The following is a 144,179-nucleotide window of genomic DNA, read 5'->3' as shown; positions in this document are numbered from 1 at the left end:
GGAGGAGGTGAAGAAACTCTTTCCTTAATGTTAACTTCTTTTTAAGCCCTGAAGTAAAACAAGTGCTGCCCATTAGGGACAGCTGTAGCCTGAAGAGATGTAGGCTTCTGTCGGTGGGGTCAGGAGCTCAAGTCTTATACCAGCATGTTGACCGTTTGGGGATATCTGGTTGAGTGAGCTACAGTTAAAGTGACCCTGAGCTGCTCTAGTGATGGCCAATAAGCAGAAGACTGTGGTGTTAGTGGGCAGCTTCCAAGTGTGCATATTCGAGGATAAACCATCGCCGTGCTTTGAACAAGCCTGTGTGCTCAGCAAACCTTACCCTGCATAATTAACGCTTGGAAAAAATAATGAACTTGAGTGAATACCGGATGAGGTCATCCCGCTGTGACCATCTGTGCAGCAGGAGAAGAGGAATCATTGCTTTCTTTTCCCTGAAAATGTTTAAATGAAATCCACATCACCATATCCTAAGCACACTCTGAACTATTACAAAAACACAAGAGATCTCTACATTCACACTCATAAAAATGCATTTTCAAATATGTAAACAGTTTGGCTCCCAGCTTTGTGGTAAATGTGTGAATATGTTGCAGCCCCGGGGTATAACTGCCACGCTTTTATTGCAAAACTCCCTTTATGAAAATGATTGTATCTTAAAGTTGCACAAATAACACTTATTCAGAAATTGTCTTCAATATATAAATAAATATATGTAGATAACGTTTAGGATTAGATAAATTAAGACGTTTCCCTGGTTGGTAGATTCATATAGAGAGGCTAAGAAAAAAAAATGAAAAGGATTAAATAAACTGTTCAGTGTTCCTGCTACTTATATAACCAGAAAGGTAATGGGGCACAAGGTGCCCTGGTAATATTGTTAAGTGCCTGCTTAAATGTGCATTAATGCCACTTGCTGGGTGGCTGAAAGGTCTTTGTGACAAATGACTCTTATAAACTGTAGGTCACTGTTAAACACTGTGTAGGTCATGTGCCATTATTCAGCTTAGCTATTCTGGAACCTTTTTAATGTCAGTTTTTACATTTATCTTGACAGTGATGCAGTGGCATGGAAACAAAGCCATGTGTGAAAATGGCAAACAAATGGCACATGGATGTACATTAAAGACAGACAATGTAAGCTACTCTGCTGTGATACCACAGACCAAACGGATGATTCTGGATGTGCCATTGCCTTTGAGTCGCTCCCCATTCGCATGAACCGTAACTAAATGAAACCCTTTTTTTTTGTTCACTCAGCAGTAAGGCTCAGCCACCGTCTGCTGCTTTGCTGGCTCCACCACTCGCTCACATTCATCTGTGCCTTTGGATGGTGCAGGTGGGGGGTTAGTCCATCCACTAGATTCACTGCTATGTTCCGAACCCATTGAAAGAAGCGCTTTTACTGTAAACAGAGGAAAAATTAAGTCCAAGATGAGGTTTTTCTGGCTGGAGCGGGTCACGGCATTACAAATCAAGCGTAGCTCTACTTGGAAAACGTGACCTGGCCAGTCGCCACAGAATTACAGTAAGGGGGAGGGAAAAGGGTGCGGGGGGGGGTATTTAAATTCAGATGCTATGACACTTGGTGTAAAATGACACAGAATATTAAATAAAATTTTCCCCACCATGTGTCCTTGAGCAAGGCTCTTAAAACAACACACTAAGGTCATCGGCAAAATCTGTAAAATTTTAATCCAATTATTGGTTTATGGGAAACCCTTTAAATCATTTGACTGTTAATGGGAGTAGCCGCACAACATCAATTCCCTCATAAGAAGTCGTCATCAATTAGGATGTAGTTTCAAGTAATTGCTTTTTCATAATGAGTCCAGCCCTCCAACTACTCATACATTTTATTCATGGCCTGCAGTTGCGAGTTTATTTATTATGGTTTCTGGGAGGAGAGTTTGCTCCATCAACATCTATCACACAACTCCACTTTTTATCCATCCAGATTCCCAACAGTGTGGGATTTCTCTTTGATTCTTATTTAAATATATATCTGAAACATCTTTTAACCATATTACAGTGAGTTCAAAGTAATTTAACATGGCAGCTACCTAGACAACTTGAAACCAACTATTAAAAAACGCTGCTAATTACAGTTTGAAGCCCTAATGATAGGTTGGGTTACCAATGGGCAAAGTGGGCAGCAACCAGGGACCCCAAACGCCCCCGATTCGCTGTTTGTCAGTTGTTTAATGAAGTGCAAATAGGCTGCAAATGCATCCCTTAAGTAGTGTGATCTTGCATTATTAACCTTGCCCTGTAGCAGATTAAGCCCATTACTGTTTCCATTTTTACTGTGCATTTACTGCATGGTTTATATTCAAGCATAAATGTCGGTGTGTGTTCAATCTAATTATCATTAGCTAATTTGCAGTTTTACTCTTAAAAGCTCTTGGCCAGGTAGATTTATTCCAAAATGGGTGTCAGGCTGTATAAATAATAGGACCCAAAAGCAGGTCTCTGTCAAAAACCTGCAACAGTTCAAATCAGTTTATTCACAGAAGGTGAGATAGGACACGGAGGGTGAACTGAGGCTTTTCTGTGGAGTGTGGCAGGCAAAGAGAGCTGAGCTGATGGCTGGAAAGCAGGCTGGCTGGCTGGTGCTGGTTGAGACCACTAGTGATATGCACCTGTTGCATGATTTAATACAGGATTAGTTAAAAATCCAACACACACTGGAACATACACAACTTTAAGCTAACGTTTGCTGTAGTGCTAGCACCGCTGGAAGATCTGACAAAGACTATAGGTTGTTCCAGGATGTCTGCTGCACATCAATCACAGGTGAGTTGGAGTGAATGATGATGCCTTTTCATACACGTCTACATATACCTTATCATAAACTTATTTTAAAACACCCACAGTCACTACATACCAATTTTCATTGTTTTATTTTCTCACAAATTCTCGTTGAGCTATAATGGGAAATGTCAAATGTTTAAGTGTAAAGAAAATGTTTGGCTTGTGCTTCCGAACATCTCTCATTTAAACCATTTTTATTCAAAACACTCTACAGTAATTATTACATTTCATTAGCAGTGTAATTAATTACGATAATCCTAGTGTTTTGGCAGTTGTCTACTAATCACGTTGTGCAATAATCCCGATCTTATCAAAGTCTGTAAACAAATGGCTTGTAACCATGCCCATTTTATTTTTAAAATGAGTGCAGATTAGAGTAATTTGTTCACACAATGTATTGAATTCCAGCCCTGTGTTTCTTTCCTTCAACAAAGCAGCAGTTGTTATATCCGTTCTTGTTGTCAGGCATTTTGGTGCAGGGTGCATCAAGCCAGTGTCCAATCTGTTTTTCTTAATATGTTTGGAAGTTTCACTGTGTGGATGTAGCTTTCTCCCCTCTTTGCAAATTGCCAAGAAAAAGGAAATGATCCCGTACAAAACCTATTAGATATTTGACCCATCAAAACGTGATCTGTTGTAACTGGGAAATGAAACTTTGTGTGAGTTCTTCTTCCTTTTTTTTTGAATGCATATACATCATGAAAACAGATACTGTATATTGCTATTTTCGCTGAGATTAGTTGCCCGTGGCGTTTAGTCGAGGGAGCACTCTGAGAGAAAATTGATGTGAAAGTCGCATCTTAATTGAGTTTCCGGCTCAAGGAAGGGTCCATGATGGAAACCGGCTCCAAAATATTAGTTTTTTATGCTTCAAGTGTTTAAGAAAAAACAGGAATCACAGAACTTGAGGTAGCTTTTTAGGACAACATTTTTTAACAAGAATTCTTAATGGTTACAAGCAGTATGTGCTCTTTCATTCAGTTCAATCAATTGTTCCCTAATTGAATATTTATATCCATGTCATACATTGTACTTGTTTAATAAAATATTCATTTGAAGACTGTTTTAGTCAGTTAGAACTTCAGTAAAAGCTTGTGGCAGTGATTGTGATGAATACTGAAGCTAATGCTTGAGGTATTTTGATGGGAAAATTAACAAATATGTTATGTTTTCAGAGATTTTCAAGATATAGTGCGTAACTTCTGTCACCCCTATGAGAAATTCTGACAGCAACAATGTCTGTGCATGGATTTTATTCTTTCTGCTGTACCTCCAGGTTTTTTCTTAGCAGTAGAATCAACAACTGAAACATTTTGTGGGCGCAGCGATTTGTAAACACTGCCATGCTGAGAAATACAGACAAGATTTCCGTGGAGCTGATAGGCTTAATCAACTTTGTGTCAACTGGTTTGGCGATGGCTTGAATGTAACCGACATTCATTTATATGGAAAAGTTACACACTATAACTTTAAGGCAGACGATTCTTACTTCCTACCTTCCTCAATACTTCTGCACCAAGAGTGTTCCCCCTCTTACAGCAACAACATGTGTTTGTGCCGTCAGTGAAAATCCCCCCCAGGAGCCTGCTAACACCTTCTATCACACACCATCAGCAGGAAGTTTATTTTCCAACACCCCTGCTGCTGATTGTGCCTTGGGTGATTTAATAAGCCGAGAGAAACTGGCTTTGCAGGGGGTTCCAGGCTTCTCCACGGTGTGAGGATGGCTACGCAGAGCACACACTTTATATTGGAGCAGGGGCGAGCGTCTGATGCATGGACCAAAATGGCTCCCATGGTGGCTCAGCTGCAGTGACTCTTCTCAAGATGTTTGATTGCTGCTATCTCCCGTGTATGCTGGTAATCAAACACAAAGCTCCCTGTACCCGTACACCGGTTTGTATATGACCGAGTGCACAGCAAGGCTTATTATAGGACAGCAAGTGAGGGAACTGGAAGAATCAAACAAACAACCATCTTTCATGAGTTTATTAATTGGATATTTCTGAAACAGATGAGCGCCCATTCAGGAAAAACAGAAGCTGTGTCAGTCAGTAAGGCCAGGGCAGCACCCATAACACTGAAGCCCCCTATGACTAGGATTTGTAAATGCATGCTGATCAACCTCTGAATGAGCAAGCGATTCAATTTGAAAAATTAAAATAAAATACAATTTAACAAGATTGCACCACAATGATCTGCAATGGTTTGAATGATGCTTTAACAACATATGAATCTACAAACGGGGGCTTTATGAGAGGCAGTAACTGTTTACATTTTGGCAGCCAAATGATACCATAACCTTTACTGTGCTGAACTACTCAACAGATTACATTTTAATTTGGGTGGGAAGAGATCCCCCCGGGCCAGCTGATTAGTTTTCAGTGCTGACGCCAATTTCAGGTTTGCAGGAGCAAAAACCTGGACTCAATTAAAAAACAGTCATTTGAGGACACTTGTGAAATATTGTCATAAATGGTTTTGTAGCTGATGCCTTGTTTTTTTTAAAGGGCTAATTATATAATTGATTAAACTCCCAATGTATTAAAGAGTTTAAACTACACTTTAATTTACAGATCACCCCGTTTAGTATTTACAAGTGTCTGTAAAGTTTGACAGATAACAGTTCCCCATATACTCCACTGAACAATGATAATCGCTTGTTGAAATATGGGTTGAATAAGTGAATTCTTCAAGGTTACGTTTTTTTAAATCAGTTGCTAAAGAAAGGCTGCTGAACTACACAACTGTTTTCTTGGAACATTTACTTTGTGTTATTGCAACTATTCAAGTGAAAAGTAAGTGCATCATACGGTGCCGTCTTTAACTTGCATGAAACAGGTTATCCAATGAATGCACAGCAATGTAAGTTATTGGTGTGTACTCCAGCAATATAGAATAATAAATAACTCAATTTAAATACTAACGTGGCTAGTAGTGTAGTGCCTTTCATCAGAATCTATACTCACATGATTTGAGCTCTTAACCCCTAACGTTCACCTAATAATCAGACTAGATTGCTAACTTGTTTCACTCTATTCGTTTTTATTACTTCAATCTCTGAACAAATCAGAAAATTGTGAGGCAGTGATTCAGATATGAAATCCAGCCATTGTTACGCAGGCTATTCTGTGAGAGAGAACGATTGCATTCTCCAAGCCAATCCAAGGATTGACGCACTTGATGACCTTACAGAGCTGGAGAAGACATCAAACGACTTGTTCGCAGGCTGAAAAGAAGACTGACTGTCTTCTGTAAAATAAGTGGGGAATAAGAATTTTGAAATGTTCCTCCTTTTTGTAGCATTGTATGAGGCCTGTGAGTGCTTTCAAGTATCTTCATAAGTTCAGAGAAGTTCGAAATAGATTTTAGAAAACCAATGGGAACCCCGAAAGGCCTTGAAGTGCAGTTCAGAGCATCTTTGCAGTGAGACCATGCAGGGTTTGTGCTTACAGTTTTTGCCGATTGCTTACACACATGTTGCAGACTTTGGCCCACTGTGTCAAAACTTAACACACAGGCCGAATGAGACAAAGCACATGAAGATAAACTTCTAACTTATACGGCAAATTGAAACTCTTGAAACAAAACCTAACAATCCCATCTCAAAACTGTTTTTAGCATCAAAACAATACACACATGCACTTTTGAATTACTCTTTCCTAGCAGCAACAACACACAGATGTGCTTTATGCAAAACACAGCTGTATTCAGTACTTTGGATGGTTTTTGACTTTAAAAGTCTCATACTGATTTTTTTTGTGAAAGATTGATTCACTACAGTTCATCTAGACATACGAAAATAAAAATAAAAAAGCTTCTGAAAAAAAAGTGTATTTTGCAATGTCATGGTTTTGGCAAACAAAAAAAACAATAGGTAGGATGCAGTTCAAAAAGCAATTCAGTGTATCACTATACTGTAAACTCTGAAACAGTTATGAGAAAATGAAAAAAACAGTGTTGTAAGGAATGGGGCGGGTGGATTATGAACCCTTTGGATATCGCCTCACGCTTGCGTCTGGCCACATCGCCTCATTGACATCACATGCAATGTCATCCTTTGAGAACCAACAGCGAAAATATTCCTGATATCCAGTCTAAATGACCTAATTATGGAGCTATTGTGTAGTTGGGCTGGACTTTCTTCCCAGGCTCCTATATTGGTAGGTCATGATCTATATCATGGTCCACTATAGTGACCCTGTCTCTGTCTGTTGTCTCCTTTGTCATAGTCCTCCTGCCGCTCTCTCTTGTCCTTTTCCCCAGACTGTTACTGTCTCACAAAGAAGCTGAGCTCACCTGAAGTCTATTTGTAGTGCTAAGGCTCACACTGATTGGTATTCAATTAGTTTTATTTTGTATATTTCATGTGTGTGAGTCTGTGTGCTTTTCCAAGTTTGGTTGTGTTTTGTGTTTTACAGTTTTTGCCGATTGCTTACACACATGTTGCAGACTTTGGCCCACTGTGTCAAAACTTAACACACAGGCCGAATGAGACAAAGCACATGAAGATAAACTTCTAACTTATACGGCAAATTGAAACTCTTGAAACAAAACCTAACAATCCCATCTCAAAACTGTTTTTAGCATCAAAACAATACACACATGCACTTTTGAATTACTCTTTCCTAGCAGCAACAACACACAGATGTGCTTTATGCAAAACACAGCTGTATTCAGTACTTTGGATGGTTTTTGACTTTAAAAGTCTCATACTGATTTTTTTTGTGAAAGATTGATTCACTACAGTTCATCTAGACATACGAAAATAAAAATAAAAAAGCTTCTGAAAAAAAAGTGTATTTTGCAATGTCATGGTTTTGGCAAACAAAAAAAACAATAGGTAGGATGCAGTTCAAAAAGCAATTCAGTGTATCACTATACTGTAAACTCTGAAACAGTTATGAGAAAATGAAAAAAACAGTGTTGTAAGGAATGGGGCGGGTGGATTATGAACCCTTTGGATATCGCCTCACGCTTGCGTCTGGCCACATCGCCTCATTGACATCACATGCAATGTCATCCTTTGAGAACCAACAGCGAAAATATTCCTGATATCCAGTCTAAATGACCTAATTATGGAGCTATTGTGTAGTTGGGCTGGACTTTCTTCCCAGACTCCTATATTGGTAGGTCATGATCTATATCATGGTCCACTATAGTGACCCTGTCTCTGTCTGTTGTCTCCTTTGTCATAGTCCTCCTGCCGCTCTCTCTTGTCCTTTTCCCCAGACTGTTACTGTCTCACAAAGAAGCTGAGCTCACCTGAAGTCTATTTGTAGTGCTAAGGCTCACACTGATTGGTATTCAATTAGTTTTATTTTGTATATTTCATGTGTGTGAGTCTGTGTGCTTTTCCAAGTTTGGTTGTGTTTTGTGTTTTACAGTTTTTGCCGATTGCTTACACACATGTTGCAGACTTTGGCCCACTGTGTCAAAACTTAACACACAGGCCGAATAGGACAAAGCACATGGAGATAAACTTCTAACTTATACGGCAAAATGAAACTCTTGAAACAAAACCTAACAATCCCATTTCAAAACTGTTTTTAGCATCAAAACAATACACACATGCACTTTTGAATTACTCTTTCCTAGCAGCAACAACACACAGATGTGCTTTATGCAAAACACAGCTGTATTCAGTACTTTGGATGGTTTTTGACTTTAAAAGTCTCATACAGAATTTTTTTTGTGAAAGATTGATCCACTACAGTTGATCTGGACACATGAAAACAAAATGTAAACGCTTCAGATTTTTTATTTTATTTTGCCATTTCAGGTTTTTGCAAAAGTAAAAAAAGAAATGGTACAACTAGAATATTCTACAAAACATAGTGTTCTAAGGGAATTATTGGAAGACATTTAGGCTATGAATCCTGTCTCCTGTTGGCATCTGGCCACATCACCTCATCCACGTCACAGGCAATGTCCTCCCTTGCCAAGCAACGGGGGAAATATCGCCTTGCGTGCCGTATCCAACCTTTTGCAGAATTTTTTTGGAAAGATTGATCCACTATATTTTCAATTAGAAAAGAAAACAAGTTTATATTGCAATTTCATGGTTTTGGCCAACAAAAGAAAAAAACACAACAAATAGGTAGGATCGCAGTTCAACAAGCAATTCAGTGTGTCACTATGAACTCTGAAACAATTACAGTAAAAAAAAAGATGTGTTGTAAGGAATGGGGCGAGTGGATTATGAATCCTTTGGATACCGCCTCCCGTTTGTGTCTGGCTACATCGCCTCATCGACATCACATGCAATGTCATCCTTTCAGAAGCAACAGCAAAAATATTCCTGATATCCAGTCTAAATGTCCTAATTATGGAGCTATTGTGTTGTTGGGCTGGAATCTCAGACCAGCCTCCTATATTGTTAGGCCATGACCTATAACATGGTCCACCATAGTGACCCTGTCTCTGTCTGTTGTCTCCTTTGTCATCGTCCTCCTGCCGCTCTCTCTTGTCCTCTTCCCCTGACTCTTACTGTCTCACAAAGGAGCTGAGCTCACCTGAGGTCTATGTGTAATGCTAAGGCTCACACTGATTGGTATTGTATTAGCTTTATTTTTTTTTTCACTTGTGTGAATCTGTGTGCTTTTCCAATGTTAGTTGTGTTTTGTATTTTAAATAGATGTGTTTTCCAAAGGATTGCAGGTGATTTCCTTTTTGACCAATGTGTCTTATGTAAAACACTGTGTGTAGTGTTTTGCAAAAAGTGTGTTGGAGAATTTCAAACACAGTGCAAAGCACTTATTGTGTTTGTAGGGTTGGTGCTTGTGTTTAGGGCATGGTCACCAAAGTTAGAGGTTGTGATGCTTTGGGCCTAGCAACCACTATTAGTGTGTAAGCATTAGGCAAAAACTGTAATATACTGTATATCCACCTCTAGGTAACATTCATACAGCAGTATGCGTCTCATCGTGTTTTTGCAGAGTGATCACGGGCCTATCCTCCAGATACTCAGCAATATATCCAGTTTAGGCCACTGTTCAATAAATATTGATAAATCCTCCTTATTCACTGCCCCTCAACTCTTCTTCTGAATCAGCACATCATTTCAGCCTCTGTGTGTGTGTGTGTGTGTGTGTGTGTGTGTGTGTGTGTGTGTGTGTGTGTGTGTGTGTGTGTGTGTGTGTGTGTGTGTGTGTGTGTGTGTGTGTGTGTGTGTGTGTGTGTGTGTGTGTGTGTGTGTGTGTGTGTGTGTGTATTTGTTGCCGCAATATCCAAAGCCATGCGGGTCCATAATTAACCATTCCACTGGGACGTTGTGTGACCATCTAATAAAGTCGACCGGCTCTGCGCGTCCTGCGAGAACCATCGTTTCAACTTCATTACAATGATTTCACCTTCAATTAAAAAGGATTTTATTTATTTTTTAAAATAGGGTTTATTTTGCCTCCAGGAATCATAAACAGCTCTTAATGTGTGTTTTGGGTTATTTTAATGCAAGAAAAAAAATGTTTTGCATGTGAAATAACATTTGGTGCCAGGGATCCGGGCCCTGGAAAACTTTGCTTCCATTACACCACTCTATTCATTAATAAATATTTTCTGCTTTTCAACATACAACGATTTTGCACAAGGACACGCCAGTTTCAAGGTCTTATTTTTATTCCAGAAGGACTTGAATTTATTTTTGCATATGGCGTGTTATATTCTTTTTAGCGGTGGTCACTGTTTTGCATAATTTGTTTTTCTCCTGAAAATAAGTTGCGTCGGCAATGCAGAGAGCTGACATTTGTTACCAGCTTATCCATTACGGCCACGGAAACCTATTGAAAGTAATTTATTTCATAAATTATTCAAATGAGGCAATCTAGCATTTACGAATGAAATGACAGTAGCTGGGTTTTTTTTGTACATACGAGGCAATCTATTTGTCTGCACTTTGAAACACTTTTTAATTAAGCCTGCATAAAGGCGAACGTCTAATACACACAAGTATCCTTTCATAAATAGGCTTAGGCGTGGGTCATTAATAACAGGGAGAAAGTCATTACATGTCTTCCGCATGCTGAATAATTGAGCCGCTGGTTGTTGCGTTGTGTGTGAGCTCGCTGTAAATACGCTCATAAGCTCAATTTTTGGCCGGTCGGGCGTGTACCGAGGAGGACGCATCAGCCTAATCAGGGCTTCCGCTATACCTCATGCACAACCTTCATCGCCGGCCGCTTCTGGCCTCGGCTGCGTCACGACCCAAACAAACACACATAATTGGATTAGTCTGTCGGCTGCTGCTTGTGTACTTGTACAATGTCCTTGCATAGAGACAAGGAGAAGAACACCTTCTGATCTCTGAAGAGGCAGACATCGACTGATACACACACTGGAACCAATCAGAGGGCTAGGGGCCACAGGAACAAGTGACCTTTCGCTTTTGTTTTCAAAGAAAGAAATTTGAAGCTTGAAAAAAAAAACCTTTTAGCTTGTTCTTCTTCTTATTATTTTTTAATGTGAGGTTCCACCAAGGTCGCGCTTTAAAAGATTCTTTGAAGAGGACTGATTGCCAGGCATAAGAAAAATCACATTGTAGACAAAAGCCTGGTTTCAGAGAAAAGCATGTATAGTCACTTTGGACCAAGGTTTTCTTGATAGCTGTGTTTGATGTAGCTGTCCTGTTTGTTAATGTGATCTCAATGTATCAGATCAATGGGCTGCACAGAGGTGCATCAAAATGTGACGGGAATAAAACGTTTTGCATTTACTCATTGAATTAAACTCCTTTTCGTGGAATGGAGCAGCACAAGCTTTTAAACCTTTCAATGCGTAGTCAATTTCAAAAAATGTATTTGCAACTGGCTGAAGGAGAAGCGTCTAGAGGTATTTGAGAACAATGAAAGCATGCAGGTTGAGAGGGGGAAATAAATATGCATTAATGACTGAGTGTTCAGAGATTTCATCATGGCCTGCTTCCTTCTCCATCTTTATGCATAAGCCTTAAAAATGGCAAACTCAGAGTTCTCGTGTTTTATAAATGAATGTATGCACGCAATAGTGCAAGTAATAGTTTTTGCAGTTAGCCTTGACTTAATGCGCCCCATATGCTCATCCTGAATCTTGATTCTGGCTGCTTTATGAGTCACTATTAGAAAAAAAAAATCACTTTTTCAGATTCCCGGGTACACGTGGGTGGCAAAATTAATATCCTTGTGATATTTAGCCATGCACATGGTTTTGGTGTTATTTTCCAAGGTCTAACTGCAGTAAACGTAGGATGAATTTTGATTTGAGGCATTCACAACATTTAAAAAAAAAAACTTTAATAACCTCTCTCCACAGAAACAATCCCCGTACTTACCCTTTAAAGTACACTGTATGTGTAGCTTTTTAAGGTCAATTAGCAAAGGCAGAAGTGACATTGTTAATGCCTGGTTACACCACAAATCAGCACAGTTAAATACATTTGCATGTTTTTACTACATTTGTGCTTCTACAGGCTTGGATATTTTGCGACCTCATGAAATTTAAAGACATTGTATAGCTTGTGAGCTGAGTGCTAAAGCGCAGGCCAGTCGGGATCATGCTAGAGTCAGTTGGACACCTAAGCTATTTTGGTTGATAACAGAAAGCATTGACAAGAAACGTATTTGGGGTGTCAACTGTTACAAGGGTTGAAAAAAGTGGATTGTATGATATACCGGTAGCTAATATACTTTTTGCTACTTCATCTATTTGGACTATCAGGCTCTGTGTCGCGGCCCCTTTAAAAAAACGTTGCTTATCGTAAGAATGTTTGCATAATCCCATGAAGTCATGTGTCAAAGTTAATTAAAATCATTTGTGAATTTGGCGTGTTGAATTGAATTTTTGTCCGTTGAGATGGTCACTGCGATTATACATTTTTGCAAAACTACACGTTGTTCCTCACCGATCAATCGTAGCTTGCCATAGTTCATGACCCCAGTGATGTCATCAGGGAAAGGCGGTGTTAGGGACCATGGGTTGTAGGGTTGATGGAGATGCAGAAGGCATGTGACAATGGTCAAACTATACACATCACTCCTAACACTGTTCAGTATGTGCCTCATCCAGCTGGAACACACATTAAACATTGCTTTCAACAATCATTAAAGAACATATATTATCCCCTCAGGCTGTGTCAGTACTGCACATCCTTTACTGAAGCCCTTTGTGGCATGTTGTACATCCAAATTCATGTTTCCCCCATTTTAATACGTTAGCTGCTTTTAATTGGTGGGTTCAAGCCACAAAGAAAAAACAAATGTCAGGAGGGATAACTTGGCGAACAAGAAATAATGAGTGCAAATCTGTCAGAAATCTGTACAGGGAGCCTTTTTTGGCATATTATGGGTGTTTGTATGTGAGGTAACATTAACAACAACAACAACAACAGTGAAGTGGGTGAGTGTGAGGGGAGAGCATGTGTAGAAATACATGCCTTTGTTGTTCCGCTGCTCTTAACACACACTTACTGAACTGGAAAGAGTGCAGTGATTGGGCTGGCATTTTTGTGTTTGAATATTTTAAAAAACAATCCATCCACTGCAGCAAATAAAATCTATGTGTGAGTGTATCAAGAGTGCTTAAACTCAAGCCTTTATTCTAGGTATAGCAAAGTTAATTAAACTGTCATTGTTTTAGGAGGCAATCTTGATGCAATATCCATCCTAGAGAACATTTTCTTAAAGACTTCAATGTTAAATTTAAAAAAAACTTTGAAGAAAGAAATCACAAAAGCGACATTCATTTTCAAGCAAATTATAAGAAAAATAGTGAATGTCACGCTGAGAATGACGCCTTTTAGGTTGAAGTTTTCAAGCTGTGATACCTGACAGGCCTTTGATTTAGCTGCTTTTCGGAATAATTTCTTGAGAATATAAAAGCATAACTTAGCAACTTATTATTACTACCTGCATGGTGCAATAGTTGAGTCAGTTGGTGCAGTACTGAGGAGTGTTTGTTGATATTGCATCAAGCTAGTTTATTTCAAAAATACATGTTTTTCATTGAATATCGTCCTATAATTGAGGGAGTTTTTTTAATGATAAATCTATCCTCTATAAATCTGTAATGAAAATTTGAAATGATTAAACAATGGGGATTTTATTAGTATACGGAAGCCCGGAAGGATGAAAAATTAAAAAAATAAAAGAGGCTAATGTGTTACAGAATATGAGATTGTTGAAGTTGTTTATCTTTGCTTTTTAATATTACAAATTTGTTTAGCAACACAGGCACTGGATATAGATGATTTCATAAGCATGGATGTGGAGGTAACATCCTTTTCCGAACGTTATCACTTGCCTCTGATTCACCTCCTCTATACCTTCCTGTCACCATGGCAGCAGCAATACGAAGCACTTTGATAACTGTGTCTGTTTATCACCAAGAAGCCTGGCTGACATTTGGACTAAGTCGGCTGACACACCATTGCGGCCGAGATTCATTTTACCTCTCTCAACACCCGTCATCATGTCTTTCTTTGTGCATTTTCGCAGAAAAATCATCATATTGAAGACAAGTTTTGTGAAATAGCCATTCAATGAATTGTCTTGAGCAGGATGCTGCTAGTTTATTCTGAATTATATACTGAGACAGATTCAGTCACTCTCCATCTCGATCCAACTCGATCGTTTTTTTTCCACTTCACTTCCTGTGCCCACTGGATTGTGGGGCAAAATCTCCTGAATAGCGTGCTGATTTCAACACTAAATATCGGACGAATTTAGTAGGCATTGGGGTATTGTTTAAGCATACAGTACTAAATATGACCACATGAATTGGGACATCCCACATATTTGTTCTACCATACTAAATTGCAGGAAGTAGGCTATAGGGCCTGAGGCTATAGGTATTGAAACACAGCCTGTCGGTGAATATCAATTCAGGGGTTACAGCCTACAAAGGCTGCATTTGAAGACCGATTGCGTCATAGCGGGGCGCAAAGGCTTGTTCCATTTGCAAGGCTCCTTCATATGCGGCCGAGAAATGCAGCCTTCGTTTCACGGTTTTGAAGGCTGCAACAGATGGATCCTTCGCGGCCCAACATAACCCAAGATTCATTGCGTTTTTTTCAGAGATGGCATAAAATAAAATAAAAAATAACAAAACAGCAACGTGTTGCTCCATTTTCTTAACTTTTACCTTCCTTTCTTTTTTTCTTGTACTTTTTTTCTTTTCGTCTTAGTAGGCAACTTTCAAGGACGCGGTCTTTGGATTGGGATCCAGCTAATGTGCCTGTTCATTATGTTCTTCTATGGTGTTTGACGTCATGCAGTATCGCCACCTACTGGCCTGGCATGATTACATCAGCGTTACATTGATTTTTGCATAGTGTATACAGAGATTCTAAAACACCGATGTGTGTACGAAAAATGTGTAAGAAAAAAGATTGTTTTTAAAAAGTACATTTTTGGTAGTTGATTGTAGGAAAATGAAAGCACTCAAAAGCCTTAAAAGTTACTACATCTATGAACAAATGTCAAAGGAACTCAGTTTTACAAAAAATAAAAAATGTCCTGGTTTGCTTATCAGGTTAGAACCTCATGGTTAGCAGTTAACATTATCAGTTCCGCTTTTACTGACTGCTGTGAAAACAATGTATTTAAGAAGAAGAAAGGCTTTTGGTTTTGAAGAATCCCAAACATTCCTTGAGAGAAGAGAAATCTATCGACCTATCTCTGACACTTCTCAAAAACACTGTAGACTCACTGCAGCTTTGAAGAGAACATAGATGGGGGTTTGATGCCTGAGGAAGGCCACACTAATTTATGTTCAATTAAATTAGTCATGTTGAACGTGATAATTACTCATGTTTAGCTAAATGATCATCCAACACTAGACGCTGATACAATGTGCCATGACTATTGGCTCGTGGGCATTTGATTTTCTTAGTCATAAATGATTGGTCGGACCGGATCTAATTCAAAAGCTATTACGGCTACAACTGTGTGTGTGTGTGTGTGTGTGTGTGTGTGTGTGTGTGTGTGTGTGTGTGTGTGTGTGTGTGTGTGTGTGTGTGTGTGTGTGTGTGTGTCATATACACATAATTGCTCACCATTTTTGTGGTTCTGTATTATTACCATTGAGCCTTACACACAGTACATGTGCCATAGTGTTACAATGAAGACAAATTGAAGTATTACACCTAATAAATATAAAGATGGCGCCTATTCAAATTGTAAGAGTTTAGCTTAGGTTTTTCAGCACACACAAAAAAAACGAACAGAAAACCTCCAGTGAGAGAATGCGAGTGTGTTGAGTTGTGCTGTGGGTTAGAGGGCTGTGGGTCCTGCCCTCCTAGCAGGAGAAGTAGTTCTGGTAATTGAGGCTCATTATTGATGATTTGGTGCACCTGCTGTTTGGCCTATTTCAACATCTCTCCACTGTGCCACTGTTTGCTCTCCAGACGCGCATTCTCTCTTGAGAGACCCCCCACTTGCTTGTGTACAGTGCAGACGCTGTGTCCCAATTCCTGAAATTGTACTATATTCTGAAACTTTCTTTTGGTCAGAATTTTGGGTGTGCCATTGATATAGCTTCTGAAACAATGTAATGACAAACAATGAAATATACTGGAGTACCTATTCACAGCAATACTAAATAAAATGCTAGTTTGAAGTTCAAAATGCTGAAAGCTTTCTGTTCCATCTGTTTGCCTCTGTGTTATGCTGTAGAAAAAAGGTATGCAAAAAATGATTTTTCCGAAGACTGTCTTAACAGATGCAGGTTTAGCCAGCCTTAGATTCTCAAGCAGAGTATCCCGAAACCAAAATGTAAGTCACATTGTTGCCTTCAGTCAAGATACAAAGGCTATTTAGTGTTTTATGCATATATTTGGGAGAGATGATTGTCTTATTATATTATTTAAGATAATGGCATTGCATTCCTGCGCTCTGACCCCCTCCGAAGTGTGGTAACTGGAGAGGGGATATGCGAAAAGACAAATTTCAATGTGCCTCGTGTACAACTGACAAATAAAGATAACTTAACTTAACTTAACTTAAAGCTGGGGTGGAGGTTTTGGGGAGAAAATGGCAGAGTTGGGATAGATTCGAATCTAAATACCTCAACCGCTCCACTTGTTCTCTTTGGTCCCTCCCCTATGGTCCCTCCCTGACACGCTCTACTTCAACAAAGTTGTGCCAAAGTGAATGGACAGTCCCAACAGCCAATAAGAACAGAGAATCGGAGCCTCGCTCTGATTGTTCAAAGTGTACATGTTAACTTTGACCAATCAGAAATTACATACCCCAGCTTTAACTGGGGATAGTGGATTGAGAGGATATAGTCACGGATTTTGTCAGAGTGATTTTGACAATAAGTGTTCTCCAGAATCGCTGACTACACCTTTAAAGAGAAGGGAATGATGTTGCCTACACCCGGGAACCAGATTCCAATGCTCAATGAGTTGTGGTTGCCCTCAATGCACTGACACTGTCTTATGTTGTTGCTCACGAGTAGTAACTTATTTTCAGAACTTCAATTTTTAAAGTACTTGGACCAACAAAGCCAAACATGTCACTCTCTGAGCCTGCAGTGTGTTTAGCCTTGGAAAGCCCACCGACTAGACGGTCCCTCTCCCCCTGCTGGAGCTCAAACCCTGCCTCAGTCTCAGACTTGTTTGTTTTTTTTTGCGGCAAATTGGCTGCTTCATCTGCTGCTGCTCGTGCCAGAAGTTCACACTGTGCTTTCTGGGTGACGGTCGAACTTTTGCATGAAGAAGGCCTTCTGCTACCACTCCTGTTTTGTCTTTTTGCCATGGCCCATTGCTGTCATCCATGGTGATCACAGGCTCAGTAGTTTGAAAGGACACTCGAGGCAGTCTGTTGTTTCACCCAGCATATCCTAAAGCCAAATATAGTTCCCCGTTGGTTCACCTATTTCTGCACAGAATATAAATTAAAGTATTTTTCAACCGTTGTCTTGCATATTACAAAAGCTTATCTCCCCAACGCTCAGCCCAGTCATCATTAATTCCCATTAGTCAGTGTCAATATTGTTAATGTTGCTCAACAGCACTCCCAATAGTATATGCACAAAAGTTGTACAAATGTCAACAACTGAATCTGCATTCACCATCACCCAGCTGTTTCTGAAGTTCAATCAGAGTGCGATTATTCAGAGCTTACAACATCTGTGACATTAAAGTTTTATATCTGTCTATACATTTGTGAACTTGTGAACACAGCCAGCTGGTTTGACATTTGTTCAGATAATTAAATGTTCATCAGTGTTTTTCTGGCTTCAGGCTGAAGACCTTGCAGTTGTTTTTCGATGTCCTTTTTTCTCCAATTAGTGGCTTTCTTTCCGTTGTGTTTTTCAAGCTTTGAAATTCTCCTGTTTGAGTTCATTTACAGTGAACATGTCTTTTTTATCTTCTCATTCCAACCTGAAAACAAAGTTTTTAGAAACATTTAGTCTGACTGAACTTTATCTGACATCATAGATTTGAACTGTTATGGACTGCACTGTTAGTGAGTTTGCCTTTACAAAGGACATGCATCAGTGAATGTCCTGGAATAATAAAAGGCCCCAGTGACAGTTTAGGGAGCTTGAGGGATCCATATCCCCAATACTGAGTAGCGCCTCACTGCATTCAGAAACTCTAAACATTTTTACGCTGTTAGTCCTGTAAGGCTGCTGCATTGATCACAGTTGTGTGTGTGTGTGTGTGTGTGTGTGTGTGTGTGTGTGGTGTATGTATGAGCGCAATAAACAGCCAATTATTGTACGTTTTCATTACGAATACAAGCGTGGAAGAAATTGGGTCAAAGGGACCAATTAAGACTAAAGAGGGAATTAATACAAAAACTACTTTATGTGACTGCATGGGGCGCTTGGTATCCCATCTTTTAAAATAACCCATATTACCATTGAACTCATTCTGAATAATTTAGCACAGTATACCTTCTGCTGCAAGATTCATACATTGCGAGACAGCTATCAAATATTAAGAGCCATGTGTTTGTGTATACTGTATACAAGGTAAGATTGTCACAAGGTAAGATTATGTTAAGACATAGTTTCTGTTTTAAAATATGCTTTGCAATTTGGTTGTCATGCCAATGTATTACTAGAGTAAGGGGCACACATGAGGGATTGCAAAGAGGCTGAAGGGATACTACATTGATCTCAACTGGTATATTTACAAGGATGCTATGTGAACCATGTGCGTAAAGACTGTCTTTAATGTCAGGTTCCGAACTGCGATTGCACATTAGCTTGAGAGACTGGTGCACTCCAGCACTGTAATTACCTACAGTAAAGTGTCTTCCGCCAAGAGAATGGCAGTCAGCACAGGCAGGGGGTGGACTAAGTCTCAATTAGTCTGCTCTCTTTCATCTCATCTCTCTCCAAAGACATCAGTAGCACGGAGATTGGCATTCGTCCTGCAAACAGCTGGTGGGAACGTCCTCTCCTTGACACAACATGGGAAAAGTTTTCAGAACAAAACAAGCTTTTCTTTCTTTGAAGTGGGAGCCTTTTGTTTTGTTTTTGAAGTCTGGCATGGCTCTCCAGTGGAATCTGTGATCTGCAAACAAATTGCATCCTTTTCTGATGAAGCAACTCTTCAACTCGGCTACATCTGCCGCCTTTCTGTGAACGCATGCAGCCACAGAGAGAGGTTTGATGGCTGACAGATTTTCATAAGTCACTTAGGACAATTTGGTCTTTTAATCTTCTGTGTTTCTGGCTTCAGTATACCCATTAATGCTCAGTCGGAAGGCCAAAAGTATACGGCTAGCTTTGCGGTCTGACGTTACTGAACAGGTGTTTTGGTTTCAGAGTACATTTGAAGGTTCCTTGCATCTGTCATAAGCAAAACTTCACATAAATCAAGTAAAGATAGATACACTTTGTTCACATCCATACATAGATATTAGTATGCTCCACTTTGAACACTGTTATCAGAAAGTCAAGATATGCCTTCACCCGACCTCTCCAGAGCACTTTATAGTCCTCTACAAGTCTTAAAACATATTGAACCACTAGCATGTCTTTGCTCTGTGTGTGTCAATTTCATCATGTTCCAATCCAAAAGCAACAGAAGGTTGCAAAAGCTCAGAGAGGGCGGAACTGTCATCATGACGGGGCACTGCGGTGTCACAGGGGCAGGCAGCACCACAGGCAAGGTCTGCTAGTCCTATATGGGGACTGTGGCGACAGAACAGGAAAAGCTACACTTCTCTCCAGCCCTTCATGCAAAAAGCAGAGGAATATGCAACAGGAAACATACATTATGTAAATATTAGCACAGAAATACATCTCTCTTGGTGATCCTTCCATTCTGTTTTTCTATGCTGTAAGAAAAAGGCCAAATAATTTATTTCAAAAGATAGGGCAGCCTTGATTAGAAGCTTTTGGGATGGCAAACTCCAAGTTAAACTTGTACTCCAAGTTAAAAAAATACATCTGATGTCACGACCTGACCACTGGTGATAAAATATTTAAAAATGAAATGTGGCAAGTCTATTTGGTTTCTAATGTAATAACTCTGATGAAAAGCCCCATTCATATTGTTATTTAAAAAATATTGAGCAATATGTCAAGCTAGTTAGAAAGTGAGGGTCAAAGTCGAGGCTAGTTTTTAACCAGCATTTATATCTTCCAATTGTTTGACTTAAACCCACTCAGCTTCAGTGGATCTCACATGAAGGTGAAATACTTTTGCATAGAATTTCAAATTCAACTGTGGTGAACTGTGGCATGCAAATCTTACGCCATTGGCCAATTGCAACTGTGAGACAAAAAAATCATACAAAATATCATACAAAAACACTGCGTTTTCTGTATTTCAGAAAGATGACATATTGCTCAAATAAGACTAGGCAAAACTTTATTTACCCAAATGATGCAGTTATAGCTTGGACTAGAGAAGTGAATGAGAAGTTGAAATAGTTGTTTTTCGTTGTGTAAAACTCCAAACTGTAAAGTGGTAGTCAGTCGATCTGTTTACTAATTTCCGAAGATACATTCTGGATTCACCACCCCACACTGTGTGAGGCCATTGTGAGCACTGACACCATCAGGCATTAAGCGAAGTTCTGTAAAAAACATGGCCGCTGTGTTGTTGTCTGACCGCCCGGGGCAACTTTAACACTTGCTTTTGTAATTGACAGTTCCTTCTCCAACACAACTGCCAAGACCTTTTTTTGTCAACAGTTCACTCTGAACGTCAACACTCCTCGATTTGCAGGCTTGACGAATTTGCATGCTAGGTATCGTCTATTCCCCCAAGTCACAATCCCCCATAAAACTCATTGCTTCATCCCCTCCCTGTGCCCCCCTGTGCAGGTGACAAGCTAAAAATGAGAGATAGCGCCATTTGCTTCCTATAGCTAATTGGATTAGCGCTTAAGGCACTACAATAACGGCTGAATTTAGCGAGACAGGCGGAGGGGAATGGGGGAGTGGGGAGCTGTGAGTGGTGGAGCCAATTTTCCAGTGAAATGAGCTTTGCTTCAGGTGAAGAGAGAACTCCTGCAGAGAAATAGAGAAGCTCTGTGTTGGAGGATTTTCTGCTACCAGACGCACTAAAGTGTCATAGAATTTTTACATTGAGGACGTTACAAGAAGGGGCCACGCAGTTGTGAGTGACAAGTGTGTACCGTCCTCACAATGCAGAGACTTAATTACATGTCATGAAAGGAGATTACTGTGTACTCTTTGATATATCACGGCCATGGAGTATTCTGAATACCTGGAGAATGTACGCGTCAAGATGTAGATCCCTTTTATGAATGTATATTCAAAGGTTTATTTTTAAAGGGGGATCATGTTGAGGTTTTATTTTTGTAGAATAACATAACCCACTGTATATACCTTTTGGGCCAAACCACCACGGTAAATGCATTTCCTTTGTCTCAAAACATCTGTAAAGCCAATATTTAAGGTCTTTTGAAATCTGCATTGTTTACATTCTACCTTTTTTGCTTTTTGTACATTGGTATGTGTGTTACACCCACCAAATATTGATCAGTAGAATAGTCAAAGTGTCAGCAGGAAGGTGCATGGAAAAATATACTCCTCTTTAGTATATGTAAAGGTATATTAAGCGCATTGCTGTCTGCAACACTGTCTGTCATTGTAAGTACAACCACAAGAGGGGGTCGAAGTAAGAAGTTGTCAAATCCTACACACCATGATTTTAATATTTGACAAACAAGAACTGTCGGCGTATACCCACTGCGGTGAGAATATGATAACCCTTTCTCAGAGGTGAGTTCAGTCATCACTAAAACATTTCTTCTAACCTCGCAGGCTGCCAGGTTGGAAGAAATACTGCCCATAATGATGCTAAAAGTACACACAGAGTCATTTGAAGAACTTTGAAAAAAAAAAAAATTTAATTAGCCTACTGGCATGAAACATTCCCAAACTCCCTTTTTTTTAAAATAATGTTTTTGGTCGTTTCAACTTGCAGCCACCTCTACTGATCCTATTTTTTGATGAAAAAAAAATAATCACTTCTCCACTCATTAATAACCGCACAAAGCAGCTTGGAACACAGGCAGCTCCAGATGGTAGTCAGGAGGTAAGACATTTGCAAAATGTGAACTTGCAGAAATCATGTAACTTGATTGAAATTCACACTTCTTTGCTAATTACTCTGCGGCGCTCCACACAGGGAGGCAAAAGGTTTGACACAACTTTCAGTTTTAGGCAAAATCAATGTTTGGTTGGTTCTTGTGGCTGAGATAGGAGGAAACAATTCACTCCTATTTATTCCATAAAAAATCGTTATTTTAGACCTTGTATTACAAATACCTTAAGAACCCTGCAGAGATTTTTGTAATAACATAGACTAGAGCAATGTTGACATTTATGAATTTGAAGCCCTACATTTGTATTTATGTTTGCATGCTGGAAGTCATCCTTTTTTACCTTGCCATTGGTGCCAGATTGGACTAACAGTACATGAGTGGTAGCCTATGCTTTACTCATTTGTAATATAGCCTAAGGTTTTGTTGGTGTGAACGACCCAAATACGACAAATTACATAAAAAATAGCCCAATTTGGTGGAAAATAAATACAGCGCCCTCTGTTTGGAGAGAGGGGGCAGAAGGAATGAGTTTGAGGCACAACATTATAACATGACATGAGATGGTACATTTCCGAGATGCAATGGAGAAGACGCGGACCCATGGGCCATTCTACTGGGCTGATTTATCTGATGAGATAGGCAATTTAACACTTCTGCTCTGATTTGTGGGTGTGCTTCATGCCCTGTCCACCCAGATCAATATGGGTGTCAGTGCTTTAGCCCTTAAATTACTGTTAGATGCTCATTACGGAGCGAGGCTCAATAGGGTGTTAGTATGGTTTTGCGTACGTGTGTGTATTGCACCTGCGAGTGCATCGTTCTGAAGTGCCTGCCAATAAACACCGAAGACATGAGGTCGTTTGAGTTGCAGACGTTTAATCAAGCAGAGGCATGATCTCTTGCACACACATATATTTGTGAGGACACTCCCGTAGCCCCTACACTTAACCATCAGAATGAAATGCCTAACCCCAACCCTCACAATAACCCTAACCTAAATCTGATTCTAACATGAACCTGTATATCTATATTACAACCACTCACTCACACACACACACATACACACACACACAATACGAACCAGTGGGGTTAAAAGACCGACCTCTCCTTGAAGTTGCCTCGTGAAAACCCACAGGTCTCTTGGTGTACAAGGTAATATATAGCAAAATAACGTTGCAGTGCAGATAAAACATGAACTAATAATGTCCACAAAGGGATGAGCAAAGGCCAGAAAAAGCAATAAAAGAAGTGTGCCCATCCATCAAAAGGCAGTGCAGACATGTGAAGCTGCTGAACAGAGAGAATGATGAGAGTCCCAGGTGAACTGGATGCCTTGATGGAGACTCTCCTCTCTATAACACATGGCTGCTCTCCTATTTCCTGGTTGACTGGACAGTTTTCTCCCCTCAGCCAACGTACACAGAACAAGCAACTTCTGAAAAGGTAAACTTCTCCAGTCCGTCAGTGGTCAGTGGCGAGTCACATTTATGTATTATTGATTGTTTTTTTCTTTTTTCGTTCCTGCTCACAGCCCACATCAGTGCATCTTATGGGGCCTGGAGAAATAATGAAACTCCGCACACACTCTGTAAACGCAATGTATTTTTACGCTGACTTTTTTATGGGTTTAACAGCTGTGTTCCTCTTTATATGTGTTCTTCCTTACGAGTACAGGAGTCGCCACACATGTATTCTTTTAATAGCAGTGCTCTGGCTTCACATGTCTGCAGTGCCTTTTTGAGACAGCTTTCGCTAAGTCCGCCTACTGATGCTAACCATGTCAAGCTTTCCATTCTCGTAGGCAATGCCGTTTACAATAATTGGCAGATTTGCAATTTTAAATGTATTGTTGTGTTTTAAAAGAGGTCCTTGATTTTTGACTCAAGTGAATAAATACGTTTTAAAGAGAAGACCCTTATGATGAACATCTTTTTAAGCGCTTAAACAAGTGTATATATTTTTAAATGTGGTGACAATTAAGTGTTTTACATTTGGGACTCTAAACAATCCGGGACACACAGGGACATCTGGTGCTCGTATTCTTGTCGTTAATTTGTCAAATGATCCTTTGACTAAGAAGTAATGATTGATTACTAGCAAGCTAGTTAGACATGATAACGATTGCATCCATTATACACACTTTGGATGATTAAAAATTACAGACTAATAAGCTGAGCACAATGTGAATGTCACTATCATAACAATATTGTAACGAATAATAGAGGCCAGCAGACAGACTTGTATGTTTTTGAATACTTTTGCAGATGTGTTTAGACTGCCAGATAAGAAATTGAACAGGCCACATACAAGGCCACTTCACACTTTGCATTGACACAGACAAACTGAGCTGAGAACTGCTAAATTGGTCTCTAAATGCCATTGACCGCGTGTTTTCAACACGCGTCTGTTTGTTTGTTTTTTTCTTATTTTTTTTTATTGTTTGTTTTATTTTTTATTTTTATAATTTTCTGAAACAATAACTGTGTATCTAAATCCGAATCTGATGAAAATGGGGGAGGGACCTGATAAGCCTTTGGCTTCTTCCGTCACCCTTCGGACAACACAAAGTAAGATGTATGAAGATATGAAAGAGAAAATTGTGTATTGGTGGAATTGTCCGAAAGAATAATAAATAAAATTAAAAAAAATAAAAATGTGTCCACTGCAATCCCACTGTTTAATAAATCCCTTTCACTTTTGCTCTGTGTGTGTGTGTGTGTGTTTTTCTTGCCTTTCCCAAAATAAAAAAGACACCTCCCCGACGCCTCAAAATGTTGAATATCACTTTTACTCGAGCCTCTTCAGAGATATTACAACCCCATGTTTGCTCACAGTGTACGGAGTAAACACAGCTTTAAAAGATTAAGGTCCCCATGACACGCCATGTCCTGTCAGGAAATGTGCAGCCTACTGTCGGATAAAGAGTCCAACACTGCGGCCTCCTGCTCTAATGGAAGAAGCTTCACCTCCACAGTATCAGGGCTATCAGGTTACCTTGCTCCCAGACCTGCCACCGACTGACGTGCTTGGCTGCCTGACCGCCCAGTGACACGAGTGAGACCGTCCTAATGACAGATAAGGAAAGAGCAGAGGGGCATGAGTGGCTGTGTGTTCAAGCATGTGTCCGTGTTGAGAGCACCTGGCTACAGAAAGCTCACAATAAAAACATAACATTTATGCATTCAGGAAAAGGTATTAAGAAGTTCCACTACATTTAAGACAATCCGTTAAAGGTACACTACGTAACTTTTGGTGTGTCAGGGAGGTGAACTTTTTCTAAAGCATATTCTCAGAACTGAATGAACAAACTTATTTTCACTGGAAAATTCGATCCCTGGAGCATTTGTTTGAAGTTAGAAAGCTACCTGAAAAGTTACTGTTTCACTGTCAGATAGAATTATTCAATACTAAGAATTACAAGTAGAGTAAGTATTTTTTGTAAACTAACTCTGGGCTCTGCAAATGTAAGCACATTCCCCATCCTCTGAAACTGCATAGTGCACCTTTAACTGAGGTCTAGGGGTATTTTCTCCGATTTTACATACTTCTATAAGTACCTATTTCAAATGTGCAAGAAGATAAATTATACCAAAGTGTTTTATATGGAAATGTTCAGAACACATTAGACCTTTGATTTCTGAGGTCTACTTATGTCCTAGACCATTGTGTATATAAATAATTGGCTTAAATGCTGAAAAATGTATTGCGATTTTTGAAAAACTTGGAAATTTGTGTGAAAGAAGAACCTTTAGTCATCCTGTTGAGTTGTTTTGGCTCTTGAAATTGCTTCTCCTAAGCCTTAGCTTCTAAAATGCAGTGGAAATTTTCCAAAACACAGTAGGGGAGTGCACAAAACATGACTGATATAAAATTTGGTCCAGACACTTTTTGGTAGAAATGTTGTCTATACTTTCAAAAAACATTAGGAAATTAGACTGAATGAAGACTTTGAACCACATATGATGATTCATGGGATGTATACTAATAAAAGAGGAAGCATCACAAAACATATTTCAAACAAACCATTAAGTAAATATAAAAACAATAATAACAAACTACTTTCACACTATGTATATACTCTATGCACTATTTACAAGCTAAGTGGTAGCTGGGGAGCTTCTGGGTCTTGCTTCTCACAGTGTTTTCTAAGCCTGTAAGGGACTGACAGTATCACAAGAACATTCCCTGGAAACAGGAGGACCTCTAGTTTGAGATGATGTTTTCATCTTATTTTTCAGCCATATCTTCAGGAAGATATTAACAAAGATGTGCACGCAAAGAGTAGCAGGTCTACATGTCAATGCTTTACCTCAATTTAACATTTTTAAATGGTAGGCTATGTTATTTACAAGTGCAGAGCAAACCTGCATTGTTTGTATCGGCTTGGTCTACCTGTCCTTCTGTATTAGTGCAATGAACCTTTTTCTCCATCATTACTGCAGTCAGGAAATCCTACCCCCCTTTTTAAACTTTTGAGTATCAGAAGTTGGCTTCTGTAACTATAGTCTGCTCGCTTTCTCAATTCTTACATCAAATATTTATGTTGGTGAAGCTTCAAACAGTTGAACATTTCTTGGCAATTAATGGCCTGCTATTGTAAAATCTACAACCTCTCTACTCGGTTTTTCTTTTCATTCTAGAGGCCATGTGGTTGTTATGATGTGCACGTCGCAAACTGAATTCATCAAACTAAGCAAATAGAGACTGAAATAAAAAAAAATAATAGCTCAATTGAAACAACTGGTTGTCATATCGTATCTCATAATCCATTCTCAAACTATGTTTAAAGAGAAGCGATAAAAAAATTATCCACAAAGATAGAAATCTGTTGTACCAACACTTCACTGAGCCCAGTCGCTCATGTAGGGACAATTTTTCGGAGACACCATGTTGCCATAGGAGCACAGTGCATTGGGCGTAATTAGGCTTTTCTTTGGCAGTGTCTCCAAAGCGTGTTGCTTCTGTAGATAATCCTAACAGGCTACACAATGTGTTTGTCTGAGCTACGGGAGAGAACTGTGAACTCAAGCCTGAGCCTGTATAAGCTGCCACAGAAGGAAATGAATGAACACCCACATTCCCAACAAAAGCAGACTTTAAGATGGGGGGAGAGAGAGTGTGTGTGTGAGAGAGAGAGAGAGAGAGAGTGAGAGAGTGTGTGAGAGTGAGAGAGTGTGTGAGAGCGAGATAGTGTGTGAGAGAGAGCAAGAGTTGACTATTGGAGTGATGACACATAGCCCAGCTCCGTTCTCCAACATTACTTTGGAGACTTGTTTGTGAGAAAAACTTTTGTTGTGTCACGCTGCATTCGTCCAGAAGTTGTAGTTGCTGTGCTTTGTGTCAAATTCTCTTTTTAAAACTGAATTATTCATTATTTGGGCTGAATATCATGTCTGAATAAATTACACTTGTTCTTTTCTTGCAGAAAAAAAGAGAATATCGTTACCACCCATGAAGCTAGCGGCAGCAGCTGATTTGCTGAGCCAAGCATTAGGACTAAAAATGGAGGAATAGGTAGCATTGCTTTGTTCAAAGGCAACATAATCCACCTATAGCACATCAAAAGCTCATAAACATGTGGGACACAGGTGCAGACCCAGGGGTGTCTGAAAGTTATCCGCGGAGGGATAACCACTAAATCGCTAATGCGAATATGGGGAAGGGGCGAAAACAAAAACGCACAGAGCTGTAAAGGGCCACACAGGATACCTTTAATATAACACACTAAAACAACAAACTAAACCACCACTGCCAAGCAGCTGAAACCGTACACAAAGAACTGCCTAGGTAGTAGATAGACTGACACTAGAGAAAACTCAGGAGGAACCTCTCACTACCTCTGAAGGTGAGATAATGAGCAGCGCAGAGCACTGGGGTCTCAGAGCATAATATATAACCTCTTCACACCTGGGCTCAATGTTTGTCTTAATATGTACAATTATTTGCAAATCATTTGGGTCGGAGCAACAACATGTCATTTTAAAACCTTTCGTTGTACAGATTTCACACATTATGTATAAATGTTACTTTGTGGGTTGCTGGTAGACTTTAAGATATTTCAAATTCTCGGCCTTAGGCTAACTGTTTTCCCCACTATTTCTAAACTTTATGCTAAGCTAACAACTCTTGGCTAGCTTTGTGTTTAGCAGACAGATTTGAAAGTGGTATCGATGTTCTCAGCGACTTTATATATTGATAAATGTTAAATATCAATCTCATTAAACCTCTTACCTTTTTGACATGTGTTATTCATCACACGTGAAGCAGCTTTGAGCCGACCAAACCTTGGCCGGTGACTAGACTTGATACACACCCAATGCTTTTCATGAAATAGTTGATGACTTTGTGAGTCTGGAGGCTCATTAAAACAACATCGCAATGCAGATGCACAGCTTAGCGCTGTCAGACTGGCGTCCGTGACCTCCAAGGACCGCCGCATTTAACAGGGAACTGCCTCTCATTACTTATCCTTTATCTGCTGTCTCATTATACCCTTGTTCTGTTTTTTGAATTTTTCTATTACTGTCTTTTGCAATGCAAATCTTCTGCTTAAATCAGCAGCTCTGTGTATACAAAGGGGAAGGGGAGGGTGGGGGAAATGACTCATCCTATTAGTGCTGAGAAATCTGGGCACTTGGGGGAAGTAGCCCGGGTGTAAAACCGGGAAGAAGGCGCTGAAGAATATTCCCATCATCCTAAATGCTGCATTTTTTTTCGGGAAAGTGTGATTTATATAAGAGAGGTAAAAGACTTCCCATAATCTTTAGCGGGCACAGCATCAGGTCTGCAGGAAGCTAACGTGTGTGCTGATATGGCCTTTCCTGGATGCTGGATGATAGCTCGTGTGTCTGACTGCGGGCCTATCACTCGCTGCGCTGCCTTCCTGCAGCGCGAGCCAATATGTTCAGCAGACATAGATGTGGGCATTGCCTAATGGAATCCAGTCAGCATTGGTTGATACCATCACAGAGTCACACTGCCGCGCCTCGATAACACCGGGGCTCTCTCTCCTCCTTTGGAGCTATGGCAAGTGTCCTGGAGAGCCCTGCAGGATCTTACATATTAATACTTCTCGACATTTGCTAGGGTGATAAGCAGCCCTGGTGTGTGTGTGTGTGTGTGTGTGTATATAAATATATATAGGGGAGAACGGGGGAATCTGAGGCATCGGGTAATGTGAGCCACCCCCTGTATCTAGGCAACGGAAAACATTTGTGGTCATGTGAGATATATGTTTTCAAGCCCCTCTCATTTCCCCATGGCCCTGAAAGAGAGGACCTCATGGTGCTGTTTTTTTTCACCAAAATAGGTATTTTGCATGTAAAAGTAAATTTTCTTGCTGTCAACTTAATCAACTGTTGTGCCAAAGCAAATGTATTCACGTAGAAAAACTTCTATCATACGTGTTGATGAACTACCAACATATGAAACCATGTGATGCTGATAACTGAAGATTAGCCTGAAATGCTAAGAGAGGTAGTTTTTTCTCAAATTGTGGTGGTGGGGGAAAGTGAGCCAAATGCTGTGGGGGAAAGTGAGCCACTGTCTCACTTTCCCCCACCACGAAGCACAAGTTAAGTTTAGTCTTAAACATATTTTAATGTAATATTACATGACATATGTTTTATTTTAATGTCATACACATTGTAGGAAAGCCATCATGCCAATGAAATACACCAGGAAGACGACCTGGGGCAACCACACGGAAAGAGCACCTTCTCATCTTTCCCTGTAACCTTCAGGGCTGGAATGTACAGTAGGCCTAGTTGTAGAGTATGACAGGCTGATGTTATAATCCAGTTAGGTCTTCTCCTGTGTTCTGAGTCCCAGGCTGTTCTCGCTGGTTCTGATTGTCCTATGCTTTGACCCCCAGACACTAGCTGGCTCTAAGGGTCCTGTGTTCTGACCCCCAGACTTTGTTCTAATCTAACTGGTTCTATCTTTCATTTGAATCTTATTAAAACCTTTTGAATTATAATATGTTGTATTTGAATTTGTTCAGAGTTACTTTCAAGTGTTTAGAAAATTTGCTTTGCTTAATTGACCAAATCCCATCATTCTTTTACGAGTCCGACATTAGTTCTGGAATGTGTGGCTAGCTTTCAGGATTCTTACTGTTACAAATGATGTGTTGTTATGGTAGTTTCAGAGTGGAAAAAGTAGTGGATCAGTTTACCCCACAGCTGGGGTAAAGTGAGCCACACGACAACTTTTTTTGAAACAATCATATTTTCACTGCCCTTTGTCTTGAAAAAATTCTGCTAATGCCCATTTCTAGGAAACATCCTGAATGAATGGGAAATGTGTAAATTTGAGTGACAAATCATTTTAGCTCGCTTAGAGGCGAGCAAATGTAAAAAATGGCTCATATTACCCCGTTCTCCCCTACACATACATATTTTTTTTCCAAGAAACCTTTTTATGGCATCGATTCCTCATAGAAGACAATCTCTGGCTATTTTCTCTTTGCGTGCCTGTATTTGAAAACAAATGCTCTGTCCTCAGTAACCTGTGCTTCACAAGGCGAGACACTGCAGGTGAATAGGGTAAAACTTCTAGATATCAGCGTGAAACTTTGACAGTTGATTACTTACATTAAAACAATGAAAAGATTAAAATGATTGACGGCTACACAAAGGACTTTTTGAAGTATCGTAGTTATAGAAGCCGTATGAATTTTCTCAAGACATTTTGATATATTGTAAATATACACTTTCTCGCTACCTAGCAAACTCTTATTCTAACAGAGCGAGAATAATCAAACACTTTTTTGGGCCACACAGACACCAGCTATGAACGTATGTGTGTGTGTGTGTGTGTGTGTGTGTGTGTGTGTGTGTGTGTGTGTGTGTGTGTACCTGTGTGTCTGTATGCTACACAACCTTAAAATCGAAATATGAAACGCAACAGTGAAACGAATACCAACCACACAGAGCTTCCTCTCTCTCACTCACCTCCCAGTGAAAAATTCATGTTCTATTACCCCATCAAATATGAATTGCAGTTTATAAGATCACGTTTGAAATTCCAGGTCACAGCTCATGCATTCCCAAATACTTTTGCTAACATCGCCATGAGTTTATTTCTGGAGCCAAACACGCCGCCGACTGAATCAAGTAGTTTACCAATGTGTGCCAGTGTGTGTGTGTGTGTTTTTCATTCCACGTTAAGTTAAAAGGGGGAAGACAGACTGCGACAACGAATATTATCACAGTTTTAAATGCTGAAATAATGCATGCACAGCTACTGTATGGAGATGTATTTAAATGTGTGCATTAGCTTCCGCAGCGCCGCGTGAGTTATGAGATTGCCCGATCACTTGTCACCGAATGGCATAAGGGAATGAGGCATGTGTCATATCTTGTTTAAGCAGGCCTGGTGCACTGTGTTTCGGTGTCTGCTTCACAGCTACTCCTCAGCCCTGTGTTGCTGAACGGTGCCTCCCCTCCGGCTGTTCACTGACTGAGGAAGTTTGCCGGGGGATATGCATGACGACGGGTGGCATCCGGGCACTCTGCACCGCGGCAAATGGAGGTCGTCTGAAAAGAAAGCACTCTTACCTCATGGACATAGGCTGCGTTCCAATCCCCATACTTTCTGCTAGTTAGAATGGTAGAAAAAAAGATTTAGGATGTCCCAATTATTGTGTGGAAAAGATTTTGTATGTTTAAAAATACCCGGATGTCTACTATATTCGGCCAAGATTTTTTAGTGTTGAAATCAGCATGCTCTTCGGGCAATTCTGACCCACAATCCAGTGCGCACCGGAAGTGACGCCACATCGACGGAGCCTCTGTATGAAAATAACCACGGGTTCAACGGATATAAAAGCAAGAGGCAAGATCAAGGCGCAATGTTGTGATGAAAGTAAAATGATGTCCCAATTGTATGCCTACTACATGCTAACTAGATTATTGTTATGGTCAGATGTAGTATGTAGAATAGAAAAAAGAAAGATGCTATTTGGAACGCAGGGATACATACACATGCTCTTACCTTTTATGACCTCACCGCCACTGCTGCCATGACTTCGGCAGACTCAGCCCTCAGACATCCCAGCATGCAATTCACCTATCAGCGGGGCAGGTCCCACACATATGTTCCAATGTATACTGGATGCTACTGCAGAGGAAATTTGGGTGCCAGGAGACTAGCACAGCATATGTCTTGCATCAATGACTTACATGTCCAAGTCCTTTGGGTTTTCAGGTGTACAGGTCCCTACAGCTCAGTGTAGAAATCCACTGTAGGAAATGAAAATGATAATTCAAGAAGCTGCTGCAATGAAAGAGTTCAGCACTCCCCTCTTGATGAATAGCACACATTAATTATTCAACAAAGGTAAAGATTCTATATATCTGGTGTGTGTGTGTGTGTGTGTGTGTGTGTGTGTGTGTGTGTGTGTGTGTGTGTGTGTGTGTGTGTGTGTGTGTGTGTGTGTGTGTGTGTGTTGTGTGTGTGTGTGTGTGTGCGTGTGTGTGTGTGTGTGTGAGAGAGAGAGAGAGAGAGAGAGAGAGAGAGAGTGAAAAGGATATTTTAAGGTGGATATTGGATATTCCACCTTAAAATATAGGATATTGGTTTCTTTTCCTGACACCTTCGAAATCCACCAAAGTTACCTGCGATATTGTAGCATTAATTTGTTTGTGTTTTTGTGTGAATTATTTTACACGTATTTCCATGTATTTTCTTTTAAAGGCATAAAACCTCTGACACAAATTTGAATGAATGCAAATTACATTTGTTTTCTATATACTGTACCTAAACTACACAAGGCCTCCCAATGCTCTTACATGAATAATCCTCTCTCTTAGTGCCAATGGTGCTAGACTCAACTACCGTATGTCATGTTGTGGATGTGTCGGATGCTGGGGGCCGTAAATAACTGTGATTGGAAGGCAGTGATGAGAGAGAGAGAGAGAGAGAGACACATAGAGAGAGACAGAGAGAGAGAGAGAGACAGAGAGAAAACACAGCACAGAGAAAAGTGTTCAGCTGTGAAATAAATCACACACAATAAGGGCCTTGATCACCAATCAGAGACGCAGGATTTCATGTAACCCGCGTTGAAAGAATGTTCCTCTAAAAAGGTTGATTTCAGCCTTACTGGTTCAGTCACAGCACACGGTATAATTTAACAGTTGGTTTAAGACGGATCAGCAGTGGTGGAAGAAGTGCCCGGAGGCTAAGAAATGTTTTTATAAAAGGTCTTCTATTCAAAATATTCTGTAAAAGTACAGATTAATCAGCTAATTCAAGTGTGTAAAAGTACCCATTCTGCAGATACTATAAATAATACTGACGCATTAAGTGTGTAAGCAGCATTTAAAGTAGCTACGAGGAAACTTCAGTTTTTGTAAAGATATTTGCTAGCATAGCCTACTGCTATGAAAAGTAGAGTATCTTTAAAATGTTTGCATGTACATATAGGCTACTTGTGTAAATGTATTCAGTTACTTTCCACCAATGGACATCAGAGAGAGGGAGTTAATACTGTATATGAAAAAATAATAAAGCTTGGTAAATGTTGCCTCTGAGAAATAAAAAGCCTGTTCTTCAATATGGCATTCAGCTAATGATAGTGTGGACTGTGCAAGATGAATTGACAGTGACAGTGGAGTCGGAATGGCGTCGCAAAGACATTGTGAGCATTAATAACAAATTCAATCAAATATTAAATTCGTTCAGAAGGCGATAACACTGCCAATGACAGGGCAATCAATCCACATCTTTGGCCCGATCTATTATGCAACAGCTCAGACGGAAAAAAGAGCAGGAATTAGGGAAAAGAAAGTTGATTTCTCCTCCGCTGTCGCACCCATTATTTTTCTGTTCTCACACCATTTCTTACTCTCTTTCCCCATTCTACTTTCCCCCAGATCTCTTGGAGTCCATTTTCTTGGGTGCGACCTCAGTTTTATTACTTTTTTTTTGTGCTATAGCATGTGGTATAGTCTCTCATTGCAAGAGTTATTGGCGCTGGTTGTATATGTGCTACCAACACAGCCGAGAGACCAGGCCCGCTCAATTTCTTTTCCCGGTGACAGATTTCATCCTCCGCGTATCCATCTTTCTTACCAGCTTGGGCCACATTGCTTCTGAAATAGGAAGAAAAGGTCACGGCGTTAATGCACAAAACTGACAGCAGATACATCACCCAAATCTATGGCGACTTTTGGCAATACATCCCACACATGGACACTCGCTTTTCGTTGGGTGAAAACAGGAGGGATGAGAGAGATGGGAGCAGTACTTCACGGCATCGAAAGTTTTTTGATTTCTAATTGTTATTGGTGTTTAATGATAGATCATCAGAGAGCCACACAGTTAGTTCTTTAAGTCATTTTCCCTATTCTGAAACAGATTGTGACAACTCATCTTAAAACTGTGAATATGGCTTATTAAGAAACACAACTTGGGACATTTTCCTTTTGGCCTGTAACCATCTTTATAACGTGTAAATATAACCATTGTTATCAAGGATACCATCATACATTTCAGGCATGATTGGAGGGTTATTTGTGTACCCATTTGGTGCACCCTTTTACTGATTTGTGTTGCTTTTTCAACTTTTATCACGCAACATTTCAGTTTTGACTGATTTTATGCCATCATATTACAACCACTGAAACCATGCATATTATAGCTAATAGAAGGCCTGTTGTTTTTGATTTGTCAGTCGGCTTCGCTGGGTTGTGACAGACACTTGAATATTTATCTCCAAGCTCAAAATAACCTACGGGGAATCACCGAGGCAGAAACAGGAAATAAGCAGAATTTGTCTTTTCTCTGTGTTCCCAAATGTGCACACTAATGTTTAGAAATTTGAGTTTTTCAGAATGTTCAAAATGTGTAGGCTGATACTGCCTCTCTCCGCTGTGGCTTTGCAAAATGTGATTGATGGCGGTTCATGTTGTTTACTGTGCCGTGTTGAAGTCATTGAGAGCGAATGAGCCTGAAAAGCAAACCCTGACTATTATGGCGAAAACTCATAGAGCTAGCTAGGCATTGACGTTAGAAGAATGAAAAATAAGAACTTTATTCGTCCCAAAAGCATTGTGTTTGTTAGCATTGAAAATAAATTGGCAAATATCCATTTGTAGTTATTTGACAGGTTTTGCTCAAAGGTTTTGATTTTACAGCTGGTACATAATATGTAAAATAGGAAATTGTTAAAGTTTCAATCTGTTTAGTTTTGTCCTGTAGCAGAACAGGTCAAGACATTACATCATAATGTTTTCCTTAGCCACATTTTGTCTTCTTGTCTGTTTTATTTAAAGAGAACAAGCCTATTGTGGAGTTAAGTTTGAGAATCTTACTCTCTATGTACAGAGTCAGTAAGATTTCCTGTAGATTGCCGGCTGTCGGAGCCATTAGCAATGAGGCTTTTTTTCCACGGCTCTCTCCATCACTGGTTGTCCTTGTGTGGGTGATTAGAATGCACCCTGGTTGTCTTTCTGCTCGCTCATTAATCACCATGCGAGACACCGAGCCGTATACACTAAATATACAGTTTGCCCTCATCTCAGCACTACACACAAAGTGCTATTACGGCAGAAAACCACACAGGGTCAGAAATGACTCATAAGCAGGGTTACAGGTTGGATAGTGCTTGTTATAGTAAGTCATTCTACTAATATTGAAGGAGTAGGCCGACTCTGCACTGTAGTAAATATGTAAAATACTATTCCTTTAAACACAACATCTTAGATAACAACATCATTTAAATTAGGCCTGCAGGGATATTATGTGTACATCACTTTTCATTCATTTACAATGCAATTAACCCCCGTGTTTTCAACTACACCTCAACTTTAAATTAACATAAATAACAAATACCTATCCATCTGACATTTATTTATGTTTGTCGTGTTTATAAACACATGTCCTAGATAATTACCCTGATTCATCTCCTGTACATGTTGGCCTTTGTATATAGTTTTTTTAATCCAATCCCTTACAATTTAGCTTTTTCTTAAGATGCGAAATATTGCAATTAACTCAGCCTCCTGCATTACGGTGATGTTCCATGCATGACAAATGTGCCATGCCTAGTTAAGGTTCCTAAGATTGGATCATCGCTTTTCGGGGGAGGGTTTTAACAAACAGTCAATTTGGACTGTCGTGCGGTGGGAATGATAGTGTATGTGTATTTAGTCATTCTGTGTTTGAGGCAAGTCAAAGAGCTTTGTGTTTGTATTGCTTGGCTTGTTTATCCTTGGAGAAGACCAAGAGTCAACTCTGCCAGTATCAACCCAAAGATACCTTGAAAAAAAATTACTTTTCATGCACAGAGGTGCCAAAACAAAAACAAACAAACACAAACTCTTCAATAATAAAAATATCTTAGATATTGTTTTCTGTCGAAGGACTCGCCAGCTTACTGTGTGTGAGTGTGTGTGGGTTGTTTTGCATTTTGTAGCATCAAGGGTCTTTTGCATTCTCTTCGGACTTGTCATATGTCTAACCAACACCAATTAACTCTGTAAAAATAATTGTATACCAGCAGCTACACCAGCTGCAGGTGCGAGCCATAAATGGATAACAAGGCTGTCTTTAGGAGGCCGCCTTTTCACTCTGGATATAACAGGGGGGGACAAGCGCAAGTCTCATTTCCACAGGGAAATCTGGGAATTGTGGCCCTCGAAGGAGCACTTGACTGATTGTGCATGTCATACTCAATACACTACTCCTAGGGAATACTGCACAGTGTGTGTGTGTGTGTGTGTGTGTGTGTGTGTGTGTGTGTGTGTGTGTGTGTGTGTGTGTGTGTGTGTGTGTGTGTGTGTGTGTGTGTGTGTGTGTGTGTGTGTGTGTGTGTGTGTGTTGGAACAGGTGTGTGTGTGTGATATCCTCTGTTTATTAAGCCTGAGGAAGTTAATCAAGTGAAGTCGCCTGGGACCACAATATTGTATCAGAAACGGAATTTGAAGGATGTGGGTGTTCCACCATGCAGGGGGTTTAATTAACAAAATAGGAGATTGGGTTGCATCATGGGAAATGTAGGATCCTTGATCTATTTTGGGAGCCTAATTGAAACTTTGGCCTAAAAATCAACATAACTCAGTCTCTGCTGCAATGTTTTTTTTTAACATTTTCCTTTTTTTACTCTCCTGTGCACGTCCCCCAACTTTATGGAAGTGCAATACTAAATCAGTGCAGTACCCATAGTCTGAATAAATAAAAATGCATGTTCAGTCTCAAAGAAGAGGCAGCCACATTATATGTGGGATGAAAATTGACATACGCATAGGATTATATCTTTTAATACACACATAATCCTTGCCAGTTTTTCCAGAGCCAAATTTTTTTTTTAACGTAGTAAACCCCCTTCCTTGTTTCTGATTCATTTGCAATGCCTGGATTTGATCAACACCCAACTGAATTAAACTGCAACTAAAAACCTCCTTAGGTCTCTACACATATTGAATATTCTTCCCACATCATATAAAGTGCTGCTGTTGCCGTGTGGTTACATCAGTTTGATTTTCTGTTCATTACCAGGTTTTTTTTTCTTATGTTTTACCCAAATGTCTCAAATGTTTATAAGCTGTTTTTGTTTTTGAAACATAGGCCATTAAATATCATCAGCCAGAATGTGTTTAAATTCCTCCCTACAGTATGATGAAATATTCTCCAAACAGTGTCAATCATTGCCATGGCGAGTGTGTACTTCACTTGTTCATCAACAACTAGCTCCAAAGGCAAGGCAAGTTTATTTCTATAGCACAATTCAGACACAAGGCAATACAAAGTGCTTTACAGGGCCATAGAATACGTACAAATGTAAGACATAAGAACACATTGAGTCAGCAATTCTGGAAGCTTGTTGTCAAAATCACTTTGTCAAAATTACTGAATATCTTCTCACGATCCGCTACCTGTCCTACTGTGTGCAAGCTGAAATAAATTCTGGTGTGTATACTCATCTTAGGCTCTGTAAATGGGCATGTTGATTTTTTTCTAACCAATCAATCAAAAAAAATATTCTAGCTATGGTGTTAGCTTTGTTTACATACCCTTTGTTGACATGCCATTTTACAGAGCCTAGGCGGTGTATTAATACCAGATTATTTTCAGCGAGCACACAGTACAGACAGTGGATCGTGTGGAGATATTCACTGATTTTGACAAAAAGTTATTTTGACAACATTCTCCAGAATGACTGAGTCCACATTTTAAGAGATAATAAAAAACAGAGTGAAACAGACAAATTGATAAAAAAAAAAAAGAAATTGCATTAAGAAAAACCATACAAAAAAATTCCCATCCTGGTGGGTTCAACAGTGTGTGTGTGTGTGTGTGTGTGTGTGTGTGTGTGTGTGTGTGTGTGTGTGTGTGTGTGTGTGTGTGTGTGTGTGTGTGTGTGTGTGTGTGTGTGTGTGTGTGTGTGTGTGTGTGTGTGTGTGTGTGTGTGTGTGTGTGTGTGTGTGTGTGTGTGTGTGTGTGCGTGTGTGGGAGGGGGGCTGAGTTTTCCCCTCCAGGTAAATAGGCATCCTTGCTGTGAGCTAGTATGTTTTGCTCTGACAGGTTGTTTGCTCAGGAAGATGTCAACGGTTCATCTTCTGCTTCTTCACTTTGAAATAACACTTAACACTGTTGTTGCTGCAGGTGGTGAAAAAAACTCAATGTGCAGTACACTTTAAATGATCGGTTTAGATATATGCTACGTTGTCTCCCAGTGCAGTGTCAAGGTTTTTTACAGTACGGCAAACAGAAAAGTGCTGAGCGTAGACAGTGCACTATTTGGGCAAGGGCTTAATACACAAAGCCAGCGATGAATCATAAACAAGATGTCTTATTGACTTACCGACCTTTTTGCGCACGTCAAAGTGGATGCCTGTTTTGTACATCTACCCACCCCCACCCGCCCCATCCAACCCCCCCACCCACGCCATATCAATTTGAGCCACATTAATTCTCTGGATTGCAACTCTCACATTTCATGCATGGTTTCATATTTCTCTTCACATTTATGGGAAAAGCAGTTGTGTGTTTGCTTAGACAATTTACCTTAATGGCTCTGGAGATTGTTTTTTTTCCGCTACGGCCTCGGACGACCATAATGTGTGGGAAGTTGCTTTATAAAAACAGTTGTAGCTTTTGTCACAGATCATCTAGCTTTGTTTCACCTCGGAGATATGGGAATTCACACGCCATGAAGCAAGGGATATTCCCAAACAGACCACACCGTCCACTAGCAAACATTATTCATCAGAATCATTTTGATATGATAAATCGATACACATACTTCTGAAAAACTGCCCACAGCTGCTGTAGTGATCCATATAGCATCATAAAGAAAAGACAGTAGAAAATCACCAATTTGACAATCAATCACAGCTGCAGTCAAAACCACGGCTGACTATTTCTCAAACAAAAAATATAATCAGATTATTTCACATAGAAGATGATGAGGTTATATATATACTGTATGTAGGAGTGTACATACAGTATATATATATCTACATTGAAGCGGGGCACCACTACCACGGGGGACCACCGCCATGTTTCTGCAGTAGCACATAATCGACAAACTTAATGGCATTACGCGTTTTTACATAAAGTGGCGGTCCACCGGAAATGCATTTGTTGGTTAGCTTCTTGTCCTTGAAGGCCACCGTAGCTCCTTTTAAATTGTCCGAAACGGAAGGGGTAGCAAGGAAGCGCTGCAATCTAGAATCTCACCACTAGATCAAAATCAGAAATACTTTATTGATCCCCGAGGGGGGGATTCTGTAAATGCCACGAAATACTCCAATATTACACACTATATCTTTAAATATTTAATCTGTAATTATACATTTGAACAGCATATGCCAGGCCAAAAGGTTATGGATGTGTGTGTTATGTAGCTAAAAGATGGTTCTATGTAACACTATCTCGTAGCTCAACAAGACCATCCTTGTTCGTTGATATGTGTTATGTTGGCATTGAAAAAAGCTTTAGAACCCATTTAGAAACTTTAGCTCTGATGTGCCCTTCTAAACATAGTCGACTCGGCGGTGAAGGCAGGTGGTGCAGATTCACGCTCATAATGACTTACTGGAGCCTGACCTTACGTGTCAAAGGTAAGGTGTGAAGCCAAGTTGAGCGTGACATTTACGGGTCATATCTGCTGTAAATGATTGGAGCGCCCTTTGTCTCCATGGTTTTCAGTTAATGGGGATGTCAAGCAGAAGGTGAGGCCGTGTCTCACAGTGGAAGAAAGGAAACACATATGAACACGTGCATATGTTATGTAATACTGTATATTTTTACATCATCTGTGTGACATTTGGCTCATTCTCCTCATGAAGAGATAGCAGTGTCACCGACTATCGACGGTGGAGGAGTAAAAATAGTCGGTACAAGTAAATCTCGTACATTCAAAGGTGAACACAAGTGTTACTCTTGTATTTGCTTAAAGCTAATGTTACTTCCTTAATTAATTTCAATAATGACAAGGAAATCCTCAGCTGAAATGTTCTTATTTTTTTTGCATAAAAATGCCATCAAATTATTAAAATATTTTAAATCTAGTTGAGTTAAAAGTACAATATATGCCTTTTTCAAAATTCAGTGTTTGAGAAGTAAAAAGTAGCATACAAAAATAAAAATACTCAAGTACAAATCCTCAGATTTTTACTCAAAGGTGGTGTCAGCGACTTTGGAGAAAGCTTGCAGTCAAAATCACTGTTAGTCACAGTCATTCCATATCTCCTCACGTTACCTGGCACTGATTTTGACCAAAAAGTCATTTTGACAGCAAGCGTTCTCCAGAATCGCTGACTCCACCTTTAAGTACGGCACTTGAGTAAACACTATTGACTATTCAATTCCATCACTGGCTATCGATAGACATGTTGACAGCGGTTGAGATTTAATACATGATCTTTCCATAATGTGATGGTTTCAATTACCATTGGCCACTCTCTTATTGCCACCATGTGTAACAACAGACCCATAAAGGTCAGTGCAGCGTGACCTTTGCCTCAAACTGTCACCTTCGCGTGGAGAAACTGCCCTTTCAACGCCCTATCTTGATTGATCTGCTCTAAAAGGCTTCCCTCTCCTCATTCGCTGGATACTACCGAAAGCACTATCTCTGAAATTACACAGCTAATGCGAAGTCTTTTAAGAGAACCCGCTCATTAGGAGAGATTAACCCCATGTAATGTAGTGACGCTAATGATCGGTGTTACTACCTAAGCTTAAATAATATGCAGCAGGCCTAATTACTGACACCAGAGAAAGTTTTTGCAGAGCATCCATGTGAAAGACTGCACAACTATTGCTACAGTGCAACTAAAAAAAATTATTTCACATTTTAATTAAAAACTACTTTGAATACTACCCCCGGGAGGAAGTCACTCACAAGGGGGAAAAAAACGAAAATAGTAACAAAATATTATCTAAAAATGTCAGCTGTGTGCATTTCCTCTCTATTCCCGTTTCAATCTCTGTAGGCGTGACAAAGGCAAACGAGATCTGACACATGGCCATTAAAGAGCCATTAGTTCAGCTGACTCACCTCTTCAAGGAGCATTGTGGCCCAAGGCGCAGTGATGCACATGTGGGTCACATTACGCTTCAGTTACTGCAAAATCTCAAAGGTTAATTCAAAGACAGCACATTAAGTCTTCAATAAATCATCCCTAACTCCCTAATTATTTTTTGTACCTCCCCAGTTCGAATGTCAACAGTTAGCACAGGTAGTAGCGCTTATTCCATGTCCTCAAGCCACCTTGGGACGGTAATGAGTTAACAAGCTCTCGTCCAAGCAAATCTCTGATTATCCAATAATATGATAAGCTGGTGGATCATAATGAACGTGGCTGTATTCCATTTGCAACCAGAGCCAGCAGCTGAAAAAAATCAACCTCATCAATTTGAATGCATTTTAAAGTTGGAGAATGCTTGCTGTCAAAATAACTTTTTTGTTAAAATCAGTGAATATCTGTAAACTGTCCAGACTGTGTGTTCGCTGAATGAAAAAAACTGGTGTTAATACACACACATCCTATAGGCTCTTTAAACTGGTATGTGAGCAAAGGTGGCCCACCATAGCTAGCAACATGCCCGTTTACAGATCCTAAGCTGTGTATTAACCCTGGATTGTTTTTCAGCACACACACAGTACGGACAGATAGCAGATTGTGAGGAGACATTCACTGATTTTGACAAAGTGATTTTGACAACAAACATTTTCCATAATTGCTGACTACACCTTTAAGTGTAGCACAAAAAAGCAGGTAATACATATCTTTACACAAAAAAATGAAAGGAATACTAGCGTTTTGATAAAAAGTAAGAATTTATTCTCTCTGTCAGCTCTATTTGACAGACATCGCCATAATGGACATGTGACCATATTTACAGCAGTTGGTTCAAGGATTGAAGGAGTATCTTGGGTCATATATTTTCTGTTTTATGTAATCTAGTTGATGGATTCGAGATGCTTCTGATTTTCATTGTCTTCTCTCCAATCCTTTAGCTCCACACGGTGGCTCAATTGAACACTGCAGTTGTTGGAGAGAGTGTGACCTATTGTGTGTTAAAGTTGGGTGTGCAGGTTAGACACATACTGAAACTTAATTTAAGGGAGTTGTGTTCATCATTCATTCATTCGACAAGGGCATTCAGGGGAAAACAGTGTAAATAGTACAACAAAATAATTTTAAATAATTAAGACAAAGCAATGAAAATAGTTTAATTATTAAAACAAACAAACAAAACAGGGCAGTTAGGGGACTGGTAAGTATCTGTTTTGGGTTAAGTTGTTTTTTTGGTGTATACTCACTTTATTTAATGTTTTATGGCTCTAGCTCGTGTGTGCCTTGTGTTCTTGTCAATCCAGCTTTGTGAGGACCAAGTACAGTTTATGACCTATAGAAGAGAGGACGTTCTTGAAAGTGAGGACATTTTAGCCGGTCCCCACTTTGGGAAGGAGCTTCAAAAGGGTGTTTAAAGGTTAAAGCTTGGTTTTAATGTCCAGGTTATATGTAGGTTAGGGTTAGTGTACTGTAGGGGTTTGGGTTTGGCATTTAGGCAATGATTAAGGTAAGGGGCTACGGAATGCATCATATTAATGACGGTCCTCACACAGATAGAATAACACATGTGTTTTTGAGTCCCAATGTGGGAGAAGAAGACAGAGTACATACTGTCATACAGGGACAATGCTGTGACCAATTATGTGACAAGATGTTTTCATTAAGCTTTTTGCATGCCTTTTTTCCTGTCAGCTTAATTGTTGTGCTTCCCTCTCTACAAACACATTTACCATCCACATAGGCTAAAAATTTAATCCTATCTGCATTTTAAACCTGTATGACATTTCTGAAGTAGCTATCCTTTTCTTTTTTTTTGCAGAAAAAACATTATTCCCTTTCCATGTTTACATACTCTTAGTTAACCTGTTAGGCCTTGCCAGGTAAGGCTAAACAATAGGCTACTTGAAGTTCTTCTATTTATTAACAATTGTCAGGCTCAGTTTATGGTAAATGTTTCTAAAATGATACTAAGATGAATAGAATATTTCCAAGTGTTTAAAAAGTCATATAAAGTCTTGGAAACTTTGCCTATTTAAATACACATCTCCGCCAATCTTCTCTTTAATTTGTGCTCACTGTTGTTTCAATCACTCAGACACAAAAATAATATGATGCTGCTATGCTCACTGAAGCCTCTGTGCATTTGAAAAGAAAAAAATCAGCCATCCATCATCCACGCCGTATTAAACACAGACTAGCTGCCATCAACGTTCTGCATTAGCTTTGCAGAATGAAACCCCTCTGAGATAATCACTTTTCCATCAGCAGCAACGTGACGTGTGGCTAATGCATATGTGGATGTGACGGGTAAAACAAAGGACTGTGTGTCTCTTTGTTCAACTGCATGTACAATATCACTAAACGGACGATGTTTCTGCCATCGGTGGCTCCAGTTTTGTTTGCATTTAATTTTTTTAAACAGGCCTTCATGAACAACCTTGTATAGTGTGATATAGCATTCAAGGTCAATTAGGCAGCCTGTAATATCAATATTGTAATATTATCTAATTATTTGATTTACTCCTGTAATGAATTATACTGATGTTGTTGGTCCATAGTTATTCAATTCAACCGGGTCGGAAAGGGATTGAAAAGCCATCTTTGAGATAATGTTTTCAGTTTAATAATCTGTAATATATATATTTTTAAATCTAGGCATGTGCATTTTTCCAACTGGATTGTCATCTGATCTCTGAACACTCACTGCCTGCTTCCAAATGTCATCCTTAATTTGTTATTTCATAAATACATTTCATTTTAAAGTTCTCAACGAGATATCTTCAGAAAATTTTAATCATTTCAACAGTGGTGTGCAGGGGAACAACGTCTTTTTTTAAAGCTGATAAGCCAATTGTATTTGAGAGCACCATCTATTTTGATAAAGAAGAAAATAGCAACAACAAAAGAAAAGGTCAACTGAGATTCAGAAAAATTCCTTTCAAAGTTGCCATTAAGAGGGAGCATTCAGAGGACATGTGCGTTGTGTTCCTCTAAGTTCAAAGCCCGGAGTTAAAGTGCTTGAAGATGGGAGTCAACTGGGAGCTGACAGCTATTGAGGTATTTTCTTTCTCCCTGACAGTTGCACTATTCTGTATCTGTATTCGAGGTGATGTATCAGTTGTCTGAAACTTGGATGTGTGCTGCTATCTCTTCAGCCACTTTTTAAATGAAAAAAAAGCCTTGACAGTGCTAACCTGACACTGTCTTTTTAATGATAAAGGGTTTTTTATTCTACCAATCCAGCCAAAATATGTCTCTTAGCATTATTCTGACTTACTCAAGGAGCCTGTCATCTTATGAATTGAATCTAAGCTCTAAGTGTCAAAGAGTTAGCGCCAGTGAAGTCGCCGTTGCTAAGCTCTGTTGGTTTTGAGTGAGGACTTACACAGGGAGAACATTTGCCTACAGTCGCAGCGCTGAATGTCAATCTACATCGCAGGAAACATTTTCATCTGTTGGAATGAGTGCACACTGCAGGTAAGTGGGAGTCTGTTTTGACATGACACTGCCATCCAGTGGCATGATCCATAAAGGCACTGCATCCATGATCCATACACAATCTATGTATTCATTAAAAAAGACAACGATACGCCGTTGGCATTTCTTTAATAAACATTTGCCAAAGGAGGAGGGAGGGGGACAAAATCCTTTTAGTACAAAAAAAAGACATTTGTTTCCTTTTTGAATTTGGGGTTAACGTGTGTTTTTTGTTTTGTTTATCATTTTTACTACACCTATCAGTAAAGAAGGCATGTGGGATTTAAAGTTAAAGCAGCTTCTCGCCATAAAGTCGGAGATTTTCTGCAGTAGTTTTCATCCAAGTGCTACCACTCTGTCTGGAACTAACAGTCCTTTTCCATAGATAGCTCCCTGTGCTGATACCCAAGCCATCAACCCAAATCGACTGAACTGAGCCATCGTTGTTTCAACATAAAAAAATGGCCATAAAATTCAAAAATAAAAAGGAGGACACTACATTACTGGTCATATTCCTCACTGTGCGGATAAAGCACATCATCCATTTCCGTTCATAGCTAAAATAGTTTACGCCTACTTCAGTCAGTAGTGCAAAACATTAATACTAGTCTGCCCTGGGGCAAATTACAGAAAGGCTAAAGGTAGAGATTCAAAATGTACCCAGCCTCATAACTGTACACTCAAAAAAGGTAAAAGTTTAATTTAAAAGACAGCAGAATAGATTACAAAAAAATATGAAAATGGTATGAGCAAGAAAAAGCTCCTCTGGCTGTTCTTCAGCTGTCTTTCTGTCTGACATACTCCACATTCCAGACTGAGGAGGGATACAATGCCTTACACAGATTTTAAGTTATTACAAACTCAGTGTGCAATCCCCAGATGCGCCTGGGCTAGGCTCAAAACTGAGTCCACTGTCACAAAAAAACATTTTCAACAAGTCCAGTCATTCAGAAAGGCAGGCCTCGTCCTCTGATTGCTGCTGTGGAGTTGACGTAGCCTAGGGGAAGTGGTGGAGCCCCGACTTGGGACGGGGAGCCCCACGCCTGCCCTGGCGCCTGGATGGGTGGGGGCGGAGGTACCCCATCCTTTCTAGCCATGGCGTGGTTGTACATGTGGATAGCGCTCGGGTTGGGCTGTCCCTCTGCAGGTAAAGGGCTGTGATTGTAGTTAAAACGGTGGTCTTTGTCCCCAGTGAACACCCCTGCCCCGCTGCCTTGAGGGAAGGGGTCTTGGTGGACATTGGTAGCAGACGAGGAACTAACGGCCTGCCCATGTCCGCTAAACACTTCTCTCATCGCGTGGGGTTGCAGGCCTCCACCTAGCATGTGCCCCATGTAGCCGTCCCCGAACCCAGCGGGAGTGAAGGGTGGATGGGGAGGAGGGTGGCTGTAGTCTCCCCCGTACCCAGGCCCCTCTGCGGTAGGGAGGGGAGGGTAGTCGGGCTCCGGGGGTCTCCCTCCGTCACCTCCACCAGCAGACGCTATAGGAGGGGCGTGGCCGGTCTTGGGTTCCTGTGGAGGCTGCCGGTAGTCCAGGTCAGCGTGGGGAGGGGGCTCTGGGGGCTCAGGTGGTCTCTGGTCCGGGGGCAGGATGGACACACTGCCTACTTCAGACACTGGAAGACAAGACATTTGATAAGGTTTTGGAATATATTTCTTTGTATTTTGTTATTAATTTTTTCCAACAAAAATATTTAGAAATTTTTTGGGAAGTTGAATTTCAATACTTTTTACTTTTTAGCTTGGAGAAAGAATTGTTTTCTTATTTAATATAACATTGGATGGAACTTGATCCTGATAAACTTGATTTTCTTCATAGTGGACACACTCAATGTAACCGACAGGATTTATATTTTTGCATAGATTTGATTCAAATATTATAAAATGTAGACAGGTAACGGATATATACTATTTTAAAGGATAATGCTTGTTGAAGTGTGATAGTTAATTATGGGAGAGAGCAAACATGACAAAATGGATTCAAAACAAAATATTTTAACTTGTAGGAGGTCAACTAGAAAGAGATATCCCACTTTATGTCCAGCTGTATGACTGGAAAGACTAAAGAGATCAGTGGTTTACCTGGAGAGACTGGGCTGGGCTCTGGAGGCTGTTTGCCCTCTGGAGGTGCAGGCTGCCCCCCGGCTGCAGTGTTGCTGCTCTCCGCTCCCTCTCCTCCATCACTGGGCTCCGGTCTCTGAGTCTGCTGAGCCTGGAACAGCTGAGCCAGCAGCATGGTCATGGCTGTCTGAGTAGCTGCTGCCGCCTCTCCTTCTTGGATCCCAGAAGGCGCAGACATGGGGGGTGAAGGAGGCTTGGGCATAGGGGGGGTACGGGGCACGCCAATGGGGGCCACCGGCTGGGCAGGCTTGGTGGGTGCTGGTGCTGGTTGAGAAGGAGGTGGAGGCTCAGTTGAGTCAGAGGGAGCCAGAGCTTTGGAGAGCTGCTGTAATGTCTCCTGGTTGACCTTAGTGCTCATGGACTGGACAAACTGCGCCGTGTTGACTGTGCTCTTGGGCGTGCCGAGGAAGTTCAGCAGGACGGCCAGCTGCTCCTGAGTTAGCTGGGAGTTTGGACCCTTTGCGTCTGGAAGAAGAAATAAAAGCTAACATGAGCATGGAGATTCATCTATATATTAATTACATTTGTTATTATTAATTTGCGTGTTACAACATGTACTTTAAAGGATATTTCTCAGATTTTTTTGAGATAAGGAATACCCCCAATCCTTGTACCCCATCCCTTATGTTCACAGCTACCTTAACAATAAATAAAAATAATAAAGACCAAATAAATAAGAAATAAAGTGATGTACATGAATTTATAGTATGGATAGTCGAACTAAAAATGTGTGACCCTCAAATGTATCAAATTAAAAATAACAATAACTCTTGCACAAGAAATTAATGTTGAATTAAAACAAGTTATACAAGTCAGGCGACTGGAGTAATAGTAATTGGTGTTAGAAATACTACACACAGTAGAAAGGTGTGGACTACACAGGATAAGTGCATAGACAGTGTGTATCTATGCAAATGTCTTCGAAAGACTTTTAACCGTATCACGACTGACTAGATAAACTAAGTGAGTAATTGAATGAATGAGTTACATTCTAAATTCATTACAGTTCAGTTCTTTCCCTGTGCTAATAAGAAGTACAAATAGAAGTTACAAATAAGAGTCTCACCCAGCAGTGTAGAAGCAGCTGTATTCTGGGCTTTGATACCTCCAGGAGCAGGGAAGCCCTGAGGTGTGTTACTGCGGCTGTCGTCAAGGCCCAGCTCTTTGCGCGGTGCCTTGGGGGCCGCCAGCTCCTCTGGTATTTGCTTTTGTCGCCGGCGTTTCTTACTCCACAGCTCGTGACAGTCCTGCCACAGTGGAAGACTGGAAGAGATATAAACAATTAATATCAAAATTAAAGACATTGTCATTTACATGAATTCAGTTTACATGAGGCGGGCTAAGTTTCACATGGCTTTATCCATGTCTGTGAAACTGGCCCCAAGTGTTTTGAACCAATCAAGGTAGTTATCTGCGGCAGAAAAAAACAGTTTTTTTAAACTAAGTTTTATAATATTTATTCAGATTTTTGTAAAAGCTTATAAAGACACCCAATGTTTCATATATTGATTTTTACTATGTCAGACCAGGTTCCCAGAGGCTTTAGGAATGTTCTAATGCTAGTTGTAGGATAAACATGTTGATGCAAAGTGACCGTAAACATACTCTGGTGGGGGCATCTTGTCTGGGTCCACGTCCTTGAGGAACTCGCTGCCTAGCGCCTGTTCAGCTGTGCAGCGTTTGCTCGGGTCCAAGTTTAACATGTGGTCAAACAGGTCCAGGGCCGACGGAGGGATGCTAGAAATCAACAGAAGAACCATAATGTATCAGTAAAATGCACTGCTAGTGGGCCCAACTATTAATATATAAATAATATGAATGAACTTACAAGGCAAACTCCTCTCGTAACCGTCTCCTGTACTGTTTCTTTGGTTTCATGGTGTTGAAGAAGGGGAGTTTTATTACGTCTGGCCAGACACCAGGGCAGGGGCTGCCACATATTCGGCTACAAGACAGAAATACATTTGTTAAAGCAGAATGCAGCAATGTGTGTGTGGACATAATGACCTATAATGACTGCCTTCGTACAACTCCTGAAAAACACTCTGATAACTGGCCTGACTCGTTTCCTTGAAGTGCATCACCTCCAATGGAGCTAATTTTCTTTGCAAAGTAAATAGAATGAGGAAAGTAAACAAGAGGAGTAAAAAATACCCAGCTGCCTATTCATTAACATTGCTTTAAACTTATTTACATAAACACCATGGTTATAATATGGATACCTAAAAAATAAAATAAAAATTACATTAATACATACATTAATAATGTACAATTATTTTATAATTGACATTACAGTAGTCATTATTATTGACTAAAACTATAATTAGTTCTATTCCTTTTTTTCTTCAATTTAAGTAATCGAATTTCATAGTTTTATAAATATATTTTTCTTATTCCTTTCCTCCCTCTTAACCTCAATAATTCCAGTGTGTACCATATCTTATTTAATTATGTAGCGTTATTGTCAGTATTTCATACAACTGTGACCCCTTTGTTTTGTTTCCTTGGCGTTTTTCAGTGTTGTTATTTGTGTGTGCAGTTTTTTTTTTTTATAAAATAGCTCAAAGCTAAAAGATCTGTAAAAGCTTTCAGTGTTTCCCTATACAGAAGCGGGATGCCTCCACGGAATTAACCACCACCTTCACACTTCCTCTAACAATGGCAGGCGCTGAAAAACATGCGAGGCTTGAGAATCCAAACACATCTTGTGTCGGAGTAGCATCATGGTCGATTGAGACGATCAGTGGAAAACATTAGTAACTGCTTTCTCTTCCTGTTTTAGATAACGGAAACCCCTTTTGTGGAAACCAGTCAGGACTTCACAGCTAAATCTTCATTTTAGACGTTTAAAATCTCTGACTGGATTTTAGCCTAAACTCACCTAATAAGCTCCAACTGGGCAAGCTCCTGGTTAGCTTGAAAAATAGGTTTCTTTGTGAACAGTTCTCCCAAAATGCATCTGTGATAGAGAAAGGAAGATAAAAGAAAAAGAAAAAAACATCATTATGTCAAGAGACAATAATGCTGAGTGGGCAGATAGTGAAGTTACATACAGTTAGAAAACTTGAGTCAATATTAGTTCTCACCCGCAGCTCCACACATCGATAGCTGGCGTGTACCTCTCTTCTCCCAGAAGCAACTCTGGGGGTCGGTACCATAGTGTGATCACTTTATTGGTGTATGGACGACTGAGAAATGAGAACACAAGGTACAAAGGGTAAGTTTCTGAGTATTATTACAAACACGAGGGTGAAAATAGGTCAAGATTACATATAAGAGACTCACCTTTCTTCAGAGTTATATAGCCGAGCAAGACCAAAGTCAGCAAGCTTTATTTGACCTCTGATTAGGAAAAGGAAGAACACATTTAATTTAGTCAGGAAGACATGTGTGACAGTGTAATACAACATCAAACAACTCTGTTAAGACGAGACACTGCAGGCAAACACATGATTATTCAAGCACTGATCAAGTTAGAGATGATACATTGTATTCTTAAAAATAAAGAAAATGCCTTTTTAAGACCTGTACATCGTATTTTTTCTATTTATAAAATGAAAAAAAGTTGGACACTAGTACGTTGTAAATTAAATTTTGGCTTCATCCACTTTTTTTTTTTTTTTTTAGAGGGATGCAAATTCACGCTTAAATAATAAGATATTGCTAAATGTGCATATTTATTCTATATATTTTTTCTCTATTCTCTATATTTAGAACATTTCTGAAAAAATGGTTTTAGAAAAAAATATTGTTTTAATTTATGTCAACACCTGGCAAGGTGTCATGTTGATATGTATAAGTTAAAAATGTGACTCTATTCCTCTACAGTGTCTCGCCTTCAGTGTAAATATATGGAGGACTGACTTGTTATTGAGCAGGATATTGGAGCACTTGATGTCTCTGTGCAGAAAGTTCTTCTTGTGGCAGTAGTCGAGGCCTTCCAGCAACTGTCTCATGAACGACTTGATGTGGCTCTCGTTGAAGTGGACCAGGCCGGACTCCAGCAGACCCATCAGGTCGTGGTCCATGTACTCAAATACCAGATAGAAAGCACCTGAGATGAGAGGGTAAAGATTTAGTCCTCAATAAAAGACAAAGTGTTTAACATAGGGGTGTTGGGTAGCAGGATTGTAGAGCCAAAACAGAACAAACCTTTGTCGTTCTTGAAATCTAGAGCATCTTCCTTGTCCGTGACGATCTCCTTCATGTTGATTATGCTCTTGTGGTTGAGTTGTCGCAGAATCTTGATCTCTCTGATGGCTGTTATGGGAAAGCCCTCCTTTTCATTGTCCAGTCGAACCTTCTTCAAAGCCACCATTTCAGCTGTGGAACAGAAGAAAATAACAGCACGCAATTAGTTCACCTCTGAATGACATTGAGAATTGATCGGTGTTTACAATGTGGATAGTTAGTTTATGAATGAACATGCATTTTCAGAAACACTCACCGGTGTCCTTGTCCTTAGCTTTGTACACCTGACCGTAGGTGCCTTCCCCCGTGATTCCAATGATCTCAAACTTGTCCACACAGCGCTTGCCCCAATCTATCTCAATTTCCTTAATCTCGCCATATCTTGGGCCGCAAATTCTGGGAAACAGAAGAAATTGCAATGTGAGTCTGTTGAGTTTTTAGATGTATGTTTAAGCTGCTATCTATCTATCTATCTATCTATCTATCTATCTATCTATCTATCTATCTATCTATCTATCTATCTATCTATCTATCTATCCATCAACATACTTAGGTCTTCGGCGAAGTGACTTTTTGTCGTCAGGCGGGCTGTGGGGGGAAGACGTGCCCCCGGGAAGTTCAGGCGGCAGAGGCAAGTCTGTGAGAAGCTGACGAGCCTTTCTTTCCGCCTTTTTCTTCAGCAGGCTGTTCTTCAAGCTGAAAAACGCAGGAGATACATAGACAAATGGAGAGTGTGAGAGTCTTGACAACCACGTGTAACAACTTGCATACAAATTCTAGTCAATTGGCTCAACAGGCACACGCATACCTTTCCCCTTTAACCATGTGTTCGAGAAGAGTTTGAGGCAATGGTAGTGCTGGTAGAGTAGACAAGAGTGGAAGAGAGGCTCGTTCCTTGTCTTTGCTCTGTCCAGACGCCGGTGCTTTCCTCTTGTCCCGGTGCACAAAGTCGTCTCTACCCTTTCCGTCTCTGTCGCGGCCGCTCTGGTGTTCCGCTGCCCTCTTGGAGGACCTGTCAGTGGGGGACTGAGGCTGGCTGGATGGGGGGGTCCTGGGACCTTTCTCTGGTGGAGGTGGGGAGGGAGGGCGGCCCTTTCTGGCTGAGTGATTGGACTTGGGGCTGGGCTGCGGTGCGGATGAGGAGCCCTTGGTTGGAGTAGATGTGTTGCTGGCGTTCTTGGCCTTGGCAGCTGCTTCTGCGGCTTTCACCTTTTTCTGCTTGCTGAGCTCAGCGGCGAGGCTGGTTTTGAAGGTGAGCGTGCTCGGCGACAGGCTGGAGGGGCGTCTGAAAGAGAAAATTACAACTTTTTAGATTTTAGTGCAACATCATAAACTATGTGGTACACATCTAGGGAAAATCTAAATTTGAAGAATGCTGTGCCATGAATTCAAAATTGGTTAGTATTCGCTTACTATAAGTTAGTATGCGCTTACTATAAATTGAAAAATGTTGCATTCAGGGAGTTTTGTTTTTCCTTGTTTGGGTTGCACAACTCTTTCATAAAGTAAAAATATTCAACCAACTTTTTAGAGAAAAGCTTACAGAACACTTATGGAACAGCCAACAAAAGAAAGACACATCATCTTATCAGCTGAATGATAACTCACCTGCCATCTGGACTTGGGCTCATGGACTTTCTGTATGGACTTCTAGATCTCCTGCGGTGTCCGTACGGACTGGAAGTGAACTCCCCTTGTTCGTACGGACTGTGTCGGCCATAACTCGGGGACCTGCGCCATTTGGCTGGGCTCGTGGGGGATCTCTTCCTCTTGTTGCTGGAGTATGTACTGGGAGACTTTGTCGTCCCATACGCCCCGTATGCATCTGCTGCATCCCGGCTGTAATAAGCCGAACTGGGAGAGAGTCTTTTGTTCCCGTAAGTTGGACTCCTTCTAGATATTTGCTGGTTGTACCCACCAGGAGACTGGTATGAGCTGTATGAAGAATGCGATGTCCCAAAGGGACTTTCACCTTTCAAAGCAGGACTTCTCCTGTACGCCCTGTCCCTGAGGTCTTCACGGTCTTCTCTGTAAGATTGTGGAGCTTCTCTGTACGCAGAAGGGGGCTCTTTATCGGATCTTGTTTTACTTCTGCCGGCCTTAGGATCCCTTTTATCTGCAGATTGGGAGGACTGAGACGTAGATGTCCTTTTGCCATTTTTGTCACTGCTCCTTGTAGTGTCCCTGTGATTTTTAGAGCCACTCAGGCTAGCTCCGCTCCGAGATTTTGAGGAGTCTCTTTCACGGCTCTGTGGATCCTTTTTCCTGGCCACTGGCTCCTTGTCTTGCTTGCTCTTCTCAGATGGTCCTCTCGTTTGTTCGTCCTTGCTCATTTTGCACACTGCCTCCCGCTCTCTCGGTTTTCTCCTGTTAGGAGATGTTGCTGCTGGTCCATTAAAGTCACCATCGCTGAGGCGGTCCACTGACAGCCGGTCAGCATGGGGGTCAAGTTTAGGAGAGGGGCTTCCAGAAAACCTCTCAGACTGGGAGCTCACGTCATCATACTCCACCAATGTCCTTAGATCTGCCTCACTATCAAAAGTGCCCTTTCGGTCATTGTCTCCTGCTGTACCTGCGGGCCACAAGTCCCTGTCCTTAGCCTGTCTGCGCTTCTTCTTCCTGGAAGCCGATGATCGTCTCTTCTCGTGGTGCTTGTCCCGCTGAGCAGCGCCGCTCCCCGGCTTGTTGCTGCGCCTCTCCTGCCTTGTAGCATTTCTCTGAGCTGAAGGGCTCCGTCCCCGACCCCGGCCGTCACGAAGCACCTCCGAGTTCGGCATTTATCAATGAAAACAGGCGCTATAGCCACGTTGGGAATTATATTTTGTTTATTGTATACTTGACCTACGCTATGTTCCTTGTTTTGTTTTGAAACAAAACATTGGTGCTAGCTGCTAGTCCCAGCTAATTCACAATTAAGACAGCTAGCTAGCTAGCTAGCCAGCAAAATCACGAGCTTACCGTTAGCATTGCAAAGCTAGCTCGTTTAATAAAAGTGAGTCATGACACTTGGAGGCTACTGACCGCGTCACATCAAATTCACAATATTATTAGCGTTATAGAGAGTCGGTAGTCAACCATTGTACTCCTGGACGGACATATAGCGAATGGTTGTCGGTTTAGCTAGCCAGCTAGCCGCCAGGAGCTAACTGTGCCCAGCTTCACAGCCCCTTTAAATTTAAAATCCAGTTCTTCAGAAATGTTTCAAGTAAATCCATTAACCTCATAGTGTTAAAGTGGAGGTAAAAGAGCTCCGTCTCACTTTCACAAACTTCTTCTTGTCCTCCATATCAGTCCGGTGATGTGCAACAAGGAAGTGAGTAGCACGCGAGTCCAGCTAGCCGCTAGCTTTCTTTTCTCCTTGCGTGGACTTTCAATGCAACTCAACTCAAGATGCAATAAAACAATGCTGCTCCAAAAGCAGAAAAAACATAAACGCCTGGTGCTGGGAGTCCCGCCGGGCTGTAGCCTCTTTTCACCGCACCATAGTCCAAAAGTAGCACAGCTCTTTCCCCCGGGGGGGCAAATGGCACAACAATTCCTGGGATTTATTTTAAAATGTTGTTAACTTTGTTCGCAATGTGGCTACAACTCGCTGCCAGCAGGGCCCAGACAGCGGCTTTCAAACGACAGGCCTTGTGCGTCGCAGTGGACCAATGGAACCCGTGTGCGTAATCCAGCTCAGAGCACACGTCACCACCAAGGGAAACCCCTACCTTCATATATAATAACACAATATACAATTAAATATGTCATTAAAATTACATGCAAAAATAATATCATGTGCTTTGAACACGAAACAACTGAATTTATTAGAATTTGGGGAATATTCAAAATTGGGATTTATAGGAATGAACTAAATGGCGGTCATTTAAATTATCTGTTTCATATCCAAACATAAACCTAAACATACAAACATTATGTTGTATTATAGGCAGACATCCATGCACACTCATTAAAAAAAATCACATTAACATATGTATTTGTAAGTAGAGCTTTATCTAGTTTCGATTATTTTATGAACAATTCACTGAACAACATAAAGACGAATGTCGAGTAAAATATTACTCATCTGTCTGTCTGACCTGTATCCATTCATTAAATAAAGTAAAATGCCTCCCCATGTGATGGAGGAATGCACAGTGCATGTATTAGGCGTGGCCTCAGTACCCCTGAAGTAAGCAGTGTGCTATGTGCAACTTGCCAAGTGTACTTGCATGAAATCTGGTTGTTTTAAAGATTATGCGAAATTTATATTTTCTCCAAATATATTTAAAATCACTGTTTAAGCCTCTGTAAACCTGGTCTAAAATAGTAAAACATCTATATATGATATCAAGTTGGGTGTCTCAATAAGCTTTTTAAAAAATCTGATTGAAATAAAATGTTGATAAATATTATAAAACGTATGGTATGGAGTTATGGTAAATCCTTACATCTCCCTTGTGTTCCTCCATGATATTGGCAAAACCAAGCATTATGCAGATTATGTTTGCAGCAGAGATAAATCATTATGATTATGTAAACCCATAGATTAGCGGTTTGTGCTTGTGCAACAAGGACATTTAGTGCAGTTTAAATAAAAACTGAAGTCATGCGAACATTCAATAATAAAGTGAAAAGATATCATAACCTTGAATTCATGTTTTTATGACATAAAATTCCAGTCAGGAAGTCATACTTTGAAGTATCCGTCTGCCTGCTCAGTGTTGTAATTCACGTCAAAGACATATTTTCACACAAAAATTATTTGAATACATTTGGAAAATGTTATTAGTAATATCCACTTTATTTGCCATTTCCAAATAACTCACAAAATGAAATGTAAGCATCACCTCTTGCATTCACAAACAGGCTACATTAGTGGTTATGTTCAAAATAAGTAAACATGACAGAAACATTTAACTGATGGCAGACATACAACCATCCAAACCAAAGACATAGATATTTATTTTTAAATTATTCCAAGGGTATTTTTTATAAAAGGCAAAACAAGTTATTTGAGTACCCAGTAGAATACCCACAGTTTACTCATAGCTTTCACACAAATATCTGTTTCTTTTATTATCACACCTTTTATCCAGCTGAAAATACTTGGGCCATCAAGTCTGTTAAAATGAAACGTGAAGACAAGGAAAAAAAAACGTATGGACAATGAAACAAGACTTACAAGACTCTGTTAAGCCAATGTTTAGAGTTAGCAAGCACTATGGTGGACACTTTAAGTTATGGTAGCTTCTGCAATCTTCAATGATGAAGACACACAGCAGGTTATGTGATGTAATATAATGGCCATGAAGCTTAGGAAGGGTTAACATGGGATTCTCAAACCGTATGTCTGTTTCTGCTTCAACTTTCAGGTGTTTTTCGATCACGGTACGGTGTACTGGAGGTTAGCCCTTAGATTATATTAACACAAACTACTTTCCAAACATCCTGATGCCATGGGGTCCCATATTTAAACTAACTCTCTCTACTGTGTGCTTTTCAGTCAACAGGAAACTTGTTTGCGGACATTCTTTTGCAATTCTGTCATTTTGAACAATGAAAACACCAAAATATTAGACAAAGCCTATAATCAAACCAGGGATTATTTAGTGTTAGTGTATTAACTCAGGGAATTGAGGAGACAATGTTAATTATTTTCAAATATTAAAAAAGGGGGGTTCACAAATAGTCTACGATGTTTTGAATCCCTACCAGGTTTCCGTTAACAATTAAAAGCATCATTTTTGCATAGACTGACTTTGGGCATCCTATTGGTTAGGGAAATCCTTAGATGTAAATGGTGAGCTTTTAGACACACACATCTACTCTTATGTCAGTGTCTTAAACTGTGTGAACAGCGAAAAGTGGCAACGACCAACCTCTGGATGGTCACCAGAAAATAATTTAATAAATAATTTAAAATAAGTTAGAGAAAGAAAAAAAAGGAGTGGCTCAGTCATGAAAGGGGAACTCAGAATGGAGGGGGCAGATTTCACAGTGTGTTTTGGTCGACACAATTTAGCTGTTAAATCATCTAGACTAGAGCTTTCACATTCTGCCAATTCTTTACACTGTTTCAATGTTCACTCTCCCATTAACATATTTCTACATAGGCAAGATCAAATATCAGGTGTTTCACTATGCAACTACAGTCAGCAGTATAACCACAGGTAGCCTTACACAACAAAGGTAAAAGAAGCAGAATGTCATTGACCTTTAAAATCTGCAGCCATTGGCAGCCTAATATTACAGGCATGGGATGGGTGGGGGAGGAGGGGATATTTCACATTCACAATGGACAGAGAGGCAGCAGTGATACATTGTACATACAGTACTAAACTCTGTTACATTGCATTTCTTTCCAGTGCCAGTCAGAATGGTTTTACAAAAAAAACTGCGGTGCTTAAGTTTGATGCTCACTATAGCAAGTTGTCATTCACCTCCATTTATAAGTGGGCACTTGTTTGTGCTAGCTAGCATTTTTCTTTGGTGACTGGGAGCAAACATGCAATCATGTTATGCCTTAAATCGTCTATCCGTTAATGTATCCCCACTCAAGTCAACTTTTAAGTTTTAAAAGAGAAGGGAATAAAAGATTGGTGATTAAAAGTCAGGGCTAGGAAAACTAAAATATGCAAAAGAAATCTTTACATGACCGGAAGCTACGTATTTATTCGATCGACTTTAAGATTAAAAGACATCATGTAAAGGATGTAGTGTTATGGAATCACCTTTTCATCAGGAGCACCAGGGATTCCTTTATCGCAAAAAAAGGCAGTGAAAGTTATTAGCCAAGCGAGGTAAAAACTGTTAGAATTGAAAAACGTTCAAGTGTTGTAAAAACCCCTTTACTAAATTAAGTGGTAATGATCAATGTGGTTTGTGCATTCCAGAAGACTCAACAAAGTGACGCATAAGGGGAAAATAGCAAATCGCTGGTGCTCTTATCTTACACTGGTGGATATGACGGAGGAGAAGAAAGAGTTAGAATTCACAGATACAAATTAAGTGTTCATGAACTACGCCGTGTAGTAAAATTGAGATGTAATGCAACAAATAGGAATGGCATCAAATTGCAGCACTGGCTTAGTTAAAACACTTCATATATTCACCAGTGCAATGTACATTTCCTTGGTGGCACTTATTCTGGGTTGACACTACTCTGCTGAGTCAGTTTACTGTACGTACATTTCCTACCAATGCTCAACAATCCCATCTTCCCCCGTTTAGGCCTCGGCTCTTACACTCTCTTTTTTCATCCTTTGCTTTGAACTGCACAGTTCTTTGAATATATTATACACATCAAACTTTACAATGAAAGGGTTTGTAACATTTCAGGGCTCAGCCTCTTGTCAAGCTTAGGCCTAAATTTATAACACCATCCATTTATTACACTCTGTAATGTGGTCAGAGTTAAGAGAGAGAGAGAGAGAGAGAGAGAAAGAGGGAGGGGGGAGAGAGGGAGAGAGAGAGAGAGAGAGAGAGCATAAATTATTTAGAGTGTCAGCACATAAAAAGTTAGAGCTATAAATGGTGTATGGAGTGCCACCTTACTACTCCTTGACACACGGTCACAAGTCCTGTTAAACAGGGACAAACAGTCATGGTCTGGTAGGGCACAAATTAAATGCAAAAAGTCTGAGAAATGTATATGTACATAAGCAGCTATCCTGCTCTCTTTGACCACTATAAAATACAGCATCGCTCTCGAATTCTCTTGGCCAAACTTTTACTTTTCTTCTTGCCGTTCTTCTCTTTGCTGTCCTCCATTTTCCTCGCCCGGATCTCTCTCATCAGGTCAAAGAACACCTGTTACAAAATGAATAAATAAAATAATTTCTCTCTGTTTGCTCATTATCTACATCATGAACTTTGTCAGATACACTCGTTAGCTTGTCTGACTTACCTTGTCAACATTGGCGCGGGTTTTGGCAGACGTCTCCACGTAGCACACGCCCCACTGCTCGGCGCGTGCCTTGGCCTCGTCTGCGCTAACCTGCCGTCGGTCGTCCAAGTCTGACTTGTTACCAACCAAGAGGAAGGGCACGTTCTCGTCCTCCTTCACTCGCAAAATCTGCTCTCTGCAAAACAGGAAATGTCATTCAGCCATTAATTATGTGAACAAACACAACGGCCAAATGCTTGTGGTGAAAAATCTAGACTGCGGCGCTCAGTGTCTACCCCTCCCATTCGGATTATTAACAGAAGCTACGGTGGCATTTGACGACGAGAAGCTAGTTACTAAATATGGCATCATCCACCACTGCCTCAAGTCTTTCCACAATATCAATTGATGAGGTGAAGATGTATTTAATTATTTATTTTATAGTACTTCTTCTTCATCTTCCCACAAGTGCATTAAACGTGTAAGTTGGCGGCCGTTCAGTTTGTGAACTAACTTGGCAACTTGGTGGACCCCGCACCTAGGTATGTTGATGTAAACTGCTCATTATAAAAAAGTTAATAAAATAAACATCAACTTCGTTTTTCAAGGGATTATACGATAATTAAAACAAAATTATTAAAATGTTATTCCATTTCTACCAAGTCTGTTCAGAAAAACACCAATTCCCTTTACACATTCTAGGGTGAATAAGGTAAAATTGTAGAAAATGTCAAAGAGCATATAATGTTTATGCATTTTAGCAAGGGGAAGTACCTAATTATCACTGCCATTCAATTATTATGGTTAGGGAACTGTATCATTAAAATGTAACTGAACCTGAAGTCTACTGTTGCAGCGAATGATTCCAATTCTGTGATGGAGAAGACGCAGAGAAAGCCTTCGCCGCTGCGGAAGTAGTTATCCCGGATGGCAGCGTAGTCCTCCTGTCCAGCCGTGTCCAGGATGTCAATCTGAACCTCCTCTCCGTCCAGCACCACTTTCTTCCTGTAACTGTCTGCTTTGGTGGGCTCGTAGTCTTCCACAAACTACAAGGGGAGAAAAAAGGTTCATGTTAAAAGGTGGAATCAGTGATTCTGGAGAATGCTTTTTGTTAAAATCCGTGAAAAACCTTCTCACAATCTGCTAATTGTCCGTACTGTGCGTGTGCTGAAAATAAATTCAGTGTTAATACAGTCACAGTCATAACAGTTATAGAGCCTAGGCTGTGTATTAACACCAGCTCATTTATTTTCAGCATACACACAGTACGGACAGGTAGCAAATCATGAGTAGATTTTCACTGATTTTAACAAATTATTTTGCCAAAAAGCATTCTCCAGAATGGCTGACTCCGCCTTTAACAGCTGTGGTCAAGCGGGTCATACATTCAGCTAAGCAAAGGGAAACTTCCCATCTCAACAAGGTGTGAATTTAATTTAACTGCAATGATCTAAGTTGCTCACCTCGTCATACATGAACTGAAGAGTGAGGGCGGACTTCCCCACGCCTCCGCTGCCCACCATAATCACTTTGTGAAGGGCTAGGGAGTTCTGCCCTTTTGGCTTTGCAGCTGCCATGGCTCTGTGTTCAACGTGGAGCTTGAGGTGGATTGTGAAATGACTACCGTAAAATCAGTCCGAGGATTCTTCCAGCTGCAGCAAAACGGGCCAATTTATAAGTCCTGGGGAGGGAATAAAAAGGAATGTTTCCTCATCATTTCCGAGGCTACTATATTTCACTTCTACAGTTAGATTGCAAAGCCCTTATTGTGTCTCATAGCTAGAAAATAAAAACCAGGAGAAACTGCTTTTCAGTGCAAATATAGGCAAAAGGATTACTCTCTGTTCCTGGTAAAGCCTACAGCAATAGAAAATGTGTTAATGACCTCTGGTACCAGATTGATGCACTGAAAACTGCTTTATAATCAGTACATTTTATGATCACTTCTCCCTGCAGCTATGCGTCGGCAATAAGATATTATCTCCCTTAATGTTGCTTTAGTGAACAGTTAACCCTTACGTATCTTTGCTTTAAAACGACATGTGAAAAAGTCATAGAAAAACACTGAAACAATGGCTGCATTTCGTCATACAATATGGACAAAAATGTAGGTGATCCAAACAAAAAGATAATTTTATGCATTTTTATTTAGAATGTTTACCCTTCGTTGTGATTTGGTTTACCAGAAAAGTGCTTTGAATTATACAGCAAAACACCGAATCAGAAGCTACCCTGTGAATGCAATGTTATTTGCAGCCAACATTTGCATGCTGCACGTCAGACCAATGCAAATAAATCTCTAACCAGTGGGGGGACAAAGCCTAGCATACTGCTAGTGGGCTCCTTAGAGAAAACCTAACCAGATCGATGACATGTGGATGAGTAAACTTAACTACGGTAGATCATGACAAACAGTAGGCAAAATCCACTATCTCAAGAGGGAACTGCAGAAGCCATTTAGCAAATAAACTGTTTTTTAAAGCTTCGGGGTAACATCTGGCAGTATTTTTTCAAACTGACAGCACTGGATAAAATCTTGACACATGCCAAAGTCATTCAAGTGGTCAGTATTCTCATACTGGACAGTCCAAGGAGATTATGGGAATACCATCATGTCCAGATATGTGATTTAATGCTCTCTCCTATCACAGCAGGCCCACGCAAACCTCCTGGGATAAGGGATACAGATGGGAAGGCAGCCAATAGGTTATTAAACAAATTAACAAAAGACCTCTGTGCACTCCAAGCCAATATTACGATTTAGTACTGAGGGGAAATGTCCTTTTACCTTAACAACTTAAAACCAACTGCAGTAAGGACATTCATCACACAGGCTGTCTACAGCGTAAGGTGCAAGTTACATTAAAACAAATGTAATGCCACTCAAAATTAACCAAAGATACATTTTACAAAAAACATGGAGAAAAATGAAATACATTACTTTGGGTTAGGGAGATTTTAGCATAAAACATGCCATCTTTGGTCCAGTGAAAAGATAAGAAGAGCTACTTCAAATGTTGAAAAATGTAATGTATTCAGTTTGGCAGGTCATTGGTTTATTTCAGGTCATTCAAGATACACAACGAAAAAGCCCCAAATAATGATAATGTGTCACTTTAATGTTACAATGTGACCATATCAGATCACACCATACATTTGTATAAAAAAAAATTAAAAGATTTTAAATTTTAACGCCAGAAACAAAACCTTACAAAAAAATGCCCTGATCATTTTTTTTATTATTAAGGCTAGCTATTTTTGAAGACTTTGAACAAAAAATATTTAAGGCCACAGTTGTCAAGCTTTTGAAAGACTGATACAAAACATTTTAATAGCATTAGGGCCTTATTATTTAGATTGAACAACCCTGTAACACTTTTAAAAAGACCTGTAGGGAAGGACCCCTGTAGCCTTATGTTACATTTAAAGCCACGTATGGCCAGTGCCTGTCCTTACGCAGTCTCAGAATTAGAGCAAAGTCAATAGATAAACGATGACAACAACAAGTGACCTCAGAATGAGGTGTGACTGTAATTAGGAGTGTCCTAACCGCATAACAAACAAACACATCATCGGATCAGAAAACAAAACTGTCTGCTCAATAACGTTAATAACCCTGTCACGACAAGAATACAACAACACATAGATACTGTTAGCTCTGCCATTGACAATGTAAGCTTATTATTAAGCACAAACAACGACGTACACTACACTAATAACAATGTTAACTTATTAGCAAGTTAGCTGGTGACTGACATCAACCAGCTAGCAGGTTGTTTTACAGTGGGCGACGTGGCTAATAAGCTAACTCACCTACATCAGGTCACGTCACGTGCGCACTAATTACCATTAGAGGAAGTGAACGCGGCTAAAACAATATTATACATGACTAAAATAAAAAGGTGAAACCCAGCAACAGATGTTCGGTCATGGCTAAAGGGGTGGCCACTGACCACACAGGCAAAAAGGCTAGCAAGCGATAACAGCTAATCACTAAAGTAAATGATGCAAGAAAGCAAAACATGACCCCGCAGAAACACCCACAACAGTGGCGTTAATAAATCAATGGATACCAGCACCTACCGGTCAATTAAAACCGCGTTTCTGCGTTTGGAGGAGGTTGGATGAGTGGAGGCAAAAGGAGGATACTCAGCTAGCTGCTTGTTAGCTCATGGCTAACTCCGGAGACTCGGCTTGTGTCTGTAAGCAGCAGACTGACTGTGCTGCACGTCTTGTGGGCTTGGCTCCGTCTGACAACGCCCGCCCGCTGGGATAACCAGACAACACTCTGTTTGACTTTTTAATTAATTTTTTCAAACTGTGAATCCAAAATTATTTTCTACACAGTAAAAATGTCGCCTATTGGTGCAAATAATAATATAATGTATGTTTTTTTGTTAGTTTTTTTTTCTCCTTTTTTTGCGTCGTGCTTGAACGTACGGGGCACGTGCCAGGTTAATTAATTGGTTCATCTGCATAATTGTTGGCACGTTTGTTCAAGCGGAGACACTTTGTCAAGTCAGCGGGAGTGAAATAGACTGCAAGAAGTCGGAATCTTTGTACAAGCAGTTGTTTGTTTTTATAAATGAAAAAACATTTAACTATTCAAATGCTTGTAAATTGCTAAGTCATAAATGTATTAGGCTAATATAAACTTAACTGGCACGTTGTTCAAGTGAAGAGACACTGTCAGTGTCAAGACAGCAGGAGTGAAATAGACTTTTAGAAGTAAGGTAATGTTGGTTTAAAGTTTTAAAATAAACAACTTATTGATTTTGAGTAGGCTATTAAATGTTTGTCAATGCTTCTGCTCAACAAAATTAAATGTATAGGCCACTATGCTAATACCAACTTAATTGGTACGTTTCAATAGCATACACTTTGTGAAGTTGGCAACAGTGAAATATACTGTTTGAATACAGGTTCAAAGTAATTTGATTTAAGAAAACGACTGAAAAGCAAATATTTTTACTATTAAATGCTTAAAATGCATGATTGACTCTCTAGACTAATACAAACTTAAGGTTGCGGATACTTAAGTGTTAACATATTCACTGTCATTTTACTCTTTTCTTCTTTTGTGCTTTAGTGATGAAGACGACGGCCATAATGTCAGCACTGCACTTGAAGTTTGCAGAGAAGACGTGGAAGGAAACCTTTCAGCTTGTGCGAAGATGCATGGTAAGACACAACTTCCAGCAAGCTCTACCATTTGATCTTACCCCTCACATGCATGCTTTTTCAATCAGCATGTTAGCTCCTTATTGTGCAAATCATGGAGCTCACACAGAATCCCCTATTGGCAGGGTTGTTTGAAAGTATGCCCCTTCTTAGTTACATGGATAGATAGATACTTCAGACTATAGTGGATGGCTCCTCTTAATATGATGATGTGCTACAAATCAGGAACTGGTGTGGTGATGCACTGAGAATGAGATCATCTATCCCAGAACACACAGGTCTTTGTTGTTGGATCAGCAGTCCGTGCATTAACTGTGACTTGGAATCACTTCAACCACATAGAATAGTATGTGTAGTAATCCTTTGAAATGAAAACAAAGTTGCTTGGTTGCCTTATGGCCTTGGCACTATCTTGTTTGGCAAGACATTAACTATCTGTTGGCTTCAGTGATTTTGCTTTTGCTACATTTACCCTCGGAGATCTCTTTTTATGCTGCATTCTTTGTAAGTAGCTCCACTTGCAGATGTATGTCATTTGGGAACGGGCAGGCAGACCATGGTCCAAACATACAACTCCCGTCACCTTTTACACTCCACAAAAAGGGTGCAAAGTGTATTTAGCACTGCTATTACTGACTTGCACGCTCAAGCTTTGGGTGGGTGGAGTGGAGCAGCAGGGTACATAATAGTTTTGGCTTAATACGAAGTGGAGCTTGGCAGTGGTCATTCTCTGGGGTCTGGTAAAGAAACTTGATTGCTTGGTGGTCCGAAGTGATGTGTGGTCCAGAGGGCTAAGGCAGCTGGGACTAGTAATACAGTTTCCTGCCAGCAGCAGTGATGCTTTTTTAAAGGACCTTTTTAATGTAGGTTTCGCTAAAAGTAATGAAGGCAATGCACACTGTATTTTCACACACACCATAGTGCGACAATATCCTGCTTTAAAAAACAAAAATAACACGCACAACCCAGGGTGAAAAGCACAAAAGTACAAAATACCAATATATGAAGATGATATGAAAGGCACATTTGAACATGCATGTGAAAACGTAATGACAGACGTGTATGTGTCCTGTTATGTCAACATCTCCCTTTGTGTGTTGTGTTGCTGGACGGGCCGGGAAGACCAGAGAGTTTATACAAGGATGATGTTGTCACAACAGCTCCATTGTTGAGTTTTTTTTCTTTCCCCTTTGTCCTCCAATAGGACAGATCCAGAGATGAATCCAAACCCTGTGCGCCGCTGGTTAGATCCCTGGAAAGGCTCCAAGAAGTGGTCAATGGTAAACAAACGGTATACTAATGATTCTGTATGTATTTTTAGATTTTTTTTTTTTTACATAACCTGCCTCTGTATGTTTCAGTGACGTCTATGAACACCATGAAGTCTCGTCTGGAAATGATTGCCAAAAACCAAGGGTAGAGAGTTCATTTGAACATCACAGTCTTAGCTATTTTAACTGTATTTCAGAAAGGCGCCAGTAAATAAAATGTATTATCATTATCAAATCTCCCTTTTTTATCACTTTGGATATTCTTTTAATTACAGACTCATTGTATATTTTAATTTATTTTGCGATGTATTACGGCGATACAGATTTTCTTTCCATATTGACGTTCTATACTCCCTAGAATGGGCTTCCACATCACAGAGGCCACATGCTACATGACAGCAGACCTGTTCTACCTGGAGGTGGTGCTGTTGACATGTGGCGATGTGGAGGAGGTTAAGGTGGCCCCACACGGAGGATCCCCTGTTGTAAGTTGTCCAACATTCCAGCTATTCAGCTTATTCATTAATTCAATTATTCCTTCATTCATTCATTTATTCATTCATTCATACAATCTCCTTTTACTCTTCTTGATGATAAACTGACATTGTCTTGCAGCCCAGCGAGTCCCTCCTTCAACCGCTGAGGTAAGTATTGCATCAAAGTACATTTAAAATGTTGACATTTTGCTTGCAACCAGCAGTATTATCCCCTAAACTGTAGGTCTGGAGTTAAGATGACATTGCTATTAAATAAAGATAAATAGTTTTAGATGACTTTTACATTTTTATTTTTTGGGGGGCACAGGTTTAAGCAATTTGCAGAGTTCTCTATGAAGTTGTCAGACCTCTACACCCAGTACAACATCCCTGGAGACGAGTAACTACTTTTCAAAATACTTTATATTATATATTTATATGTTGGGCCTCTTACAGTCATTTAATTACTAATGTATTTTTTGTTTCAGTGAAGTCAGATTAAAACTGTTTGCATCTCTACAATACACCGGGAAAGACTTGGAGCAAATATCACATTTGCCAAGGTAAGTGACACGAAAGAAGGAATTCCTAAAAACGTGTCCTACAATAATTGATTTGAAGATGGGAAACAAAAGTAGAAATGTCAAGTATTTGCTGGTGTAAGCTTCTCAAACATAAGGACGTCAAGTCAATTCAGAAAGTACATTCATCTCCAACCCACGGTGCAATTAGTACAAAGGATTTAAATAAACAACTTACTGCTGTCGTACTTTTTATAATCATATCATGGGAATTCAATTTGTTTCTTTTTGAAAATGATGTTTGTTGCTGCAGCAGCGTTAATACAAATTGGAATCAGCAGTTGTTCTGCTTTCAGGGATTCAATGCACCCAGACCCCTATGTGGACATGATTAACCATGGCAGGATTGGATGTCTGATAGCTGGAAAAGAAGGTACATTCATGGTGTTGAGAAGAAAAGACATACGTTATGCATTCATACTCTCTTCTGTTGATATTTAATGTATAATTTCAGATCGCCCCCTGACCATCCAGTTCTATGTGAGCCCGACTGATGAAGTGAAGACCTCAGATTTACGTAAGATGTATTTGTACATTGTGTTTATTTTTGTTTTGCTTACTATCTTGTACCAAAAGTCACCTGTTGGTAAACTAAAATAGATTACAAAATAGACCTGTTAAAGGCACAATCACATCTGTGTGTAAATTGTAAACAATTCTCTTATTTTTGCAGAAATGACTGATCCAGAGCCAGTGATCCAGGCAGCCCAGTTGACTGTAGGTGTCAGTGATGTGGCGCACACGCTTCAAACAGCTTCAGTGCTCCAGCAGCCTCCACAGCTGGATCCCCAGGGGTAACACGCTGCTCTTTAATCTCCTTCTCAGCAGGACACTTGTCATTTTACATCCCACAGTGAATGCTATTGTCAGTGCCAGCGGTGTTCCCATATAGTAAAGTTGTGTCCTGGGGCAGTTCTGCAGTGTTTCTGATTGAGGCGCCGTGTGAGATGCTGCCTGCCTGCTTCCTCCTCAAACTGAAGCCAGCGATACCAATGATGTCGTCCTTTGTAAACAAGATCAGCCAAATTACAGGTTAGGTACATTTTCCCAGCAATAACTTTATGATTTTATTTTTTTTTAATAATGTTAAGCATACTGTACAGTATTAGTTACAGAACCATGAATACATCAGAGTAACAATTTAAAAGCATCTCAAACAATGAGTTTCTCAATTGTGATATAGGTTAACCAAATAAGTACCGGTAATTCAAATCTACAACGTGAAGCTTTGTGAGATTCTTTATTAGTTCTTATAACATCAACTCCTCCCTTTGAACTTCTTCATTTCATAGAAGTGACACTACCAGATGTTGACCTCCAGTGGGCGCCCTTACCCAAGCTTCTGATGAGACGTTCCCAAAGTGCAAACAGCCATGAGGAGACATTAGATGAGCAGGATGTAGTATTTACAGTGGTATGTACGGTTAACACACGCGCATTAAGCTCAATTCAAAGGGTCAATAGGTTAATTTCATGTTTAATTAGTATGCATGCCTTGGATGTAGTGCACCACATAAAATGAATCAATGCCCTTCTTGTCTAGCCTCTTCCTGGTGGTTTGACACACAGTTACGTTCTCCCTGGGGCTGTGTGGGGGTCTCCGGCCCAGAGGGGGGCTGCAGTGGACAGTATTCCCTTCACCCATCCTGGCCAGGTACCGGGCCTGCTGCAGCTGCTTAGACACCAGTGTACCATCAACACCTTGCTGAGGAGCTGTGTCACCTCTCAGAATGACAGGACAGGTATCACTTTTTTATATTAATGAATCGGTTTAAAGGCCAAGGTCAATCATGCAAAATAAAGGAAATTAGTAAGTTAGGTGTTTATTGATGGATTGTTCTCTAAGGTTTGGTGTGTGACCTGCACTTGGAAGTCCTTCCAGAATCTGAGACCAGCTTCTCTGTGACCTTCCAACGACCTGACGCAGACGCCCTCGCTGTTTGTGAGCATGAGCCACAGAATATGTTTTTACTATGATTTATAACTGTTTAGATGGAGCCTGAGAACCTCAACATCTGAACAATTATCACTTTTTCACAATTAATGTTCATTTATCAATTCATTTATTTGATTGGTTCTAGATGTATTTGTTTATGTTTTTTCCCACACTGTGTATATTTGATAGATAATGACATAAATCTGTGACTTATGTTTTACATTACAAGTTTTCCTTTCGTTTTTGGCCACAGTGCTGGTGAATGTTCCTGATTCTCATCAGATTACCTGCACTTTGTATGGAGCAGGATTAGGGGCTCCCTCTTTGGATGAATACCTTTCCACTGTCATGAAGAGGTACGGCTTCATAACCTTGATCTGCCTCTCATCTCTCTACTACAGTTTTGTTAAAGGGGCTTTTTGGGCTCTAAGCCACTGCATCACATAAACACATTTGTCACAGTGCATCTATCACATGGAACATAAATTACACACAACAGCATAACGGTGCTTAAATTCAAATGTTGAGTAACAGTGCATGGAATACTACAAGGCAATAAAAAACTATTTTCAAAGTAATAAAAAGACAGGTATAGTAAAACCAGTGAAATTGACTTTGAGAGGAAAAAATGTGTGGAAACAATGCCTTCTCCTCAGCTTGATCTCCACTCTCTCTCAGGTGTATGTCCATCCCTGTGACTCTTCAGACATTAAACAGTAAGCTCCAGGAGATGACCACCACTACACAACTTTCTCTCTGCCGGCCGGCCACCAATGAGGTTGTAAATGACCACTCGACTCCCTCTAGCACCGCCGTGACCGACACCAGCGCCGCCTTGACCACTACGCTCTCCCAGAATGCATCTGTGCCAGAGGACGGTTTCAGTGTTTCTGATTCAGCCTGCTACACCATGTCCGTAGCCAATTCTGAGCTCCTTACTGAAATAAATACAAGCCCTGCTGCCGAGCCTTACCCATTCACTTCTTTGGGTGTGTTTCCACACTGGATGACCAATAATGGCCAACTGCCAGAGCTAATATGATACTGTGCATCGTAAGTGATGACATAAAAACGTTAAGCACTTTATGATGTGTAATTTTTAAAACTTATTAAAGGCTTAATAAAGGTAAAGCTGCAGTATTCTTCACACGTAACTTTAGGATCACCATGAAACAAGTCATGTGTAGCATGTACAGCATTGCGTTGTTTATTATAGCAGACAGTTTACTGTATATTAATTCAGTTGGGTGTATGTGATCACAAGCATCTCCTGCAGACAGCTGAAGTGTTTCTCACTATGCATTCCAGTGTGGCACAGATTGCCGGCTGTAAAGGTTTGAGGTTTGGCACTTGACCCCTTCTCAGACGGCCAACAGCCCCGCTTGATTGGTACCATGTGAGCCAATCAAACATCGTTAAAGTACATGATGCATTCTTGATGGCTCGTAAGAATAACGTCCAGATTAACACTCTGCACATTTAGAAAAAGAAATGCCTTTTGCTGGATGCAAAAATACATCAAGGGCTGATTGGGAGCCATGTAAAAATAATGCTTGTCTGTCATGACTTCTTGCAGACTTTCTTTTCTAAGTTTAGCTTGAGACACTGCAGACAAAATAGTTTTTCCAAGCACCAGTCAATTATGAGATTCTTGGCTATTTTGCTTCCATAACATCTCTTATTTCATACTAGTAAAAATAAAATGTCCTGAATGCACATGGCATTAAATATTTTTTGTTTGCATCGGTATATTTCTCATACAACCATCTTTAACAACCATTATCTCAAAATGAGTTTTTCCCTGTACCAAATATCAACTTCTAAAGCACAAGAAAAGTTACCTTTGACCTTTTTTGGACATGTTTGAGATCAAACCAGTAATGCTATATTACCGTAACCTGTCTTTTTAGGGAATATACGCAAGTCACAGCCTGCGTGCATTTAGAAAGGAATTTCACCATGTATGTAGAATATTAAGTCACCTGTCAACAGCAGACAACTGGTTATAGTCCGGTGCCTTTCTAGATATCCAATGACCTGTATGACTGCTATTTATAGAAACATTCCAACAGCACGTGTGGTTAAAAACTATTCTCTTCTTTCAGTAGACCTCAGTCCTCTGAATATCTCAGAGTGTCCCTGAACTCTGATGGGCATGGATTTCTATAAGTCACACCTGTGATGATGACGCATTACTCCAATCATAAAGGTGGAGTCAGTGATTCTGGAGAAGCGTGTTGTCAAAATGTTTTGTCATGAGTGAATATGTACTCTAAACCTGCTTCCTGTACATTGTTTGTTGAAAAAAAATCCAGTATTAATACAAAGGCTCTGTAAACGGGCATGTTGCTATCTCTGCTCCCTTTGTTTACATACCAGTTTACAGAGCCTAGGTTCAGGCTTGACAACCTCCTCACAATCATCTAGGGCCTAGACCCTAGAGGATTGATTGAGATATCACTGTTTTGACAAAAAGTGATTTTGACAATCTTTTTGCAGAATCACTGACTCTACCTTTAAGTGAAATAGGCCAACCTACCACTAAACACTTTTTGTTTTAATTCAAGGGGAAAGATGATGCCACTCCTGCAAAAGCAACAGTGTGTCTTTTTTTAAACACAATTGCATCACAAAATATGAAACCACTCGAGTGCAACAAAGTATGGTGTTGTCATAGCTCTGTGTGTCTCTGGCTTATCTTTTTTTAAACCGTCCACATCTCTCTCTTTCTCTCTCTCCTCCCTGGTCTGCGGTCTCTTTAAATCCAGATCTAGCGGAGTGGAGCAGCGTCTTCAGGAGAAGTTAGTCTGGCCGCAGCACTCAGCCTGATAAACAGCTGCTTACCATTTCGCAAAGTTTTTCCATCAACTCCTCGAGTCGAGGATTGTGTTGTGTCTGTCTGTACGTGTGAGTGTACAACACACGTTCAGATATATAACTTTTGCACCGCTGGATGCTCAAATCCGGATTCTAGTTTTTCTTTTCCTTTTTTTGCGTAATGCATTGCCGCGGCGTCCTCGCTGCGTTCAACATCTGGATTAACTATTTGCAGTCAGAGCTAGCGGCCCTGTCTGTCTAGCCTCTGTGTGCGGAAAGACTTCCCTTTTTCTCTGGAATTCAACTCCTTTTGATCAAAACCGAGAGCTGCGCATATATTATGTATTCTTTAAAATGGGTGCGAACAATGGAAAACTGTATGGAAGCGAGGGTAAGTGTGTGCAATTACCACTTTTTAAAAAGCACGTTTCATTTGAATTCCACATAGAAGGAAGTGGTCTTTTTTATATGTCTGTATATCAAACTATTCTCCACAAAAGATAATGTGTTACCGTGAATTGGAGCTACTAAAAACCGAAAAAGTGCAGTTTATTGTCTGTGGACAGTAGTGAGCTAGCGTATCACTAGCACTATTCCCTCTATATTGTCTCTAATTTACTTACAGTAAGTTCTGCTCTCTTAGTTTACACTTCGACTTATTCTGCGCTCCACTCAAACATACCATTCGAATTATTGTGTAGGCTACATGTGCAGTAAGAACCGATAAGTACCACGTCTGCCTTGTCTTTAAGCTGTCTACTTTTTTTATCCTTTTCAAAAGATGTGCAACGTTCATATTTTTCATAGAGGATAGAGAAGCGACACCTGGTGGTCACTTGTAAACGGTTTCAAATGAATTGAAGTTAAAACACTTCCAGCTGCTCTCAGTCCAGTTTCTCCAGAAAAAATAACCAAGTATTGTCTATTGTCTATGTAGATTCACTCAAAAGGCATTTACAAAGTGCTACCCAGTTGTAGGACAAGTATGTTATGCAATATTGTTTGACATGCAAAGAATCTCTTGAGTATAGTCTAAATAGCAAAAGGTGATAGTCAGTTTAAATCAAGTATCACCTCACATGATCAGTCACAAACAGCTTACAGGCCAGAGAGTTCATCAGACAACAAAAGAGTGTGTTCCTGCAGGTTTGGTCAAGACATGAGTGTTTGGGTATGTGGGCACTCAGTCATTCTTATCTTGATAGGGGCCAATTCCTCAGATTTTTGGGGGGATTTTTTTAGTCTGCACTTAAATTGTTGTTTGATTGGGCAGCCATTTTAAGGATCTTGGTCAATGTGAATGATAACAACAATATGTGGTAGACTACATAAAGAGACACATACTAGCTACGTTAAAGGAACAGTGTGTTTAATTAACTGGCATTTTTCAGAACAGACTTGGTAGGAATGGAATATAATATTTATTATTATGTTAAAACATTTTTTATTACCTTGCCTTCTTTATCTACATAGGAGCAGTGCGCGCCGCCATGTTGCACCGCCATGTTTCCACAGTAGCACAGAAAGGACAAAATGAATGGCCTCACACGTGGTATAATGTAATCTAACTTTATTTGAACAGGGACAGTGTACAAAAGAAACATTAACCTTGTTTAAAACAAGGAGAGATGCATTGTACCAGGTTTTAGCAAACTGCTATTTTCCACCTGTAGTCCCTGGGCAGGTAAGAACAATATAAACTACTACAACCAAAACAAGACACAACAATATCTAGACATGGGACCACACATTAAAAGGATAACAAGAAACACTACCTTACATATTTTATAAAAAACATACCCCTATCCTACAACATTCTACATGTGTGTGCAGGTCTGTTGCGCAAGCAGCCAAGCCTTTGCCAGACGGGAGAAAGATTTAAAATTTATCGGTAATTACATCTGTTGGGAGACTGTTCCATTGTTTGATGGCCACAGAGGAGAAGGACAACTTTCCAAATGTGGTTTTGCATTGTGGGATTCTGCATTCTCCCCTAGTTGTTGGGTAGTGGGTGTCCGCTGGAAATGCACCTGTTGGAAGACGAAGAAGGATTATAGAATACATTAATATATAGGCCTACCTCTTTATCTCATCACTTGATATTGTGGAAAGACTTGAGGCAGTGCTGGATGATGCCATCTTTAGTAACAAGCTCATTGTCCTCAAAGACCACCGTAGCTTTGGTAAATTCTCCGAAAGGAAAGGCATAGACATGGAGCGTTGCTATCTACATTTTTCACCACTAGATGTCACTTATACTCCAATATGACACTGTAATAGGTGTTTGTGTGGAGCCAAATAAACATTCAGGTCAATCATAATGTTAACTAAATGATAAACTTCTGAACAAATTGAAAATAAAAATATTGTTTCTGACACAGTTTTCCTTTGTAAATGAGCAGTATTGGAATATAAAATCACCTCATTCATTTGGCTCAATAAATCAAAATCAATGATGTATCATTAGAAAACCAAAAAAGGCATTGTTGCAGTATATCTGAAGCATTCCCTGTCCATCTCTCTCGGCTATCGGATAGATTCAGAAAATTGCTTCACCCGACTGGAATGCAGCTTAAATCCAGAGGGGGAATAGCATTAGGTGTTTCTTAATGGGATATTGTAATAACCAATATCCACATCTGCCGTCTGTCCCACAACACTGTTGATAAAATCTTTCACCGCGGCATTAATGAGCCTAGACTGTGAGCGCAGCAGGACAGTCAAACTCCTAACCCTCGTCCCATTCACACACACACTGTCTTTTCATCTTATCTTCACCTTAACTTATTCAGAAAAAAAACTAAAAAACTGTGGTCCGAACTCTACCCAACACATTGGTTCTGTCTCTGGAGCAGAAATGTTTGTATAAATAACATTCCAGTGTGCTCTCTTCCTAAGTCAATAACCGCCGAAGGAAAAAAAAAAAAGGTCGGAGCTCATGATGTTAGAAATAACAAATGGACCGGCTCCACCTAGGAATCCAGCCTGTTAAGGTGCACCAGCAGATGCTATCATGGATTTGAAGGCTTATCAACTCATCCTCAGGCTGTGCTTGAATTAGGTTAAAAGTTGGGTTGGAGAAAAAATATGATGTATGCTGTCCAGATTGTAGTCTCAAAAGTCTTTATTATTTCCCTTCATTACAAGATAGAAGAATGTTTGATGGTTGGTGGTTGGCAAGATTGCGCCTCACCTTAAGTTCCTGGTTTCTGGTTTAAGTGCAGGGATGCATGAACACTTTTCTGGAGGAAGCCTATAGCAAGAAAAGTAAAGTAAAGTTATTTTGTGTAGTTCATTTGAATGCTTTTGCAGATAGACTGGTCATCAGATGAGAGGTTTTTCAGAGGTTTCATTGTGGTCAAATATACCCATGTTCTGATTCAGTGGATGGCTGTGACATAAGCACAGCATGGTTGTTAAGTCAAAGAAATTGGTAGGTATGCACATTGCAGTAACAAAGTCTTGGTTGGTTTGGTGACACCAGTGGTTACTGGTGGCTACTTTGAGCTAATTGCTAAATGCTTAGAAATACATCAGAAGAGCAACTTTTGCTGTGCAGCCACAAACACTTAGCTTATTATTTTATTGAATGAACATAGTGGAAATAAACAAGAGATCAAAAAGCCTCCAAGCATTTGTCATGAATAGTTGCAGAGTCTTTTGCGTCATTCGATTAATTCATGTCACAAAAGAAAATATTGCTTGATATTTAAGCTCCCATCATGTTAATAATGTCCAACACCAGAAAGTGCAAACAAGTGCAACATTCTGCAGTCCGTCCGTCCACATCTGTTTTCAACTGTTGATTCCACGATTAATTACACACTGGTCACAACTATGCAGCAGCCCTTCACCAACACATTATGTAAGCATATGACAGGAAGCAGGAGCTTTTCTCAAAGTTGTTTTTCCATGAAAGAACAGAAAACAATTGGCCTCGTGCAGAACAACATACGTCAAACAAACAGCCCTGCAGAGTTCCCCATGCTGAGGGAAGGAATTCTGGGGGCAGCTAAATGTTCAAATATATTTGCTTTCACCAGTCCTTACACTTTCCGCTCTGCTTGGATATTAGAATGGTGTTCTCAGGTTGACATCTGCAAGCTTCTCATGAATTTTCGAAGTCATTTATCAGGGGAATGTAGGAGCCTTAGCAGATGTGCTGGCTCAGTGATGTCACCGCAAAATGTCATTCCCACTCACACCATACGAGCTGGTTTGAAATCATTTTATATATGCATCCGTGCGATCGTGTGTCTGGAGTTTGGAGTCACAGGTTGCATTTTTCCTTCCTACACAAGCTTTCATATTTACCACTTATTCCGGGAACTGTCTAGTCTGTTTAGGGTGGCCACACTTGATGTGCACGCGGGCTTGTGAGTGTTTGGGAATACCTCGTAGGTCCGCGGTGCCGGGTGAAAGGCGCATACTTAGTTTCAGGAAAGCCACAAAGCTGCATTTATGATCCGACCAAGGAATGAAACGCCATAAACAACCGCTCCACAGGCAGCCTGCAGTCACCATGGCAGTGCTGCCTGTTGCACTCCGGCACACGTTTAAAGAATAACTACCTTGTTGAGTACTCCTGTGCATCTGCATAGCCTGCATGGTAAAAACGAAAAAGTTAGGAAAAGTCAAATATTCAAAGAAATTGTCTTTTATTAAGTTTTAAGAAAAACTAGTTAAATTTGAGTAAAACAAATGTTTTGTTGAGATAACTTAGCAATTAAATTGTATCTTCCATAATGTGTTAACACTTTATACTTTGAGTTTTACGTACTAAGAATTTCAAACACTAATGATCTGTCATACAGATAGAAAGTCGGTGTAGAGTTTGATTCAAACAATAAACAGTGGTAACTGTCAAAACACTTTATGAACAAAATATAATAAGTTGGCACAACTTCTTAGTATGCAGAACTCAAAACATGGAGTTGACATTACATATGAATTATATGTTATCTCAACAAAAGATAATCATTTGGCAGTTTTTCTTAAAACTTAACCATTTTAGTTGACCTTAAAACTCAAATCTATTGAAGACAGTTGCCTTTACATTTTGAGTTTTCCTAACTTTTACACGTTTACAGCGTATACATATATAGCCTTAATCTAATAAAAACAAGGATAGTTCATAAATAAAGAGTTGGGAATTCACGTAAACGTCATGAAAAACGATTTTGTGTGGCGTTTGTACAGACTTTATCTTAGAAGTATGGCGGCCGCTGATGATGCATTCTCTCATAATCGTTCATTAGAGAGAGCGATTGCCTGTATCTCGCGCAGGAGTGTTTCCTCACAGGCAGAGGCTTTAAGGGGAGACTTCCAGCAGACTTTATTCTTCTTCCAAAATATCAAGAACGAACACTTACTCAAACAAACCTCCGGAGACTTTGTGCGCGTGCCAAGGCTAGCTGTTTGTCCAAAGTCGAGGATCATAAAAGTCATGAGAGCAGAGAACAGAGATGGGCTTTATATTCGTTTTGCACTTCATTCCTCCTAAAATACATCATCAGGGTGCATTTCCACCTTATCTCTGACAGACACCCTACAGGAATGAGGCATGAAAGGGTTTCTGTTTTTGTTCTCAAATGAAAAAGGGTAAAGCCAGAAACCATAACAGCAGTTTGTCATGTTAAAGTTGCTATACGTTGTCCAAGCACTTTTTGTTTTTCTCCTTATTTCCCCCGCAGGTAAAGGGAGCTCAAGCATCTCTTCTGACATAAGTTCGAGCACAGATCACACACCAACCAAAGCTCCAAAGAATGTGGCTACCAGCGAAGGTAGGGCATCTGGTGCTCATTAACCAAAACCCCCCTAACTTCTTCTTCCCCCCCTCCTCTTATTCTTCTCCCACTCTCTCTGTACGGTGCCTATTTTTGGAGAGAGACCTGCGTGTTCCTGGGATAACCCCAAATTGAAAACAAACTCACAGCTCCCATCAGAACCCAGAAACCAAAGGCATTTACTTGGGCTTTGTTTCGAGAAGAAGAAAAAAAGAAAAAACTTCTGGGCTTCTCATTGTGGAAGAATGCTTATCTAAACTGTGGTCGTATCAGGCTCAAAGCGTTGCCAGGGAGGGAGGTACGTGAGAGAGAGAGAGAGAGAGAGAGAGAGAGAGAGAGTAGAGGGTGAGGGGAATACTTCTGCAGAATTAGAAGCAGGGAGTGTAAATGGGAGAAGAGAGCTTGAACTTCTGCTCAGATGCAGCAATCTTTCAAACCTGGCAACACAACACTGTAGGGAACCGCTCCTCTTTGTCCGGGGTGTATGTGTTACAAATGTAAACTTTGTGTTTCACTGTAATGGTTCGAAAATCCTTTGCAGCTGAGGGATGCCCCTTTGAAGCCTCCTGTCAGCAGTTGACTTGGTTGCGGTTAGGTCTTGTGCATTTTTTCACATTCGGTCAGTCAAAGCAGATTTTTTTATTTTATAAGAACAACAGAATAAAACTCTGGCAAAAACCATAGCTTTAAAGTAAAAAGCTGTGTCCACGATGTCTTGTATATGTTCTCATAGTTCGTTTTGAAATCAGTTTGCGTGTTCATTGAAGACTTCGCACCACGTTGTCTCACCTTGACCAGTAGCAATGTTGAGCAATGTTTTCACGAGCAGGTCTTTTTGTTTAGTTTGATTGTTAACAAGAAAACCCAGGGTACACAGTGACGTTTTAACATATTGAGCGACTTCTTTTCATCCGCACACATAGTGATTAGGTTCATTGTTGAATGTAAAAATATTGATAAATGCAGCTTAAGAAATTAGAGCCGCATAGCATAACCCAGTGAAGTGAGTCAATGCTTTTGAACCACAACAAAAACCTTATCAAAACCGTTCTACAGTTACATTACATTCTCTCTTTCTTTGCACTGATGTCTTGCAGTCTTTCTCTGTGAGTGACTCACCGACTGTTTTGCACGCTTTGTACACATATATACTCGCCCTGTTCCCTCTCATGCATTGTCATCGCCAATCTTAAATTTGCTCTGGCATGATGAATGTAGTATTCTTGCGGTTCCGGGGCTGGCCACAAGAAAACAAATAGCAGCTACAGCCTGTGTTTACGGCCACCGCTCAGCCGAAGAGTAGAAGGTGTTTCTCAGAGAGAGAGAGAGAAATGAGCTGACTCCTCACGAGACAGCAGATGGCCTTTTGGTTTCACGCAAGATGTGTGTCAATTAGTTTGTTTAAGGAAGGTTAATTAACTGATTAACCTCGCTACATATGGAGCTAGATGTACCGTATGCATCTGGACCAGGCATATTATTGTTACACAACCGGCTGTCGCTGGAAATGCTTACTCACTTGGATTTGTCTGGAAGTGCACGCGGAGTATTTTGGGATAAATTGATAATTGTCCTGAATGTGTCTGCCTAGAGAACAACCTGTGTGCAGATAGAACATATATGGACAGAGAGTATAGACTACTATGGCCCGGAGGCTTCCCGACCATAATTTTCCTCCTGTGTTATGACTGAAATTGTTATTTTTTTCTCCATGCTAAGTGGGAGTAATTACATGGTCTGCAACCACCACGGCCACAGTCATATCCCCCCTTCTTTAAAAGACACACACACAGGCACGTACACACACACAGGCACACACAGGCACACACACACACACTCACAGGCATGTACACACACACACACACACACAGTAGCAGGTCACACAGTCGTTGCCCACCTCGTCCTGTGGCCCACTAAACTAATCAGGAAGCAGTCTGGGCTGTTTCCCCACCACACACTGGGGGTATTCATATAAGGGTCCCAGTAGCACGCACTAATGTAGTCACACATTACTCCAGTCATATAGTTAGTTATAGTTTTTATTTATGTGTCATGTCAAGACATCTACATCTATATACAGTATACTGTATGCAGTGCAGAATAAAAGCACTGACCTCAGTATATAAAAATAGATTTTCTGGTAACTAATATGCAGGCGAAAGATGTTAGCAGAAATAACATTACAAATATATATCTTCATAATTGACTTTAAATGAATTGTCCTCCAAACAATGAAGGACTGTTTTGTGTCACTGACAAATATAAATGTTTTGTACATGATTAGCCACATTTGTTTCGGTTTGTAGCTTACGGAAAAACATATGGTGTGGCTGACAGTGAGAAGGACAAACGAAAACAAACACATTTTCTGTATCAATGAGATGATAGATGAAAGATTTGTCTGTCACATAAGGCAGGGCAAAGGCATGGTTTAAACCAACATTACAGTATTGCAATAAGGGTTTAGTTTCTTAATATTATATTATACTATATTAACTACCCATTCCACTTCCACTTAAATCCACTATATACCCTTTGTGACCACACTGGCCATCAGAAAAGAGTGATGGAAATGCCAAAATTCGTAAGAAAATCCGGTAACACTTTATAATAACTATCCGTTGTAACTCGTTAATAGATCATTAGTAAACTCTTAATTAATGATTTTTAATGATTTGTTAAGTGTTTGTTAGCAGTTTGTTAAGGATTTATAACAATGGTAGATAGTTAATAGCTTAATAATTGAATCAGTTAATCTGGGAGGTAATCCACAGTGCATGGGCAACTGAGGGTAGCCCCATTTTCAAATATTTTTTAAATAAACTCAATACACACTGTGCATGCCATGGACTTGAACGTGACGTGATCATTTAATCTCGGATTACCTCCCAGATGAATTGATTCAATTATTAAGCTATTAACTATCTACCATTGTTATAAATCCTTAACAAACTGCTAACAAACACTTAACAAATCATTAATAATCATTAATTAAGAGTTTACTAATGATCTATTAACGAGTTACAATGGATAGTTATTATAAAGTGTTACCGAAAATCCTATATTTACAAAAAAGGTTTGAGGTGGTTTTGACTGATGCAAAAAAGGGTTAATGCTCTCAATGAGAAATGGAAACACATATGTCGAATAAGTTATGACGTAGCGAACATTGATCTCACAGGACTTATCAGCTGTTTCTGCTCCAACGTTTTGCCCTTTATCCGCTCCAACCACTTGATGGAAACACACCTAATTAGCATTTTTGGGGGAAATTTCAAAAGATCTGTTTTAAAATTAGATGGAAAACCTGGCCTGTGTTACAGTAGCCCAATAAAGAAGAGATATCGAGGCAACAGACTGTCTCCATAATGTCAGCTACACAGCAATATATATCTAAAGTGAAATAACATTAGAGAAAACATAATCTCCCCATAAGCTGCTGGTCATACCAGACCAAGTAAGGTTGTGTCTGCAAAACCCCTATGTGTATTGGAAAACGAGAAAGAGTTCTTTTTAATGCCTATGGATTCAACTTTTCATTTGGTAGAGGAAGATTGTTATTTCCTCTTTCCAAACATTCATAAAACCTCTTAAAAAAAAACCCTGTGTAAGATCCAAACCTTAGCCACTGAGACTGAATGGCTGGAGACTCCACCAGTTCTTACCAGAGTAGTTCAAATTGTTCTACAAATCAAAAAGTATGCCACCAGAAGAATCTGAAAGATGCTATAATCATCTCAAAGCTCTTTTCATAGTGGCTTCAAAGTCAATAAATCATTACATTGAATTATCGCCCAGCCTTAATATCAGCATACTTATGGTGGAAAGTGGGCCATTGCCTTGTGTTCCTTCACATGTATTCCCACAAAATCAACATTTTGGAAGTTACACAAATTCTCCTGAAAACAAACCAAGGCGGGCAGTCATCTGGCAAGTTTTTTGCATCGCGTCTCTGTTTTGATGTATTATTTAGACGGGGTTTGCGGTGGCCTGACCCAGTTGAGTTGCTTATTAGCTGCAGACTGAAGCGCACAGTTCCCGGACAGTAAATCCTTGCTGTGGGATGAAACTGAGTATCTCCCAGCAGGGGTAACTCTGTGACCCTGCCTGGGCCTCAGGGGTTTGCTTTGGCACCACCATACTCTGGGAATGTGGCTCAGACAAGTGGTAGGATGGCACATTCAATTGCATGTGTGTGGTCAATAACCTCTTGTGTGAGTGACCTTATGTTAATTGACAAATAAAGAACTGAACTAAACTTAACTTAAAAGCTAAATGGACAGCACCCCAAGATGGCCTGTTTGCTGTAACTCTCGCAGACCGGTTTGATCCACCTGTATCGGCATGAGCCTTTGCCAAGCTTCAGCCACTGATGTAATGCAGGCTCACAGGGGCGTTGATCATGTCAAGGCAGCCATGCTTTGGGGTCAGCTCCTTCACCCGTTTATAATGGCACCAGGAAGGTAGCTGAGAACCAGGGAATGGTGGGAACAATGAACATGCCGACTTCCCCTCTGTCCGCCAAGGACCAAAGAAACAGTGATAAGAAGTGAGCGTGGGGGGAAACTTTTACCCTGTCCTTCCACAACAGAACACACTGTAGTTAGAGATTACACTGTTAGCTGTTAGTCATGGTTTACACACCATTCTCCACAAGTTCAGCAAAAGCAGTACAACCTTTAGATTCTCCCTCATTACAGATATCTATATAGTATTTGGTTAGTCAAAAGTAGTTCATAATGGACTACACCATACCAGACCAATTATGGCCCAATCAGTCATTGGGGTGTTGGTGGAATTTTCTTTTGAAGTTTAAAATGTCTGCAAGGTGTACCACATCTTCGGTGCTGTCACATATGGGCTTGTGTTTTGCGTGTTTTTCTTAGTTGGTTCTTTTCTCCCCTCTTAATTTGCCACTGATTGAGTGAGCAGGTGCGCTGCCTCACTCAATCACGCTCAGGTGTTTAATCCGTGAGGAGCATAAAGGAGGAGTTGCTCCTCAAGGATTGAGCGTGATTGAGTTGTGTTGATCAGAAAGCGCTTCTACCTGTCATTCTAAAAAGGGACAACCAACGTATTTTGTTGTTTCATTCGGACGACTGTTGGGTTTTTACAAGGTTTATTTAGCTTAACGGGCTGTAAAGTAACGGAGTGTTTCGCTGCCCTCTCTGGTTGAAGCCTGTTTCATTACTTGGGTGTGGTCAGAAGTGTGTTGCACTTGTAACCCCAACGGTGATGTCACAGGGTCCTGAAGGTTAGCGTCATTTGGTGTCAAGTTACTTTTTAAGTGGAGGGAGAATCAATAAGCTCAAAACTGAAAATAAACTGTCATTCCTTACATCATTCGTTACATACACTTTGTTGACAGAAGAAGGTGAAGAAACCGGTACTACAATGTTGAGTGGTTTATCAAGTTAATCTGTTTGTCAACCATACCTTGTGCGTCTTCTCTTTTTGATATAACAATCAGCCAAATAAAAAAAATTAAAAAATGTATTGTAAAATGTAGGCTTGTGAGAAATCTTTTGGTGTTTTGGGATAAATGGAAAATGTACATGCAAACAAGTGGATGGAAATATAAACTCCACTTAAGTTGTAAATGTAACTGTCAGTATTACAGCACTTAAGTACTGTGCTCTTTTGAGGTACTTGTAATTCCATGTTATGCGACTTTATAGTGTCCACTACATTTTAGAGGGAGGTATTTCACTTTTTTCTACACTACTTCTATCTGTCACTTGCAAATGCAATAGTCTGCACACACATATATATGTATTTTCAATTGCTATGATTAATTAAAGCCCAATGTTTGTTTTTCGGCAAGAGAAAGACAGACTCGCAGACTCATTAATATCTTGGCAAAACACACTCTTAATATTCATCCATTTTCCCACTTAGCTGTTGTAAAGGAGGGTCAGTGGCGCAGTCTAAACAGCCCCTCCACAAAGCTCCTGTCGCCAACATGTTAATATTTTTTGCCCTCCCAGAGGCAACAAATCCCTCACACTTCATCTGTAAACTAGCCTCCCGCGCTGGTGACCCATTTACTCGTGTTTACTCAAGCGGATATATAGTGTTTCACTGTTGACTTTGACCCTGCCAAATGCCAAAGAGGCTGCAGCGAGGTGTTCGTGTGTGTCACTGCCGTTGAGACATTTTCACTACAGAGAGAAAGGGTTTAAGTTATTATCCTCCACTTAGGTTGTAAATGTAACTTCTCATCATTTATCAGCAGTCATTACTACAGTGCCAAACAACTCCAGGCAAGCTTGGAGTGTGTATGACAAATGTATCTTCTCAAGGACTTGGTGCTGTTCAGCTGTTGTGTCGGAAGTTCTCAACATGGGCAAGAGAAGTTTGTTTTGGTGGAGAAGCATCTGTTTTGGGAGGTACATGTTTGTCAGGTGATTGACTATCTTATGAAGGATTAGGGGAAATAGGGTTGTAAATTGTTCCCATTTAATGCAAAGGAATCCACAGCCTGGAGAAAAAATTGTGCTCATTAAAAGCAGGCGGCGGTGCTGGGGGAAGAAAAATCTGCTCACCATTTGGACACAAAGCAGCAGCAGCCTGCGGTTCATTTAGGACTTTCTCAACAAGCCTATAGCAATTGCAATGAGAAATATCAGTGCTTTGTATGTAATCCTCGTTGGAAATTATCTACGTAAAAAGAGAGAACACAGAGAATGCCAACAAAAAAAAGCCAATGCTATTTTTTCCAGATTTTCTCCATCAGCTGTCCTCGCTCCTCCCCCTTCCTCCTTACCGCTCCCAGATCTTGGAAATCAGAGGGAAAAGGCATGGAACAAGACGGTGAAAGAAAAACGAATAACAAGTGAAAGCAGTTTAGCAAAGGAATAGGAGGAGGAGGAGGGGGGTAGAAAAAGGAATGGCCGATCAGTGAGCTCCATCTCATAACTCTTCTCTGATTACGTCTACGTCCTCTCCGGGAGGAAGCGCTGGGCCTGTTGTTTTGAATGCCATTTGCCTTTTTTTTCCCCTTGGACGGGGTCACATATTTCAGTTGTAGGCCTACTACAGGAGCATGTTTGACAGGAGTTGGGAAAGACGCCACCTGGCCGAAACGCTTGCTCGCTTCCTGTACGATTTTGGCCCGCGAGTAGTGTTTTTACTGTGATACACCTGGGTCTATGGGCTTTTCATGTGGCAATATGACCACAGTTTTGAACCAGCTGAACTGACACATTGCACTTCCCCTCCCCTCCTTTCATTCTGCGGTTGGTTTCATTACGTAAGCCGGGAAGTGTCAGTTGTGGCTGAAGCTGCAATGGTACAAAAATGAAGGGAAAATGTCTCCCTGGACAGTGTCCTCAAAGGGGTCTTGGAGGGATGAATTGAATCATGTTTTTTTAAACAAAGAAGTAACGTTGATTTTCTAGTCGCACATAACACATGCCATTTTCAAATGAAGGAACCAGTTGAATGTTTGTTCATTTGTCAACAGTGTTGGTTCACATAGTTGATTCGAAATATGTTTTTGTTCCACCGACTCCTTATACAGTAACTGTCTGCAAACTATGTCTCTTTAGTGAAGCACTTTATAGTCCAACTGAGATTCCCCTTGTCTCTTAAACTGTATAATGCTCACCTAAGCCAATCACCTGCTAGCTGTAGCTTCATTGTAGGGAAGGCTACAAACTCAAGAGTGGTATCAAATTTCTCATCTAATTCTCTGCAAGAAAATTTCAAACTATCACTTTGAAGTCATTACAAACCACCTTTAAAATCAAGATTTCTCTGTCAGAATGGGTTCAAAACATGTTTTCTGTATCTTCCAAAAGGAGACTCTTTGATGGCTGTTTTTCTCTCACCAAAGGCACTTCTAGCATTTGAGACAAACTAACCTCTTTCTGGGGTTGAAGTCAACCCATTTCTGTCAAAAGTTGGTAACCACAAGAGTTCCAGCACTTCCCTTCCCTTGTTCTGTTGCTTCAACCACATGAGATCATTACATTTGCTCCTCATCACGACCAATTCAACCGTTTAGGCCAGCGCTCTCTTTTCCATTCCCGTCTGACGTGCAGTTTCTTCTCGGTGCTGTTCCTAGGCCAACACTACCCTCCTCAGTCATTTAACATGTCTGTCACTCCACTCCTCGAGCTCTCTGTACATACTGCTGCCAAAACGGATCAACTCTACTGAGAGGGATTTCATGCACATGATACTACTTTGACATCCTGATTTAACAATCTGTAAAACATGACATCATGTTGAATTTCAGTGATTTGCCAAAGGCCGGATCAGTTGTGCGATTGCTTTTGGATCTGAACTGTCATGTCTATTCTGGAAATGTTTTGTTGCTGTGATGAATAGAAACACAAATGCCCATTTGCGAAGGAGTGTCTTTTAGTAGATCACGCCTTTACATTTGGCTTAAAGATACCCGAGAGCCTGCTGTCCTCCTCAGCTAGAGATTTATAAAGTGCCGAGGTCAGAGTGTGGGGACGTTTGTGTCTTTTGAACTGACAGAAGAGGCTTTAAGAGGCGTAAAACTCCCCTGAAGAAATTAGTACTTTTGCTGGGAATGACTGTTAAAGTTCCTGGCGCATGTATGGCCGAACGTGTTGCTGCAGAAGCTTCAAAAATGAATCTGGAGACTGAGTGAGTGAGTGAGTGTGAGAATAACCGCAGTCCAGAAGTAGTGGAGTTATGGGGGTTGTGCGGAGCTAAGGAGCCTGTTTCCTGTCCGAGTGTGCACATTGTAAAGGAACCAGCAGGCCCTATTGTCTTTCAGGGTTGTCCAGTGACGTAAGACCTTCCTGTAGTGGAGGCTTTGCTGATATCCCAGCCGCCACACTGTACACTAATATCAACTTCCATGTATTCAATAAAATAAAAACAAAGACAGACAGATGTTTTTTATCCTAGGAGTTCGGATGTTTCCCTTTAAAAAACTGGAGCATGTAACCGTTTAGTGCTGATAAATCAATTGTGCTTTTGATTCCCCTCGTGTCGAATCCCTACTGCATGTTTTTTTTTTTTATTAGCAGATTTTACACTGTAACATTCTTGTACTGATTTGGTTTTGATTCCTCGACTTAAGAGTAGAAAATGAGCTGATTCCCTCACGTGCACTGCACAGCTCTGTCACGGTCCTGGCAAGGAGGAGCAGAGCAGGAACATGTCACTGGGGCTAATGGCATTGAGGTAATGGATTGGTCTCTTTCTGCCAGATGCAGCGGTAATAATCCTGCAAGCTCCTGACAGGGTCTTAGCAGAGCTTCACAGCAAAAAATGGATCCCTATAGCTTTACTTTATGAGCAGACTGCGTCAAAGTCTGGATTGACCCTGCCTGTGCACTTGTCTCCGTCTCTGGTAAAGTCTGCAGACTCCTTTGCCAATTTATCTTCCCTCCTTTTTGCTCTTGCCCCTATTTTCTTTGAGAGGCCCTCGAATGACTCCCTCAAATCTGTTTTTGTGCGTTACTTCTTTCCCAAAGCTCATCAGGTTTTTGTCATTAAGGCGACATCACTCCGGACATCCAGCTGCGCCTCTTCATCACGCAGGCATCTTGTCTTTGCAATGATCACATCAATTGATTTACATTAAACTTCTGGCATCAAAGCGCCATCCAGATGTGTCTCAGAAGTTGGGCTATAAGCTGATGTTAATGGGATCCTGCTGCGGTGCTGCTGCGGATCAGCATAGATTTGGGTATTAGTGGCAAATGATTTTGAGCCAAGTATGCCTCTCTGTGGCTGCATGCGCATTCAAAATGCATGAGTTTCTCTTTCATTTCACCACTGTTCAGTTGTTCTTTGTCCAGGGTAAAGACCAGATGTTCCACTGTTTCTCCTTTGATTTCCTAAAGCAAACTGAATCTTCCACCATCTGCACTTACAAGAGCAGTTTAACAGCTGCATGGTATTTGTTCTGTTAATGATACGTTTGCAGTGATACAGAGATATAAAACACGACACCACCGGTTGACTTATACAGATTTTAGCTGTAACTGAGAGTAACAAGAAAGTTTATTCTTCCATGCTTACAGTTCGGTGGTTTATGCTCTGCACTTGTCCAAAGTTCCCAGCAATCCTGACTCAAGATCCACTTACTAGCTTTTTCCAGAGCTTTTAATTGTATCATATGGTCCTCATTAGGGGTCGAAGTTAGCTTAGTTACCATGGGGTCAGATATGTTGACATGCAAGCTCAGTAGCTGTTATGATTTTATCCCTTGCAAGTTAATTGTTGACCTTGGAAAATTGAGGAGACTTAATCATCCAAACTCAAGGGCCACTTCCATGCAATTCAATTGGAAGCTCTTAAAAAAGCTGGTACAGTAAGTGGACCTTGATTTGGTATTTCAGGGTAAGAAGAATAACTGAACAGTTTACTTTTAAAATATTTAGTTTTGTGTATGGTTATAGACAATAAAACTAAGTTGTGTTATTCCATTTTTTAAGAAAGTTAAATTCAGAAATTGGCCATGTAATTTCCTAGATTGTGATGATGATAGAAAAGAATGCAGCTCCAGATTTGAGGTTTTAACCTTTCTCACATATGATTATATACTTTGCATTCATATTTCTTACTTTACAAATTCCACAGCTCTTTATTCAGCCTTATTGTCTGCATGGCTGGCTTTGGAAAATAGTGTTAGTCCAACTAAGGAGTGTCTTATTTTCTAAGGTGGTATGTCCATGCAATTGCTTTCGTTTGACAATATAGAAAAATATATATTGCCATAGGCCCACACAGTGCTGACAAATAATAATAGAAGCTCTTCAGATGCAAACAGGATATTAAATATCCAGAAGCGACAAAGATTGAAACGTGGAAGAGTATTTCAGTCGGAAGATCATTGTCAGCAACTTCAGCGTTGTTATTGTGTTTATGGTCAATGGTGATTGGATAAACAGATGCCTCATCCAGCTAGAACAAATAGATAGATAACACCTGGACGTCCTTAAAGAGACCCAGGTGTTATCGATCCAAAGCCCATCTGTAAAGCTGTCTTCATTTAACTTCTCCCACCAGCTGCGTGGAAGTGTGACTCTGAGAGAGGGGAATGGGATGGGTGTAGTCTAATTAGTCCCACTGTGTTTCTCCGGGCTCGGAGCAATGCTCTGATCAGTGACACATGTAATTACGCAATTTGGAAGTCGCTCCTTAGCCAGTGGCAGTTGAGTTGCTCTCCTGCGTGCAGAATCCATTGCATTGGATTGGACTTTGGACAATAACAATAAATAAATGTCTCCTTCATCCATCAAAATCATCGACTCAAGAAATGTGTCTGTGTCATGTCTGCACATGGCTCTGTGGAAAATCTGATCTTCTCCTGGATGTTGTGATTTTTGCATCCAAGACTTGAGTAGATCTTTGCATAGTGATGTCAAAGAATTGATACTTGACTTAATATCTGTAACTATAAATATAGGATCTTATGTCAATAATATTCAAATTATTTAATAGAAAAATACACTGATTTCCACTTGTTTGTTTAGCTCTCTTTGGCGTGGTGTGTGGTTTGAGGCATGTTGGATAAATCCACAATCACTAGGTATTAACTCAGGAATCTTGCAATATTTGCAGTGTACTTGAATAAACAAAAGCCCCCACACTACTGTTGTCACGACATATTTGGACAAGTGGGTGAAATTTGAAATGGATGAGGTGTTTATAATGACCTCAGACCATTAAATCCTTTGCATTAAAAGCAAAAAATACACAGGCCAAGATAAGCCAGATGACCTCAAGGAAGTAAGCCTACACATTTAAAGTTGAACTAATCATAGGCAGACCACCCACAAGAATGTGATGCATTAAACCTACACCGAGGTCAGCCATATCCCACAAGAATGATTAAATCTCAACATCCTCCTTTAAACCGAATGGAACGAGTTTGATGCGGGTGTTTGACACGCAAGGCATTTTTGGACGACGGCACTCGTCGTTTTGCTCGATTTTGGATGCGAGTGAGAACTTTAAGGCACACGAGACGAAGAGTTTTAAAGTAGCCGTGAATCGGTTGACATGTCCCCGAGAGGATGAGTCTGTGGATGTCATCAGAGGCAGACCGAGCCAAGGTCTGGAATACAGATCCGCGAGACAGTCGTAAGGCTGCTGTCACTGTCCAGCTGTCTGTCCCTGCTCACAAATCCACTTGACGGGCGGGATGCCGTCCATTCGTCATGAAGACGCTGACATACACAGTGTAAAACTACTGTCGGCCCTGAAGCATCCGTTAACCATCATGGTTCAAAATCCCTGACTGTCTGGGACTACAAATGTAGAATAATATTGTGCTAACACAGCGTTGATACAATTATATCAGAATATAGTGTTTGGAACTGCAAATGTTCCATGTTCAGAAAAGATGATCAACCCTCCCTCAGTTGGTGAGTTTGTAAAAGGTTCTTAGAGAAGTCCTTGTTGTGGAAAAGGGACACTTGTTTTTATTTTGTTATTGTGCACTCCAAACTTAACGCAGAATTACTATCCTTCTCAAACCATTGGCAATATTTTCCCAGAATTACTATAAAGGTTTTATGGTTCTTGGAAAATGTATGTATACCAAATACATTGGCTTTGAACAAACCTGATATCTTGGCTTTTGGAATATTAGTCCTAACTCAAGAATTTAAAATTAGAGATGAACTCTTTCTAAACTTGCACAACACTATTAGTCTCAAACATGCAGAATGATCATTTCTGTCATAAAGCCTGCAGACTCATAGTTGGACAGCTGTAGTTGACATCATACTCGTGACAACTTGCTTGCTTTTAGTGATGACTATCAATCCACTTCAACTCCTCAAGATTGAACGAGAGGAATTGGAGGGATGACACCGATAGCATCAGAGAAGAGCACTCAGTGTCCCAGTTTGATGGGTCCATCCCGGTGAATCAGATCCGTCGCCCCGGGTTACAGGGCTGAGGGCTCCGTTGTCTCACGCCATGGTGATGGAATCCAGCCACCGCTTCGCGCAGCTGTGTATTAAGACATGGCAGCAATCACGCACATCTGTCAGGAGGGCCTCAGTGTTTACACAGGGCTTACCGTACATTGTCAGCCCCGGCACCAAACTCCTCAGCACGTCGCTTTGAAGCCATTCAGTTCATCTGATGTGGAGGCCCAGTGACTGCTGCTGGAGTGCAGACACATTTTTTCCCCAACATCCGAAAACATGATAACGAGATCCGTGGAAACTCCTCGTTGATGTTAAAACCATCACGATGAACCCTGCACTTTCTGTCTATTTCTCTTATTCCCACAAATATCTGGTGAATATAATGTCACATTATGTCATTTCCAGCTATAATGAAATGAAGAATAATGGAATAAATGAATTTCAATGAGCTAAAACAGCAATGAAATGAAACACAGCACTGAAGAGTCATACAGTAAGAGATTCAACATAGCAACAGAAGGGAGACCAGCGTCTCCACAGACACTGGCCTAGAAAAGTCCAAGCAAAAAAGCCACAACACATGTTGTGTTTTAAAAGGGCATTTAACACATCAATGTCGGTTTGCTTTATAAAGGGGAACTCCATCGATTTTACACATCAAAGTCTGTTTACTGGTCATATATGAAAAAATTGTTTTATGAAGCCTTTTTGTGGTTCCATGGTGAGCTGTGTGAAGCAATGAATTGGCTAAAATGTAACACTTGAGTCATCATTGGTCGGGTTTGAAGACTAGCTGTTTGAAAATGGAAAGATAATGTAGGGGTGTGGAGTTAGACAGTTTATCATCTTGCCGTACTTGAGGCTAAAGTCTCGCAGCTACATTCCCTTCTAGTAGCATGAAAAAAATAACTTTTTCTAACTGTAGGTTAGATTGCATTGTGACTGATAAAGGCAACATGTTTTTAAAGAGGACTACAAAAGGGAATATCCCTGGTGCGATGGCATCTTTGATCTTGCTCTATCCAAACGTTGTCTCTTGAGTCTTACAGTGTGAGGAAAGCAGTGCTAAATCACTGAAGTATTCTTCTAAGGCGAGTAATACTCCGCTGTATGATGTCTTCTGTGGCTCCGTACAGAGCTTTGGCGTGTTTTGAGAAAATAACCTAAGGGTTATCTCTGCTTTTGTTTGGAGACTACAGCTTTTTCACAGATATCCTGCATTACAATCTAGGGGCATTGAGTTCGAAAGATGTTTGAATTCAGGTTGCTGTTGCATTATGGGAAGTTTAGGGTCCCATGTTTTCTTGGCATTGTAACCTACAAGGACCTAGATCATTTATTATAATCTCATTTCACTTGTTGCTTTATGAGCCTTAATGTAAAGCATATGGAGTTTCCCTGTAAGGAAATGGGATATATAAATAAAATGCCTCACATGCCTAAAAGTCTCTATTTCAGGCTCTGCTGTTTCAATTATTATAATTATTTAACTATTATTTTTCACGTGTCTCATGTGACTCTCCCAACTTAATGGAAGTACAAAACTAAATTGGAAAGGTAAAACTTTAAAATGTTTAGCCCGTTTTTTCTTGCATGGAAACTCTTTCCTTAATGGTCTTGCTAACATGATCACTATAAGCTGCTTTCTCCATCTCTGTTAACTCGTTCCATGCTGTAAACCCCACTTGGTTTTTCAAGTTGTCAAAAGTAATTCTGGGAAATGTAGGACAATTGGAAAAAGTACAGCAAAAAGGCAAATAACAGTTTTCTTTGTCAAAGTTATTCCTGAAATGTATTCAACATCATCGATTGATATTAAAATAAATGTTTCTTAAGGTGGTAATTTCCTATATACTGAACTATACCAGCTAGCACAGTGCTAAAGCTAGCTTTCTATTGGCAGTTTGAGAGTTGGCTATTAAACAAAAGGCCTAAAGGGCAGATTATTAAATGTGAAAAGGTAGGCTATTGTGAAAAGATTTAATAGTTAAAGCCTTAATGTGGTTGAAAACAAACTGGCAGATTTGTGAAGCCATGATTGTATTATTGGAAACCAGATCACATCAAAAATTGTGAATCGGTTATCTGAAAAGTAAGCCTAAAATTATCTGGAACATTTTGTGTCTTCAGATACTAACATTGTCTCTTCCATTTCTCTCTTATCACAACTATGGACCCACCTATCTTCTTACTCAGGTCTCGACTCCAGCACACGGACTCTGAGCACCCCCAGCCCGGGTCTGATCCTGCCCTCCAAGTCCTCCTCTCTCTCCTCCCCTGCGCTCTCCAGTAACGGCCATGAGTCCAACTCCTCTTCGTCCTCCTCTGCCCGCGCCGAAACTGTCGCAGTGGTCCACCCCACTCCCGGCACTCACACTCGCTCACGCCAGTCCAAGAGCCACCACCACGCCCCCATAGACCTGCTGCCCGACCATGCCTTCCATCAGATCTTCTCCCATCTCCCCACCAATCAACTGTGCCGCTGCGCACGCGTGTGTCGCCGCTGGTACAACATTGCGTGGGACCCCAGGCTGTGGAGCACCGTACGGCTAACGGGAGAGCTGCTACACGCCGACCGTGCCATCAGGGTGCTGACTCACCGCTTGTGCCAGGACACCCCCAACGTGTGTCTGACCCTGGAGACAGTGGTGGTGAACGGATGCAAGAGGCTAACGGACCGGGGGCTGCATGTGGTGGCTCAGTGCTGCCCGGAGCTGCGTCGCCTGGAGGTGGCCGGCTGTTATAACATCTCCAACGACGCTGTGTTTGAGGTGGTGTCCCGCTGCCCCAGCCTGGAACACCTGAACCTCTCAGGTAAAAACTAACAAACCAAAGCCATCTTACCTTGATCGGTGACTGATGGTGAGCTCACTCAGTTTTATTTGGCACAGTGTGTAAAGGGAATTGGCGTCTTTAAGAAGAGATTTGAGTAGAAATGTGTTTTAATATTCTTAAGTACCAGTATGTTTTAATGAGTGTATATTCGGTTGAAGAAAAATGCATTGCCTTAGAATGAGCAAACATACTTCAGTAATGCAGAACCGACACATTTAATGGCCTTACACGTATTTATATATGGGTGTCTGCCTGAAATGCACCTGTTGGCAGATGAGTCCTATATAATAAATAACTAAAAACATCTTCACCTCATCACTTGATATTGTAGAAAGACTTGAGGCAGTGGTGGATGATGCCATCTTTACTAACCAGCTTCTAGTCATCGAAGGCCTAGCTAGCTTCTGTAAATTCTCCGTACGGGAGGGGAGCAACGTCGCGGACTGTCTGCTACCCTACTTCATGCACGTGTGGCTTTACCTCAAAGAATTCCTCTTCTCAGACCCTCTCAGTCATTTCAACTAAGAACTGGTAAAATCATTAGAGGCTTAGGAGAAGCTCTGCCAACCTTTAGCTCCCATGTGGGAGAAGAAAAGGCTTTCTATAGCTGAAAGCAGAACTTACCTCAACGTGAGTAAGGAGAGTGGTCTGCTGCTTTCATTAAGGAAGTGACACAAATAACATTGACTTGGACAGGGCTCCGGTGGCAGAGCAATGTCTGAACTATGAGTACCAGGAAGTTAGCCCTTTGTTGTGAAAAAAATAACCTCTTAAAAAAACGTGGGGCGTTTATTAAAAAGTCACACAATAATGAAATCAAGACATCGAGCTTCGACTCACCATAAAAGTTGACCACAATTTTGGGTTTTTGTTTGGAGTTGTTTGCACTCAAACTTTTCTTTCTTTTCCTCTAGTTGCAGCAGGCATGTAGCCTTATAGCAGGTTCCCCTCTGGCCCCCTCTAGTGGCAATGCATGAACAAGCATTTAAATTGTGAAATTGTTCATTTCTTCAAGTCTGTCTGGAAACAATACTGACATGCCTGTATGTACACAGTGATGCCGTTTTTGCTGGCTGTCCCACTTGTTCATACTGACCACTTAGATCTCTTCCTGATGTGCTTTCAATTTATATAATAAAATATGCGGGTCCATGTTCAAGTTTTATCTGAAGCTGATATCTGGCTTTAGAGATCAGTCTGCATTAGTCTTTTTAGTTTGAATTCAACATGCAGTGTTTCTTTGCTGTGTTGTGGTGGAGTGGCAGTAAAGTGGGAATTTTGTAGTGGAAAGACTATAACTTTGGAATGTATTTGTGCACAGAAAAAGGACCGTGGATCACTTTAATTAGAAACACACAGGGAGTGGGTTTCTTAACAGCCAGTATGATAAATAGCAAGCATCTGTTTCATTGTTCAGAGGGGCACGCCATTGTTGCTTTAAGACAAACACATTTTGAACAACCTACTTTGGAGAAAATAATTCACTCTTGAGTTGACAACCTCTGCTTCCTCTTCCTCTATAGGCTGCTCCAAGGTCACATGCATCAGCCTCACCCAAGAGGCCTCGCTGCAGCTGTCCCCTCTGCACGGCCAGCAGATCTCCATCCACTACCTGGACATGACCGATTGTTTTTCCCTCGAGGACGAGGGCTTGCGAACTATCGCCTCCCACTGCCCGCGACTGACACATCTGTATTTGCGTCGCTGCATCAGACTATCAGACGAGGCCTTGCGCCACCTGGCCCTCCACTGCCCTTCCATCAGGGAGCTTAGCCTCAGTGACTGCCGCTTGGTGGGGGACTTTGGCCTGCGTGAAGTGGCCCGCCTGGAGGGCTGCCTGCGCTACCTGAGCGTGGCCCACTGCACCCGTATAACTGACGTGGGCATGCGCTACGTGGCGCGCTACTGCCCGAGACTGCGCTACTTGAACGCAAGGGGTTGCGAGGGGCTGACAGACCACGGCTTGAGCCACTTGGCCAGGAGCTGCCCCAAACTCAAGTCCCTGGACGTGGGTAAGTGCCCGCTGGTGTCGGACAGTGGGCTGGAGCAGCTGGCCATGTACTGCCAGGGCCTGAGGCGAGTGAGTCTCAGAGCCTGCGAGAGCGTGACGGGCCGAGGACTCAAAGCTCTGGCGGCAAACTGCTGCGAGCTGCAGCTTCTCAACGTGCAGGACTGCGAAGTGTCGCCGGAGGCCCTGCGATTTGTCAGACGCCACTGTCGGCGCTGTGTCATCGAGCACACAAACCCCGCTTTCTACTGAGGCGGGGAGGTCTTGGACCGGTCCTCTGACAAAGCAGGTGTTATATTCCTGCTATGGATGTTGGCAGAGTTCAGCGGCTGATATGTCAGAACTGGTTGAAAACTGGTGTGCAATATTGGCCAGAAGTTGTCTTTTTAAAGGTGCACTATGTAACTTTGGGTGTGTCAGAGAATTGAAAAATGTTTAAGGTAAATCCTCACAACTGAATAAATAAACTTTCCTCACAGGAAAAATGTGATCCCTGGAACACTGTTTGAAGTTAGAAAGCTACCTTACAAGTTAATGTTTCAATGTAATTGTTTACATCAGCAGGGCCCACAGTTTTGTTTACAAACATAGAGTATTCTAGTCTTACATTTGGTTCGAGGTGCCTCAAAATTATTTTGTTGGATTTATGAAGATAAAACTATACAATACCATGAAAACAGTTTTGTAAACTAAATGTAGGCTCTACAAAATAATAAACAAATCCCCCTCCCCCCAAAACCATATAGTGCACCTTTAAATCTGCTTGGTGGCTGTTAATGCTGTCCTTTGAAAATACTTCCAAAGAATGTATTTAACATATTTATCTGTACAAACGCAGTATTACAATTTTCAACACCACAATGTAACAACATGCTACAACATTGAGCACTGGGTACAGCTGTGTTACCATTAAGAAGCATTGTAATATATTTTATTCTAAAGGTCATCACATTGAGGCCGTGACACATAATCATTATCATACATTACTACATCTATTTATAAACAGCAACTATCTTCAGACTAAACCACTAAGAATGTAGCTACAAAGCAACAGCGGTAGAAGATCAGACTGTAATTAATCCCAGTTTCACCTTCGTGTAGTGTGCATGATGCACTTTATGCAATTGTGCTGTCAATCACTTTCCAATGAGCTCACGGTGTCATCACCTTGTTGACAGTTTTGCTGTAAATGAAAAGTTACTATTGGCCAGAGGATTCTTTTCCTGCCAAATAGACACAAACTGTTATGGGGTCATTGTTGAAAATAAACAGGAACACATTGCTGCTATAACTGTGCCAATACATTTCTTCAAAGTCCGCCTCCACAACTGCGAGTGCTTTACTCAACCCCCTCATTACAGCTTTAAAGGATTTAAGCATGCACTTGTTTGTGAGTCATTACGGTAACCGAGGAGAATCTAGGAATACCATATATGGATGTAAGGGTTTTTGGTTTAAAGGGCAGTGTTTTAAAGGCAGGTATAACACACACACACACACACACACACACACACTATATATCCTTTGCAAATGTGGTAATTGGGACACAGTCGTATGATTGTTTGTAAGTCATTATTGCTGCGACTGTTTCTGTATAAAAAAGTATTGCTACTGGTGGATGTGAGTTTGGTTTGTTTTTACTGGTGATTGATTTTCCGGTGCTGTTCCAGAATGAGGAATCTGTCAGCTACAGTATGGGAAAACCTCCTCCTCCAACCGTTCTTGTTTTTTTTCTCTGGTGCAGTTTTCCTTGGCTTCTGCAGGGCAAGTATATTACTTAATGACAACCACACAAAGAAGATATCTCTTGACCGATCTAGTGCAAATGAATGAATTTAGATGTTGGAATGAGTTTTGTTGGAGGCAAATGTGCAGCTGTGGAAAAAAACTAAAGATTGTGTGTGTTAGAAAGCTTTGGACCTGGATTGACTCTGAAAGCCATTATCGGACGGTGAAAGGTGCAGAGCAGTGGGTGGCATTTAGGTATCCCACATCCACCTTTGGGGCCCTTGCCGTTGTATAGTTATTTTACAGACGTACAGAGATGCACACTACATATTTGGCAGGACACTGTGCCAAGCCTGGATTTTTTGTTATTAGAAATATCAATGGGATTTTCAATTAGGTTTTCTCACTTCTGAAACAGGATACAGAAGTTCCAGTTTCACTTCCCCATTGCATTCCCATTAATCACCTCAGTTGTGGTAGATGATGCCATCTTATGTAACTAGCTTCTTGCCCTTGAAGGCCCTAAGGGAGGCGTTAGCAAGGGGGCAATGCGGTCTGGAATCCCACCACATGCCGCTAAAATACTCACTGTACCTTTTAATATTTTATTGTGTAAACCTTATTAACAGTTTGTTTAAAACAATTAGTAGATGTGTTTTAAACTACTGAATACATAGGATTAGATGTGATCACAACATTACTGTTATAGTGTTATAAATCATGTAATGTTATTTACCAATTATTAGGGTTTCACATTAACATTTAGGAACTACACCACAGTGTTTCATACTACATTATAATTGATGTGTTCATTGCCTGGTGTTTAAGCAATCAATTTAATTATAGTTTAGTATAGTAGGCATAAAGATAAAAAAAATGGTACAAAAATATGGGTCATTATAATACCGTCAAGCATCTCCTGGTATTATATGTTGGTTCTGTGGTGGGTTTATTTACAGTTTTTCATAAGAAGTAAAGCAGTGTAAAATTGGGGAGGGAATTGTGTAGCTGATGAAGAAAAATGTTGTGTTGCACTTCCTTCTGTTCAACAGTAGAGGTCACTAGAGGTCATATATGTCTTGGTGCTGCTGATACCAATATCAGGCTGTAGTGTGTTGGTGTAAAATAACTACAACTCAATCAAATGGTTCAGGTATTGTTTTTTAATACGCACTTGGGACGAACATGCACCTGGTATGTTCGTCCTGGTGGTAACATTGTTAAATTGTTACACTGATTTGAGTCATAAAAAAGGAAGGTAATCCAAATACAGTATGTGAAACTATAAGTTTAAAAAAAAAAACAGTAAAATAGTTTGTAAAATGTTATGTAGTATTTTTTGTGACACACATGCAAAATCAGTGGTTTTATATTCATGGTAAATAAACAAGAAACAGGGAAAAGATATGCCAACAAAATTCATTCAAACATTCATAAATATACTATTAAAAAAATAAATGTTCCTATATACATTTTTCATTCTTCTCCCTCAACTTGAATCTTTCCTCTCCGACAGGCCTCCATTGCAAATGAACTGATACTGAACGAATTCCTGGGACTCTCTACAGAACATATGGGATGCTTTCACGGAGATACTTGGTGACATTGCCCTTGTTCTTCCCATACTTAAACTGTCTGCGTACCAGCAAGGTGAACACTCTCTGTACGTCTATGAGTTTCAGCATATCCCATCTGATGCATGGCAGAATCACACCTGCTTTCATCAAAGCCGACCACTATGGTTTTTCTTGGCTCTCCCTTTCGATGGGGCACACTATGGTTACAGGTACTTGAAACAGACAGACCCCCTTGTTCATTTTAGCACCTTTGATAATTAACAAGTTCCATGTCAATAGTGTTTGGGAGTGACCCCTTAGGACCAGTGTCACAAGAAGAGGAATAAATGAGAAAGCTTGCGATGGCTTACATTGTAAACTTCACACCCAATGGGTAGAGTATTTGTATTTCATTCCCTGATGCCTTTTCCTCATCTTTGGAAGTGTTTCAAATGAACGACCTCTGATCATCGACATCCATAAAGTGCAACATATATTATTAAACAAAGTGCCGCTGGAATTCACAGTTTGTTATCCAGCGTGTAGCGTCTTTGGAACTGGACGTGGTTCTGGTTGATTTGGCGGACTTCCCAATTTTGACATTCGGCTTGAATCCCGCAGTGGCATTCAAGTAAAGGCTGTGTCGGCCTAGCCCATGTTACCTGGAGAAACAAAGGCATAATATTAATGTTGCTGTATTGCTTCATTGATATTAACTGCAGTTAACATGGCAGGATTAAGAGCATAATGGACTCCACATGGTGTGTTGTACCTGAGGTTTGAGGACACGTAGCTCACTGTGAGCTTTTCTGAACTTCTTCTCTAGGTCCAGATACTTCCCCTTCAGCTTCTCCCTGTCCCTCCGCTCCTTCTGAAAGTCTTCCTTGTAGACCTCGGCCTGAAAACAGATTAAAAGGAAAATGTGGTGTTAGGTTTCCAGTGGGAATTTTGGCAAGTGCATCAAAGGAATGACTTGACATTTTTGGAAATACCCTTATGTGCTTTATGGTAATTAGACAAAAAGATTGATGCCACTGTCTAGAATTGCTTGTCACAGCATTTTGTTAACACTGGTAATAGCCAGGCTAGTGTGTCCCACCTGTTTCTAATCTTTATGCTAAGCTAAGCTAATTGTGTACTGCCTATTACTTTATGTTGTACGTACTGTCATATGAGTGGCAACACTTCTCTCATCAAAATCTCAGCAAGAAAGCAAATAGAACACGTTTTATCAAAATGCATTGCACACACACAAAGTATGGTAATGACCAAAGCTCACCTGATGTTTCCAGATGTCCTGTAGTGTTTCACAGCTCAAATCAAGAGGTTGAGTATTCTGAAGTGCCTCACCTAAAGCCTGTACAAACAAATACAAGACACTATTATACCGCTGTTGTTGCAGGTAACAAAACTCAAAACCCCTGACCCTGATATAGAACTGTGTCCAAGTGAGTTTTGTATTAAGACTTACCTTGTTCAAACGTTGGATCTCCTCGTGCTGATGCTTCCCTCTTCTGCTCAGTTTGCTGTTCTGCGCTCTCAGCTCCTTTACCTCCTCCTCTGCATTGAGCAACTCCAGCCTGACATCACCGTCTCCAGTCTGTGGAATTATACGTGATTATCGTTCACATTTTTCTAATCCATCCATTAAATCAAGCCTTAAATTGTATCTGGAATCAAATTCAAAATGTGGCCGCACTTACCCATGTGTTTTCTTTATCTTTGCTACACTTCTGTAATGCCATGTTCTTTTCCCCTGCTAAACACATCTCCACTTCCAAACGGCTGTTTTCATGTTGCAGGGATGATTTTAAAGTTCGGACCTGAGCGTAACATAAAGATAAGGCCATGTTACAGAAGGCAGAAAGGCACCATAATGGGAGATGATAGAATTAATCAAAAGAGCTTGACTAGTGCTGGACAAAACTTGTTAACAACATGGTGAATTTGTCCCTTTCTTACCCTCTCCTTGTAGTATTGGCTCATGGTTCTGTACTCCAGTGCCCATCTCTCATTGATAGAGAGAAGCTGAGGGAAACAGAAATATATTTTAAGTACTGAGTGTTACATGTGTTTTGGGATGACTATAAATCTCAAGTTCTGACATATACTCACTTCTTGCCGTTGCTCCTCCAAGATAAGCATCTGTGCTTTCATTCTGACGTCACTGCTGGCAACCGGCGCTTCTGACTGTGATGCCAAGAAAAAAGAAAAGAAAAGAAAAGCGGAACTATTAAAATGTGGCACACAGCTTGACCATATCAAATGCCTGTGTTGTGGATTATGACTGCATCAACTAACTTCCTATTATTACACATTTCTGGAAGTTCTGTATTGGGGTGCTTCCAGTAACATAAAGTACACAGTCATTAATTTGTGGTCAGGGAAGCAGTTGGTGACAGGCAGCATGGGAATAAATATTTTTTTGTCACAGACGTATCTTCCAATGTTGCATCTGTTAATAATACCTGGACGTCTCCTTGCAGATCGCTGGATGTAGAAAGCTTCTTTCCAATGGAGGTGTCCAGCACACAAACATCATACCTATAATGCATTTCATCACATAAACAACAATTAACATTTGGCATTCAAACAAGTTATTGTCTGGCATTCTGCATGCAGTAATAATATCCAATGTGAATTTTGCCCTGTGCCTCACCTGTCTGTATTGGGCAGTGATGGATACAGTCTGTGGGACTGTGTGTTGGCTGTGGAGAGAGCCTGTAATGTTTCTACAGGACGCCTTGTGTTTTCATGTAGCGACTGTCAAAACACAGACAACATACATTATACATAAACAATATTTTTTAACCCATGTTCAACATTCATATAGTGGGTTTCAAAGACAAAGAGAAAATGTCAGTACAAGACACATGGCGAGGGTTTAATTTATTTTAGGAATTTTTTGCCATTTTATAATTTGAATATATATAGATTTGTATCGTTTAAAAAAAATTGCATTTCAGTCGCCATTAATAATCCAATAGATTCATAAATATTCATAAACAAAGGAACAAATATGCAATGTATGCAAAAAGCATAAACCCCCAGAACAAGCAGTAAAACGAGCCAAACACCTTAAGGCGAGAAAAAAAATGATGCCATCCAAAACCAAAAACATAAACTAAAAAATGAAATGAAAATGAAAATAAAATAAGATGAGCAAGAAAACCTTGAACCTCAAGTCTGAAGTTCTTGTTCGGACACTTTTTCCCATCATTTTAAAAAAGAATGAAGAAAATGTTGACTCAAACAAGTATTAAACCGAAAAAAGGCTCTTCTGGAGATTTCTCTAGCTAAGCATAATTGTATAATAATCCCATTGCAATAACTTTAAATAACTCTTTAAGGTTAACTTTTAAATATGCAGAGACGCATACAAACAGTGAATTAATAATAAAAGAGGGGAAAAAAGCAAACTCACCATATTGTTATTTTCTGTCCTGCTGCGCACGTGCTGATGTTCACAAACGCCAGAATATGAATCCGTGACTGACTGCTGGGCACGTTGCTTATAGCGACGGTCCCGTGTGACGTGGCAAAACCAGCGGTGTCCAATCACAAACCGGGATTCCATCGAAGGAAAGGAAAGTACAAGAGGTGGATCAGCGGCGCGAGCGGTAATTAACGTGCTCAAGGTACAAATCGATGACTAAGAGAAAAGTTTACTACACGCTGCAAGAAATGAATGTAATGCAATGTGGTTCACTCAGGTTTCTTAATAGTTCCCATGTAGTAGTTGTGTTTCCTTCAGTCTACTTGGTTTTATTGTTTCAAAAGGAAAAGTTAGCTATGACACATACCTTAATAATAATAATAATAATAATAATAATAATTATAATAATAATTATAATAATAATAATAATAATAATAATAATAATAATAATAATAATAATAATAATAATAATAGAAATAATAAAAATATAAAATATATAGGCCTATATAATAACTAGAATTTGATTTTTTATTCAAATAATAATAACTATGGGCATTTACCTATTTTGTTATGTTTAATGATATAGGGGATACATTAGCGGACTATACTGTATGACTAAATGCAGGCCTATAAAAAATAAATAACAATTATTTTGACATTTAAAATCTTGTTTCAGTCGAGTAAAGAGAGCGATAGGAGTCTAGCCGTCATTTCTTACAGTGGGCAGCCTGCTGAGCGTCGCATCTTCCTGGTCGGGTGAAATGAACTCACTTTAAAGCCGGAAATCTTTTTTTGAAGCCTCTGTATAATATCAGAATGAAACTGTCCTCAACTATAAACGTATGTGCTGCGGGTCATGGGAAAATCACACATGTTGCAGGCTCATAATCTTTCTCAATGTCCTGTTCAGCCTGTTCTCAAAGGTGTTGACTCAGAGCGGACGTGTTTCAGGGAAGGAGGAGAGGGGAAAGCACGCCGCTGCTCCTCCTCTTGTACCGGGCACCCAGAGCAGGGGGAGGGAGGGACAGACACATAAACAGAACGTGATGCTCAAAATGAAAATATGCTGATAAAATGTGATTCCCCCCATTGTGCCACCAAAATAAAACATGTTACTACTTTTTTAAAGTCGTGTGGATGGATTTTGTTGAAGTGGGAGCTTCCAAAATCCATTAATTTTAACAGCAGATGTTGTGGACGTTTCGGCAAAGTATTCTGGGATACCCAACTTCACCACCTGAGAGAACTTCTAGCTTCTTTTAAAGTAAAAGACAAAAATATTAAATTAGACAATAACACCAATATATAATGTGCAGTACTACTCTCGGCATCAGTAGCCTATAACTTCGATAGTATGGTTACTGTCATGTGCAATAAAATGTCTCTATTATACTAGGTAATATTGGAGAATGTGTGTCGACAATCTATGAATATCTCCTCACAATCTGCTATCTGTCCGTACTGTGTGTGCACGCTGAAAGTGTGAATACACAGCCTAGGCTCTGTAAACTGGTATGTAAACAAAGGGAATGTAAACAAAGCGGGCGCACTTTGTTAACATTGCCTTTGTTTTCATACCAGTTTACAGAGCACAGACGTATTAACACCAGATTTTTTTTCAGCGGGCACATCATACTGACAGGTAGCAGATTATGAGGAGATATTCATTGATTTGGAAAAAAAGTGATTTGTCAACAAAAAATCTCCAGAATGACCTAGTATGCCTTTAAGTTCTTCCCTGCTGGACATGCCCCAACCACCTCAACTGTCTTTCACCCTATCCCTAAGGGAGACGCCAGCCACCCTACAAAACAGTGACTTTTCTGTAATCATTACTTTTTGGCAACTTTATGGTGACGACAAGAAACCAGTTAGTCAACACCTTGTAGACCACGGATGATACCTTTTTACCTTAACTTGAATTCAAAGTTATTGGTAGATCAATGATGGATAGAAGTGTGAAAATGTCAAAAGACTGTCTATGTTTTACTGTAACTAACTGTAGCTAACACTTTGTCGAAACAGTGCTGCATGAAGATTATTATTAGTAGTGTTGTGACAGCGGCCGTGACTAAAACTGTGACAATGTTCACCGAAATTACAGTATGGCTACTTGTCACAGTACCCCTTGTTGTGGTTTACATAAGGGGGGCCCCGCTTAAGGCACCGCACCTGTGCAGAGTGAACCCCCCGGACGTCTGTTCCCAGCACCAGCGTCCGCCCACTTACGGTACGTGTGAGACAGCAGCATGTCACCAGAAAAAGAAAGAGGAGGTTATTACTGGGCTTCTTCCTGCCACAACAGTCTCACTCTGAAATATTCACATTCAGCTACACTCAGTAACTTCCTGTCTGTGTCGCCCTCTGGTTCACACACACACACACGCACACACACACACACACACACACACACACACACACACACACACACACACACACACACACACACACACACACACACACACACGGATAAGACATTTTGTGGCCTACACCTGCCTATTTAAAAACCAAAAGCAGGTGTATTTTTCTTTTTTTCATGAACATTTTCCATTCAGTTCAGTGGTTTAGTGACTTTGTATATTTGCATACACCTTCGTCTGACCTTAGGCAGGAGGTTACAGTTTCACCTGAACCAAAAGAGAAAGCAAAAACGTGCCTGTTTAGCATAAAAAATATAGAAACGCAACTAAGATAAGCACGTGTTTGCAAAAGCGCACACATATAATACAATTATATTTAATATAAGTAACGTACATAGCCTTGTTTGTGTAATGTGAAAGAGGTTGAATTGCTTTAAAAGAAAGTCAAACTAAAGATGAAAGATGCACCTCAAGATCATTTCACACAATCTTTATCACATTTAATAACACAGAAACATTTTATTGGAACAACGTTTCATATCATGGCACCAAATAAGAACGGAGATCATCAGTTGAACATAATGGGATGGCAGAACTGATACTTAAGCAGAAATCACTTGATATTCAGAAATTAAGAAACATTCTCAAAAAAAGTAAAAGAAAAGAAAGTGTGCCTATATAGGAAGCTCTCTCTTTAAAAATACAAAAACTAGTGATAAGGTAAACGTATTATTTGAATCAGTACATGAATGTTATTGAGATATTGCAGGTCTAACTGGACAAAAGGCACAAACGGAAATGCATTCTGCTGAACATATTATAGCAATTACTGAATTTAAAAGGACTGAAAACAATTACAACACAAACGAAAAACTAATATTTTCTTGAGCTACTTTCCGCTGCATCTATACTCTTAAAATGTTCTTTTGACATTTAGCCTGGACGCCTTCACCAACAGCTACACTGGTTTGCTTCAATGCACTTCTCGATTCGAGATCTACAGTGAAACAAAATGACAACAAGTGCATTGTGTGAGGACATAAAAACACATATCAGCATTGCCTTTTTGACAAAGGTGTCCAACAGAGATGAACTGTAGTGAACTTACCTAGGTACCACTCTGCAGGTATAACCAATTCTCCTTGATCTCAGGTTGTTCTCCAAAGGCTGTAGAGAGGAACTGCTACATGACCTGAATAAAATAAATATATAAAATAAAGTGTTGCTTGATTATCATTTTTTTTCCAGCACAAAAGCTTTATTTCCCTTGTTTTACACTTAAAGGTGGAGTCAGAAAAGGAAAAGGCTTGTTGTCGAAATCTCTTTTTGTCAAAATCTGTGAATATATCCTCACGATCCACTACCTGTGTGTGCGCTGAAAAAAAACCTAGTGTAATACTGAGCCTCTTCAAAACACGTATGTAAACAACACACACAGTACAGACAGGTAATGGATCTTAAGGAGATTTTGACAACAAATGTTCTCCAGAATCACTGACCACCTTTAATATACAAAGCAGTGCAGGCAAACCAAAAACCAGCCCAATCTTACGCTTTCCCCGTCTCAGTGACCAGAACAACATCTAGGCTCTTCACCCTGGATGGTTTGAGGTTTGGAACCTCAATAGTTGCAAAAACGCTAACAGAAAAAAAGAGCAACATTTAGACAGATTACATCAGATCACTCTTCCATGAAGCAACAGTCAAATATACAGTATAAGTCAATTGTTGACATTTTTATTGTATAAGATTACTTTGAACCAGAGCCACCATACACCAACACACAGAATCAAATCAAGAACAATGAAAAACATGATTATACACAGTCCTGATACTTTAATCTGTCGACATGTGAGAGCATATACAAACAACAATAGAAGATAGAAATAAGTTATGCAGTTTGTTTTTGATGCTTGTCATCAGTGAAGAGTTCATAATACTGTCTACATGGTGAGTGAAGTGCTGCTTACCTTTCAGGATAGTATGGTTTCTCTGTGTCGCCATCTAGCATTACTGTGGCTACACCACAGGCATATTCTGCAAACTACAGACAGAAGAATATGAAAGTTCAGTGTTACAGATACATGCAACTTGAATTATATATATATATGTATATATATATATATGTGTGTGTGTGTGTGTGTGTGTGTGTGTGTGTGTGTGTGTGTGTGTGTGTGTGTGTGTGTGTGTACACATATACATGATTTCTTTTTTTTCCTGTCTGTTTTATTTTGAAAACCCTCATCTCGTTTCAGATCCCACTTCCTGTAAAGTTGCCCTCCTTTGTCATTCCTCGCCTTGCCCTAATGTTTTCATTTGTGTCTCATTTTCTCTTTAAGTTAAGTTTTAAGTTTACGTCTTCCACTCATTTTGTCTTCACCTGTGTGTGAGATTGCCAGTGGGTTTTTGTTTACACTGTGAGATTTTTTTTTCGACCAGCATTTGCCTTTTGACTACCCTTGTTGCATGCTGATGTGAATCCCTTTGCCTTTGCTTTGCAGGTCCATCTTCAGTTTGTTCTTGATAATGTCATGTAAAGTTGCGGGACAAATGTTTTAGTGGTAAAAGTGTCAATTTTCTGTTGGGTACTTACCCTAGCGGAGGCGCTTCTCCAGAAGGATTTAACAGGGTTGATAGGACAGCATTCACACTGCCAAATGAATGTTACTAGAATAAGAAATGTACAACACACAAAACATCTCAATAAATGTGAATCATCATTGTTGAAGCTTTGTGCTGTGTGCCTTGTTTTCAGACAAATAACTCCTTGAACAATTAATTGTGAAAAATACCCATTGCTCAAGAGCACAAGAGCAGAATTTTTGCTTTAACATTAGATATGCCCATCTGTATAATATGCTTTGTAACTGTAAGACTACCTAATTTCATGCATACAAGTTAAAAATGAATCTTACATTGGATGCCCGGCCTTCCACACCAGGATTTTTTTTTAGATCCTTTCTTTACATCAAGCACATAACCCAACAAAGTGTCCTCCAGGGTGGTATAACCACACTTGGAAGTGAATCCATGGACCAAAGGCGTTGTATAGCTCCAGAACATTGTCTAACGTAAACAAAAAAATAGTTAAAAATGTAACATTGTTACGTGTAATACTTTTGCATTATAGCACTTCTGCTAATTGTTGATTTATGTGCAAAAGCCCTAACGGTTGTGGGTTTTACTTTGCTGCATGAGTGTGTGAATGGGGTCTCATCAAAGAGTCGATCATAGTTGTTCTCGGTGAAGTTACATGGCTCCTTCCCTACGTATGCGTCTTTAAAGTTACTCCATACACTGTCACAGCTGAAAAATAAATGTCCTCTAACTAATTATTCTGCATAGGCCTACTTTTTAGGGGATCCGTGACGTCATCTTGCAGAGTGATGCCCATAATTAAGTAAACATTTTCTCATAGCAAAATATATGTACATTCACAATACTGTTTGTTCCAATGAGAACCAGGCTTACCTTTGGCTCTTCGTCTTACACTTGGCCAAGAATCTGTTCCGGAACAAGCATCCTGGAAGCACGACCAGTAGAACCACTGACACTATGACTAACACTGTGACCCCCAAGGAGCCAACAATGGCCCAAACCTTTTTAGTTTCCATTTAAAAGCTCCTTCTGCAAAATACAAGCCTTGAGAAAAGCTTCTGACAGAGCTATTTATGTACTGGTGTTATCACTGACTTTTCGTTGTCAAAGGTTGTTGAGCTTTCACAGCCGGCCCACTTCATTGTTATCTGACTGCAGGTAAATCATTATCCTGGAACTTGATGTTTATTATAGAGCTGCATTGATTTAATATTTGTGGTGGATAGCTATTAAACAGACTTTGCTGAGCGTGTATATCTAAAGGTTGGGGTCACTGGTAAGAGACGAAAACACCTATGTAAGGACTTGTTATTGGGACTTGTTGTGATGAAACGACATGTCTATTTGACACCCCCCCACACTGATATAAGACTGTGAGTAAGCGTGTACTAGCAGCTTCGGGGGAGAGCCCCCCCATGCGCACGCTACTATGCTCCATGAAATCCTCTGTAATGTCCTCTGGAAACTCCTGCAATAAACTTGGAACACTGATGAAAAAGTCCATTCTGATGCCTCTGTCTTTGTCGCCATGGGGAAACGATTCGGCACTACACTTATTTATGGACAGAGAAAGGACTTCTCAATGTCGAACTTTGTCTGATTTTTAGCTTTCATCAAAGTAATATGAAAATAAGAAGTGTAGATGTCAGATGTGTAGGCAACAATGTGGGTCCTATGATATTAAAAATGCTCATGATTTTTGGAAATTTTGGAAAGTAATTGTATTTTGGGAAATAGTATACTGTATATGGAGCTACAGTAATTACTATGCAATGAGGTTGCTAAAAAGATGTTTGGTGCTCTATGGAAATTCAGAAGAAAATGTTATGGCAAAGGGATTGATATTAGATCAAAATACTGCTAGTAGCAAGCAAGAGAGCTATGACATTGAGGTAAGGAAACACCACCATGTAAACCAATGGCTAACAATTGTAGAATACATCTTTTTAATGGAAAACTTGACACAAAAACTGAGACCGCAAGAAGCACAACTAGAAAATGGAAGAAAAAAAACTGAGACCTGTACAAGACTCAAAATAGATACAGTACATTGGACTAGATAGAACAATAGCTAATGTGGTAGATTTGATTGGTATTCACCAGAGTTGCTGAGCGTGTATATCTAAAGGTTTGGGGTCACTGCTAAAGAGACGAAAACAGTCTATGTAAGGGTTTGTTATTGGTACTTGTTGTGATGAGACTACATGTCTATTTGCGAGTTAATAAACACCTGACACCCCACTCACACAGAGATATAAGACACTGGTTGGGGCTATCGAGAGTGCCATTGCGGCCTCAGCCTGCTGCTACTATGCTACTATGAAATCCTATGTCTGATGTCTGATGGAAATCTCCTGAAATAAACCTCTCTGAAACACAATAATGATTGTCCAGGCCTCACCCTTTGTCTTGGTTGCCATGGGGAATTCGGCCACCACATTTGGCGTCACGATGACGGATATAACAGGAACATAATGTATCTACCTGTACTTGGACGGAAATCATCTGATGAATAGAGAAATGCAGAACAAAGTGGGAATCCCAGATGAACGCCCAAGTTGAAAGGTTCATGTCTGTTCCAGTATCTAAAAATAACTGAGAACTGCTACGGGAGATGATGTGTAAACGGCTGATAGTGCTCTGTGCCAAGTTCAAGGTCACGGCGTGAGCGTCCGGTCTGAGGGACTACACACAGAGGCTCCGTTATGGCCAGGTATCCACGTAGTTCCACTGTTATAACAAAGAAACCGTGTGCAGTTTTATTGACTAAGACTTTGGGAAAAAGGCTGGACTGGATTCAAGCTTGTTACGTCGCTCTGTGCTTTATGTACGCTAAGAAAAAGTGAAAAAGACTGGTAGGAAAAAATGCAACGTTTGGAGACCAACGGCTATGTCATCAAGAAAGCTGACTGCTCGGGTTACTGCTCCCGCGCTGTCGCAAGTGCATGCTGTGGTCATGGCTGATAGAGGAGAAGGCCACGCGCATACCAACCGCATACCAGCTTGGACTTTCCTGGGCCGGTGGCCACCGAAATTCCACGTCTGGCGGAGTCTGCCAGGTATGAAGAGGAGGACCATCCTCTGTGCCAAAGTTGAATGGACTACATCTCCATGCAAGCTGACCATGGCTAAAAATATTTGAACTTGAGACTCTTGAGATTCAGCCGCAGAGGGCTCTTTGCACACTAATCTCATTTTATCATTCGTTCAGTGTTTAAGCAGTTGCATTGTTGGTCCTTTACAATGTGGTTTACTGCAGTAATGTGTACATCTATGCATTGTATTCTACTTCACTCATAAAGAGTGTTTCTGTGTTTTGGTGGAGGTTTCCTTTGGCCCATTCAAATATGTATGGTTACATCTGATTTTGGTAGAAGTATTTACTTCTAAGAGGAGGAATGTGGTAGATTTGAATGGTATTCACCAGAGTTGCTGAGCATCTAAAGGTTTGGGGTCACTGCTAAAGAGACGAAAACAGTCTATGTAAGGGTTTGTTATTGGTACTTGTTGTGATGAGACTACATGTCTATTTGCGAGTTAATAAACACCTGACACCCCACTCACACAGAGATATAAGACACTGGTTGGGGCTATCGAGAGTGCCATTGCGGCCTCAGCCTGCTGCTACTATGCTACTATGAAATCCTATGTCTGATGTCTGATGGAAATCTCCTGAAATAAACCTCTCTGAAACACAATAATAATTGTCCAGGCTTCACCCTTTGTCTTGGTTGCCATGGGGAATTCGTCCACCACACTAATAGATACATTTATCTTCAAAGCTTTAATAATATGAAGGCCTACTTCCCAAGCAGTTTTTGTTTTGCTAGCTTTGCCTTGATAGTTAATGTTTGTAGATGTTTTATGTTGTTACAACTGGAATGCTAATGTCACTTGAGTGAAAGAAAACAAGATAATAAAAGGTGAGGTTTAAGAGTGCACAATCACAGTATGGGTGAGCAGTGGCCTTTCAAAGATTATGAGTAGCTGTCAATTATTCTACAACTTACATTATCATTAATTTGCAGATGCAGGGCTTCTTTTTTATTGTAATCATATATTGTGACTCACACCCACTCAACTGCCACTTCACCATTATGCCCTCAGGACGCAGGTACAGGTCCCTGTTGTGCAGGAGGGCTCGCTATGGCAAAAGCCTGGTACCTGCAGCCATAGCAGCCCTCAACAAAAGGCCAAGATAAAACACCCCAGTCCCACTCTGTTTATATATTCTGTATGCGTGTTATTTGTTTCTGTCTATTGTCTGTCGGCGTGCGGCCCATAAATGTACCTGTGACGTGAAGAAGAATTTCCCCTTGGGGACAATAAAGTCTAAAGTCTAAAGTCTAAGTCTGAAACGGCTCCGGTTGCATATTTCATAAAGAGCCCTAACAAATGTAATTAAATGTTAAACAGTAAAAAAAAGAGGTAAAATTGATCAGATATAACATCTATTTCAAAGTATTTAGAAAAATATGTGTAGGAGGAATATTTGAGTATATAAATAAATGTAGTTTTGTTTGGGTGATTCGTATTAAATGATTTCACACGGCATTCATTTTCAAGGCAATTTCACAGATTAATATTTTGACATTTTATTTAAAAAAAATCCATCTGCTCAACATGATAAGATAGAAGCGCTGGCGTTTTACAATTCAGTACATACCAAATTAACTCCAACTTTACTCTTTTCCCATCACACCCAGAAACCTTTCACTGATAGACACAAAAGTGCTTTGTCATATTGTAAAAAAAAGTATAACAAAAACAAAATTCACATTTAGTCAAACAGGCAACATGTACAAAAATAATGACATTTCTGATTTAAAGTACAACATCACATAATTTCATTTACAAAGATTTAACAGAACTGAAATTCTAGACTAGAAAAAGTTTGCAGTTCAATCTAACATTAAGTTCACAAACAGCTTCCACAGGGTTTCTCTGGGTGTGAGGCACAATCCAGGATATGAGCTCTGCAGGGAGAGAAATCAATCAATCAATCAATCAATCAATCAATCAATCAATCAATCAATCAATCAACATTTATTTCATAAACCCTTAAAGCAGTGGTTCTCAATTATTTTCTGTCATGCCCCCCCTAGGGGACAGACATTTTTTCGCGCCCCCCCCCCTAAATTGAAATACTGTTGAGAACATGCTAATATTTATTTATTTATCTGTACAAAACCACTCTATGAGTTTCTGGCATGAGCATTCTGCATACAATCACCTTATTATCAAATTAGATGTTAGATTATAAAATTATCTGAGATAACTTCTGCAGGAACTTAAAAAAAAATTGAAGTTCAGTTTATTAGCTCAATTTGTAACATTTAAACAAGACTGCTCAGTCTGTGTGAATCTCAGGACAGAGAAACAAGAGCAAATGATTAATTTAGGTTTGCATTTCATTCAAAACATTTTTAAACTGTAAACATAGTTAAGGTGGTGTTTTTTTATTATTATAGACCAATATGCCTTCTGTGATGCGATAACCTATAATTCATTAACGTTATTATTAGTCTACTTTCTTGCTTTCTTTTTAAATAGCATACAGAGACACTTGGAGACACGTGGACGTTTTTTTACTGCAAATCGCGGCATTTCGCGCGTTTATGACCATAAGCACACATTGCACTCGCAAGCATTTTTTTTTTTGTCAGTTGAAAATCAAAGCCACCCGCCCCCCCCCCCCCCCCAGGGGGGGGGGGGCGGGTCACAAAAGCATTCTGCACTTACTCTGTCACTTCTTTGCAGTTATATTCAATTCCTTTATCCAGTTCTTTCTGTAAATCCTTGAAAGACGCATTTGTGCAGTTTGACCTGAAGATGTGAAACGCAAAGAAAATATGACTTTAGGATAAATTTTTCTTAGCATATGATTTTCCTTTTTCCATATATTTGAGTGTTTTAGCCCAAATTTTGACCCATGGTGGAAAATAATGCACAAAATTAATGCACTTATGACATTCAAAATATCAAAACAAGGGACAATAATGTTACACGTACACAGTGTTTTCCTGTGTGACCAGCACAACGTTCAGGGTTTTCATCCTGGTGGAGTTGAATCTCTTCACCTCGATGCTCGCAAAGATGCTGGAAACAAAAATAGAAAAATCTGGAATTATTATTGATTTAAAATTCATGTAAAATCCCCAAAATTAGGGGAAAGATGAGCTTTAAGGTGGATAACATTAAAAGATGCGACTGCGCAAGCCTTGTGAAATATTTGCTTTACCCACCACTTGTCACTGTCTAAATTAAAAACCATATAAAACAAATATTTCTTCTGTAATGAATTCTCTCTGAAATCATACTGAAGTGCAGAGCAGCCTACCTCTGAGGACTGAACGGGGTGGCAATGGATCCGTTTAGCATTGCCGTGACATCACCACAGGCAGCATCTGCAAACTACACACACGAAGATGATGTTGAAGAAAAATGCACTTCAGAAATTTAAAATAAACTTTATCTCACTACAGACTTTTCATACGCCCAGATAACTCTGTAACACTGATCTAACCCTTATTTCCCGACTTCTGGATAGAAATTAAAACAATTTTCACTATGACAACCAATACAAACCTACAGCTAATCAGCAACGTCATGTACAGAAAACATATTAGTCAGAATAAAATGTATAAAATGCTACTGGCAAACGCAGACAATTGCTTACATGAATGCACCATTGGTTAACCGATACATTATTTTTTCACCATCCACCATCTTGAACTAGAGAATCCCCCCACAGGTCTGTAAAGTAAAGCCAGGAGACACTCCAGAAACCAACTTACAAAACAAATGCGAGAACAGCTTGATCATTGTTCTAACTGTCACCAAGAAGAAAACCATTATTTTAAAAGGTACAGTGTGTATTTATAGCATCATCTAGTGGTCAGAGTTCTAGTTTGCAACATTTTCCTTCTAACCCCTTGCCTTTCAGAGAATTTACAGACGCAATGGTGGCCTTCAAGTACAAGAAGCTAGTTACTAAAGATGGCACCATCCACCACTGCCTCAAGTGAACAAAGTTGTCCAAGTGTTTCCTTGCAAGTGTTTACTCTAAAGAAATATTCCAGTAGACAAACAATTCCAGCAGCAGAACAAGATGTACTGCCTTCAAAAAGCTGGCAGAGTTTGGAAAACAATCAGGTTGTCTGAAGGACTTTCCCTAAAGAGAGGAGACAACATGTAGGTGAACAGCGAAAACATTCCAGGCACAGAAAAACTTGAGGCCGTTCTGCTCTCCATATAATTCAGCACAAAGATAAGATGGTATAAAGAGGCACACTCCCTAAAACCACTATAAGGTATGTTTACATTTCTTATTTCATAAATACAATGGCCGTAATGCATTGTTTGTTTCTGTCCACCTTTTGAATGTAAGACCAACATTCTCTTTTGGCTCATGAGGAAAACAATTATTTTATAGCGTCTTAGATTTATAGAAAGCTAGTCATTTTTTTCATTGTAAAAATATTGATTGTTAATCAAATGAAGCATCTGTAAGTTGATTCCTGCCTGCTGAGGAGAAGAAAAACTCTGAGCAAGTTTTGACCATTAGGCACGTAGATCGCACCAATTACGTAGCTGCTGTACTTGATTCTTGTTAAGTTTTTGGTCCCAGAGTAAAAACCAAAGCAGGGCTCCTCTGGATGTGTGTGGGTTGCCACTGCTTGCTCAGGAGAGTGCTACGCTATGTGTCTCCATAGAGACCAACACAAAGCCTCATTGATGAAGAGAGCTGGGCCCAGTGACCTTTTGTCTCTCCTCCTCTCGTTCATAGTCGCTAAATTCACAGGAGAGATTGGCTTCACCTTATGCTCCACATATGTTCGATGTTATTTTAAACCACAGATTGATCCCACGACTGTCGTATTTTTTGGGCAAAACTCGTGAATATCTTTGTTGAAAAACTCACAGCAGCCGAGGCCCGGTTCCAAAATGAGCGACGGGGGTTGTTGTCACACTGTGCCCACTCTGGGCAGTCGGTCGTGAACGTTTCTGGAACAACAAACACACATTTGAATACTTTTGCTTCGTTCTCTTTTTCGGCTCATGTCAATGTAGCAGATAAGTATTTTTTGTTGAGCCGCTCACAGAGAACAAGACAGAAAAGTTCAGGTCCTTGCAAAGCCACACAGAGACACAGGTCTAGTCTTTACCGTGAGGTTGTCAGACAGGTCAAACTTTTCCTTTAGGGCGATACACTGCAGCTGAGTAGGGAACAATCCTTAACTTATTGATATCCTCATGTAAAACAAATATTTTTGCATTAACATTTCTCCTCCAGAAATGTTTGAATAAAGATGCATATTTGAATATTCTAGCTAATTATGTGTAAATGTGCATCTCTTTAAAAAACAAAAATCTAGATGTTGGATAAAGCCAGCGTTAAAATCTTTATTTATTTTTTACAACATATTAGTGTCCAAAGTTTTAATTGATTTTTTTAATACAGCCTTTTTTCATTTTATAAATACAAAAAATACTATGTAAAAGAAAGCTTTACATAAGGCAAAGCTCCTAAGAAGGTACAATATGGTAATGACCTTTGACCTCCAAGTTCTAATCAGTTCACCCTAGAGCCAGAACATGAGTGTGTGCTAAATTTGACAATTATCCTTCAATGCATTCCTGAAATAATGTGCTCACAAGATCTGAGGTCAAACTGACTTTAACCTTTGACCTCCAACATCGAAATCAGTTCCTTATTGAGTACAAGTGTGAGTTAGAGCCAAATTTGACAAAAATCCATCAAAGCGTTCATGAGATATCTTGCTGACACAAATACACATTTCCGAGCCTAATAGACTGATATTGTGGATGCGTCGAAACAGATTAAGTATTGAGATCAAAGTCAAACTGTTGCAAGCCGACTGAACTGCAGTAATTATTGGCCTTAAAAGAAACTTGACGAGACTCGTTTGACTAGCTTTAAAAAAAGGTTACTCATTAAAAAAAACTGTTGCGGTCACAAATTACACCTGGCATTTCACGTGTTCTCATGTTGTAGAGGCATGCAACACAAAAAGAATGCACAGCGTTTCGCTTGTTATGGTGAACAAAAAAAATACTAATTCCTCTTACCATTACTGCCCTCCTTCCCACACCAGTTCAGTTCATCCAGCACGGTTCCCAACATTGTGTCCTCCAGGGTGACAAAACAATCTCTCTTGTCTGTGAATTTGTGGACCACACTCTTCGTTTTGCTCCAGAACATCATCTAATCCCCAACCACAAAAAGACATAAATATTGAGTGGTCGAGTGCATCATTCTGCATTACAAAGCAAGTCAGAGGTGGACACAATGTGCAAACAAACAAACGATGAGCAATGTTTACTCTGTTGCATGCAGGTTGGAATGGGCTGGCGGCAATCAAAGGGTCATAGGCCTCCACTGGAACTTGGCATGGGTCCCGCCCTATATACGCTTGCTCAAATGCCCCCCATATCTTTTCACAGTCGTATCTGAAAAATAAATGAAAGCAACGCTAAGACAAAGAGAATGTCTAAGCGTTGTGCTCAGGGGCGGTTCTACAGGGGGGCAAAGGGGGGCAGCGGCCCCCCCCCACTGAAGAGCCTTGCCCCCCCAGCTGCCCCCCTAACTTTTGCATTCTAAGAACAAACCGCCACCATGTCAACAAGCCACTCAAATAATTGAAACAAACAATACATTGAACAAAATTAAATAATTATTAATCTAATCTTATGCCTTGCCCCAGTGGCGCAAAAAGTGGGCATGCACTATATGCGGCGCATAGGGGCGCCGCACTAGAGGGGCGCCAAAGCGATCGGGGGAAAATTATTTGGAGTCGGCATTTTTCTGTATTTAACAGCGTTTGTGTATATGATATGATCAATAACAGAAGCACGTCAGTGATAAGGCGCATCCCCGCTCCTTCGCCTCCTCCTCCCCACACTATAGGCGCTCCAGTGCGCGCCCCCTCGAGCACGCGCTGGAGCGCGAGAGCTTTCATTTGAATCGTGTTGTAATCTGATGACAGGGACCTAAAGTTGGAGAGGCAGAAAAAACAAAACAGAAAACGGGAAGATTGATAAGGAGAAAGATTGCGTGTTTTAAATGGCTGATTGTATTGATTAATGCACACTGATTATCGGCCGCGACTCGCGGATTGTCACTGCAGATTAACGTGTCACCTAAAGTTTTTGACTATTGCTGTTTTCACAGTTTTTGAATGGTAGTGTAGTGATTAGCAGGTCAGTGCCAAAACAACACACTCACCTGTTTCCCACTATTATCATATTTTGCACCATTCCAGCGCACGACTGAGTTGTGAGTGTGAGTGTGTGTGTGTGAGAGAGAGAGAGAGAGAGAGAGAGAGAGAGAGAGGTCTCCTTCCAGAGGCAATGTGCCAGACTCACAATTTCAGTTGATTGAAATGTATAAATAACTAAACATGAAAAGACTGAGGTTAAGTTTGTCACCAAATTCCCTTACAATAAACTATTATATACTCTCTCTCTCCTGTAATACTGTATGTGTAACTTACACACTATTCAAACCGATCCTGAATTGTAATGCTTTGGGGGATTCTGAATTGTGATGCTTTGTGGTGCCCCTCCCCCTTCCTTAGCCTTGTACATCATACTTAGCATTGCACAACATACTTCAAACACTATACATGTACATAAGCCCTGCAGCTCACCCGCAGAAAACATTTCCTCAGATTTTTTTTTTTTGACGTTACACTCATAGCTCCAAAGAAAAACCTGCTGTTCTAGTTTACACTACCTGGGAATCTTGTCTACTGTCTGATATTTGAAGGTCCTGATCAGACAGTAGATAAGATTCCCAGGTAAGCCCAACTAGAACAATAGGTTTTTCTTTGGAGCTATGAAAAAAAAAAAATTCTGAGGAAATGTTTTCTTTAATCATATAAGAAATGAATACATAAGTGAAGGAAAAGAGGGAAAAGAAGATATAAATGTGAGGGATGAAGAGGAGGTTTTATATTCAGACAGAGGGACAGAGGCAGGTAGTGATCAGCAGGCAGGTGAAAGGTAGACAGAGGGTCTGACTGCAGTCCCAGCCTAAAACTACTGTATTGTTATTCTCCTTCCATATAAATTCCACTAGACTAGTCATGTCACTCAAAATAACATGTTTCAATGATTGCCTGTTTTCTGTTGTAGCAATGTGTTGTATAGGGTAAGCTATGTAGGCTTAAGATATAGGCTACAAATGTCTTATTTTATCAGAAATGATGATCAATATAATATATATGGGGACTCCCGCTACCGTCCTCCCATGCCCCCCTGCCAAGACCTCTTGCCCCCCCTTCGCCACCCCATGTAACATTTTCCAGATCCTCCACTGTTGCAGCTTCTGCCTGCTCCTTCTCGAACTTAGCCTTTTTTGTTCTTTGATATACAGTAGTTTGATATTTTATCTATGCTTTTTTTATTCTGTGTTATTTTTATGTTTTCTTTTTTTCCTCTTTTAAATATTGTTGATTGTTCGAGCTAAATGTAAATCAAGTCAAATTAAATGTCTGAAAAACTGACCTCGTTTGGTGGCAGGCTGACATTTCAATCACAGTGGATTTCTCTAGTTGCATTGACAAACTATAGCCAGGTAGCTTCGGACAATGGAACACTGAATACTGAATCCTGCCTCCCTTCAACATTAAGGAACTATTTCAAAAGAGTCATGGTTGAGAGGCACCCAATACACAATACGCTCAGTATAGTTGAGTCAACATTGACATTTTATTACAACTCATTATCAAAATGAAAGTGCGTCATTTAGAAGCAGAATGGCCTTCACAGCGTATACAGATAAACCAGAGCTAAAGATAAAGCTGGTCAATTAATCATTGACTAGGGTTCCAAACAGACCCAACCTTTGGCTGAACCTAACTTTTACATTAGCTGGATTATTACACAAGTAGCATTTCATTAATACAGTTGTGAATCATTGGAATCTGCCAATGTCGCAATCACAATATCTGCATTTTCATTCTGTTCCAATTTATTTACTTGTCTGTTAACACACAGTTAAGTTGCCAGTTAATTAGTCACACCAATATGAAGGTAATGCATTCTAATTAAGCAGTCCTGCAAAAAAATTAATAAAAGTTAGAATGTTTAGTTTTTGCGGAAACTGAATCAACTTTTGGTTCGTTTGAGTGATTTTTCTTTTTATTGAGCCGACACTCAATGATATGAAAGGAATGGGCAAAATAATAGAAAAACAAGTCAGTGTAATGCAATAATTAACATCAGTTTGAACTACAATCTCCCTAAACCAGTGGTGTTAGTGCATTCAACACCACTATATTTGTCTGATAGCTTCAGTTACTTTACAGATTATACAGTACATGTTTCACACCCTCCCTGTGTCTCTATATGGATTGGGATACTACTCTCATAGCCTACCTACTAAATAAACTTTTGAAATCCCCCCGGATGAGCTAGAAAATGCATTATCACAAAGCTTTATAGAGATACGTGGTTCTCACGGGACAGCAATGCTGTAAACACATGATGATTTTTTTAGTCCATGATGCATTGCTGTTGACATCTACAACATGAAAATACAACATCCAAATTCATCTATTTTATATACAGTCTTAATGCAGTAGGAATGTTCATCCAGAAACAGTGGATATAATATACCACTGACATAGACTATAATATTATATTTCCCATTGCCAGTTTCCCTTTGACACTTTTAACTCCATGTTGATGATACTTTGACTTCTGTAAGGTTTTGAGTATTTTCAAAGTGTGGTATATTTAAACATATTAAACGAAAAACAATGAAAACAATGAAATTAAAACAATTTCCCCTAAGAGAACAATTAAGTACCCTTTCTATCTATCTATCTATCTATCTATCTATCTATCTATCTATCTATCTATCTATCTATCTATCTATCTATCTATCTATCTATCTATCTATCTATCTATCATAAACAAAGGATGTGAGTATCACTGTCAAAAATGATCATACAGTTAACGCAACACCTCCCCGAAACAGTCAACATAAAAATTAAACACCATAAAATGTATGATGGTAGCATTTACAGCAGTATTGTAGCTTACTGGACCACATTACTTTTTAGCATGCCCTGAGAATAGTTCACTATAAGATAACAAAACTACTGCACCATGTAGACCTATATAACATGTCTTAAATTGTTTTCTAAATTGAATTAGTTCCAATCACCAAGTTATGTGAGGGCCCCACACTGACACTGCTGCACAGACATTTCTGAAACGTTTAAAAAAAAGCTGCTGCTTACCCGTTGAACGCCTCACATCTTGTTACAAACGTCGTCTTGAACGTGTCTTTGCTGTGACCGAGCGTCCGCCACAACACCACAGCAACCACAACCACCAGAGCCACCAGCAGCAGGACAGCGGAGACTCTTACACAGAGCCACCGCTTGCTCCGTCTCTTCACCGGAGAACGGTACTCACCACGCTCCATTCAAACAGATTTTCTTTAAAAACAGACAATGAAGAGCAGTGAAAGTGTTCAGGGGGCAGTTTGACTATAGTGTCAAACTTCTTGTCTCTGTTGTCGCTCGCGCTCAGACGTCTATTTATGTTGCGGGGCAATAACATCGTGCGCGCACGTGCATGTGCACTGGCTCGTCACAGCTGTCACAGTGGCGCTGATGTGTGGTGAAAGTAAGAAGTGCATTGACTTGACTTGAATTCAGATGTAGGCCTGCTTTGATTTAAGCGCTGCTTCTCTACAGAAAATATAAGTACTAATTATGCAGGATGGCCCATCTCAGAATGTTCATTATACTACTGAATTATGATTTTTACTTTAATGTTGAATGTTGCAGCTTTTAAATGCGATGCAAATGTGTTGATATACACAATCAATTATAATAGCCTACATATATATGTTGAATTATATTTATTGTATTGAATTGTAAATCTGAATATGAAAAGTAGCCTTTATTAAAAAAGGAAAAAAAGAATGCAATATTTGCCTCCAAAATATAGTGGAATAGAAGTATAAAGTAGCATCAAATGGAAAGGCTCAAGTGGACTACTTTAAAATGCTACTGTTAGTAGGTATAGATTACTTTATGATTTATTATTTAAATAAATAGGCTATAAAAAAGGTCAAATCTGCTCAAACTTTGTACAGTACTGCCACATGCTAATTTATTTTATTATTTATTTTTATTATTACTATTATCATGTTTTACCATATATGAAGGTCACACTGCCCCTGTGAAATCTCAAATGTCACCTGTCAGTATGTCAATTAATATTCAAACCAAGGAGCTTTTACAGTAGCTGGTGTTCGTGCAGTCCAATGCTTATCAGCTGCTGAAACATGGTTTTGCGATATAATTCAAAGGTTGCTGAAAAGTAGTTAGTTAACATGTTGAGTGCAAGCCATATACAGGTCCTTCCTATCTGTTTTGGAGAATGATTTATGGCTTAATTTCTCATTAACAAAGGCTTAACAGTTAGTGGTTATCTTCTGCCATTTGTAAACAGAATGTTCATTACGTGAGATTGTTGTGGTTCCAAGTTGACACGTAACTCCAAACTGTGGCTTTGAACCAGGAAAAACCAGTTGTGATGCAAAGAATGAACAATTACAAACAGAGCCCGGCTGTGTTGGAATCAGGGCCGGCGCTAGCCAGGGGCCAGGGTGGGCCGTGCCCACCCAGATGTGGGCTGTGCCCACCCAATCCAAAAAAAAAAAAAAAAAAATGTTTTTTCTTTTTTTTTTTTTAGGTGGAAGTCCAGGCCCACTATCGGACGGACCTGTTCATTCGCTGTCCAAGAAAATGTCAAATAAAATTCAGACAATTAATTAATACTAAAGAATATACCATTACCATGCATTGCTTCTAATTGTATTATTGGGTGGGCACTGGGCAGGACAGCCTGCCTCCAAGTTACCCACCCGCTTATAGTGGTCACTGGTCAGCAGAGCTGGCCCGAGGCATAAGCGAATGAGCGGTTGCTTAGGGTCCCGGCTGCCAGGGGGGCCCCCCTCAATTTTTTTTTTTAAGTTTGTGTGTTTGATATCAACATCATATTATGTAAATGTAAATTATCATACAATAAAAGTAATACAATGTGTTGGTAGATAGTTAATAGCTTAATAATTGAATCAGTTCATCTGGGAGGTAATCCGAGGTTAACTGATCACGTCACGTTCAAGTCCATGGCATGCACAGTGTGTATTGAGTTTATTTAAAAATATTTGAAAATGGGGCTGCCCTCAGTTGCCCATGCACTGTGTATACTATAGTCTATAGCCTATTTCAGCCTCGTCTGTGGAAAAAAGATAACTGGACAACAGAGTTCTTCTGCTTCATTCCTCTCACTGCATTTAAATTGATTCATTATATTACAGAAAAATATGTCCCGTAAAAGAAAAAGTGCACCAAGCCCATCCCAGAGGACCCTGCATAATATTTTATTTCAAATTTATATTTCTATGGAAAATCCATGTGTCTTTCTTCAATAGCTTCTAATTCATCCGACCCAGTGTCTCCAAATTATTTGTTCACACAAAATTCCTCACTGTGTACATACATCTACTGATGCCTAGTCTGGACACATCTTCAGTGATGTTCCTGGATTCACTGGACGTTTCGGGTCTTTCAACTATCAGACGCCCTCCTCCAGGTGACCCAGCCGGGGTTGATCAAGTCCCGGCTTGTGTCCAGACGGCTAGCTAGCTACCATGACTCCATGGATCTCCTCTTTTGAGCCACAGCCACCTTGAGGCTCTTTCTGCCGCTTCAGTGGTACTGCGGATGGCTCTCCTTCTCCTCTCTCCATTGATGCCTAAACTACTGTAGGCTCTGGCCAAGGAACGGGCTGCAAATCCTCTGCAACCAACCTCCACAGGGAAACACCTTGCTCTCCAACCAGCCAGCTGGCAGTCGCTGACCAGTCCTGCATACTTGGAGAGCTTCCTCTCAAAGGCTTCTTCCAAGCGATCTTCCCACGGGACTGTCAGCTCCAGTAGCACTGCTTGTTTGGTGGACACAGACACGAGGACAATGTCAGGTCGCAGGGTGGTAACTGCAATATGGCTGAGATTTAGCCTCTTAATTTTCCTCTCAAAGTGCACCAGATTCATGCATTTCACTTTAAAAAGGCAACAAAAAAAAATCTCCCCGGGGGTCATACCCCCGGACCCCTCTAGCAGGGTCGTGACCTCGGCTGGCTACTATTTTCACCCAGCTGGACATCGGAGGCAATAGTGGAAATACTATACATCTATATAGTGTGTATAGTATATAGCTCTGGACTACCACCATCCAGGTTGCCCAGTCCCAAAGCTTTCTCTTCAAACAGCTCAGGCTGCCTACAGTTAATACTGCGATTAAAAAAAAAAGATACATTATGTTGTATATAATGTATATTATATGTTATTCATAAACATTTTGGAATAAAAAAAATCAAAGAATCAAATTTCCCACACAGCAACACTCAAAGTTTATTTGCATATTGTGTTCTACACAATTCACAGTAAATGTACCAAAAAGCAGACGCAGATATCTTACAAGGGCAAAAAAATTCGGCTCGCGCACCCTGCGCGCGCTCGCATCTTCGGTCTCCCTGCCCAGTGTGCCCACCCAAAATTTCTACAGGCCCACCCAAGTCTGACTTTCTAGAACCGGGCCTGGTTGGAATGATGATAATCCAGTGAAAAGAAGCGAAACTGAAGCATATTTAGGTCAGATTATACAGGACATTCAGGTCCTCCAAGTGTTTCCCTTGTGACTGTTGGTCCCGTAAACACAGAAAGACATGGCTGGATGAAACTGCCAAGAGGGAAAGGGAAAAAAGTTAAACTGACTGGACCCCAAGTAACCCCGGTTCTTCCAGCTGTCTATGAGATTTATGCAGGTTATTTACGCACGGATTTCTGAAAATGAATCACAAGCACAAAACTTAAAAAAAAGACAGGTATTCAAAATGAATGACCCCCATTGGTTGCCGTTATCATGTTGGTACACCAAGAGAGTTTCTAACTTAATTTGCTGATGAAATGGGATCAACAAAAAATGCTTGCAATAAATAAAACACTCTTTTAATTCAATGAATCGTTATACATGCAAGTTTAATACATCAGATTGGGCTGCTCCTGTTCAGGAGGCTGTTTGCACATGATTGGCAGGAGGGCTGTTTGGGGTTCTGGATGCACTGAAGGATCATCAGGGTCCTGTGGAAACAATTTGACCATCTGTTACTCCAGAGTGATTTGTATCAAGCCTCACACTTATTCTTCTCACTAAACATTTTTCATTTTAATTTGCCGGGCGCCACTTACTGGTCGTTGTCTGTGCAAGTCCAGCGGAAACCTCTTGACCGGAGCACCTGGATCAAGTCTAGAATGGATCCATGTCTACACGATTCTCTGTAGATGTGTATAAGAAGGGGACTTGAATCGTGGATGGAAACATAAACCATTTTCTGACAGTTAAAATAAGAACAACACTTGGCTTATCAGTTCACAGAACATATAGGCTTGTCATAGTGAACTTAATTTATTGCTCTATTAGAACTTATTTGTTATTACTTATTGGTTTTAAGCTTTCCAGTCAGATACACAGTTTGCAGTTATGAATGGTAATAAGGTTGACGAATGGATTTCGTTCCAGATTTTCCAGTCTTTTAAAAAACTTGTCCCTTGAGGCATCTTTCTGATTCATCGAAGAGGTAAAAAGAATAAGTCTTCAACCCAAAGGTTCATATTCTAGGAAAGTCATTAGTTAAGTTACAAATAAGAAAACATTTATACTGGGAATTACTCAAAAGTGGTTGCTGTTTTGTGCGTCAATAACATTTCATTGCAATACAAAGGGTCCTTACATAAAGGGTCCCTCTAGATTGGTCACCACCTTGATGTTGACATAATTCACGCTGTATGGGTTCAGACCGTCCAGCTCAACACTTCCAAACATGCTGAGAGATAAAAGAAAATTTGAGATAAATCAAAAATAAAAATGATTAATAACTAATAATTTCATAAATACACAAACACTATGGCTAAAATATTTTCCTCATTCATTCATTATTTTTACCTTTTCCTATTGAATGCGTTGGCAATGGACCCATTGAGTAATACAGTGATGTTTCCACATGCCCGTTCTGCAAACTAACAAACAGATGAAGAAAATCACATGAGAACAAGATTCCACCACTGGTTTTGGGAACAGCAATTTGCAGTATGGACAATGGACAACAGAGCTGTGTGTGTGCACTGTTGGACAGCAATTAAACACTACTGACATTAGACTCACATTTTGCGATGCTTGCCTCCACAAGGAATACACCGGATGATTTCTACAGGTTGACCACGTCGGGCAGGAACTGAAATCAAAACCTGTGTGTCAAATTCACAGCCATCAGTTAAAAAAGAGCAGGATTGTCATCACCTTGATAACATTATTTAATGAACAGTATAAATTACGAGAACATACAGTTAGGTGACGTGCTGTTATGCACATGTTAGTCGTCATCCATTGTTGAAATACATTTAAAAAAAAAGCAAAATATGTTTGTCGTTGAAGGTTTTAAAGGGAAAGACATTTGGTATATTACTGGTTATTTGGTATACATACATTATATTACATCTTTAAAAGATTCATTAACAGACGTTTGGCCAATTGGTAGTCTCGCAAAGCCAGACCAAACTACAGCAAGTAGTAGGGTCTGGAAGCACTCTGTTTAGAGCCGTCTATTCGGGTGGGGAAACCGGGGGAAACTGGGCTAGCCTGTTTGTATTTGTTTAAACCAATCACAATCATCTAGGGCGGGGCTAACCCCGGGAAGCAGCAGCGGTGTCCTGCAAAATAGTGCCGGGGGGGGACTTATTTTGATGGAACGTCTTCACGTCCAGAGACTGTCAGAGAAATGGCTAAACCCGCAAACGCCACACAAAAACTATTAAAGACAAAAGGAATATACATAGTGTGTTGCTTTCTAACCAGCATGTCAAGACACCATACACTTTAGCCCCCGAGGAGCTCACGGGATAACTTAACCGGAGTTAACTAGCCACCCACGTAGTGTTATCTCTGGTAACATTATCATCGGCGGTTGGGAGGACGGCTACGGCGGTCGAGTAGAATTTTTAGCATTCGAGAACTTATGTCACCACCTCCTATCGCTGTAGTCAGAGCCGTAGTCCGTCTGTTTACAGGCAGAACAGGGTTTTGACGTTGTGAGCGCTACACCAACTGCAACAAGTAGCCGTAAGAGTTGCTAGGTGATAGTGGAAGCCGTTGGAATCTTTCCCCGTCGCTAAAACACCGCTGCATAGTCCCTAATTCACCAAAGAAAGGGAACGGCGGATCTTAATCTAGCTGGTTATAAGGTCCGGTGCTCAATTCAAACCCCCACGCTTCATTTTCCAGAGTTTATGAGGGTATTTCTGCCCGGGGGTAGTTGTACAATGAAGTTGGACAGCTAGGCTAAGCTAGGATGCATCCCGGACCGCCGCCGCCAATATTATTATCCCGAAGTATCGCCACACTTTATTTCTGTCTACAGTAATGTGACTTCTCACACCCTGTGTGTGTGTGTGTGTGTGTGTGTGAGAGAGAGCGCTGCACATAAGCACACGGGTTGACTGTGAGCGAATTGTTTCCGAATTTGAGGGGGATCACAATAGGGGGAAGCCAGCAACCGGAAAAGGAGGGGGCTGCGTCAGGGCTGCGTAGCTTTTCAACGCAAGCGAATAGACGCTGGCGGAAGTGGTCATGCCAGACTAGCCAATTGGTAATAACTATACTTAATATTGTTTTGGTATTCATGTAATATGATACAGGATAAAGGTTTCAGTTTTATCTGAGGAGTCAAAGGCCAAAGAGATTGGCAACCACTAGATAACTCCAGACATAGTCATCAGCACTATATTTTCATTTGTTTAATGCTGTCCTGTTAAAACTAAAAGAGTTCTACCGGTGTCTTCATCTTGTCCACACCAGATGAGGTCGTTGAACATGTAGCCGGCCAGTGTGTCCTCAAGTGTCCAGAAGTGGCCTGTGACTGCTGCATAGCTGTGCATCAGCGTCCTGGTTTTACTCCAGAAGAGGAACTACACAGAAGGCAAGTGTAAAGCAGCAACACTCTTTATCAATGAAAAAAGTGTGAACATGTGTCCAGTTTATGAGTTAAAATCTAATTCTTTCTCACCCTATCACAAGGCCAGGTTTGTGGCATGGCTTCAAACATCTGACGATAGTGCGCCACGGTGACATTACAGGAGGACTGACGGACAACCGCCTCCTCAAACTGTCTCCAGATGTCCTCACAGTCATATCTACACACAGAGATAACAAATATCTTCTTTTGTTTCATTTCAGCACTGAATTGCACAACATTCAAGCGAGAATTTGCTGAAAATTCAAATGTTTTCAAAATGTATTAACTACAATCTGATGAGTGGCGCTTGTGGTCTAGTGGTAGACTGTCCCCCATGAGGCCTGGTCCTCGTTGGGGGCCCGGGTCCTCCCTACCCCATTTCACCTCGGTCACCTCTGTCTCTTTATTAACTTTGTGTCGACATTCATGAAATTCGATCCAATTTGACTATTTCCATTAGGCAGTTTTCATTCAACATAACTTAAGTTACATAGAAATGTGTGGATGGAAACATACTTTCTCTTTTTCCCCTTCTTTCTTTGCACATAAATAAAAACAAACTCCTTCAACACCAAATCAAAACAAGTGTCACTGCTACTGTCATGTGGGCTTCCCTTCTGGCCTGAGACATTTGATTGGTAATGCTTTGGGTCTTCAGGATGACATCAAGTGTTTTAAGGTTTGAGGCTTCAAGTCAAACATCTTGAGATTTGAAATGTTGTGGGATGGGTATACATCATCATAGCTTTACCTCAAGCTGGGGTCTACGAGTGCCATGTAACTGTAACATCTTCCAACCACAATGTGTTTTATGTTGGGGGTTGTCCCGAGCTCTCCTCTAAGTCGATCAGGGCAGAGCAGGAGCAAAATAAAACCTTTGAGATGGACACACAGATAGAAGAAAGAAGACATTGTCCATCGCATTTGGGAAGGGCACATCAAAAAGAGAGAAAGAAAGAGAGAAAATGTGGGCATGTCCGAAAGTGATTACTTACATAATGTCACGCTGATGGTCACAAAGGGCGCAGATGGTGTAGGGGATCTCATGGTAGTGACACAGCGTGCCGCCTCATTGGGCCTCAGAAGAGATGTGTGTTTGTACATGCCCTTACTCACATAACTGTAGATCAACAGCAAACAAACAAACAAAGCAAAACAAAAATCTTTCTATCAGTTCTGGATTTGACCCATGGCCAACAGGTATTCTTCAGGGAAGTCACAAAGAGCATGTTTGCTGCGTCATGATTGACTGAAATCGGATTTCTTCCCACGTTTTTCTTTTGTCTAAACCTGTCAAACCTGGCAGCTTTTATAAAACCCTCCAGTAGGGCTTAACACACCTTGTAGAACAAAAACAAACTCTCTGTATTTCAAGGAGATTCACAAAAGATATACATCCATGCAAAAAGTCACACTGGTAATAGAAAAAATAACATGAACAAGCAGGTCCAGTTTTTGTAACGGGGTGAGATAATGTAGAAGTTAACACTCACCAGTTTCCATGAAGGGGGTTTAACTGCAACAAACAAGTCCACGGCGGTTGTGATGTTAAATACTTTGCTGCCTTCAGATTTCAGCCCAAGTAATGGTTGTCATGCCCGAGATTCTCCCCTTTGTATGTCGTGAAACACTGCCACAACCAAACCCACAGACACGGTATCTAATGGCCGATGGGATGTTTTCTTTTCCGAAGCTTCCTCTCTCAAAAAGTAGATCCACATGACTTCCATTATGGCGCCATTTAGGAGTCGCACCACATAGAGTGTGTGTTGTTCCCTGACACGCACTGCTATTGGCTGGAGGAAGAAAAAGCAAAAGTCATGACCAAGACCAGAGTGACCAAGACACTGGGGGGATGGCCAAGACCAAGACCAGTGTCATTCCCACACTGCTAAAGGGGTGAAAGCTAACAACAACAACAACAACAAACATTCTACATTAGAAATCAATCAAGTTATGGGTTGTATTTGAAGCAGGTTGTTTTACACACAATCACACAATGAGAATAAATCAGACAATGCACAGTCAATTCAATGTTATCCCCAGCAGTTGTGGTCTTGACTATTCTTAAAATTAAATCAAAGACCTCTTTGTCTGAGACGGAGACAAGAAGGCTGTATTTTATATGCGGTAGATTCTGACACGAGCCTTCAAACAGATCTTCAAAAAGTGATCAACACATACACACACAAACACATCTCGAGCATATTGTAAACACTGTTAATGATGCCAACTTCAGTGTCTCACAAGTTGAAACAAAGGTCATCAAATTTAATTGAATTTATTATTACAACAGTTCGGTTTATTCATATGTCATCATCTTATAATTAAAAAAAAATAAATCTCATGATACACTTAAAGGCACTACGAGTAAGATGGCACGTTGGCGTCCCCTTTGGACAAAAGCGGTAGTATTTTTACGACGCCCGCTGTCGCAAATGCTCGTGCCAGGCGCGTGAGCGTGGACTGAGAAGGGCGCAATATAGTGCATGTTCGTGTGTTGAAAGTGTGAGGACTCTTTTCGGCTCCGTGAGAGTGGTTTTGACACTGCATCAACTAATGCCAGTCAGTACACACACCTGCTTGCAATGAGTTGATTCAGCAGCGTCACCTAACTACTCTCTCTCTCACGGAGCTGTGTCCTCACAGAAAGCGAATGAATGAGAGACGGCAGTTAGTAGACTATGGATCACGATGAGGTAATGTGTTTGTGTTGTTGATGTAAATAATGACTATTTCAGATAATGGTTATCTGATGATGGTGAAGCAAAGCAAACTTTGTGTTAGTACCAACCGCTCATTCATTTAGCAGTCTAGTTTCGCTCTCGTGAAATTGTATACACGTTGCTTGGCAACGTCCTCCCGCCCGCCTATCACTCACTCTCCCTTTTCGCTTTTCTTCATTGCATTCTCTTTTTTTTCTTTGATGGTTCAGCCCCGTTATCAGTCATTTATGACGACAAATAACTGTCTCAAACAAGGCTCCCGCTCCCCTTCCCTCTCCTGGAGGGATAGGCTTCTCAAATCGCGTTGCAGCGCCACACTGAAATCTGCAACCAATACGGATATGTGACCATAGAGCCTGCACGAGCGAACCGAAAATCGGACTGGGTGTGCGACCAGACCAAAAGCAGTAATAAAAACTATATAAAAACGTCTTTCTTTGCACTGATGGTCTCGTTTGCTGTTAAAGGTAATTTATGATTATCAGAGGAAACATGAGGTTGTTTAAAAGATATTTAAATGTTACTCGTATCCGCTTTAATGGCAATACAGGACGCGTGAAATGGAGAACCCCAAAAAGCTACTAAAATCTTTTCGGAGGGGGACCAATAACACTGGCATGAAGTAGACTATTACAACTATAACATTAAGAAGGATAACACTGGGTCATTCTCCATTGTTCTTCACTGTACTTACTTTTTACTTATGATGCTTAAAGGTGCTGTAAGCGGAATGGTTCTTTTAGCTAACTTCCTGTCAGTTACTGCAGTTAGCAGTCCCCTCTCTCGACCCTACGTCACCACATTAATGCACTGCGGTCTTCAAGCAGCGAGTTATCTAGCATCATCTCAGATCCATAAGTGTGATAAAACATGATAAAAACCATCGAAGACATTGGGAAGGATTTTTACCTGCTCCGCCATTGTAGGCGCATAAACATTCACCCATCTCTCGCTCTGGCGTGCACCGGCAGTGAGAGTGAGACGGGTGTCGGTCAGTGTTGCCAACTCTTCAGTAAGGAAAGCAGCTATTGGCTGTCCAAAAAGTCGCTAGAAGTCGCCAGATGACGTCATCGCCTAATTTGCATATTTGTAGACAGGGGTTTTATACAGTAATATTTGAATAGGTGAGGTTCTAGTGTTATGAACGTGACAATCGTGTTGTGATAGCTCGGGGATATGACCCAAAAGCACAATGCAGAACTCAGGTAGTCAGTTTGAACAATGTTTACTTAACTCCTGATCCGACGGACAGGTAGGTGCACGGGATGGCTGAGTGGTGTAGCGAGCATGGGCTGGTGAGTGTCCGGAAACTGCAGGCAGGCGAGCCGGAAAGGTGAACGGCGGAGGCAACTAGCACGGAAGAGAAAAGAGAGAGCAGAGTAAACGACTAGCTCTTACTGGAGACGTGGAACAAAAACAACAAACAAAGGTTGCATTCCGAATCGCATACTTTCTACTATATAGTATGTAGAAAAAAGATTTAGGATGTCCCGATTCTTGTGATAATGTTAAAGGAATACTTCACCCATACGGAACCAGCGTTCTATCATTATGAAATAACTATTATAATATAATGAATGAGGTTTTTCCTCCCTCAGTCTTCCCTTGGCCCAGCTGTCCTGTTATTCCTGACCCTTACTGTGATGTCACAGTAAGGAAACTGTAGGGTTTGACAGTGAGACCATAAAACACTCTTTCTGCCTTTTCTCAGGCTAAGATGATCCGATTTAATTTTTTTTTGCACATTTATACTAAATAGGATCTCCGAGTTCAATACACCTTCATATTCCAACCGGTGAAGTAGGCCTTTAAGCTTAGCATGGGCGGCCCTGTCCAGCAGTAATCATACATCATCATTTAAAAAAATACTGCATAACATTTTGAATTGCACCACTCCTAGACTGTAGAAGAGGGGGGGGGGGGGGGGGGGAAGCTGCTATACTACAACTGCTAATAGGGATGCTAACGGAACACAAGCGGAGAGGTGTGTAGGCCTATCTCCTGCTCGGACCGCAGCTGGGAGGGACTGCTGTCAGTGCTCTGTGACGGGGGAGGGGCCGCGGAGGCTTCGCTGCTCGTTGAGAAAAGTTAAAAGTGATACTTGCTTTGGCGAAAAAGTCACCAATAACACCAGAAAAAAAAGCTAGATTTGTAGCCTGTTTTGAAAAGTCGCTAAATATAGCGACAAAATCGCTAAGTTGGCAACACTGGTGTCGGTTTGTAGCGTTCTCTCTTGGGATCTTCTCACCTTTAAGCACAATCTACTTTAGGTCTTTACCATCACTGGAAACGTACTGTACAGCATGCTGGTTTAATTCAAAGCACCACTGTGCCTGTACAGAACAGAGCTGCTGAGACCTGTTCCAATGTAAATGTGCAACTTCTTTTTTTAATAAAGTAATGAAACATTAAATTAGTGATACATATTGTTATAAAAATATGTATGAATTATCAAAGGCCGCCTTATCTTAAAAACAAAATCATCATCGCTCTGGGTTGGAAGAATTACATGTAAAGTATTCCTAAGGGTTGCCAGACCTCTAATTAACGACTCAAAGAACATGATCATTTGTGAGTTGAAGGTCTTCCCAGGTCGAATCTTTAAGACAGTGTGGATGAGTCAGTGCCCCTCGTGATTTCAAAGCTAATTGCGTTGTTATCACTAAGCACAGAAGAACAGAGCATCTCCACAGGACTACCCAAGCATATTAACATAAGCATGAAACCTCAAAAGTTCTTCACAAGTAACCCGAGTAAAAGCAAGCTTAACATTCATTGACCAAACACTGGCTTTCTTTTGTGATACTTTTAAACCAGTAGAACATGTTTGAGAATAACACAAACTATACTTTTTCCACAAACACATTTCAAGTGGGGTAAATCTTATTATAATTCTTACGTATGTCTATGTGTTTTGTTTGTTTGTTCACGCTTTTAGTTTGCCTCTGATTGAGTGAGCTCAGGTGTGCTGAGTGAGTCCAAGACTCACAGGTGTGTTCAATCAGCTCTGCTCCTGGGGCCAGTGTATAAGCAGGAGAACTTGTGGCTTCGTGGTCTCCCGTTGTTGCAGCAGACACCGATCATAACCCTTTGGTGTATCTGCAGACAATGCGTAACACTCTGTGTCTGTCATGTTAAACATGTTTTTCAGCCGGCCCAGTCAGACAGGAATTTCTCTAGCAGTTATTATAAAAATCAGCAATCCCATTGACAAAATTAAGCATCTTCTTTAATCATCCTTGAACGTAAACTCAATATCAGTACATACATATACAGTGTAATAAAGTGCGACTTCAGTAAACAAAACTAAGCTATTTTGTTTTGTATTAATGGCATGCATGTCCTAAGGTGTTAACTTCCTGTCTTTGACAAACCAAACAACCTGCATTCCTGGCACACTTCTCTACAAAATGATGAGTTAGTAACACTTTCTCAACTGTCATATCTGTCTGTCCTGCATTTTCATAAATCGCCACCACAGGATTTAGACTCATGAAATACTTGCGTTGGCATTGGCAAAGGTGTGTGTCACAAGAATGTGGAGGCTCTCACCAAATAAGACATTAGAAAAATCAGTCATTCTTTAAAAAGAATATATAAACATAAATTCCGCAATTCCTCCTTTAGTCCAGGTAGTTGTGTTTGTTGTTTTTCTACTTTGCTCATTTCCTCCGACATAAAGCTTAGAAATGTCCTTATATCCTCCATCTCGTCATCGTTCTGCTGGTTTTTCTTTGGTGGCTTGATATCTTAGCGACGAACGACTACTGGAGCTTGGGCCTGGTGGTGGCTGGAGCCTGTGGATGTAGCAAGGCTGCTAGCTGGAGATGTTAACAAGGCTGCTTTACCACAGCTCACCCTTTGTTTTAGCCTTTCAAAGTCCAAGCCATATGCACTACAAATTGATTTCCTTTAATCCAGTGTGCTCAGTAGTACTTGATGCAAAACAAATTGAGTAGTAGAAGTTGATGCTAAACAAACTAGCGCAAAAAATTTACACAGACAGAGAGGGGAAAAAAACGGTTAACTAAACATTTTTTATTGTTAACTTTTTAGTGTCAGCATTTTTTTTTTTACTGTTTTGGTTACTATTTAACGGGTTAAGTAACTTTTTTTACTGTTAACTTTTTAGATTAGGTTATTATTATATTTAGCATCTTTACCTATGCTTTTGTCATTTGCACTATACCCTTGTTTACTGCGGTAACATTGAAAATATCCCCACTCTGGGACTAAGAACACAGCGTAAAACAACAAAATATTTCACTTAATATTGATATTTGGCGTTTAAAATAAAACCTTACACTTTGAGGGGATGCCTTGGTGTAAAACCATGGAGTGTAAAACGTTCTTGAACAATTAGTGTAGATATATAATAGACATACATAAATCCTCTTTTGGCCAGAAGGTGGCAGTGGCAGCTTTGTGTGTGACAATGCACTGCTGCTGTAAATTGGCTCCCTCTTGTGCAGAAACATGATGTTCAGCAGCTTTCTTGTGCAATATTTTAATAACCTCCGATACGACACAACAAAAGCCACTGAAATATAAAGAGCAAAATATAATTGCAAAAATGCCATCCTCAGTGACAGGGAACAGTTGTTATTTCTGTTTAAATGTCACTGTATACATTGGCAGTGTCACGATACAAACTTATATAAGTTGTTTAAAATATACTGCAAGTTCAACCACCAGCAGTGAAGCCAGGGCATCTTGAGGAGCCTGCATGTGTATCTGCTGATGCATCACTGGCCTCTAGTGGTCAGCGCTGATATGAGCGTAATGAATTGTGTAAACAGCAATAATGCTGAAATAGAGGCTCTCAGGCAACACGGGTGAAGTTAACTGTATAAGTAAATGATTTGACACTTGACAGGGCCAGTGTTTATGAAGTGACTTCATATATTGACTCTGTGCTAAGGACTGTTGCCTCTAATGAGGGTAATCACCCCGGCTGAATCCCACTCATTTCCATCAGATAATTGCACATTAGAATCACATGAGATGGGTAAGGGGGCAGAGAGGGGGGGAAACACATTTAGCGATAGGAAATGCAGTCAAAATCAGCATCAGTCTCAGACTGTTGGGGCCATCTTCTCCTGTAATCTGTCGTGGTAGTGGGCGTGTGGCCAGGGCCGCCCATAAGGGGTAGAAAGTGGGAAGGCTTTCTAGGGCCCAGCCACTTAGGGCGCACTCACACTAGGGCCGTTTGCCTGTTCCGTGCTGCAGGAAGATTCAGCACGATTCACCCCTCTCCCCACTCCCCCCGCTGGCCCGTGCTCACACTGCTCGTGGCCTGGGCACGATTGCACCTTGCCTACGTCACCGTGCGCGTTTAGGATTTGGAGCGTAGTCTACTTGTAGGCTATACGACTGTTTGTGAATTTTCATCCGGCCAAATTTGCATCATATATTCCACTTCCACATTAGAGCAACGAGAATCCTTAAACTATTGTTTTTTTTTTAAATGTAGCCTTGACGTAATAGTTTGCGGTGGACAGTCTCATATTTGTGCAGCACGCTGTTTATTATTAATATAACAGCCCGTCATCAGACCATACACCGGATGGTTTTATACACATCGATCGCTCCATCAAGTAATCCAAGTCAGACCTTTTTGTATGGGCAGAGATCGTTTTTTTAAGTGTCTTTATAAAGTTTCTTGTTAAACGTTAGTGTAGGCTACTGTTTCCTTATCACCAGGCCGCGGTGTGTTGTTTTGGGTGCGTCTCCACCGCCATGCGTAAAGGCAGTTATGACATCTGACGGGAGGAAAAAGAAAAAAATCATCTGACGAACGTGAGTAAACACGAAAACCTTTTTGCTTTGCTTTCTGCGCTCACCTATTTAGCTCTCTCCCTCTTTTATTAGCCCACACCTAGGCCTACACACACGTTAATTCTCAAACATTTTATGTAGCTACAAGTCCAAGTGGTGGGCAATTCTGGTGCCGACTAGTAAGGCAGCGGACGTTAACGGACTATGCATCCTTAATAAATTCACGTCAGGAACGCCGCCTGTGCGCTTGCTTGTGCGCGTGTCATCTCATTAGCATCTGTACTTTGGCCACGGCACACCTCTCCTAGGTGTGCCGTGGCCAAGGGGCTGTTCCGTGCTGGAATACAAGTTGGCGTGGTCACACTAGCCAAACGTTCTAGACTTTAGTATGCAAATGAGCTTTGGCACGGGGCCGCGGCCCTAGTGTGAGTGGCCCCTTAGGGGGCCCATGGTCTTTGGAAGCCAAGAACCTAACTAAACTAAACTTTTTTTTAGATATTTATGTCAATATCTATACAAAGTTGGGTGTTTACACAGAGCCGCGGCTCCGCTTACGGCCATTTAAAAAGCAGTAGAAAAGCAGAAATGTTCAAAATGTTTCAGATTGAGCACAGCGGAGTGTAACTGTTTCAAACATAATCCATCCTATGAACCCTTTGTGTGCCAAATGGTGACAAGATTGGGTTTTGATATTAACCCATAAGAACCCAGACCCATTTCCCCTTAAAGGAAAAATATGGGGGATATAACACAGACCAAGTGGACCACAAAGAACACATTTCTGAAGTTTTTTTCAAATACTACCCCTTAATGTCAAAGATCTGTGATGTGACAAATATGTCACATTGGGCGTTTATGGTAAATGTATTCCTTATTTTAAAATTAATCAACATGACAGTTTTTCTGCTTAGTAACACACATTTGGATTTGTATTTGCATTTCCACAACATATATCAATATTGTGACTTTAACAGTTCTGTTTAACAACAAATTATTTTGAAGATTTGTTTTACGTCACAAAATGCGCAAACTGAATAGAATCACATAACATTGCCTCATTGGATACTGTTGTCATGGTCTGTCTTTGTCTTGTTTTGTTTTGGTGTTCCCTGTGTTTCCTGTTTTATTTTGGTATGTCTGTCTTGTTCCTCCCCATGTCCTGTCAAGTTTCCCTCTTGTTTGATTGCTGCTCCCTCCCCTAATGTGTTGCACCTGTCCCTCGTTGTCTGCCCTGTCTTGTGTGTGTATATAACTCCCTGTGTGTCTTTGTTCCCTGTCTGAGTATTGTACCTGTTGGTGAGTCTGTCCCTGTGTTCCATGTGCCTAGCCTGTTTGCGCCTCTTGGAGTTTTTGGAAGGAATAAATAGTCTTCTAGTGAAACTGTCTGCATCTGAGTCCTCCTTGCCTGCCTGTCTGCCACTCACCGTAACAGAATACTCAGACCAACTATGGACCCAGCAGACAGATCTTTTGAGGTCGAGCTTGAGGAGGTAACATTTACCATTTCTTGCCTCAAGAAAGCCCGGGAGAAGGGCCCCACACTCGACCACCGAGAGGCAGCCTTGACGCTGGCACGCCAAGCTGTGGAGCTACAGCCTTGGCTTGGGGAGTCCCTGCCAGAGTGGGCAAAGAGCTTTTTATACCCTCCTGAGTTTGTCTCCCAGCTGCCAGCACAAGCCCAAGCCTTTGCCCCCGGTCCCCAGCTACAAGCCTCTGCCCCCGGTCCCCAGCTACAAGCCTCTGCCCCCGGTCCCCAGCTTCAAGCCTCTGCCCCCGGTCCCCAGCTTCAAGCCTCTGCCCCCGGTCCCCAGCTTCAAGCCTCTGCCCCCGGTCCCCAGCTTCAAGCCTCTGCCCCCGGTCCCCAGCTTCAAGCCTCTGCCCCCGGTCCCCAGCTTCAAGCCTCTGCCCCCGGTCCCCAGCTTCAAGCCTCTGCCCCCAGCGAGTTTGGATTGCCTTCCATTACTACAATTCTCTCCAGCTTCCGAGTCGACCTCGGCCTCCAGCAGCAAGCTCCAGTCCCTGGCCTCCAGCAACCAGCATGCTAGCTACCAGCTCCTGAAGGCGCTCAAGCAACCACACGAACACTGTCCAGTTCCTGAGCCCACTACATACTTTCTTGAGGGGACCCGCCCTCTAGGCCTGCCAGCGGAGGCCTGCTTTTCTCCAAGAAAATAGTTTTTTTCCTTCAACCGTTGTGTTTGGTTGTGGCACTTCATCTATCTGCATCACTTGATTCACTAGAGTCTGAATCGCCACACCACTCCCTCTCCATTTATTTTTTGTTGGGAGTGTAATCTGAGTCTTCATCCGAGCTATCGTCGTCACAGCCTTCAAATTCACTTTCATCTCCCATGATGATCTCAAGTGCATTCTCAACAGTGTAGTGCTTATTCTCAGTCATACATAAGAAAAAATAAAACAATTAGCCTACTACATTCAAATGGGACCAGCATAGGACAGTGAATTGTGTTTGTTTTATTTACAGATATGCAAAAATAGTTTTGTAATATATTTGATCAATAACATAATAATTTATAATAATTTTTTTATTATATATGTTCAAATGTACTTTGAATTGCACAAAAGAACATATATTAATTAAAAGTAATTGAAACAGCGTAGCTAATTGAGCGGCTTATTACCATTCTTGTTATTGTGACAAATATGTCACATCAGAATTTCCAAGAATATTTTAAGGCTAAAACCCGATGTGACGTATACGTCACAGCGATATTGTCCTAACTTGTTCTACATTAATTTGTTCATGAAATATGGTCAGACTAAGTTAAATGTAATAAAGGACACCTTATTAACGCATTATAATTGTTAAATGGGTTTAAACTCACCTTTAGTAACAAAAAAAAATATTTTTAAAATGAGCAGGGTCCTTCACTTGTGTGCACATGTCACAATGCAATTTTTGGGAAGTCACTTCCTGACATAGTCACATGACTGTCACATTACCACCACACCAGGACGTTGAGTATATGTCACTTAGGGACTTAATGAGTAAAAGTCAACAAAAAAGCTGTATAAGGAAGATTGTAGGACATTCAAAGTGTGTGTTACGTGGGTGTCACCATGGGTCCTTATGGGTTAAACAGTTTTGGCTGGATTATATTTCCTGAGTCATTCCTGCTCACGGAAAACACATGTAGGTAGCTACCTGCTACTTTTGTCTGGGTGTCGTTGTGAAAAGTATTTGGACCCCATGAAAAAACAGGTTGGGTACCTTTTGTAGTTCTTCTACATTCCATTTACTTTGTAATTTTCCTGAGTCTACAAACAGGTTTAAATTCTCTCTTCCCAATTTCCCTTTGGGGACTATAACTTCTAAAGGCTTTGACATAAGTCTTCAGGTTGACACGACCAGCAGGTCTGACCAGTTTTTCACAAAGCCGGGTCATACCACAATGAAGCTGACGAGCAGCATCATCCTGTTTTAATTATTGCCGTAACCACCAAAGTCCTGCTTTCTGTATTGTTTCTAAACAATAAAAACAGACCTAAAAAAGTTCTTAATGCAAAGATAGACACAAGGCACAAAGAAGTTGGAAATAATTGAAGGAACAGATTTGAGTTCAAAGATTAAGGACTTTTTTTGTAATGATTTCAGTGCTTTTGCAGTGATGAGAGCAGAATGAACTAAGCCTAAATGTTGCAACCAAACATAGGCCAACTTTATAGTTTTGAGGGTAGGTTGGTTTGGTTATTCATGTAGAGAGCCGCCTTTTTTTCATTTGTGTGTGAAGAATTTGTTGTTGATGTTGTTTTTTAAGTGTTATTTATTTCAACAATACCACCAAAATATTTCAAATTATTTAATGTCATGTGCAGAAATACAAAAAAGTGCAATATTTGGTGCAGTCAATTAGTGTAAATGTATCTCACCAGAAAATAGTAGCATATAAAACGTGCACATTGTGAAACAACTGTTTGCTTTAGTGAATACTAAAGAAGAACAATGTCTCTGTGTGAACTGATTATTTTGTAGAGATCTGTTGATCTGTCAACAATTGTGTGAGTGTAAGGGAATCAAAATAAATTGGTTGGTATGCTGGGCTAAGTCAGAAATGTGCTACTATTTTAAAATAACAATGAGCCCTTGCTCCCCCAACTGTCCCTGCAAGTCCCTGGTTGATAAGATAGTTAGTCTCTCTACAAACACATGTATGTGTTTATTGAGGGATGCACTCACACTCATTGTTGATAGGAGTAATGGGTAAGGGGGGCCCATTGACTGGAGGTTTTCAGGGGCCCAGCCATTAGTGTGGGCAGGCCTGCATGTGGCAGAGCTGGAAACTATCAAATAAACAACAAAACAAATGTCTTCTTCTGTGTATGTGGTTCTACAACCTGAATAATTCATGATCTGATCAAATGCATGTATGCACCGCTACAGGCCAAATACGTCTTTGTGTCAGCAAACTGTAATTATGCTGGTGTGGTGTACTAAAGTGCTAAATTACAGATGTTTCCCACATCAGTCTATGAATCACAGAAGGGTGACCTGGAGATAATTTCAATTGGTGTATGAAGAGAACGCCCAATGAAACAAATGCAACTGAAGACAAACAGCGGTGATTACAGCACAGCAACTTTATTAAGGATGGCATTTACAGCGGTATACTTTTTCCTTCTCATCTTTGAGATATGTTTGTAAGTTCTCATTCCTTCTGTATCGGAGCGTCGTCCCTCACCGCTGGGAATATTTCAATTTCCTTAATGATCCGCTCAGCGATGATGTTGTTGTTTGCTGAGACCATCCTGCGAGACATCAAATCGAACGGTCCCCCTAAATTGCAAAATAAAGTCAATATTAAGAAAGGGGTTTAAGCCACAATCACTTTTAACTTTGCAATAACGCTGCATTATCACTCCACTTCTGAAAGCATACACACCGTCGACATCTAGCAGTATTCCTCCAGCTTCTTGGACAATAACCGCTCCAGCAGCGATGTCCCAGCAATGGATCCCGATCTCAAAGAAGGCCTCGACCGCCCCGCACGCCACCAGACACATGTTAGTGGCAGCTGTCCCGGACCCACGCAGCCTGGCAGGACACACACATTGAAAATAAATGAATACATGCAATACAGAACCTAGATAATGTCTATGCATTGCAGATACTGCACTGTGAAAGTACATCTAGTTTTAGCTTTAGCTAATGCTAGCCATACATATGTCACCAGCTATCTTTCACTGGATATAGCTATCTTGCTTTAGCTGTCCAATGTTAGCAAGTTGGCTGTTTCTCTGAGCAACAGCAGAGCCAATGGGTTACGCTGGTTCGTCCTAGTTTCTTTGTTGAATCACCAAATTGTACGCGTTATTTCACAGATATTACACTTTTTCAGGCATATTTAGTTTTAATATGGTGAAAACAAAAATGTCAGATTAAGATACAAATGGTTTAGGCTACTTGCTTTGTAGGGCCTAATAGTAAGTCAGTGTTTGCATGTGAAGACCACTTACCCATGAACTGGGATGCAGAGGATCTTCTGCATAGTGGAGAAGATCTTGGTCACCTTCTCTTTGGACCTGTCGGTTCCATGCTCGGAGATGATAATGGACTTCTTGATATCTGCAATGACAACATGCCAGTGTTGTGTGTAATTACAGGTAGGACATGTGCCAACACGCACAGAACTCCTCCAGAATGAATGTGTGTGTAACCGTTTCATTGAGATGATTCTGCCTGAATGCTTTAAAATTTTGTTCATTTGGTACTATACATTGCCATGACTGTATTACCTTTGACATCGGACACCTGAAGTTGCTCTTCATCGCAGAAAGCCCCCTTCCCCCTCCTTGCTTTGTACATCTTGTCTTCCAAGCAGCTGTACACCACACCAAACTCCAACTGGAAACATACATTCATTCTTCAGTTATCACGGACAAAATGTACAGATAAAAAACTTCCATCGACTGTGAAATTCACTTTCTTTTCTTTGATTGGACATACCTGCTTCTTGACAGCGAAGGCAATGGACACCGCCACAAAGGGGAATCTGTTAATGAGCAGTTTCATATCAAGAGCCTGATTTTTTACAGCAGCGTTCATATATTTACAGGTATTTAACAAAATAATATTTCATAAATAGAAACATTGACAATCTTACCCGTGTACGAAGTTTGTGGTGCCGTCCACAGGGTCTATGATCCATGTAGGTTTGTCGGTCAAGATACACGGCTCCCCCTTTGAGACTGACTCCTCTCCAATGAAACTGCAGCACAGAGGAACAGATTTGGACCAATATCAAGATCAGGCGATTGTTGTAATGTCTCTTACACCAGCGTGGGCCTGCAGATACCCAGATATACAGTATAGCTGTGTGTACATGGCCATGTCTCACCAGTGTGTGCCTTCTCCAAATTCTTCCTTAAGAGAGCCGATGATGATTTTCTCCACCCTCTCATCGGTCTTGGTGACAAGGTCCACAGTGGAGCTCTTGGTCTGGACCTTTATTTCACTCTCCCCGGCTGTTCTAATTACCTGCAAAGAAAAAAGAAAAGTAAATCAGAATTGCAAGTAAAACAAAAAATCTCCCGAAAATCTCCAGTCAAGCCTACTTTCAAGTTTTTTACCCTATGTTGGAAAGCACCATAGAGGACAAACATTCAAAGATGCCTATTACGTACCCCTCCAGCTTTTCTGGCCACTTCAACAGCAAAGTCATATGCCTTCTGCCACGGGTCAGCCATTTTGTGTGTTCGGGGAGCTTACTGAGGAGAGAGAATGAATAAAACTTGTGAGTGTAATTAAAAAAACAACTCAGAAAATGCATAAAAGTGTAAACCCATCATGTCACTCATTAGAAAAATTAAATTAAGTAAATTAAGTGCAACTTCAGGAACTATAAAACAAATAGAAGCTATTTAGTTTTTTATGAGTGACATGCATGTCCTAAGGTGTTAACTTCCTGTCTTTGACAATCCAAACACAACCTGCATTCTTGGCACACTTCTCTTACAAAACGATGAGTTACGTAACACTTCCTCAACTGTCATATCTGTCTGTCCTGCATTTTTTATAAATCACCACAACAGGCCACAAGATTTAGACTTGTGAAATAATTGCGTTGGCATTTGCAAAGGTGTGTGTCACAAGAAGTTGGAGGTTCCCACCGAATACAACCTCTTTTAAAAAAAATCTGTCTTTCTTTTAAAAAGAATAAATAAATGTCATAGTAAAATTCTGAATCAGAAGTCAAAAGTCAAATTTTTGGACAGATGATTATAGTTTGTGTGTTTCTTTCTTTTTAAACTTTTTTAGTTACAATATTTCATACTATACAGTACATATCCTATGAATTAACACATTTTCTATGCAATAAGAAATCACATGTGTCAGAATTGTGGCTGCATCCACCTACATGAAGAGCTTTTGGTGATAAATTGCATTAAAATTACAAAAAAGTGTTACGTGACAATTATCCATCTGCAATGTTGATAAACACACATCAGTAGGGGAGAACGGGGTAATTTGTCACACGGGTTGGTTGTCACAATCGTTATATCTCGGAACCAGAAGGCGCTGTCTGTGAAATTTTGGTATGTAAATATCGAGAATTGGGATCAGAGGTCGCCTACATAGTCTTCCTTGGAGTTAGACTGCTGAATTTGAGGTGAGACGACTGTTTGTGTTTTTCATGTCAAATTGAAAATATTTAGCACCTCAGTATTTTTCTTCTAGGCATTTACACAATGGGTTTATAACAAAACACTTGTTACCCATACAAAGTGTGAAAGGTAAACTATAGTTTAGATTGTGGTTAGCAAGCTAATTAGTTGTCAGATGGTTGTTGGCCTTGATGCTAGCAAGAAATTCAAGTTGGGGTTGGTCATCACATTTTTTGGGGGGTTGGTTGTCACATGTTATCTCAAGGCTGCAGCCAGAAAAGTAACCCAATAACGAAAGAAATTGTCAAGCTGTATCCTCACTGACACCCCAGAGAAGGAAAGAATAGAGCAGGAAAAGGCAGCTAGCATGCAAAAGAAAAAAGGGCAACAAAATCAAAACAACCCAGTGCATCCCAAACTAGACCAGCTGCCAAGGCTACAGTAAGTTATGTAGGCCTATTTGTCAACTTGACAATGCAATTAAACTTTCAAATTTAGTTCTACTTTCTTGCCTTCTTTTTAAGATTATTCCAATTAAGATAACATTGTGACAAACAACCCCATAGTGTTTGACAACCGACCCCTTGATGGGGTTGATTGTCACAATGTGTAAGGATGTCTTTGATGATTAATTTATTCTTTATTACAATAAGATAGAAAAGGTAAGGGGTACACATTTCAAGCCAACACCTTAAGCTTCAATTTAATGTAGGAATGACTATTGAAAGATGTTTAGGTGATAAGCAATTCTCACTAGAGTAAAAAGTGTGCCTATTTACCCCGTTCTCCCCTACATGTGTATCATCCATAATCAGCTTACATACAATTAAAAACCTTACCTTGTGAAGTTACTTGTTGCTGTCAAAGGTAGCTCCTGGTTGTGAGTGCACCTTCTTCTGATAAACTTAACTTTAAATTGTTTCTTTGGAGAGATGAGGCAACAACGAAAAAAAGTAGGCTGGCATG

General features: G+C 40.4%; 7 protein-coding genes across 7 annotated transcripts in view; 1 reads left to right on the top strand and 6 right to left on the bottom strand.

Moving 5' to 3' along the window:
• Positions 1-45,490: 45,490 nt before the first annotated feature.
• cdk13 (cyclin dependent kinase 13) lies at positions 45,491-55,253 on the bottom strand. The gene is made up of 14 exons (XM_080050276.1): positions 53,260-55,253; positions 52,460-52,936; positions 52,201-52,347; positions 51,908-52,047; positions 51,613-51,783; positions 51,325-51,514; positions 50,746-50,802; positions 50,547-50,648; positions 50,342-50,419; positions 49,289-49,405; positions 49,066-49,197; positions 48,527-48,723; positions 47,422-47,925; positions 45,491-46,955 (listed from the first exon to the last, which is right to left on the bottom strand). The coding sequence occupies exons 1-14, from the start codon at positions 54,426-54,428 to the stop codon at positions 46,288-46,290; spliced, it is 4,149 nt and encodes a 1,382-aa protein (XP_079906402.1). The 5' UTR covers positions 54,429-55,253; the 3' UTR covers positions 45,491-46,287.
• A 3,039-nt stretch (positions 55,254-58,292) lies between these two features.
• ralaa (v-ral simian leukemia viral oncogene homolog Aa (ras related)) lies at positions 58,293-63,744 on the bottom strand. The gene is made up of 5 exons (XM_080050161.1): positions 63,605-63,744; positions 60,985-61,202; positions 60,359-60,567; positions 59,543-59,717; positions 58,293-59,445 (listed from the first exon to the last, which is right to left on the bottom strand). Exons 2-5 carry the CDS (start codon positions 61,096-61,098, stop codon positions 59,323-59,325), a joined length of 621 nt encoding a protein of 206 aa, XP_079906287.1. The 5' UTR covers positions 61,099-61,202; positions 63,605-63,744; the 3' UTR covers positions 58,293-59,322.
• An 8,186-nt stretch (positions 63,745-71,930) lies between these two features.
• Positions 71,931-96,892, top strand: LOC307267870 (F-box/LRR-repeat protein 7-like). Its single transcript, XM_080050316.1, has 4 exons — positions 71,931-72,174; positions 77,477-77,566; positions 92,641-93,258; positions 94,803-96,892. Exons 1-4 carry the CDS (start codon positions 72,138-72,140, stop codon positions 95,537-95,539), a joined length of 1,482 nt encoding a protein of 493 aa, XP_079906442.1. The 5' UTR covers positions 71,931-72,137; the 3' UTR covers positions 95,540-96,892.
• Positions 96,893-99,092: 2,200 nt separating this feature from the next.
• On the bottom strand, positions 99,093-101,126 carry LOC307267698 (TNFAIP3-interacting protein 3-like; the record flags this gene model as incomplete). Its single annotated transcript, XM_080050080.1, has 8 exons — positions 99,093-99,233; positions 99,344-99,469; positions 99,851-99,928; positions 100,043-100,171; positions 100,275-100,394; positions 100,534-100,599; positions 100,687-100,761; positions 101,040-101,126. The coding sequence occupies 8 exons, from the start codon at positions 101,124-101,126 to the stop codon at positions 99,093-99,095; spliced, it is 822 nt and encodes a 273-aa protein (XP_079906206.1).
• A 10,738-nt stretch (positions 101,127-111,864) lies between these two features.
• LOC307267697 (ADP-ribosyl cyclase/cyclic ADP-ribose hydrolase 1-like) lies at positions 111,865-120,427 on the bottom strand (the record flags this gene model as incomplete). Its single annotated transcript, XM_080050079.1, has 8 exons — positions 111,865-111,941; positions 112,708-112,791; positions 112,978-113,064; positions 113,306-113,379; positions 114,890-114,972; positions 116,059-116,194; positions 116,313-116,439; positions 120,240-120,427. 8 exons carry the CDS (start codon positions 120,425-120,427, stop codon positions 111,884-111,886), a joined length of 837 nt encoding a protein of 278 aa, XP_079906205.1. The 3' UTR covers positions 111,865-111,883.
• A 3,638-nt stretch (positions 120,428-124,065) lies between these two features.
• On the bottom strand, positions 124,066-128,190 carry LOC307267695 (ADP-ribosyl cyclase/cyclic ADP-ribose hydrolase 1-like; the record flags this gene model as incomplete). The annotated part of the gene is made up of 9 exons (XM_080050077.1): positions 124,066-124,159; positions 124,268-124,354; positions 124,810-124,902; positions 125,022-125,095; positions 125,241-125,323; positions 126,904-127,039; positions 127,138-127,264; positions 127,838-127,961; positions 128,082-128,190. The coding sequence occupies 9 exons, from the start codon at positions 128,188-128,190 to the stop codon at positions 124,066-124,068; spliced, it is 927 nt and encodes a 308-aa protein (XP_079906203.1).
• Positions 128,191-140,169: 11,979 nt separating this feature from the next.
• Positions 140,170-144,179, bottom strand: part of LOC307267923 (inositol monophosphatase 1-like) — a 4,026-nt gene continuing 16 nt past the window's right edge. The window contains exons 1-9 of the mRNA XM_080050403.1: positions 144,053-144,179; positions 142,233-142,316; positions 141,947-142,086; positions 141,713-141,817; positions 141,556-141,601; positions 141,345-141,453; positions 141,066-141,174; positions 140,492-140,643; positions 140,170-140,385 (exon numbers count right to left, since the gene is read on the bottom strand). The exon at positions 144,053-144,179 is cut by the window's right edge and continues 16 nt beyond it. Coding sequence (XP_079906529.1) covers positions 140,258-140,385; positions 140,492-140,643; positions 141,066-141,174; positions 141,345-141,453; positions 141,556-141,601; positions 141,713-141,817; positions 141,947-142,086; positions 142,233-142,295 — 852 coding nt within the window. The 5' untranslated portion in view covers positions 142,296-142,316; positions 144,053-144,179 and the 3' untranslated portion in view covers positions 140,170-140,257. The remainder of the gene's footprint in view (positions 140,386-140,491; positions 140,644-141,065; positions 141,175-141,344; positions 141,454-141,555; positions 141,602-141,712; positions 141,818-141,946; positions 142,087-142,232; positions 142,317-144,052) is intronic.

This window comes from Ammodytes marinus (assembly GCF_949987685.1).
Source record: "Ammodytes marinus genome assembly, chromosome: 21".
Lineage (NCBI taxonomy): Eukaryota > Metazoa > Chordata > Actinopteri > Uranoscopiformes > Ammodytidae > Ammodytes > Ammodytes marinus.
This window is presented reverse-complemented; position numbering and strand designations above follow the sequence as displayed.

Excerpts from the sequence above, each read along its gene's own strand:
- cdk13 (XM_080050276.1), bottom strand. The coding sequence starts at position 54,428 with ATGCCGAACTCGGAGGTGCTTCGTGACGGCCGGGGTCGGGGACGGAGC. Across the intron at positions 50,803-51,324 it reads AATATCCTGCTCAATAACAA|AGGTCAAATAAAGCTTGCTG; the intron begins GTCAGTCCTCCA and ends TTTCCTAATCAG. Across the intron at positions 49,406-50,341 it reads GCCCAGTTGGAGCTTATTAG|CCGAATATGTGGCAGCCCCT; the intron begins GTGAGTTTAGGC and ends TCTGTCTTGTAG.
- ralaa (XM_080050161.1), bottom strand. The coding sequence starts at position 61,098 with ATGGCAGCTGCAAAGCCAAAAGGGCAGAACTCCCTAGCCCTTCACAAA. Across the intron at positions 60,568-60,984 it reads TTCAGTTCATGTATGACGAG|TTTGTGGAAGACTACGAGCC; the intron begins GTGAGCAACTTA and ends CTCCCCTTGTAG. Across the intron at positions 59,446-59,542 it reads CCCGCGCCAATGTTGACAAG|GTGTTCTTTGACCTGATGAG; the intron begins GTAAGTCAGACA and ends ATTTTGTAACAG.
- LOC307267870 (XM_080050316.1), top strand. The coding sequence starts at position 72,138 with ATGGGTGCGAACAATGGAAAACTGTATGGAAGCGAGG. Across the intron at positions 77,567-92,640 it reads GAATGTGGCTACCAGCGAAG|GTCTCGACTCCAGCACACGG; the intron begins GTAGGGCATCTG and ends CTTCTTACTCAG. Across the intron at positions 93,259-94,802 it reads GGAACACCTGAACCTCTCAG|GCTGCTCCAAGGTCACATGC; the intron begins GTAAAAACTAAC and ends CTTCCTCTATAG.